The 112,918-nt window shown below is 25.5% G+C and overlaps 8 protein-coding genes across 11 annotated transcripts; 3 read left to right on the forward strand and 5 right to left on the reverse strand.

The window, feature by feature from the left end:
• Positions 1 to 2,390: 2,390 nt before the first annotated feature.
• Bm7629 lies at positions 2,391 to 8,514 on the forward strand (the record flags this gene model as incomplete). Of its 2 annotated transcripts, XM_043078306.1 has the most annotated exons (10): positions 2,391 to 2,477; positions 5,077 to 5,218; positions 5,465 to 5,560; positions 5,764 to 5,876; positions 6,132 to 6,266; positions 6,515 to 6,650; positions 7,110 to 7,249; positions 7,344 to 7,478; positions 7,577 to 7,768; positions 8,494 to 8,514. In XM_043078306.1, 10 exons carry the CDS (start codon positions 2,391 to 2,393, stop codon positions 8,512 to 8,514), a joined length of 1,197 nt encoding a protein of 398 aa, XP_042934240.1. The 2 variants fall into 2 exon arrangements, with proteins under 2 accessions (XP_042934240.1, XP_042934241.1); XM_043078307.1 differs by lacking the exon at positions 5,077 to 5,218 and having other exon boundaries at positions 2,408 to 2,477.
• Positions 8,515 to 10,574: 2,060 nt separating this feature from the next.
• Bm8730 (Uncharacterized protein) lies at positions 10,575 to 13,292 on the reverse strand (the record flags this gene model as incomplete). Its single annotated transcript, XM_001892502.2, has 6 exons — positions 10,575 to 10,728; positions 11,049 to 11,160; positions 12,018 to 12,201; positions 12,504 to 12,624; positions 12,893 to 12,961; positions 13,273 to 13,292. The coding sequence occupies 6 exons, from the start codon at positions 13,290 to 13,292 to the stop codon at positions 10,575 to 10,577; spliced, it is 660 nt and encodes a 219-aa protein (XP_001892537.2).
• A 1,233-nt stretch (positions 13,293 to 14,525) lies between these two features.
• On the reverse strand, positions 14,526 to 16,311 carry Bm8729 (Uncharacterized protein; the record flags this gene model as incomplete). Its single annotated transcript, XM_001892501.2, has 5 exons — positions 14,526 to 14,667; positions 14,849 to 14,954; positions 15,125 to 15,308; positions 15,832 to 15,952; positions 16,280 to 16,311. 5 exons carry the CDS (start codon positions 16,309 to 16,311, stop codon positions 14,526 to 14,528), a joined length of 585 nt encoding a protein of 194 aa, XP_001892536.2.
• A 1,081-nt stretch (positions 16,312 to 17,392) lies between these two features.
• Positions 17,393 to 23,079, forward strand: Bma-pro-2 (conserved hypothetical protein,hypothetical protein; the record flags this gene model as incomplete). The annotated part of the gene is made up of 15 exons (XM_001892500.2): positions 17,393 to 17,513; positions 17,739 to 17,879; positions 18,125 to 18,258; positions 18,481 to 18,792; positions 19,202 to 19,312; positions 19,509 to 19,619; positions 19,860 to 20,048; positions 20,276 to 20,439; positions 20,633 to 20,744; positions 21,312 to 21,401; positions 21,701 to 21,838; positions 22,130 to 22,273; positions 22,413 to 22,520; positions 22,677 to 22,796; positions 22,966 to 23,079. 15 exons carry the CDS (start codon positions 17,393 to 17,395, stop codon positions 23,077 to 23,079), a joined length of 2,109 nt encoding a protein of 702 aa, XP_001892535.2.
• Positions 23,080 to 23,609: 530 nt separating this feature from the next.
• On the reverse strand, positions 23,610 to 27,137 carry Bma-gss-1 (glutathione synthetase family protein; the record flags this gene model as incomplete). Its single annotated transcript, XM_001892499.2, has 10 exons — positions 23,610 to 23,834; positions 23,991 to 24,152; positions 24,386 to 24,514; positions 24,586 to 24,787; positions 25,105 to 25,260; positions 25,521 to 25,687; positions 25,938 to 26,061; positions 26,232 to 26,323; positions 26,689 to 26,817; positions 27,018 to 27,137. 10 exons carry the CDS (start codon positions 27,135 to 27,137, stop codon positions 23,610 to 23,612), a joined length of 1,506 nt encoding a protein of 501 aa, XP_001892534.2.
• A 6,838-nt stretch (positions 27,138 to 33,975) lies between these two features.
• Bma-insc-1 (Uncharacterized protein) lies at positions 33,976 to 40,258 on the forward strand (the record flags this gene model as incomplete). 2 transcript variants are annotated; one of them, XM_043078308.1, is made up of 14 exons in its annotated part: positions 33,976 to 34,193; positions 34,767 to 34,928; positions 35,146 to 35,491; positions 35,883 to 36,260; positions 36,335 to 36,445; positions 36,661 to 36,758; positions 36,838 to 37,055; positions 37,382 to 37,536; positions 37,827 to 38,081; positions 38,473 to 38,601; positions 38,872 to 39,025; positions 39,313 to 39,488; positions 39,644 to 39,851; positions 40,140 to 40,258. In XM_043078308.1, 14 exons carry the CDS (start codon positions 33,976 to 33,978, stop codon positions 40,256 to 40,258), a joined length of 2,727 nt encoding a protein of 908 aa, XP_042934242.1. The 2 variants fall into 2 exon arrangements, with proteins under 2 accessions (XP_042934242.1, XP_042934243.1); XM_043078309.1 differs by having other exon boundaries at positions 35,883 to 36,164.
• A 1,396-nt stretch (positions 40,259 to 41,654) lies between these two features.
• On the reverse strand, positions 41,655 to 46,322 carry Bm2220 (Uncharacterized protein; the record flags this gene model as incomplete). The annotated part of the gene is made up of 11 exons (XM_043078310.1): positions 41,655 to 41,796; positions 41,985 to 42,145; positions 42,331 to 42,525; positions 42,813 to 42,863; positions 42,932 to 43,026; positions 43,233 to 43,369; positions 43,663 to 43,808; positions 43,902 to 43,989; positions 45,151 to 45,302; positions 45,950 to 46,030; positions 46,200 to 46,322. The coding sequence occupies 11 exons, from the start codon at positions 46,320 to 46,322 to the stop codon at positions 41,655 to 41,657; spliced, it is 1,371 nt and encodes a 456-aa protein (XP_042934244.1).
• Positions 46,323 to 51,433: 5,111 nt separating this feature from the next.
• Positions 51,434 to 79,035, reverse strand: Bma-lat-1 (latrophilin 2, putative,calcium-independent alpha-latrotoxin receptor 2, putative; the record flags this gene model as incomplete). Of its 2 annotated transcripts, none has more annotated exons than XM_043078312.1 (17): positions 51,434 to 51,873; positions 52,512 to 52,632; positions 54,915 to 55,082; positions 55,306 to 55,474; positions 55,695 to 55,932; positions 56,245 to 56,398; positions 56,767 to 56,973; positions 57,372 to 57,536; positions 58,067 to 58,266; positions 58,511 to 58,642; positions 59,166 to 59,349; positions 59,510 to 59,690; positions 59,887 to 60,102; positions 60,224 to 60,332; positions 60,984 to 61,102; positions 68,834 to 69,020; positions 78,909 to 79,035. In XM_043078312.1, the coding sequence occupies 17 exons, from the start codon at positions 79,033 to 79,035 to the stop codon at positions 51,434 to 51,436; spliced, it is 3,117 nt and encodes a 1,038-aa protein (XP_042934246.1). The 2 variants fall into 2 exon arrangements, with proteins under 2 accessions (XP_042934246.1, XP_042934245.1); XM_043078311.1 differs by lacking the exon at positions 60,984 to 61,102 and adding an exon at positions 62,026 to 62,135.
• Positions 79,036 to 112,918: the final 33,883 nt, after the last annotated feature.

Here is a 112,918-nt window from a genome sequence, read left to right on the forward strand (position 1 = left end):
TAATTTTCATACTTAGCAAAGAAATTATTTTTTTGATTTCTTATTTGTATATAAACATTTGTGTTCCTTTTTTGTCGATAAGCTTTATCTTTCAAAGTGAAAAATTAGCAAAATCAGTGATTATACTCTTATTATTTACATTCGTTTATATACATACTATTATTGTCATTATTATTATTATTATTATTATTATAATAATTATTATTATTATTATTATTATTATTATTATTACTATAATAATAGCTATTACTATTATTATTGCTATTTTCATTATTATTATTTTTTAGAACTTACCAATTCTTTCCAGTTACCTTTTTTTTTTAATTTCATTTCTTTTTTTTCTGCCAAGTTTTTATAAAAAATTGGTTCATTTGATCATTTATTATTTAAATTAGATTTTCTTTTTTATTTGCATAAAATAAAATTAATGAATAAAAAAGATTGAAATTTAAAGAAAAAGTAACTGAAAGCACATACATGTTGATGTCATTTTTAATTTATATGTGTTATAATTGATACAATGAATTATTTCTGTATTAATTAGCTTTTATGCTTATTGTAATTTTTTATTTGTTTTAATGTATTTATTTTACTTTCAATTACTTTTACTGTTACTAAAAATTCTTATCAATTCAAAGTTTTTCCTCTGTTGAATATTTCTTTTCCTTTTTTTCTTTTACTATATTTAAGTACGGCGAATAAATTTCATTCCATCCGTGATGTATATTTGTATTTGTTTATGTATAAATAAGCATAATTACTTATTTAATCAAATTTCATTTTTTTTTTCTCTCTTCTCTGCTAAATATTTGTTGATTATGTGATATTTCTTTCTTAATAAAAATTCATAATATGTTAAATGGATTAGCAAAGCAATATTTCGAGCAAAATTCAATAAAATCAAACTACAAAAGTAGTGTTAAATCACATTTATAATTCAAATAAATTGTTGAAGTAAAAAAACAAAAAAACAAAAAAACAAAAAAGAAATAAATTATTTGAGAAAGTATAATCAAATAAACTATTAATTAAGTTAATGACATTGTAATGTAATAAAAACGTTTAATATTTCTTTTTTCTTTCACAAAAATTAATACGTGATTAGCACTTCTATCACGTTATTTCATCGTACTTTCATAGTGTTTTTGCAATTCTAGTAATGTTTGTTACTTATTTATTTTCAAATATTCAGATAAATTTTTGGGAATTTTACACATCAAATATTTTCTAATTTTTACGAACACGTGTTAATTTTATCTTACGTGATCAACTAGCTACTCATTGAATTGCAGCAATTCTCGAGGATACTTTATTATTGTTACGTATTCACTTATACTTCATGTTGAAATTTTTAAAATCTGCTTAAATCTGAATTGACAAATATTTTTTATTGATTAACGAATAATTACTGAATTGTAACATATGCAAATATATTGAATTGTTAACTTATCTCAACAATTTTTTCCAATCAGCAAACAACTATACTAGTGGTAGTAATAGTAATATTCAACAAGAATTAAATTGATAGAAGGAATAAGAAATAGAGAGGTCAAAGTTCATTGCTGATGATGGATGATATGAAGAGGGACGTAATGCTATGTGAAAGAAAAAGAAGGAAAACTACTGGAAGTGCTGAGAAAATGATAAAAAGAAATGATAAACATAAGAATGTAATTTCTCTTTTTCTTTCTGTCATTCAACATAATTCGTTTAATTTTCGTTTAAAAAAAAAAAAAAAAGAAAATTGTAATGTCAATTGAGCAAATATAATGCATAGTATAGGCAAAATATGTCAAACTATGCAGTCATTCTTACACTTTCATTTTAAATTTATTAAATCTCTCAATTTTGTTGCATTAAGGAAGAATTTGTTGACAGTTAGATATGGTTAAGTTCAATATCCAATCATGATTACACTAAGAAATAAGAAATACACTATATGGCTTAACCGGATTATTCCCCAGTAATCCTGATAACTATTCTGAATCATTCTGAAATTTAATACCTTCGACAGTTCGCATATGTTGTAGCAATATTAATTTTAATAGTTCTAGTAATTGGATGATTCTGATAAATTAAGTAGTTTTGTGATTCCGATAATCAGTAATATACGCTATATCAGTTTTTTGTCAAATAACTGAAGGATTCAGGCGACCTAAAATTGCATTTATTCTGAATATACTAATATAAAAAAAAAATAAAATGAAATTCTGATATTTCCAAAAACGATATTACTTCTAGTTTTGCAACCTCTTACAACCACAATATCAATAATCCGTGATGCATTGATACTTTTGTTCAATAATTTATTCAATAATTTGATCAGTATACTTACTTCGTTTTACTTTTCATCTTTCAGTGTTACCTTCCAGTAATTAAAATAACAGTAAATGGCTAATCATCAAGGATGTTTCCCTCATTTTGGTACCAATGCTATTCATGTTGGGCAAGAACCGGAACAATGGGATACAAATCAGGTTGATAATATACTAGTTACTTTTTTTTATTATATTGGTTTTTTTTTTTCCTCTCATAAAAGCAAATTTTTTGCATTTCAAATTTCACTTATTTTTCATACAAAATTATTTTTTATTTATTAATTCATTATTTCATTATTTCTTTTATAGTTACATTATCAAACTCTTTGTTTTGTTTTGTTTTTTTCTATAGCATAGTGATATTGTAGTAATACTTATGTGTTACTTCATTTCAGGTAGTCAAGAAATTTTAGCTTATTTAGACATAAAGTATTGGTTATCCTTGAAATTTCTCAATTATTTATAAGTGAAATTATAATTACTGTGGTAGTTTTTCAAAATAACATCAAAAATTTCGACAGATTCTTCGATGTAATCATTGGATGAGATAAGCGGAAAGTAAAATGAGAAATTTGTAATACGTGATAATACGTGATGTTTTGAATACTTAGTCAAAACATTTATAACGCAAATAAAATAAGAGATTTGTGATACGTGATAATACGTGATGTTTTGAATACTTAGTCAAAACATTTATAGCGCAAATAAAATAAGAGATCTGTGATACGTGATAATACGTGATGTTTTGAATACTTAGTCAAAACATTTATAGCGCAAATAAAATAAGAGATTTGTGATACGTGATAATACGTGATGTTTTGAATACTTAGTCAAAACATTTATAGCGCAAATAAAATAAGAGATTTGTGATACGTGATAATACGTGATGTTTTGAATACTTAGTCAAAACATTTATAGCGCAAATAAAATAAGAGATTTGTGATACGTGATAATACGTGATGTTTTGAATACTTAGTCAAAACATTTATAGCGCAAATAAAATAAGAGATTTGTGATACGTGATAATACGTGATGTTTTGAATACTTAGTCAAAACATTTATAGCGCAAATAAAATAAGAGATTTGTGACACGTGTTGATACGTGATGTTTTGAATACTTAGTCAAAACATTTATAGCGCAAATAAAATAAGAGATTTGTGATACGTGATAATACGTGATGTTTTGAATACTTAGTCAAAACATTTATAGCGCAAATAAAATAAGAGATTTGTGATACGTGATAATACGTGATGTTTTGAATACTTAGTCAAAACATTTATAGCGCAAATAAAATAAGAGATCTGTGATACGTGATAATACGTGATGTTTTGAATACTTAGTCAAAACATTTATAGCGCAAATAAAATAAGAGATTTGTGATACGTGATAATACGTGATGTTTTGAATACTTAGTCAAAACATTTATAGCGCAAATAAAATAAGAGATTTGTGATACGTGATAATACGTGATGTTTTGAATACTTAGTCAAAACATTTATAGCGCAAATAAAATAAGAGATTTGTGATACGTGATAATACGTGATGTTTTGAATACTTAGTCAAAACATTTATAGCGCAAATAAAATAAGAGATTTGTGATACGTGATAATACGTGATGTTTTGAATACTTAGTCAAAACATTTATAGCGCAAATAAAATAAGAGATTTGTGATACGTGATAATACGTGATGTTTTGAATACTTAGTCAAAACATTTATAGCGCAAATAAAATAAGAGATTTGTGATACGTGATAATACGTGATGTTTTGAATACTTAGTCAAAACATTTATAGCGCAAATAAAATAAGAGATTTGTGATACGTGATAATACGTGATGTTTTGAATACTTAGTCAAAACATTTATAGCGCAAATAAAATAAGAGATTTGTGATACGTGATAATACGTGATGTTTTGAATACTTAGTCAAAACATTTATAGCGCAAATAAAATAAGAGATTTGTGACACGTGTTGATACGTGATGTTTTGAATACTTAGTCAAAACATTTATAGCGCAAATAAAATAAGAGATTTGTGATACGTGTTGATACGTGATGTTTTGAATACTTAGTCAAAACATTTATAGCGCAAATAAAATAAGAGATTTGTGATACGTGATAATACGTGATGTTTTGAATACTTAGTCAAAACATTTATAGCGCAAATAAAATAAGAGATTTGTGATACGTGATAATACGTGATGTTTTGAATACTTAGTCAAAACATTTATAGCGCAAATAAAATAAGAGATTTGTGATACGTGATAATACGTGATGTTTTGAATACTTAGTCAAAACATTTATAGCGCAAATAAAATAAGAGATCTGTGATACGTGATAATACGTGATGTTTTGAATACTTAGTCAAAACATTTATAGCGCAAATAAAATAAGAGATTTGTGATACGTGATAATACGTGATGTTTTGAATACTTAGTCAAAACATTTATAGCGCAAATAAAATAAGAGATTTGTGATACGTGATAATACGTGATGTTTTGAATACTTAGTCAAAACATTTATAGCGCAAATAAAATAAGAGATTTGTGACACGTGTTGATACGTGATGTTTTGAACACTTAGTCAAAATATTTATAACGCAAATAAAATAAGAGATTTGTGACACGTGTTGATACGTGATGTTTTGAACACTTAGTCAAAATATTTATAATTGTAACGCAAAATTGCTAATCTTCTTTATAAAACTTAGCTATCAATGAAGTTTAAAATGTTTTCCAGAAAAAGATTATGTTTTACAGATTATTCCACCGATTTCACTATCAACAACATTTAAGCAACCGGAACCAGGAAAACCCATAAAGCATGATTATTCACGTAGTAGTAATCCATCCCGAGATGTCCTGGAGAAATGCTTAGCTTCGTTAGAAGAAGGAGAATATTGTATGAAATATTTCTCCAAATATTCCAAAGAGAACTCTCCTATCTTTTCTAACTTTCCAGGATAATAAATCTTTTCTACTATAGAATTTGAATTTGAGTCTTCAATTGTATTAATTTTGTTTTCATATTTAAATTATACACCGAACCATCAATTAACCTTCAACTCTAAACTTTTAACCTTTAGTTCTAAATTTTAAGAGTTAAATTGAATTTCTGGTAAAAGTTTCGAAATTGTGATTTTTTCAGGCCGTGTATATTCATCCGGTCTTGCGGCAACAATGGCAATCACAAATGGCCTAAAATCAGGTGACCATATTGTTTGCAGTGACGATGTTTACGGCGGTAAGTATTCTGTTGTTTTTTTTTATTGTTTTCAAAATCTATTAAAGATCAAATTGGTGATGCAAATGACATCTTTCAATGAATGATATCTTACATTTCAATAAATTTGCAACTTTTTTCTTCTTTTTTTTTTTTTTTTTTCTAAATCTAATTTTAAGTATTTAACCATTAAGTTTTCTTATTATATATATATTTTTTTGTAGGCACGCAGCGTTATTTTCGAAAAGTTTCTGTTCCACAGCATGGCTTAGAAATTTTATTTGTTGATATGACTGATTTAAAAGCATTTAGCCAAGCTTTGAAAAACAATACAAAAGTAAATTTAACCAAATTTCTTTTTTTTTAATTTCACAAATAACATTGAAAAATTAATGAATTCACTTATAATATTTGATGGATTTTAATAGTTTATTTTTAATACTTTGATGCGATTTTTTTCTTTTTTTTTTTTGATAACTCTCAGTTTATTTCACAACAGCAATTGCTTTTGTGTCCTTATCACTTCTCTTATCATTCATTATAAAATTACGAAGTAAAATTTATAGAAAATAGGCAATTAATATTATTACAGATGATATGGCTTGAAACACCATCAAATCCGTTATTGAAAGTTGTAGATATTGCTGCTGTTGTAGAACTTACGAAAACTTTCCGAAATGATATTCTGATAGTTGTTGATAATACTTTTATGTCACCATATTTCCAAGTTTGTTTTGTCAACTTTCTTCTTTTTTTTTTTTTTAAATGAATGTACAGAAAGAGGAATTTACTAACCAATCTATTATTAACGTTTTGTTTTATCTTTACTGTGATTTTTTTTTTATTATCAGGAATGAAAAGTCAGGATGATAAAAGCTATTTTTTTTTTATTACTTTGAATCGATTTACGATATTAAAAAAAATTTTAGTTCCAAAATAAATTTTTCAATTAAAAAAAAAAATTTTTTTTTGAAGCGTCCATTGTCATTTGGTGCTGATGTCGTGTTACATTCAATAACAAAATATATTAATGGTCATTCTGATGTTGTAATGGGTGCTGTAATTACGAATAATAAAATATTGGATGAAAGTTTGAAATTTCAACAACTTGGTTTGTACCTTTTTTTTTTCCTCAAAATAATTGGTAAGAAATTAAGAAAAAAAAGAAATTCTAAATGTTACTATTTTGAATTAAATAAATAAGTAAGACTTTTAAATGTTACTATTTTGAACTAAGTAAAGTAAGAAAATGTTCAGTTTAACTTTTCTCCACAGTTTGCAACTTCTCTGATATACTTTTAAAGTAATTAAACGGAAATGCATTACTGAGCAATCCATCTAGTTTACCATTTCAAATTCCCTAATTTTACTTTTTTTTTTTTTTTATTTCTTGAAGTTTATTGCTTAAGTTACATCCAAAAATGCATTTTTACCTTTACCTTTATTAATTGTTGGAATTTGAAAACTTTTAGAAAATTTTTTGATATTATTTAAGATAAATCATCAAATTTATTTATATATTTATTTCTTTTTATTTTAGTTTGTTATGCATTTCAATAATATCTTTTAGCCGTTGGTGCAATACCATCACCGTTTGATTGCTTTTTGGTGAATCGTGGAGTAAAAACTTTGCATGTTAGAATGCAAGCGCATATGGCTAATGCTATGCAAATTGCAACATTTCTGGAAAGTAATCCTAGAATTGAACGAGTCAGTTAATTTAAAACTTTCAGTATAAACTTAGTAACACTTCTTCTTTTCATAATTCTTTTCGATTTTCAGATATGAAAATTTAAATTTTCAGGTCTTTTATCCTGAACTTCAATCTCATCCACAACATGAGATTCATAGGAAACAAACAAAAGGGATGAGTGGTATGATATCGTTTTATTTGAGAGGTGGTTTGGAAGAATCTCAAGAATTCCTATCTAGTCTAAAGGTAGATATATAGCTCAGCTCATAATAGAAGCATATTTCAAAATATTTACTTCCCATATCTATTACAAAAATTTTAAATTATTAACTCATATTTTACAGATTTTTATTTTGGCAGAATCACTTGGTGGTTTTGAGAGTTTAGCAGAATTACCAGCTGCAATGACTCATGCTTCAGTACCGATAGAAGATCGAATTAAATTGGGTATTAGGGATAATTTAATTCGAATATCAGTGGGAATCGAAAATGTTGAAGACTTGATCGAAGATCTTGACCAAGCGCTCAAAAAAGCTGTAAGTAATGATATACTATTTAGATTTTAAGTTATACCGATGAATTTGAGTTTGAAACGCCATATGTCAAGAAATTGTGAGCAGAGTAACGACTTTCATTTGTTTACAATCAAGTATTAATCTATAGTAACAATACTAATAATTTAGTATAACTTAAAGATTGTGAGACAAAGAATTGATGAGGAATTTAAGTAAAGAATTTAAATGAATCGAATTAAATAAGTGGGACAGAGCAGCTGTAACTCACTGATACTAAAAACTAACTCAAATAAAGTATTTAAATGCTTACATAGTGGGCACTGACTTACAGTAGAATCTTTATGATATTTCTGATAAACTCAGCTATCTGTCAGAAATGAGTGCTGCATGAGTGATTGTTTATATGAGATAGAATTTGAAATAGTTTTATATTTGTTTAAGGAATATTTAGTTGAGATAATCTTTAATTTTGAATTAATACCATTTCCACATGTTACTATAATTCTGACTGTTTTTCCGATAGCACATGCTTTTAATTTGTTTTACATGTCGAAATTGTTCATTGCAAGTATTTTCCTCCTAGAAATAAATTTAGCTTAGCTTGAAACCTGCTTATGTGCTTTTTGTCCAATTTGTAAAACTTTCTCTGGTGAGATATTAGCATATTACAAGAAAGATTAAACTGTTTGCGCTATTACTTTTGAATTTATGTTTGATAATTGTAAAAACTGTAAAAATGATTTCAGATTCCAAAGATACCAGTTTAAGCATTCAAAATGGTGCCGAAATTTAAGAAACTCATCAATTTTGACAGAACACGTGCATTTCTCACTTCTTTTAATTTGGAAACGATAATGAGTACTTATAATTTTTAATTAATCAATTAACTGTTTGACTCATTTCATTATCATTATGATAAATGTTGTGTTAGATAATTAACTGTTCAACAAATTTTATCACTCTTTGTGTTCCATAATTACTACTTATCATTATAAATATTTAAGTTTGAAACTATCAAACTGTTTTTTCACGTCACTAACGCAGCGTACATATATATGAAGAAGGAATACATTATCAGCCAAGGCTCCAAATATCACTAATACTTTGTAAATACCAAGTATTAGTGATAATCACCAATTTCTTTTTGATAGTAACAAAGATCGCAAGAATGGATTTCTTCGTCTTCTTTCTCAAACTTAAAAACAGTTAAATTTTCACTCTGCTAAAATGATTAATACAAGGGATGACTAATACAAAAAATGAATAATGCAAGGACGGACACAACAATTGGAATTTCAGTAAGGCAAATTTAATGACGATGACTGTAACAAGAAGTGTGTCGTTGAAACAAAGAAACAATGAGACAGTGTCCCTTTCATTTCCTGTCATCTTATACGATTATGTATGTTTTACTCATTAAATTAAGTTTATAAAATCCTTGGATTGGATCGATTGGTCGGCAGTATTTGCTGTAATTTTCCTCACTTTATACTGAAATTCGAATTGTTGAGTTTGTTGTTGTATTAGCCAAAATAAAAATTTAATTATTCATATTTAAAATACTGAGAAGAAAAGAGCCAAAGAGTCTTTGTTAAAAAATTAGCAACAAAGGAGGAACGCAACTTAGCCAAGTATTCCAATTAAATGATCCGGGCCAAGCCGTTAGGTCACTAAAAATGGTATCTTTGTGAAGCATTCATTATGTGTGGCACTTAAAAAAATGAGACAAAAGTATAGGGAAAAGGTTTACAGCTGTCATTCGGTCTTTCTCACTAAATTAATTTTCGATTACCAATCATTTCAGACTTTACTGGTAGATTCATTTTTAATAAAAGATGGTCAAATTTTCTTAGGATATTGATTAGGAATAAAAGAAAAAGAAATCGATCTGTTACCATTAAAAGAAAAAGAAATCGATCTGTTACCATTAAAAGTGGATTGATGGAAATTTCTATGATCAAATTAAATTTATAAAATCCTTCGAATTAGTCTTTAAACACATATTTAAGACTAATTTTGATAATCTATGGATATTTTTTAGAAAAATAAATGGATACAAAAGCTAATACAGATAATTGCTCTCAATTCTAAAAAATCAATTTTAAAGATCAAATGGTTATCATTTGTCAACAATCGCCCTATGAATTCATTTTTTAGCTTGTATTTTTTGATAACAATGATTTGACACCAATTTCTCATTGTTACCTTATCGTTATCATAAAAGTTATCAGTTAATGCTCTTTTTTCAGTTGCAATAATCGCTACTGATACATCAACAGATGCAATGACAATCATTTATTTATCTCATTGATAGCTATTCTGTTTCTGACTGATCAATATTTTCCATTCAAGTAGAAACAAATGAGTCAAATAGTGGTCATAAGAAGGTGACTGCACTGATAAAAGATGATAATAACATGCAAGATCAAGTAAATAGCTCATTCTTTAAATCAAATTAAAAATTAGATGAAAAATTTCTGATTTCTTTTCTACAAATAAAATTTCAGTTTCCTAATTTATATTTTTTTTCAAATTATATTTCGTCAAAATACAATATCGCTTAAATGATGCAAATGTTACTGAGAATGTTGAATTGGTCGAATATTGGACAAATAAAGTAATAAGATTAGATGAATTATGTTATAGTTCGATTACTTTTAATTGAAATTTCTCTTTCACATCGCAGTGAAATTTTTTGTCCTTTTTTTTTTTTAGTTTAAAATGCTTAAATCATTCATTAATGTTTATAAAAGACAATCATGTTACTTACAATTATGTCAAAAAATGAAGAAAGCAGTACTGTATCATTGATAGTTAACGAAAACTATTATCTGCGAGATTTCCGGTCATCACCGCCAGCGATCAGAGATTGCAAAATGACAGCTGCAATAAAGCAGCACAAGCATACAATAAGCCAAAAAAGCGTTTCCGGATCATCGAGAAAATTTTCTGGACGATTTGTTACGCTATCAATGCCACTTCTGGAATATTCAATTCTTCTAAAAATATTATACTTATGGAATTATTATTGTATGAAATGCGTCTTTTTTTTTAGTTTCTACATGATATATTTCTTAAAACCTGAAAAAAGATGAAAGTTTGCTTAAGAATTTACTTAAAGCCAATTTCTCAAATTAAATAATATAACTAATTTTTATAACTAGTTTTTTTTTTTTTTTTTAAATTTGGTTAGCTTAATGATTTTTACTAATTTGCAACAAAAATGCAATTGCCAGCAAATCTATTACAGCTACAATTTGTGGGATATCAATTTGTAACCATTTGATAAAATATTATTAACTTGGAATCGCTTTTATGAGTTGCTAATTGTTCGGTTGTTCCTTCCGACTTAACTATCATTTCATGAATAGGCAAATCATTTATGGTACATTCAGCTTCCGGATTTATCATTGCTAAAATTAGTTAGCTTTTGAAAGAAATAAATGAAAAATGATACTCTTGAAACAATGTTATCATTTAAAATTCATGTTATAAGCATATCATTTAAATAATTGCACCGTGCACAATATTTTACGAAATATTCATTCTGAGTAACTTTAATTTTAATCTTTAACTTTAAACTATTTTTGAATTATTGGTAAAATTGTTTTAGTTTTAATTGATAACAATCATTTATTTTGTTAAATTATTATGTAAATATTGCTTCGAATTGAATTGCATCATTACTGATAAGCTCCATAATCTCTATTCAAGGCTTTATCATATGCATGCGATCAAATTGAATGTTATCACTACGACTACTAATTGTTGCTATTCCATGGATTGTTAATTTTCACTTTAATCAAAAAATTCAACTTTGTGTTGCTAAACAAAAAGTAATTATGTTTTTCCTTTTATAGTAAACAGTTTGAATGGAAATTGTATTTGAGAGCGATTAGTTCAGATCTAATTATTTTACAGCTCATTTAATGTTATTTATGGTTTTGTTTTTTTTTTTTGTGATTTTATCAGTTAATTTGATGACTTCTCAATAATAACTGTTTTTTCTGTTTTTTTTTTTTTGGTACTAATAAATAGTTTTGGATTATTCCAATTCTTATTAAATATTTCGGTTTTTTTTTTTTTTTCAGGTTTCTTTGTGATCAGTTTTAAAGTTAATTATTATATCGTTTACTGAAACTAACCTTTTTTCTTATTTTATTGTTGGGTAATACTTTTAACAATCTTATCATCATTTAAATTATTTCTTGTTCAGGTCAAATATTGAGAGTAATTTGAAATGTAAATAAGCATATATCAAATTAATTACCTTTAAATTTTGTAAATGCATCAGCAACTTCTTTGCCAGATTCAGTGGCGAATAATTTCATGAAAAGTTGCATTTTTGGCTGAGGCGCATCTGTCCATTGTTTTACAGCTTTGGGCCGTTGCCACATTAAATCCACTTCATTCCTTCCAAGTTTTTCAATACTACCAGACATCATTGGCTTAACCTATGAAATGATAAATAAGTAAGTTCATAGCATATGTAAACGAAATAGTTACAGTGTGAAAATAATCGACTAAATAAATTGAATTGTGATAATTAATAATTAAAGAACATATGGGCGAATTAATTTTAGGTAAATTAATTTCAAAGTAAAATATTATTATAGGAAAAAATAATTAGTGCCAGAAAAATGATCAGAATTTCATCAATTTCAGCATTTGCAGAATGAATAAAAATTAATTAAAAATTGAATAAAGAAATTCTATTACTTAACAAATAGTTTTGTTATTATTTACTAATAATTACTGTAATAGCAGAATCAGTGCATTTTAATATCCATTGCATTTGACGATTACTATTATTGCATAATAAAAGTTTCACGCGTGCTATTTCCGGTTGTCCTTTTTCTACAGCAAATTTCAGGATGCTATAAAGAAAGAAAAAAAAAAAATGTATTAGTGAAAAATTAAATTCTTTTCTTTCTCAACGAATTATGTTATTATTATTGATTAGAGATTTATTAATTAGACTTATTGAAATAACATCGACCATTTCCTTTTTTTGTTTTGTAAAAAATCAATATTTGAAAGATAATTTGTCGTATCTTTTTTTTCTTAGCAAATACTGCAATTTTTAAGCAACTTTTTTTTGCTACTTTTTTTTAACGTTTCGACAATAAATGAAAAAGTAGTAACCTCCTGCTAAGTGGTTTTTTGCCTTGCTTGGTTTTAGATTTTGAAAGTGGTTTTACTTTGTTAGCATTTCTGAAATCGATGGATTAATTAACATTAAGATCAGATAATCATTAATATTATTATCAATCAGTCCTTTTCAATTCATAATCAAATTATAATTTGTTAAATTATCATTAATTATATACCGTGAGATAATTTTCCAAACAACTTTTAACTTTAATCTATTTTTAAACTGAACTACAATCTATTCTCATTTTAATCGAATTTCGAATCTTTGTTAATGAATAAATACTTATTATGAATCGTTTTGAATTTTCAAATGGTCCACTTAGTTGTTAAAATTTAAAATTTACTTCAATTAATGTTATTACAATACTTACTTAACAGCCACCGTCGCCATTATTACCGAACACTTGAAAACAGTTGGTTACTTAAGACCTGAAATGGCAAACAGCCTTTCTCTAATCTTTCCAGTATAATAATAATAAGTAAAAATAGAGCGATTATTCATTTTATAAATATATATTACAGTAATAACTATCATATGTAACGTATTTTCAATTATCGCTCTTCACGTACGTGTACGTAGATTTATTTATCGCTAATCAATTCTGACTTTGTACATAGTAAAAGTAAAAATGCAAAGAAGAAATGTAATATAATAATTAAGAGAATATGTATTCAAATTTCACAACAACATGTAAAACTTCCTGAATTTTTGGCTTCAGTTCTTGAAAAAAATTTTAAAAACTTCATTGTTTATTTTTCTAGAAACATTTACCTACACACACATACACACACACACACACAAATACACACATATATTTCATTTTACGTTAATGTAGAAATTATTTGTTGGGAAAAATTTATTCAATTTTTCATATTTGTGGCAAATTTTTATTTTATTTTCCATATTTGTTTATTTTATTTTCTTTTTTCATATTTGCAGTATTATTTCTTGATAATTCTTTCCAATTTTTCGCTAAATACTAGGCTAAGCCTTTTTTCATTTGTTTTTTCTTTAAATTGGTTATTTCATTTCATTATTCACTCGAATTAATACAAATTTCAAAGTACCAGTAATCAAGAAAATTTGTTAATTCTTCTTATTGACACATGTAGCAACAATTCTTTGATCAACAAATTTCTCAACATAAATAAACTATTCAGAATGATAAATTGCTGATATGAATTTCTCAACGATGAAAAGAATTTTTACTTTTTATATTTAATTTGAAATTTAGAAGAAGAACTTTGTCAAAGAAATTCAACAAGTTGTTAATATTATGTAGAGCATTTGCGGAGTTTCTCAGAAATCATTCGTGGGCAAGGATAAATTTATCAGAATAATTCATATATGTAATTATTGCGTGCTATCAGTCATAGTTCACGTACGTAGTTATCAGTGGCACTGTTCACCAAATGGTTCACGTTTTTACTTCAATTTTTGAAAAAACTTTTCGTATCTTATAGGCATATAAAAACCTTATTTATATAAAAATTTTCATTGTATTGAGCCAAAAGACTATACTCCTCTACATTACAATATGATAATCAGTTAATTTCAGATAAAAATTAGACAATTTAACATTTGACGTCTATGCAATAGTATTTATGGTAGAATCATTTGAATTCAATCGGAAAGCACTTTCAAGCAAATAGCAATCAGTAAACAAAATAGTAGTATGAGAATCCAGTAGGTATTTTGTGAATCGTCCAGAAAATTTTTATTCATTATTTTTGGTTGTATTTCAGAATTAACATCAGTTTTTTTCCTGCAAAAATATTGTATTGTTAATTGAAACTGGGATTTAAGTTTATTTCAAATTCATTCATACAAACTTTTTCACGTGCACGTATGACGAACGTTACCTTCTGTGTAGTTACAAACAACCGATATAAAAGTAAAATACAAAAAAATTATTGACATAAATAATGCGAAAGAAAATTGTTTACTTTGGTTTCTCTTTTCGTAATATCATGGTAGACGGTTCCGAGTTCAATATTATATTATGAATTGGTGGTTCTTCAGCTGTACATACCGCATGTGGATCAACAGATGCTACATTAATTTTTAATTATTACAGTACGATTTGAAACTGATCATGAACTATTACGAATGCTGATAGACAATCACATCTTATCACCACTTCAATTCAATTTATTATGGTCTAAGATATAGTTATAATTTAATCTGTCAAAAAGTAAAGGTGACTGGCTACTATATGATACCTCGAAATTTGCTATTTGCTTCTCCGACAACTTTTCCAGTTTCGCTAACCATTAATTTAATTTGTAGTATCATTTTCAGTGGAGATAATTCACGCCAAGAATTGTAATCTTTGGGACGTCGCCAAATTAAAATGCATTCTCCGGTATCAAATGCTTTGACCAGTCCGGATGCTTTCGGAATTGCCTAGTAATGTGATATTAGATGATATATATATGATATTAGAATATCTATCCGTTACAATTTTATCGCCTAGGAATCTATCTGGAACGTATAACATGACATTAGAATGCTAAAAGTTCGCATACGTAATGATGTATGCACACACTGTTATCAAATGTGAATGTTTAGAAAAGAAATATGCTGTTGCATATTATCATTTCACCTAATTTAATAGAATAAAACATTGTAATAATTAACTTTAATATTTACTTCTCAAATATCTCTTCTCTGAAAGTATTTTAATGTTATGCATAAGGAAGCATAAGAAATGTGACACTATGATAACGATATTACCTCAACGACATTACTTTTCATCAAATGATGATATTATTCTGAACGTAAACGTCATGCCATTACGTGTATACTTAATTAAATAACGCAAATAAACTAAGGAAACAATATTATCCTTATAAATTCACATATATCCTCAAAAGTTTAAAGGAAGAGATGGAGTTATCCTTTGTTTTTTTACTCAATATTTCTTTACCTGTATATTTTCATTAATATCTTTGATGATCCATTCTACCAATCGTCTGCTGTTATTAGAAAGTGAAAGTTTAACGCGTGCGTGATCCGGCTGTCCTTTTTCACGTGCAAATTTCACAAAACTGTTTTAGAAAAAAAAACATAGAAAAAAAAACAAAAAACAAAGAAAATTGTTTCAGAGAAATCTTACAATTTCACATATTTATGATATTTATTGATGATTTGCAAAAGTTATCAGTGATATTATATCTAAGGATCACTATATCATCCATTATATAAAAACTATTAGAAGAATACAGAAATGCGATTAGAACTACTTTCCAATATTAACCGTGTAAAATTTGAATAAAATTAATCTTAGCCCCAAAATTTAGCCTTCTATTTTGATATTTTTTCTTATCACTGACAATTGTTACTATCATTAATTTTAATAATACTATACAGGTTACTTGTGTTTTCTTCTTTCCATTTCTGTGTACATACTTTTTCCTATTGCAGACGTATGCGTTACATTACGACCGGAATGATAATTATTATCCAAGGAAGTAGTTCTGAAATCCGGAATACTTTTGCTGAATATCAAAATGTCCCTCTTTTTCTTCTTGCATGTATGAATCATTATTACTTTGTATGTGTTTGTTTAACAGTCTATTAACGGGTAATCTGTTATACGGTAAAAGTGTGTCATATGTTTAATGTTTAGTAATCCTCACGTGATTATAACGTGATAACTGAAATTATTCAATACTGAAAATTGGTGTGGAATGATGAACATCTAATGATAAGACTAACTTAATAGAAACAGCCATAAATGTTTATCAAATGACAATAAAATGAAATCCGCACGTCTATTCGGTTATTTCAAATATATATGTATGTATACATATCAAACTTAATTTACATAATAGCAAAGTAATAACTTTATTTTTATTCCGTATTCTGTTCCGTTTTTTTTTTCTTTTTTTTTTTTTTTTCCTATAAATTTACTTAAGTGTCGAAGTTATCTTGTATTAGAGACGTCGGGTCAAGGTTCAAGTGGATTCTAAGTAAAGTGCATTCCTGCATCAACTGAATTTTCATTTCTAGTAGTATCGGTAGTAAAAAGCAATAGTCTTATATCATTTTCTAGCATATATATTCCGAATATCTTAATTTATTCTATCACTTAAGTATGGTTCGAACTATTCCTGAAAATGATTCATCAATACGGCTAGGAAATGTGAAGCAAGACGAAGAAGACTTTGTTATGTTTGACAATAACTTTGCCAATAGTTCTGGTGACGACTTCATTCCTGAAAGTAGTACCGAACTGATGTAATTCAATTCCTGATTTCCTTCCACCATCCCTTTTTTACTTAGATGAAAAACGATATAGCAATACGGAACATCACATTCCGGTTTAGAGATTAACTGAGAAAAAGCGACGCGGGCAGCAGGAAAATTTTCACTACGTGACTTTTTTCTTCACGTATAAGCCGGTGATTATCTTTTGTACGGTTTTCTGCTATTGTTTTACTATCATTTCATCTAGTATCAGAAGAACGTTGTAGTCATTAAACGTAATGACTAACGTAAGCAATGTGAAAGCGCAAAAAAGGCAAAGAAACGCTACATTTCAAACGTGCTCGAAACGGAGAAAAAAGCTAGAAAACACTGAAACGGATGTGGATTCAGCGTTTGATGGTAAATTTGTAACAATATTTCAAGTATTTTAATCATTACTTTCAGCTTTTTGAGAGTCATAAGAAATCATATGAAAGCTATAGAAAGCCATCTTTTGAAAGACTTTATTTATCATTTTTATCATTATTTGTCCTAATGCTATCGCTTACAACTACATTCTACTTTGTAAAATATAAGTTTCTATATGCATCACTCTTCTTTAACTTAATTTTGAATTACTTGCAGATACAGAAAATTTAACGCTATCGAATCACAAAAAACAGCTAGGGGAACTTGCTGAAAAAGATCCTGAGTTTTTCAAATTTCTTAAAGAACAGGAATCTGATTTATTACATTTTGATGAATCAGATTCTGATGTGGAAGAAGGTAAAATGTTTTACAGAATGTTTTAAACATTTATCTGTACTAATGAGTATTATTCTCTGAAATTATTAGTTATTCTGACATGCATTTCTAGATATTTGATGTTGTCATTAAATTACAATTTTTCGTATGTTTGTCGAAATTTGCCTGCTTTCGAATTGCTGATAATTCGAACCTAATTTTCCGTTACATAAAATTGCTTTTAAAAAAGAAAATGATATCCTCTACAAAATTTATCATTTTTGTAGATCCGCAGTATGAGGAAGTTGATGGCAAGGATGAAAGCTTGAAAGGAGACGAAAACTTAAGGAGGGATTTTTCGGGACGGAAAATAATTGATCTGGATTTTGTAACAAATTTACAAAATTCACTTTTGCAAAAGGTTCCTTTTTAGATGCCCACTTTGTTCTCACTATTGGATTTCTAACTATTTCGAAAGGAATTGTAAATATGATAGGAGAAGTAGAGAATGAGATTTAATGTTATGCATTTCCGTAACTATTCTCCGGACAAAGCTCGGCGTGCTGCTGGATTTCATTCACTTACCAGAAGATACTTTTGAAAAATATTAATAATTTTCTGTGAATAGTTTTGCATTTTAAAGGATCAGCTGGAACTATCAGTAATTCATCGAATGGTTGCAGCATTTACAGCATGTGTGGCACGGGTTGGTGCCGATATTGAACCACCAAGTTATGTGATTAATGATAGTGATGTATTTGAAAGCATTGTACGTCTGTGTTTCACATATGTGGGCAAATTTTTGCTTACATTAATAGGTCATACGAAGACTGAATCGGATGATAAGAAGTCAGATTCAAAGTTGAAAAAAGTTGGGAAATATAAAAAGAAGCAATATCGGTGTTGGAAAAAGTATGGTAATTTAATAAAATGCTATCTTCATGCCCTTTTACAGGTAAATCATTTCTGTATTTGGTAGTAGGAATGTCAGTTATCACTACAAAGTGACGTCACAAATTTAACATTTTGTAATGTTGCTAATGCTATGAGCTTATTATTGCTTTTGTACAGTTGTGATTATCAGTATTTCAAGATATCGGTGCAACGTTGACATGTGAGTCCTTATCGCTAATTGATTTGATGATGAGGACCCCACATTTTTTAGTGTTAGTTTCTCTGATATACCGTTCCATTTTTCGCTGGAGTTAGAGATTAACATTTATAAGACTATTGTACTCTCCATGAAACGACGATGGAAGAATTGTGACTGTTCTAGCATAGATTATGGATCTGTATTAGTGGATCAGAAGTTTTTATTTCTTTTCAGATTTTCTTGCTACAGCTTTGTATTTTATAAATTCCAGTTCTTGAACGAAATCCAGACATCAAGTGTCACTGTATGTACATTACGTGCAGTCACTGATTTGCTCGAATTATACATTCATTTCCCAAAACTTACTCGAAGTTTTACAAGGGTCAGTTAGAGTTTGTTAGTTTACATAATTACATGGCATTAAGATTGGTCATATATACAAATTTCAGGAATACTTTTTCCTACTTTTCATTTGCGTTTTTTTTTTTTTTTTTCTCTCGCTTTTCTATTTTACTTTCCATTTTTCTTTTGGATATTTGGGGTTAACATCTTGATTAAGGTAACTGATTTGTTTTCAGACAGTGGTTAAAATTTGGAGTCGTCGTACTGATGAATGTCGTATTGCAGCTTTTTTAGCTTTGGCTAAGCTGATCAGAATACATAAAACTAGTTTTCCTGCATTAATTAAGGTTAGAGATTGTTAATTTATTTTAAAGCATGCATGGCATCATTGCGGTTGATCGCTTATTATAGACTGTTTCTGAATGACTTAGTAACATGCTTCAGAGAAAGTTTGTAGAACTAGCTTATACATCTGTCTGATGTTTTATACATTAATAATGTACAGATTTTTTTTTTTTTGTTTGTTTAAAATAGAATTCATTGCAAGTCAAATTTTGTAATATTTTCATTTCAAAGTTTTTCTTTAGCGATGTTATTTGGAATATGTAATGAATGTTCGAGACGTTAAAGAGGAATCATGGCCTTTGATTGTACTTATGCAGAAATCTTTCGCTGAACTTTGTGTGACATGTCCAGAAATTGCTTATCAGTATGCATTTGTGTATATAAGGCAAACCGCAATTCATCTTAGAAATGCGATGATAGCCAAACGAAAGGTTATTTATTGATTTTCTATATGCATGATTGCTATGACGGCAAAGGCTGGTAGAATGATATTAAAGGCATAAAATTATGATACCCAAATTTTATTTTCCGATAAAGCTACGATTGAAATAAGTCACTACAACTGTTTTTCACATGAATTGAGTAAGAAGAAAAATCAGCATGCTAAGAGTTTCTGGTCTATTTCATTGTATTTGACTTTCGTTACTTCTTATTTCAGGATCTTATCCAAACTATTTACAACTGGCAGTTCATGCAGTGCTTATATCTGTGGAGTCAGGTGATTGCTAAAGCTCATCGTCATATTTCCAGCAAAAAGGAGGATGTTGCTGGTATCAGGGAACTTGATTATCCGTTATGTCAGATCACGATCTCCACAATGAAGTATATCTTTAGGATTTTTTATAACAGAAGCATCATTTAATCATTGTTTTGCTCATAGCAGTTGAGGCACATTTGCGTTTGTTTAAATTTAGTGATTTGAATCATTTCGCATATTCTGTCAACAGCATTCAAAATGGATGATTTTGAAAAGTGAGAATAATTACATCTTTTTTATCGCATAATTCTTTTTAAGACTTTTTCCATCATTGAAATATTTCCCCCTGCGATTGCACTGCCTCCGGATACTGCTGATCATTCAACAGAATTGTCACACGTATATTCCAACTTTGTCACTTGCTGTTGAGGTTCTTTTTTTATCTTTATTTTGTTGAGCTACTTTTGTATAGAATCAGATGGAATTTATGGAATGCCAAAAACTTCTGGAAGGTCATAAAAAAGCTTGAAATAACTTTTTAGTTTCATTTTGATTTTATCTTTCGTCGTCAACACTCATAAAGGTAGTTCACCGCTTTACAGTGTTTATAAATCGTTATCAGTCCTTACTGGTACTTTGATTATTATATTGAAGCTTTCTGAATGTCCTTGATAAAAGTTTGATTATCCTAAATGCCGCAAATGGCTTTAACAGATTTCGTACTTTGAAATCTCTTTGTTATTTCGGTAATTCAAATTATTGTTGCCAATCTTCATGATTCAGTGGTGGTCTTTGCTAATCAATGCAAAGATTCACAAGAAAAATATGCTAAGAAGCAACCAAAGGGTTATTTATTCTCAAGAGTCGAAACAGCTTTATATGGCTATTTAAACTTAGTGAAACACTTGTTGAAATTATTATTTAAACGAACAGAAAATTGCCCTTATTTTTTTTCTGAAGTTTGTTGATGACCATAGTAACTGGTAAATGGTTTCAGTTACTGTCTGATGCACTTCTAATATTGAAGAAGAAACCCGCAAAAGAAAAAGGAATGCAGAAGAGCATCGATATAAGATGTGTACTGAAGGTATAATTCTCTCTTTTGTTTACTTTGCATTTTGGTTTGGATAAAATAGAAATGCATTGTTTTATGAACATTTCCATTAATTTGGACGCTTTCTAAGGTCAGTTAGAAATTTAATTTGAATTCCTTTCCTTGGGAGTGATTTCTTCAACTTCGTCAAATTTATTTTCTTGTCCGTTGATTCGAAATATTTTATATGTGATAAAATTGCTAATGAGAATGTTTTAAGGATAGTAAAAGTGTACTTCTTGTTATCACAAATTAAAATCCTGTTGAAAACTTGGAACATTTGCATCTTTCAGGTTTCTAGTGCACATATTGATGATGCTGGATTTCGTCGTGCAGCTTTAGAAGAATTGTTCAGGATACATCTTGAAGCAGCTCACATCGTGCAGCAAAGCTGTGCCTTCGCCGATATTGTCATCCCTATAACTCATGAGGTTCAGCTACATTTTAAATGAAATGGAAGCAAATCGTCGCACTGAACGTGCTACAGAATTGGATGCATAAAGTGGCTGATGCATAACATTGATTTGTTATAGTTTCTTTAATGATGCTTCTTCCGCTTTTTGCCCTTATTGTACAAGAAACAGAAATGCCTTTTGATGTCCTAAGTTTGTACCAGTAATATATTGCTTTTAACATCAGTTTAAATTTTTACTAAATGATAATCGACATACGTGGTACCCCATCCAATCATTTTTCAATATTTCTTATGTTTTCTTTTTTAGATTAAATCATTCGTAAAAAATTGTCGCAGTACAGACTTTTCGCGGCTTTTCAAATCGTTAGAAACAAAACTACAAGAACAATCTGCTTATGCGAGGGGAATTTTAAATAGCAGCGATATGGACCTAACTAATGAAGCATTAATGGTATGTTTATATTCAAGCTAATCATTGCAACATTCCATAATTCATTCCTGCTCTTTGGAGGGCGGAAGGAAGCAATAGGCATGGTAGGAAAAGGAGAGGACCATGTTTTATTTTACAAAACCGGAATGATTTCTTACAGAAACACTTGGAGAGACGTTTCCAAGCTCCGGATGCTCCGCTTACAAAGTTTTATGATTCGTGGCAAAAAGCGTGGAAACTGAGAGAGAATGCATTAAATTCGGTGGATGTGAGTTTTATCGCTTATTCAGCTGCATGCCGAAAAATAGAAACTGTCGTTCTCTTTCGAAACAGCGAAATCTGATATGCTAAAGAAATTTCAATCAGAATAGCCACTGAAAGTTAATTAAATTGAAACACTTTCCTAATATTCAATTTTCTGCAGAAAAAAACCGTACAGCAAACAAAACCCGCACAACGGTCGGATCGTCTAAATCTTGAACAGAATACTACGGCGGCAGTGAAAACAAAGTCAACAGTCGTGGTCAAAGCCAATAAAGTAGACGTAAGTGACGTACAAACTTTTAAAAGTTATAACTCAAACTATTAAATATCTTGCTATTTAAAATTCATTTCTTGGATTTTGTACTCGTCTTTTACTTTTATGCAATTTTTCAGTTAATGATATCATCGCAGAAGCATTTTTCAGATGAAAAGACCAAAATTTTTTCCAGATCAAAAAAAACAATATAAAACGAGCAAGGCGAAAATCTGAAGAAATTGTAGTAACCCCTAAAGGTGACGAAGATGTTCTAGAAGATTTAATGCTTTCCGATGGTGAAGACTGATGACGTTGGTGAAATTGGCAATTGTTGTTGACTGTTATTGTTCTTGTGAATTTTATAAAATATGAACAAATGAAGAGAATAATACTTGAAGTTACAGTGAAATCATCCCGCAGATTTTTTAAATATAAATACAATATTTAAACAATTGGAATTTAATAAAGATATGACAGAATGGAACCGAACGACTAGAGAAGTGATTGATTAGAACAGTGAAACACCAAAACTATTAAAAATCTAAATCGTTTTGATTATTTATCGAGCTTACTGTTAAATAGTTCTTCCCATTTAAATACTGCTATGACTAAAGGATGACTGTATATTTTCTCAGTGTCTTTCAGGATTTTATAAAAATTCATAAAAAGAAATAAATGAATGGAAAAACTTTACATAAATAAGTTAAGTTGAAAAAAAAATCTTTGCTGCTATACCTCGGTTACAAGATACTATGATTAGTAATTGGCAGTACATGATAAAGTGAAAAATTCAGCATACATAATAATTGGCAGTACTGCCATAAGACTTATCATCTTTCAAAACAAATAAGGAGAATCGATGACTGCGGCACCAATAGCTACCCCTCCTTTATCGACGCTTTTATCCTTGCTTCGGATGATGTGTCCACTAACGTGGTTTTTCATAATATTCTCGACTATGATGTTATCAACAGCAGCTGATCCATAAAGGTAAGCATAAACGCCTAATTCTCCTACTACATCCATTAGAAGCGGTTCTTCTTGTGGTCGAATCACGTAATTCTGGAATAATGTTTGATATGTAAATAGATATTGGATGATTTTCTATTAATGAAAATTCTATATCTCACAGAGTCCATGATTCTTTATAATTTTACAAAGCTTATAAGTTTATCAAATATCTAATTTAGATATGAACAAAGCAAAACATCATTTTACCTTTACAACCATCGGAGTGATACGTTCCATAATTATATATGCGGCCATTTCATCCCTATTCATTGTTTTCAATTTTTCCGCAACTTCTTTTCCATAATAATTACCACCTCCGCCTTCCAACTGCGGTTTCAAGACGAATTTTTCTGGATGTGCAATAGCGTCCTATAACAGACGAAGTTTTCCTATTATTTGCTCTGTTTAATCTTCCTATTGGTCGGTCATAAATTCTAACACAAAATGCTTGGAAGATTTCACACTGATAATATTGGCCTTGAAAGCATTCGCTAACAAAAACCTCAGCATTCTACTAATTTCCAGATTATGCTATCAGGAAATGTAGTAACATAATCACAACACATTATGCTTGGAATATAAAACTTATTTAAAAAGCTTACCTGAATTATCCTTTGTGTTTTTTCATCATCATTTTCCAACCCCCACATGCCAGCAAATGTTTGTCGAATTCGTGCACACATTTTATCATCAGTAATATACTTTTCCAGAACACCATTTTCAGATAAAACCTACAAAGGGAAAACAGTAATATCCCAGAAAGTGGTGCAGCAAGTTAATGAGAATAGTTATGGGACTTCACCTGTTGTACTTTTTTGGTATTTGCTAATTGCAGACCAATCCAAGGACACTTCACTGCATCGGACAGTTCGATAATACGACGAGCGGTCCATTCCATTTCAGTCGGATAATTACTTGGTGAATAACCTGCCCGAAAATATACGACTGCTACACGTAAAATGTTATCCAATACAAGATGATGATTGCTTTCGTTAAGTTTCAATCTTAAACCATAAAAATTTGAAGCAACTTTCACTGGAAAAAGCAGAGTACAGATAAGCGAACAAACAAATTCGTTGTCCTCAGTGCATCTCCGATAAGTACAAGTAATGAAAAGCTGCAATAAAAAGCCATATCAGGTTTAAGAAATTTAGACTAATATTTTAAAGTTTAAAGCATAAGAAATAATCATCAAACAAGGGAAGATACATCAATGAAATAGTGATATTTTGCTGATTTTTTATTTATTAATTTTGAAATACTAGAGGGTTTGAAAAAGTAAGGAATCGTCACTATAAAACCTATAAAAATTGCAGTTTACCTTTTCGCACCGTCAGTCAATGTGATACGCAAGCATCTTGCATTTCTATTGCTGAGTTCATCAATGCAATATTCCACATGCCTCTGATCAATTTGATTTCGATTAGCATCTTCAACCACGAATAATACGATTGCCTCTGGCACTCCAAAATCATACCTGAATTGAAATATGAATAGAACAATAAATTCTACTTATCTCGTAATCATAAAGGTATGGGATTACCAACTTTGCACAATTTTCACTAGCTATATCAATAACTGGGCGTGCTTCAACTGTATCAATCTCAGAATAGTGTGATCATCTACAGAACAAAATGAGCAAAAAATATATACCCGACAGCATACTGATGATCAGAACTTTTAACTTTATGAAAAAATCGTAACCAAAGATTATCCAATAAATTTATGAAAATTTACCACGCTTCGTAGATTCCTCTTGCAATTGTGACTGTCGGATGATTATCGAGGATAGCCTTTTCAATAATTTTACTGGGAAGCTGCACTGTTTCCAGTGTTCTCTTATGCACGCAAGTAGCACGTTCCGCAAGTGCGCCCATGCTTGCGGCTATATTGTTGACTTCAATCTGAAGATTAATATTACTAGCTTCCTTTTTTGATTTTCTTCTGTTAGAAAGTTAGAAAATCGATATTCAAACGTTCGAGCAAAGTAAGATCTATAACTTATAACATAACAAGAAAACTCCGAATGGAATATCAAATTTGTTTTAACTATTGCTATCATTTCGATGAAAAAATGAAATCAACACTTGTAACAATTTTTTTTCAAATTCGTTCAATAATTTATGATTTATTATTAAGTGAATATTAATAAACCTGTTTTAGGGAACGATTTCCATAACTATCTTCGTGACACATATAATCATTTCTTTGGATCAACAACGTCTTCTTTTGACAAAAGTTTGAGGTGAGCACGGCATTTAAGATTTCCACAAAATGCCTAAAAATTTGGATAAATTAAAGGAAAAACCAGATAATAAGTATATCCATGCTTAAATACCTTGAGTAGAGCTACGACTTCGACGAAAAATTCTGGGGACAAATGCATTAATAAAGCCATAAAAGATACATTTCAAACTTCCTTTGTATTTTAAAGAGCAATAAGTTCACCTTGTAAAATCATCAGTTTTCACTACCTCAGCATGTGATTTGATCAAGAAGTCGAAATCCCATGATATGCGGAAATACAACAAACTGAATGTCTGCAAAGTTAGTTGTCTAAAAAATAATTAATCCTAAGTAAATAAAAAGAACAGAAACAAAGTATAATATATGATACCATCGACTTCACAAGTTGAAATCAAAATCATTTTAGAATAAGTAAACAATTAACTGGTCCGGTTTTTCATCTTGCAAGTGCAAGAACAATGTACTAACTACCATTATAAAACGAAAATCACTGCTCTTGAATTATATATGCACCATAATTAAATATGAAACAGAAGACTTAGTGATTTTATGTTTTTCCGTTTATCCTGAATCGTCAGGAGAATTGAAATTTAATGGTATAAATTGGCAGAAGTTTTTGACGATATATTTCCAGTTTGTAAAAGAAGTAATAATGTACCCGTTGAATATCCATAGCTTCCTGAAATAAGTTATAAGGAAAAGGTGAGGGAAAGAGGGTACAGGGAGCTGTTTGACATATATCACTACGATCAGTAGTCATCGCTGTCCTCATTACCATACCATGAGCCTGCAACAAAAAAATTGAATCACAAGCAAAAATTTACGAACATAGACAAGATTAAAATCTTTCACTTCATGTTATTTCTGACTTGTAGTTTATATTTTTACATATGACATTATGTTACACGTAAATTATATGCAAAATGTGGCAATGAACAAAAACACTAAAAGTAGAAAATTAATTAATAAATATATGTCCATACTAACATGTGCCCAATCAACAGTATCTTCGACTAATTGCTTGATCAACTTCCCATCAATGAGTTCCAATTTTGGGTAATATTTCAGTACGGAATCATCGTTATTTCTAATAGGCATTTCATCCATTTACTTGACCCTCCCCAATCAATGCAATTCCTGTAATGAATACAAAACTACCAAATAAACATAAAATAAATAATAAATAAATTTTGGATCAAAAATTCCAAACTTGTAAGAAACAAATTATTTGAAAATATAAAAAAGTTGACTTAAAAACTTATTAGCTTTCAATAAGTTATATTACTTAACGTAATATTAACCAAATATTATACATTCTAAAATTGCGCTAGAAATCGACATAGATTCTTCTCAAACTACTCGAAGTTTAAGATTATAAATCATAGAGTTCTATTAATTGAAAATAAAAAAAAGAACTACTATCCTTACTGATCAATATTTCCTGCACATATTTTTTTACTTTTAGATTTAATCACTCACTATATTAGCACCTTATAATAACATCTTTCAAGATTTATCACAACATCTGTTCGAACCTCAGATTTTAAAAGCATTATGAAGAACATTTTCTAAAGAATTGCTTAAATTTAAATTTATTCGATGAAATTGATCTAAAAGTAAACTGTTTCCTGTTTAAATAAAAGTTTTGAAAAAGAATAAAAGAAAAAGATGAAATCACCTTTCTGCCACCTTACACAAATAGGAAATTAACGAATCAATCGACGACCAACCACTCAGTTTACATTTTAAAAAACGAAAATTTGGAAAAGTGAACCATTTGAAAAATTTAACGTCTCAGCTAAATATCATCAAATATATTGATAAGTGACAAGACAATATGGACGAGATGTCACGATAACATAATGTCACGGATTGTTCATTAAAATATGCTTATACATACACCTCTGACAACACCTGGCAACACCTGTCGCAATTTTAATTACTCGAATTTCACTTGCATACTTCTGTAATTGCAGTTAATGAAATTATGATATTTTAATAGATTCAATGACCAAATGACTAAATCCTTAACAATAAATTCTTCAGTTTGAGAAATTATTGATAAAATTAGTAACAAAAGGAGGAGAAATTACCTGTCATTGTAGTGATTTAGAGAGAAAAGATAGATGACACTGAGAGACATAAATTATAATGTTGTCTTTTAAGTATTACTTTCTGATTAAAATCTTAATTTACCTCAATATATTTATTTATTTATTCACATTCGAAAGATAGCATAGCAAATAGTAATTTTTCCTTTTCTCTTTCTTCCTCTCTCCTTCCCTTTCTCTCTTTCTTTCTATTTATTTTTGTGTTTTTCTGCAATCTCCTAGAAAAAAAAGAAACATAATAATAAGTTTGAAGTTCTAAGTAACTGTATCCCATTTCCGATGAATATAAATAATAATTAAAAATAATAAGTGATGAATAATTGCAAAAAATAGTAAATAACAATTAATGATGAATAACAAATTATTATAAAAAAAAATAGCAAATGCACAAAATAATAATTTCAATTAATTACTTAATTAATAATAATAAATAACATGCATTAATATTAATATTAGTAAATAATAATAATCACAAATAATAATAACAATTATATCAATGTTAATAAATAAAAATAAAAATAATAACAATAGTAATAACATTAATATTAATATTCCAAAGCATCTCTTTATTTAATAACGAAACTTTTTTGAGATACAACACTGATTCACAATAATCTAATCAGAATTAGAACTTTTCTCTGAATGAAGTATTTATAATGTTTATACTAATAAATTTACTAACAATACTGTTTCATTAATTCTCAGACTTTTATTTGAAATATTAAAATAAAATCTCAGTGAAAAAAAATTTTTTTTTTTTTTTCGAAATAAATCTCAAGAAATTATATAAAATAAAGAGAAGAATAGAATGAACAGAAGACAGTAAACAAAATTACTTTCTTTGCATATTTAATAGAAATATCTTAAATAGATAACTCCAGCAATCACTTCGATCATATTTCATAAAAATCTTATCACTCTATTTTCATCCTCACAATCACCTGACATTTCCTTTAGTTATATTTTATCCTTTGCAGTATTACAAATCATTCTTCTGGTCAACAACACTACCATCTCCTTCACATATTCCTCTCCATAACAACAGTAACAACAAACACTAACGCTGATAATTGATAGCTGAGATGATTAAAATACACAATCTATGACTGATGAGCAACTGTCATCCAATGCAGTTTCTTTCATTTCTGTGTTACTGCCTACTCATTGTTACTATTATTATTTATTACTATCATTAGAATTTATTATGTTATCATTATTATTATTTATTTATTTATTACTGTCTCTTATTTAGTATTCATTGTCATTATCATTATTATCATCATTATTATTTATTTATTTATTACTATCTCTTATTTAGTATTCATTATCATTATCATTATTATCATCATTATTATTCACTTATTTATTACTATATACATATATATCTACTTATTTATGTGTGGATTTACATTATCTACTTATTTACTACTATCTATTATTTAGTATTCATTATTATTATTATCATTATTATCATCATTATTATTACTTATTTATCACTATATATATATATGTACATATATAGTATGTAGTATTCACTATTATTATCATTATTATTTATTTATTTATTATTATTGTTTTCATTGCTACATATGCTATGATTTATTACTATAATTTACTTACTATGACTTTATTACTATAACGATATTTACTATGAGTTACTCGTTTTTCTTCTTTTCTTATTCGTGAATTCAAAAAATTCAACCATACTGTTAAGAAATAAAGTTTTTTTTTTTTTTTTTTCATTTTCGAAATGCATTTCTTGTGAGTTACGAAATTGCTAACATATAATTTTTAGAAAGAGGAGAAAAAACACTGTTCGATTTGTTTTCATTAGATTACTTAGGAAGACAAGAAAAATTCGAAATTCAATGAACAAAGTTTTTTTTTTGATAGTTTCAAAGAAAGTATGGCAAATCAAATTCTAATTCCATCCATTCATATGCATAGATTAGAAAAAGATTAGTTAATTGATAGATGGCGGTGATTGCATTTATGGAATAATAATAATATTAACACTAATAAAGGATTGATGTGACATTAACTGGGCATATTGAAATGAATTTGTTGACATTGATCGGATAGAAAAAGATCAATGTCAAACATCGATTGATACTTTCAATGTAAAATTTCTAATTTGGTAAATAATTAAGGTAATATAATTAATAACATTTCATAATATTTATTATCACTTTTCATCTTTATTTCCAATCGTAGGTTCAATTTTCTCCATGTCATTTCAGTTCATTTTGATAAGATCATTGAACTTTTCGTACAAATCAAAATATAAAGATATAAATTTTATGAATAATGTGAAGCAATAAGAGATTTAAATGGTATGACAATGTAATTTTGGTACTTAATTTCAGTCAACCTTGAACTTAAAAACAATGTATTTTGAATGGAAAATTCTTTATTAATTACTGTATTCTTTTGCTTGTCTGGAAAAATCACCGTTGTTTTTTTCAGGTAAAAATTTTAGAAGCAACAATTTCATAGAATGTTATAAGTTTGACCACAAATTTCTCTATTATTCTGCAAAACAGAGGTTTTAGATTAGTTTTAAAAACTTAGGCAAAGATATCAATTAATAGCTTAAATTTTCGGTGAATAACTTGAAAATTTTCAATTAAATTTTCATATTTCTACTAGTCTATCAGTAAGATTGCATAATGTAATAGAGATTGTAAAAGAATGAAAAAAAAAATATTCCAGAGAAATTAAGCGACAAATATTTCAATAAATGGACTGATTATTTTAAATAATTTTGATATCAATTTTTTCCTACTATCAATCTCAGTTTAGAATAGCAATTGGAGTCAAAAAAATGAGAAGAAATTATGAAAATACGTAAAAGATAAAGGAAATAAAGAAAACAAGATTTATTGACAATTTTTGAAAATATTATGACTTCACCTAAATGTCATTATGTATCACTTGATCATATGTAAAGTTCACATAATAATTAATTAATTAATTATTATGCACAAATTTGGTGTAATAATGATAGCTCATTTTTGAATTGGTCAATGATTTATAATTTATTTAATTACTGTTTAGTAACAGTAAGGTAAATGATAAAATATGATTGCAATGATAACAATGATATCATAAACAGAATGCTGCAAAATATTTGTGACACACCTTAATAGTGCACTAATTAAAACTAGTTTCTATCACGATCAGCACACTATCAGCATCTTTCACTCGGGCACGTTTATCTTGACCCAAGAACCTGTTATTTATATGTTGTATATAAATACAACAGTGATAAACTTCACGATTAGATCCATTTAATTATTTAATAATTCATTTGATAAATCTACATTGTCACTGTTATCTGAAATTATTATTGTTAATCCACTTTATTACTACCATTATCATTATCAAATTTAAATTGTTAACAAAGCACACCTAAACTTATTTAATTTTTCTTAAATACTTGCCGAATAGTAATCATTATTTCAAAAGGTTATCACTTTCTTATTGGAAATTATCAACTACTTAATAATCAGTCGACCATCATTTTGTTGAATTTAAAAGCCAACAAACTTATTTATAATCCGGAATATCCTTTAATATTGCTCATCCATTAATGAGAACTTCCTCATTCATTTTATTGTTATATCAAAAATAAACTATTCTCACTTATCAAATCTAACAAATGATGCATAAACAAATACAATCACAGCTGATAATGAATAGCAATGTCCTTCAATATTTCATCAACGTTTTATCCAGTTGTTGTCTCTTCACTATAGCATCCTTTGTTGTCACTGTTAGTGTCCTTTACAATTTTCGAAATTCAACTTGTCAACCACTGCTGGTCATTCCAATATATACACACACATACATACACAGAGCTAAAGAATTTCATCCAAATTTCGGGCAATATTGTTTGATTTAAACTAAACTTAATCAATCATATTGTGTTGTATTTTCCGGAAATCGAAGAAGAATCCGTTTCAGGAAAAGTTTATTGTCATTGTTAGCGATAATAATGAAATCATACGGTTTAAATTAACAATGACCGATTACTACTGCTATTGTAGTTTTTTATTACTTAGACAAAATATGATTTCTCACTTTTACACTATTATTCTCAATTTTTTTCAATTTTTTCCATTTTTTTTTTTTTTAAGAATAAGAAAAAAAGAGAAAGAATTGTGTGTAACATACAAAATGATATGAAAAAAAAAATTATACGTAAAAATAATTCGTAAATTGCAATAAATAAAAACGTAAAAAAGCAAAAAATCAGTTTTATAAGCTTCTTTTCATCATAAATATGTTAGTAAATTAATATAAATATGTGCTAATGATGAGAAAGAATTTCATTTAATCAAAATTTATTATTTCCTTTCATTTTATTCTCTATCAAATGAGATTTTCTCTGCTATTTTCATCTCTTTTCACAATATCATTATTATTATTATTACTATTTTTATCTTTTTCATTCATTTATCCTCTCTCTCTCTTTTTCTCTCTACTTTGTATCTTTGTATTATCTTTTATAATTTTTAATCATTAAAGAATAATTTGTATCATTTTTCATTAATTATGATACTAGGAACTTTTACAATATTAGCCTACCTTTTTTTTTTTCTCTCTCTCTCTATTACTAATATGATTCATCGAATTCAATCAATTCATTTATTTAAAATTCATTAATTACATATTTAGTTCGTTTTTCAAAGCATTAAATTCTTAGATGTCATGATATCGCTTATCAGAGTGATACATTGATTAATGTAAGTCATAGTGAAATCTCCTAAATAGAAATGATATTAGGATGTGTTTTATTCAGTTAAAGCCTAGATTTTTATTTTTTTATTTTTTTAAATGATTTAAAGTTATTTGAAAGCTACGAAATTTTATTATCTCACCAATTCTATTTGCTTTAATTCAACCTTCTATTCCAATCTATTTTTTGAAAAATGTAATTAAAATTATAATCATAGAGAAATGTGAAACTAAGAAATTATACTATTATTATTCATCTCTTTCAACATTTATCAAATTTATAACAAAACAACATTAATTAATAAGTAGGAAATATATAAAAATATTTCTGCTCTCGATTTCTAAATTCAGTTTTACAATTTTTCAAAGTCCAATACAATTCATCATTTTGATTCACTTATCACTTGTTAATCATTTTTGCTGAATTTTATTAGCCATTTTTACTTCCATACTTCATTTGTTGCAGTTTAAACAAATTTTCTTTTCAAAATATTTATTGCTCGAAGTATTTACTTTGGCATAAATATTTCGACCAAAAAAAAAAGGAACAAATATACTACTTCTTTTTTTTTTTTTTTTTTTTTAAAAATCTCTTTTAAATTGCAGAATAATTTCTATTTTTTTCTTTTTTTTGTAAAAATTACAATTTATATTTTTGTTCACATCTCTCTCTTTTGACTATGAGAAATGAAATAGAATTCATCATACTATACGACAATACAATGTCAACAAAATTGTCCTTCAACTAATGGACATAAGCATAGCCAATGTCCATTAATTTAGTGACCGGAAATGACCACGGAAAATGATCTTTCAAAACAAGGCCAAAAATGCTAAGCAGCTTAATGAAAAATGTTTAATCTGATTCATTATTCAGGATATGAATGATTTAATAAAGCTTATCGGAGACTTTTTGCTAAAATTAACTATATTACTTTCTCAACTATTCTCTAGTATTATTTCAATCTTTGCTACATTTCGTTCAACAAATAAATTTATTCAGTTTGAAACAGTTAAAAAGAACTTTCCGAATACATGCATTAAAAATTTTGCATTGGTTAATTTTTTAAAATTCATTTATTTAGAAGTAAACAATGACCTCAGTGCCTGTAAGGGCACTTAATGCTTTGTGCAGCGAAAGATCACGAAATATTCAAGAATGGCTGACGGAATTAACGATAAGCAGTGAACCGGAATGCAATTTTATTTTATACGCTAAATCATTTCTGGATATCACCGAGCAACAACAATTATCAGTGATATCAAATAATTGCAAGGATGAAAGTGAGCGAATTCATCTGAGTGGTACAAGGTATTTCATGCTAATATTTATATCATTTAATGCTTAAATTTTCTAAATTTTACTCTGTTTCCATTTCTGAGATAGTAAATTTAATTTCAGCTTCTGTATACTGTTATCAATCCATTAATTTCATTCTTTTTTCTTGTTATTTTTAACCATGAAGTGTTAGTTAATGTAATAAACTGTGAGTTAAAAAAAAAAAAAAAGGTTGTTTAATCTACTTTTTACTTTTTTTTTTTTTGAGTTTTAAAATAAAAGATTTGCAGTATTTTTTAATTTTATTCTCTTTGATAAAAAATAAATAATAATTAGATAGAGAAAATTTCACTAATCAATTATACATATTCAAATTATAGCTGGAAAAATAATTTATAGTTTTTCGCCATTACTGCAACATTATTAGACTACTAACAATTTTAGTTCAAAACTTTAAAGGAATCAGTTTTTTTTTTTTTTTTTTTTTTTTGCAGACTTTGCTTTTAAATTGAAAAAGTATTTTTTTTTTCTTAAAGTTAAATGATTAAAAAATAATGATTGTTATATAGTTAAAATATTGAATTGTTAATATAGAATAAACTGCAGTTCGTTGCCACCAGCAAAATCAAAACGATGTATCGCCCGGATGACATCGTCATCTTCAGGACATATTATGACAGCTTCAACACCAGTATCACTGACTAATACTGAAAAGCATCGTACCACAGTGTGTTATCAATTTGATGAAGGAAAAATTACTCCAATTAAGTTAGTTACATTAAATAATAAAAAATTATTAGGCAAAATATGCTATAAATTATAATAATTAAATTTAAAAGAAAAATTAAAAAAAGATTCATATCGTTAAAAATATTTTAAGTTTTTCCATAAAAAAAAAAAAAAAAAAAACTTTTCTAATTTTTTCTTTTTTAAATGTAATTTTAATAAGCATTAATAAAATAATACTGTGATGTGATAATTTTAGATGTAATCCAGCACCAATATCAGCATTTATTCGTGTGAAATCATGCAATAATTCTGATAACAATGATACGGATCAAATGAAATCAGAAATGAATGAATTATCATCGAAGACATTTGATAAATCAATGACACCTGTAATACCTGCATGTAATGCACCAATGAATTTCTCACTAACAAATCGATCAATTACACCAAAAATTTTCAGCAAAGCATACGGTTGTAGATATAGATTACATGGTAGAACACAACGATTATCATATCGATCAAATCTTCAGCAGCACAAAAAACAACAACGACAGAATGAAATGGTTAAAGTTAATCGGAAATCAAATAATCAAATAGCAACGGTAAGGAATATTGTGTAGTTTTTTTTAACGAAAGATAACGTAACATGTTGGCAATATCCATTATTTATTTATTGTTTACTATTTGCTAACGTGTAACATATCTAAAATAGTTAAATATATTATCAAAAATAATTCTACCTTTTATTCTTTTCTTTTCTGCTCTACAAAGCTTGAAACGATTATAAAGATATTGATAATTATGTGAAATATAATTATTTCTGATCTAATTTACTATTTTCTATGATTATAATCATTTGAATTCTACTTATTGTTTTTAAATTCCTTCTGCTATTGTCTTCGAAATAATTTATTAAAATGCATCATTTAGTTGCTATATTTGTGTATAATATCAATGTAATGACTAAAAAATATTCCATTTTCCGCATTTCAGATTATGAACAAAACGATAACCACAAGCGATTCGAATTCTAATACTTTACTTGTTGAATCATCATCGACGTTAGAAGTTAATAATGATAAGCGAATAATGAAATCGGATGATCAATCTATATCTATTGCAAGTGAACAAAAATTGATTTGTTCAAGAAATCAACCGAATCATTCTAATCAGTTATTGCTACACAATACCAATGATAATGATGATGATCTGGTTAACTATGAAACGATTTATGAGAAACAAACAGATTCGTCCCGGAAATGTGCTAATAATGAAGTGAGAAATTCTAGTAAGCAGGAAAATGATTCACAATCATCGATTCTATCATTTGTAGATTTCAGAAAACCACCGGAAACACCAACTTCAATTCAGGTATATGAGCTTTTCAGTTCTTCCTATTCTTTTTTTTTCTTGCTTATGAAAACCAAAAAGTGGAAAAATTGTAGAAAAAATTGGAGTCAAGTAAGAGTATTGATTCGCCTAGCAGTTATAATCGAAATCAACTTTCAAGGAATCGTTGTGTTCGGGTATCACATAAGACAAAAAATCACGGGCAGGTAAATTTAATAAGAAATAATATTATCTTTGTTTATTATTATACATTAAAAATAAAATTGTAGCAAAAATCACAATGATTAGTGCAATTGTAACAATAATGAATAAATTATAATAGAGAATAAATTATAATAGAGAATTATAATAATAAATTCTTTCATGCTAAATTGATCTCTAAGTTTCTTTTTTCTTTTTTTGTTTTTTCAAAGTTTTACAGCTTGGAGCTTATCGCATCAATGGAGAAACAGTATTACAGGTACATCTTGATGCACCATCAAGTTCACAAGCAATAAAATCAATTTCAAATACTTCAAGGTGATAATTTTTGAATTAGGTTTAATTTGATGAAGCAATTCGTACAAGTATATTTTTTTAAATTTCACATTAACTTTAGATGCTTTAATCATGATACTAATGATGGTATTGAATCAGCATCAACCGGTGTATCAATATCAGCAGCACTTGGATCAGTTGATTCAAGTACAAATAGTAGTGTAGATTCGGGACAAGGATCAACAGAGTTAAGCACCCAGAATTGTTCATTCAAAGATTCATTTAATTATGATAAGACAATTGGAGAGAATAGCTTACCAAGCTATGCTCGAGTTGCTAGTAAGTTATAGCAAGATATTAAAAAAAATTTAAACAAAAGTTGAAAATATTTATGACTGATATTAAAATATTTCAACTATCAATTTCTTTTCTGTTTTTTTTTTTTTTGAAGTCAATTTGGTTGACAATATTTTAATCTAATAATGTCAATTTTTCTAAAGTTAATTACCACCAATTCTATCAATTTCAGTCTGTTCAAAATTATAGCTATTAATTTTTTGCAAAAAGTTTCAATTCATCTATCGTTCATTGAGATTATACTTTACATTTACTACGGCGATATGATCCCATAGTTATGGAAAAATGAATAAATGGAAGATTTCAAGATACAATTGATCACGTGCTACGTGTATGCAGCACGTTTCACGCAGCACTAAACAATGAAATGAATGAAAAGTGGACTAGTGATATAATATGTGAAGCAAAAGTATTGATCGCTACAATTCAATCTTTACCGTGCATTACGTTTCTTTCTCCTCACGTAAGTATACTTAACTGTTTGCGTATATTTTTTTCATCAAATAAGAACATACGTCAAGCGACTTGCTTAATATTTTAAGCTAATAATTGAACTTTCCAGCTGTAATTGAAATGTTAAAATATTAAATTGAAAATTACGCAAATTTATTGATTTACTTAGCTACTATCTTTAACTCATCTTTAGTTATTAATTGCAATAAATAATCCGTCAATAGTTTTATTCCATAACTAGCAATTTAATGAGTATGATGAGTAATTTGAAAATTACTTGATAATTTATATTCATTTAAGGATATAGCAACAGTACAACAAATGATTTCCGATTTAGAATCAGATGAAAAGGACAAAGGAAAGCCAATTAATGCGTCTAATTTTCTAATTGTTCTATTGCGGAAGATAATTCATGAAATTTTAATTATCTTTGCAAGGATAATATCAACATACCTCGCCGAATGTTCCAATCGAGATCGATTATTAGTCATTGCGCTTGAACATTTCATACATTTGATGCTTTTTGGTGATGAAATTTGTCACATTATTATACAGGTATAAGGAAAAGTTTTTCTCATTTTTTAATAACAATTTCAATAAGTTATAAATAGCAAATAATAGGATCATTGATTTTTTTCTATAAATAGCAAATAATAGCAAATTGATTTTTTTTTCAAAATTTTCACAAAATAACAAATATTAGAAATTCAAAATAGCAGTGGCACAAATAAATTTGTGATGATTTAGAAGCTATATGTGCTAAGTTAATTAGAATTAATTAGAACCGAGAGATACTGAATTTTACAATCTCATTTTAATCGGACAAAATATCAATCTTAACTATCACTATAATTGTGCTACTATTTTTCTGTCTTTTTTTTTTCTTCTATAAATATATTAGGAAACTTTATTTCTAAAATAAAAAAAGAATAGTTTAATTATTCAGTGTGGTGGTTTGGATTCATTGTTGTATTTTTGTGAGGTACCGTCTATTTCAAATGGTACCCTTCGGTTGCTACTTCGTGCTCTAACAATTCTATGCGGTAACTGTCGAGGTGCAATGAAACTTTTAGCGGTTAGTAACTGATGTCGCATAAACTTGCAAACATTTTCAACTGATTTAGAAATTAAATTTCCTGAAATTTCATAGTAGGCAAATATCCCTTAGCTAAATCTTTCAACCTTCTTTTATTTGAATATGAATATTTGATCAACTTCTTAATGATAATAGTGGATATAATTTTTTCAATGAATAGAAACTATCAAAGTAAAAAATCAAATTTTTATAAATATAAAAAAATGTTGAAATATTTTAGATTTTTATTGAAAAAAAATTTTTTTTTAGCTTAATAAATTTGAATTAATCATTCAATTCCTGTTTACCTCAACAATAGCTTGCTCAGCAGAAGCAGCTGGTATATTAACGCAATTAACAAATCCAAATCAAAATTATGTTCGTCTCGGTAGCATTATGCGAAAAGTTGTTGTACGAATTCTCGGTATTCAACTTATCATCACAAATAATTCATTTTTAATTAAATTTCAATCCTAAATTAGACAATTTTAAATGGTATCACAGTGTTTCCATCATTCTTTTATCTTTTATTAGAATTAAATGCAAAGTTTCATCGGCAAAGATTTGCAATAAGATTGCATATCGAATAGTTACAAATTTTTATTAATTCCTTTCATATTTATATTAAAATCATTTTTCTATTAAATATAGCAAACATTTGCGCATTTTTGCTTTGCAAATTTTTTAAATTATTTAAATTACAAATTTTAGAAATTGTTGATAAAAGTAAGGTAGCTGAATCATTATTGCTAGCCTTAGCAGCACTAGCAAATATAACAGTGCAAGAAGCTGGAACAATTGACGTCCTTTACGAGCACAACGCCATCAAACGTTTTATTCAAGCGTATAAACGACCGAAATGTCATAATGTATTCATAGAGGAACAGGTATAATCTAAACTAACTTATCTTCATTTAGCAGCTGATAGAACTAGTTTAGTAATAAATGAACAAAACAACTAATAATAATAATTAAATTTTTTTTTCTTGGAAAAAATCTATTTTATTTAAAAAAAAAAAAACAAAAGATTGAAATTTTTTAGTTGCTGACAATTTTCATCAGTCTAGCAAATGGTGCTTATATTGAAGCATTAATTGGACAAGGTGCAGTTAACCTTTTACTTTCATTGTTACAAATCCACAGTCAAACGCATCTTAATTACTGCAAAAGGATTCAGTTACGTGCTACGCAATGTTTACGGAAAATTGCTAACTATGGAATTGGCCTTAAGGCTATTCATGAAATGAATGGTGGAAATTTCAATCTTTGCAAATTTCATTAAAATTTTATTGATATGATTTTTCTTTTTTTTTTTGGTTTCAAATTTAATGTTTTATTTAATTTTAGTTATAATAAATGACGTTTGTTTTGCAATTAAATTTTCACAGAATTTTGAATTCTTATTGATTAAGACAAACTTAAACTTTTTCTACTCTTCTTTAAACTGTTTCATATAAGTTTTTTTCTCGTTTAAATTTCCACTTTTCTAATACTTTTTCTTATTCAAATCTAAAGTTTATTTATGAAATGAATTTTAGGTTATTCGATGATAACGAAGGTAATACAAGATAACAATGCGCTAATCGATGCAAAAAATAATTTGTGGTGGATAACAGAGCAATTAGAAAAGAAGTATCAATTAGAAAGTGCTGTTTAGTGCTAGAGTAAAATTTTAGCTTAATTTAGCTAGTTTAGCTTGCTACACAAAATTTTTCCATTTAACTACGCTAATTTAATTCATTGTAATTATGTTTTATATCTTTATTTTAACCGCTAAAACAGCTGTCTTCTTTCTTTGCCAGAAAAACTTTAAGATTTAGCTCTTATCTCTTATAGCTAAGCTTAAGTAGCTAACTGTCATAGTTAATACATTATGTTATAAAAAAAAATTAAACTAAAATGTTTAAATTCACTTATTTATTTACCTAATTACTTCTTATCAATCTTCCATAAAATTTCATATGTACAATTTTTCAGTATCAATCATTTCAACATTATAAAACTATAAGTTAAAGAAAAAATATGCAAACGATTGATTGCTTTTAATAGTACATTGCATTAAAAAAAGTTTTTTTTTTTTTTTTTTTGCACTTGCAATTGTGTAAATTTTTCTTTCATATGAAAACGGAAAAAAAGTTAAAAAATAAAATAATTTTAATTTGTTAAAAGTTTGATTTGATTAGAAATGAAAGCATAGATAAACATTGTTCACATTTGTTTAGCCTACTTTAATTACACAAGTAAGTTTATGTTTGCGTACTTTTCAATGGGCTAATTAAAATTAGCATAATTCCATTCCAAATTTTGAATTTTGTTATTTCTTGATTTTAATATCTGTCAGAATAAAATTAACATTATAGCAGATCGTTTCGAAATGGACATAGAATGAGCTTTTGAATTATCATTTTAAAAAAGTTAGTAAATCATCTGTGTTAAACTTAAATTCGTCTTTATTTACTCTTGAGAGAGAAGAGTTTATTTGTATTTCGAGGTAGAAATGATAATATAGAAGTGATAAGATGAGATGCAGATACTGTTGCTATTACTAAGTTCAAACTATAATTAGCATCGTTGACGATAGGATATTTCATGAATATACTATCATTTTTGATATATTTTCTTATCATTTCATTTGGCAATTAATTTCTAATTTAAATTTAAGAAATCCATTCGTAGAAAAAAAAAATTTTTTTAGAAATAAGAAAACTCAACGTAACATTTTTAATGCAAATATTGCGAGAGAACAAACATCAATTATTTCTACTACAACTTATACTTAACGTTTATATTTTAGATCATTATTGATTGTTACCTGTTGTCACCTGAGAGAAAGTATTCATTCTAAATGACACGTGGAAAAAAAAATACAAATAAATTGCCAAAAATTTTCAATTTGTTATCAGTCAATCAGATTGGCTTTTATCAAATCTTTTCTAATTATTCGCATAGTTGTCATTGCTAAGTTATGCGGAAGAAAGAAAGAAATCGCTTTTCACAGTTATAATCAATCGATAGCAGAGGTAATACAACAAAAGTATACAAATAGATTGAAATTAAAATTTATCACTTATCAAAGAAGATGTTGCCATTGTTGTCAGTTGATGTCGTATACATTCATGATATTTTATTATTAATTTCACTGTAAGTAATTCTATTCGTAATTCTGATTTGGCATCCAAAGTCTCATCTCGACATCTGAAAAAAAGGAACGAAAAAAAAAAGACTGTCAATATTGCACAAAAATGTTGAGAAAATGAAGTTATTAATTAATTAATTTCCTAAATGTTAAATTAGTTATAAAAAATGAAAAAAATTGTATGAAAAATTTGCAGTTCATATCAATTACTGTAGTCTAATTTAATTAATTACGAATAAATATTTACCTGTGAAAATTTGAACAACATTTGTTCAATTGCGCACATTCAAATTGCACCAAATTCACCTGAGCTAAGCAATCAGCATTACTTGTGATATTTTGCAGTATGTCAGAAGACCATTGCCAATGAATTCGGTTTGTATCTGGGCATGTCGCCAATTCGTTAGTCTAAAATTTACGCAAATATAACTTAAATCACAAACTCTATTTTACAATTGAATTGTTTAATTATATAATTTAAGTTAATTAAGCAAGCTAATTAAGAGTCATGATGATTAGCTTATTCATTACATACCTGATCTTGATACACAAGCTAATTAAGAGTCATGATGATTAGCTTATTCATTACATACCTGATCTTGATACATTTTTAGACATCCATGAAGCTCACTGTCCCGTTCAATAGCTAATTTGTAAAGCTCAGTAAAGCTGTTGTCACCTCGACTAACACAACGATCGCCCATTTCAAGTAATGTAGCAGTTGACAACAACGGTATCCGATTTACACTGTTCCAAACCATTTGACAACGATCCATAGTTTTTTCCACCTTATAATTCCTTTCTTTTTTTTAAAGTTATCAAAATAATCACATTAATATGCAAAAGAAAAAAAGAAATTACTACAAATTTATTATGTTTTCTTGTTTACATAATCAAAAAAGATTAATTATCACTTTTTTTTCTTTTTTATATCATAAAAGAATTATAAATGTTATATGATAAGCAATTATTAATTTTTTCTTCAATCAATAATAGGTACTAATAAACATTATTTACTCCTTTCTTTAAACTTAGAAAAATTTTTAATAAAATAAAAAAAAAACAATATGCAAACTTTTCTTCGACATTTTATGTAACTGTCACAGTAGTTTCCGTCATATTCTTCCTGAAAACAAAAAAATTTTCCGGAATTCTTTCTATTCACCAATGTCTAAATATTTAATAAGCCATTACTTCGGTTTGTTTAGGATGCATTTCCTGCTTCTTTCCAATTTGATATTCTTTAATATCATTCTTATGCTCTGTATTATTTAATTCTTCGATTTCATCTAAAAACATATGTGTCACTATTATCAGCTGTTATCAGTTAAAAGTGTTAAGTAATGATTAGATGATATATTCGAGATTAATGCTCACAGATATTATATTAATTGATTTGGAAGAAAAATAAGGATGATAGAATGTATCATTATAATAATGATAAGTTGATAACAGCAAATTATCTTATCATCATTTTTCCTCTAATATCTTTTACCTGTTCTATTTGGCAATATTCGGTAATAGTCATCATTTTTACCAGCTTTAGGACCATAATACCGTACTGTATCATATCCTCGAAATATTGATGTATTCTGCGCTTCCTTGACAAGTATATTTTTTAAAAACGTATGCCTAAAATTAATTAGCACAAAAAGTATGAAATCAATAGTATTAATTGCTGTTGAACAATTTTGAAATTCAATTCTATACATAGCAAGAGAAAAGTTTTAAAAATAATAAATAGCTTTCTCAAAATTAAATCAAATCATAAAAGTTACTCAATTTAAGAAAAAGTAAGAAAGGTTGAAACTTCAGGTAATACAAACTTCTGTAATTATCTTAAAAGACGACTTATGAATGCAACACATAATGAAATTCATTAGTGTAAGATGTATTTTTAATTTTTTTTTTAAATGAACTAGTACCATTGACTAGGAGAATGTCGTAGATAACTTTCCAGAAGATCGTCCTTATCCGGTTGATTTGTAAAAGTAATTAAGGTTGAAGAATTTTCAGAAATAGTTGCTTTGTTAATTGATTCTGTGGCATTGTTTAATTGATAAATACCTTCCTAAAGAACAATAAATTAAGAAAAAATTTGGACAAAAAAAAGTTATTCTTATCATCCAACTAATTTATCATCAAAACCTTTACTTATACTTACTTTGCATTCCTTTGCAGCGAACTGAATTTCATGAATTAATATTTGTTTCTGTTTTGTAATGAAAGATTGTTTTACGAGCTCTTTACACCTAAAATTTATGTTTAATTAGGAATTATATAAAGCAAAATTTTAACTAATTCATTTACACGCGTCTTAATTCTAAATGATAAATTGCTTCTAAAATTTAGTCAAGAAAATTTAACTCAACAAAGAAAGAATAGCAAAGCATACATCAATGAAGAAAAGATCATTTGCATAAAAAGGGAACAAATAACGGAATTAATTAAATTAATATTAGAAAGCGAAATTTGCTTGACATTTTAGAGTAAATTATTATTTATATTTTAATATGCTATTAAAATATTTTTGATGAAATCACAAACGCAGCTAACTATTAATTGAACAAAATTCAATGCGAATAGAAATATTTAATCGTTTCAAAATTTATTTCATTAATTTATGATTTGAAAAATAACATTTCTAGCGAAGAACATTGTAGTTTACTGATTCGTATTGTAATTTAATTTGACTTTTAATGAAATTCAAATAATTGATTATACTATTTGATTTCTTTTTTCTTATTAAGTTTTTCCATTTTCATCGTTTTATTATATGATTGATTCAATTTTTATAAATGGACGAAGAAATGCTGCTATTATCAGTTAAAATAAATTTAATTACTGAATTTCAGTTTTTTTTTTTTTTTTAATTAGAAATCTCTTTTTTTTTTTTATATATTAACAATCGATCAAGAATTAGGATGTTGAAAAGGAAATCTAAACTCTTTTATCAATAGAAAAGAAAAAGATAACCTTGAATGTAAACGGTACTTTTTTTTTTTTTTTTGAAAAATAGGTCATGCCATACAAAATTTCTCCGAAATTTTCATTAAAAATGAATTAGGAATTAAACATAAATGTGCAAAGAACAAAAGATTTAATTTATTTATTGCAATAGTAGAATTTGATAATATTTAAAATAAATAATTTCAAAATTTTAACCTAGAAATTCTTGTTATTATTAATCAATGATATTATTGAAAATTATTAGTCAAAGAAACATGAAAGAAGATATTGTTGCATTTTTTTAGTTCTATCAAAAAATAAATAAATAACATATAAAATTATTAAATAGAAATTTTTGATATTTTATTGTATTGAAAATTTACATTTCCTTACGATAATTGCGCTACAATCTATCATTATGCGCAATTTGCATTTTATTTTTAAATATATAAATAAAACTAAACCTATCATATGCACTACAGCATTGTCGTAGTGGTCCACACTGTCGTTCAGATCGTTTGCTACCTTGGAAGCATTTAGTCAACAATGGATTACCATCATTGTCTCTCAGTACATTCACCATTTCAAGTAATAAATGATCGCAATGTTGCTGCTTCTGTAATAGTATCGTTGGTTGTTTTCTTTTTTTAGAAAAAAAGAAAAAATCTTTTTTTCCAAAAATTAAAAATTAAAAAAATAAAAAATTTCGATGGAAAAAAAAAATTCTAAAGCAATAGCAAAGAGGAAAAAATTTAACAAAAATTTTAAACATTTTATAAAACATTCAATCATCGATTTTTTTTTTTTATAGATAACTCCATGTTTTTGAATTGAAATTTACAGGAAATTCATGAAATTCTCCTGTAATTTTCTATAATTAATAGTAATTTTGATGTTAGAAGCATATGTAATCACTTTTTTAGATCATTTTCTTTCTTTTTTTTTTCCCATTTTTCTTAAATCGTTCATTCCTTTTTAAACTTCGTAATTTAAAATTGTAAAAAGAAAATCTCATCACAAATATAATTTGAGTATAAAAGAGACAAAACTATTAGTTCAATTCATAGTTGAAAATAATTTATTGTCAAAATATGAAATCTAAATAAATTTTTGAAAAAGATATTTACAAAAAAGGAAAATGGGATGCTTGAAAACGAACAATTTGAATTATTATTTTAGTAATTACAAATAGCTATTGACATACAATTTAGTTAAATTAAATTGTTTAATTATTTCATATAGCAAAAGAGTAAAAGGTTAAACCTGATCTTCATTAAATGATTCCGAATGTTTAGCCATACATAACAATAATAGACTATTGGACTCACGCATCAATTGGTCAAGCTATAAAATATCAGTTATTAACATGGATTATTTATTATTATTATTGTTATTAATCATTGTTATTATTACTGTCATTAATTATCATTGTTGGTATTACTATTGTTGTTACTTGGATGATTGATTTTAGATGATGAAAAGTTTTATTAGAACAATCAAAAATTGTTGTAACCATTTGATAACGTTTTCTGAGATGCATATAACATCGTTGACCGATCGGATCGTCCGATGGTAGCCAATATGGTGTCAATATGCTATTTCCTAAGCAAAGCCTTTCTTGTAGTAGTGAAATCATTTCACATTCAGCCAAGTATTCACAGTATGAAAATGATATCGAATCATTCTACAAATTATACTCTTTTTTCTTTTTTTGTTAATTTACATATTTGAATTATTATTAAATTGTGAGAAATTACTTTCAAATTATAAGGCAAAAAGAATGCACCAAAGTAGTTGAAAAGCATATTGCAGTTGAGAGAGAAGTGATAAAAATGATGAAAATTGCATATTTCATTGTTTTTTCTCGTTGATAATAAGTTGGACGGAGCCTTATCAGTTGATAATATGATAATGATGATTATGCTAATAACTGATAATATGCTAGTCTGTTTTGCAATTTACTAGCTGAATTAGATCTGAAATTTTGGAAATTACATAATCTGAATAGTATGTACGATTTTCAGCATAATAAATGTAATATGAAATTATTTGCAGCATTTTGATGATGAGAAATAAGCAAATATAAAAGTATGCAAAAGATATGAAAAGGATAATAAAAACAATTATAATTAAGGGAGTTATGATAATGAAGATAAGAATAATGATAATAAATGTATGCTAAGTATTACTATCAAGTGATAACGGTACTATCAGCATTGGTGACAACTATTTAACTATCTCACACTAATACAATTGCTATTGTAGAGAAAAGAATTAGAAATGCGTCAATTTTTTTTTTCTCTTTCAAAATTCAATTTTGACCTAATTTAAAAAAAAAAAATCAATTTTGCGCCTATTTCTTTTCATTGAAATGCTTCCTCATTATTATCAATTGTAGCATTAAAATTAAGTGTACAAACTAACAATAACTATTATTGTAGTAGTTGTTATTAGCATGGCAATGAATCTTATAGCAAAATTAAAAGAGAAAATGTCTAGAGCAAAAATTGATGCTGCAAAAAATTTGTTTTAAAAAAAGAATCTAAAAAAAAATTCTAAAAAAAAGAAAAAAAAAATTTTTTTTTTGACAATGAAAGATTTTTGTCTTAGTAAAACGAGTATTTTTGAACTAAAATTACGCGAGTAAATTTACTTTTCACATTTTAAATCATTTGCAATCTTTCGTTTTCAAATTTTAACAAAATTTTCGAACAATTCCTTTGCAGAGGGATAGTTTGAAATTCTGAAAGCGTAGCTGAGAAATGAATTTGAAAAAAGTCTGATATGAAAAGTTTGTTTATTTTTTAAATGAAATAAGGTAGAAGTAAATTTATTAAGTGTGACTCAGCGAACTATTTTCTTTTTTCTTTCTCAAAAATTAAAAATTCAATTCAAAAAAATATCACATCAAAATTCAATATTTTTTAAATAATAAGTGAAAAATTCCATTAAATATTATGATAAAAAAATTTACTCCATACATTAAAATTTTTCATATGCAATTTGAATTGCATAATTTTCAATTAAATATTAATTGGAACAAATTTTGAAGTGGTTTTTTTAATTTGAACTTTTTGAACTTTAAAGATGTTACACATTGAGATTGTCTTTCTTTCTTCTGAAATAACTGTGCTCAAAAAGAGGAAGGTGACACAAAGTGATGCAATTTAATTTAAACTCTTTTCCGTTTCCATTATTCCCTTTTTGCTATCTTTTTTAAAATTCGGTTAATTCATTTTAGTTCTATTTCAACATTTAACATTACTTAATTAAATGAATATTTCCAATACAATTAATGTTTTTATCAGTGTAATTTCATTGTGCTTTTTTTTGCTTTCTTTTTGCAAATTTAATTTTAAATTTTGTTATGCTTATTAAATAAACGTTTAGTGTTTCAAATAGATTCTTATCATATTCTTCTCTTATCTTATCATATACTTCTCTAAGCAATCACCTCTTTGAACTTGAAATTTAGCGCAAGGCCTAGTCTAATTCACTATTTTATTTGATAGTTAACCGCCAGCAGAAGAGAATTTTATTTATAAAATTTTAAGGCTTAACAAATTAAGAAACATTTAAGGATCCGGTTTAAATTTCTAGTTCCATATTTATTATGAATCCGATTATTACTGATTTAATTTTTTTTTCAAAAAACGAAAAATTTTTTCTAATAATTGATTAAATTTATATTATTTAATTAGGATAGCAACACCAATCACTTTTACTAACGAGAAAGATACATGAATGCATATAATCGCATACGTGTGCATACGTGTACGTTAAACGTATACGTATTTATTATGCACTACATTCATTCAGCATTAATAAATTTATTTTTATTTTTTACTAATTTACTTCAAACACTGCCATGTTGAAAAAGACATTGAAAAACAAAATGATTTTTCTAACATTTTCAACGTTAACAATTTATTAAGTAATACTTATGGTTGATTATAAGAACAATAAATAAGCGAAAATTCCACGTGAATCAATCTAATGACAACGACAAATCATCGCTGTCACCAGAAAGCGAACTCAGAAGGAAATTTCCTGAGCATTGAGTTTTATAAAATGAGTAGAAAACTTAAAAGTAATAATAAGTGAACCGATAATTGTAATTTATAAGTTAAATGAATGATATTATAAATAAAATTAACCGATAAAAAAAATTACCATTTGAGAAGACAATGGCAAAAGTAATTTTGCTAAAGCATAAAATCAAAATTTTTTAAAAGTATAAATTTATTTTGTTATTAACAACAAAAATAGCTATTTGAATTAATTCACATCAGGTATCAAATCATTTCGGAAACTCACGAAGAAAGATAATAGGTACCAATCATTCTGGAAGCTACCAAGAAAGGTAGTCAAATTTATCAGTTTGCAAAATACATCAGTTGAGAATGTTCAGGGAGATGAACACAATAAAAAACTAAAAGTTTGTTTACCTTTCGGTTGGTTTAATTTTCTTTTATTTACAAGCTGTTATTATTGTCAATGATATTTCACAATTTCGTCTTTTTTTCTCTTGTTGTGTCTCGTTTTTAAGTTGTATTTTCAATTTTTTGAAGTTTTTAAAACTTTTTTTTTTTACTCTGTTTATGCTTTCAAAATTAGTCTGAGATTTTCTATCATAAATAGTTTATTTTCTTCATTTTAACTCCTTTTTTATCCTCGTCTTTTACACTTTTTTTTAATTTTTGAATATATCAATTAGTAATTTTTAATTGGTTTTTCAAATTAATATTCATATTTCCTTTCTTTTTTTTTTAAGAGGTAATTAAATTTAAAATTTTTATATTGAAATAGAAGTTAATATCATCGTTGAAGCGTTGATTTTTTGAGAAATTTTTGGCGCTTTAAAATGCAAAATTACATTGAACATTTCTTCGTCTCTTATTTTGATCATATGCAATCGAAAATATGATCGAATATTTGACCATCCATTAAATTCATTAAAATTGATCAACTTGATTGGAAAATCCCGTCAAATTTCACAGTCTAACAAGAAAAGAAACTTTGTTGATGTTACTTCATCGACAAATGATAGTAAACTATCAACTTACTACGATACATAATTAAAATCTAATGATTAGAATGATCATTCGCAATTAATTTATATGGTTAATTAATTCTTTAAATTAAGCAATTAACTGACAAATTAACTATGTAGATTAATTAGTGATTAATTTGATTATCAAAAACTAAAATTCCAATAATAAAATTAGCGTAGCGCTTGTAAAAAAAAAATCCTTCAAAATTTTAATAGTTAAAATTCTAGCATAGCTTTACGATATTTATATGTCATAGGTCATGTTTATATTAGTGTTTTTAAAAGCTCGGTCGATTATTTTATTGATTTTATTGATAAGCTCGGCAATTATTATATATTGTAGCATAGTTCACAACAATACATAAGGCAAAATCTGACTCACGTAAGCGTTGACGTATACGAGATTATAACATTTTACTTACGTAATTTTGATGACTCAGTGAATGAATCAAAATATTTGTCTAATTGGTGATTAAAAGTGAAAACCAAAATACTTGCATTAGTTAAATTTTACATCAACGTACGTCAATCTATTAATATTACTAATGAAAACAAAGACAGCAAAAAAAGAAGAAGAAATCATCAATGTTTGCAAAATTATGCAAATTTCAAGAAATCATAAATTTTTAAACTTTTGTCATTACTGCACAATTATCACATAAATGTATATATATTGCAAATGAATTGTACAATAATTAATGTTTATAATCGGACATAACAAATATAATAATTGAATTTGAAATGAATTTTAGAAGGCAGGAGAGCATGAAAATATTTTTGATTCTATCTTAGAAGATTTCATCTATCTTTCAAGAACAGAAATATTTTGATTGAGTAAAAAAAATTTGAATAATCTAATTACTTCAACAGCAAGGATATTCCAAAATCACTTCCAGAAATGAAAAAGAATATTCCAATTCGGATCATTTCCAGAAATAGAAAGGAATATTCCGATTCGTCAATAGAGATACCACTTAGAGATAGACGAAGTACCAACTTTTTAAAATTACAAAATAGTACCAATGCTAATAATATGTTCTTTTTCAATAATAGTATATTTTGTTTCAACATGAACATAATCTCCTGCCATGTACAACCGGATTTATCATATTAATATCATTTTAATAAACATTTGTTAATAATAAAACAAATCGCTTACTATTTTTTTTTGAAATCTAATCAAACAATGATTATTTCATATTGCTATCAATTTAAGTTAATCATCGATTGGAAACATAATGCGAAAAAGATTATGTATGATAACTAAAGATAAGCGTAATTACTATGTTTTAAAGATTAAAATAAAATAATTCTATTTTTTTCGCAACATTATGTTCCCTTAAAAGCAATTGTATAGTACAGAAATTTTAAATAGAACTGATTAAAAAAAGAAAAATTTAAACAATTGAGAAAAAAATCCGAACCCGATGTTGTGTACCACAAAAAAGAAGAAAAAAACATTTATTAAAAGGAAAGATAGAGTTACCTATACTTATTGAAAATAATTAATATAAACTTTAAATCTTCTTTTCATATTAAATGGACGAAAAATGAAAACATTATTTATACTGATTGATTCAAAATAAAAATCAGACAAATGTAATCTATTTTTTTTTTTTTAAATTAATTATTCAGCATATTTTGTTGTTGTTTTTTGTGATTGTTATGCAAATATTTACAAATCAGTTTGAAAATTATATGCCTTGCACGAAAACGGGCGGATTTTTTGATAAATCCATGCGCAGTAACATTCCTGACCTATTTGTCACCACTTCACCGTGACACTGTAAGGTTGACGCAGAGCTATCACTGTATGCTGAATCATCTGACACCCGAATGGTTGAAGAAGCTAACATTGGTGTAGCTGAACGACGATTAGTAAGAAGTGAAGATTGTGCTGGAGGAGATGGTGGCGGTGGTGGTGGTGGTGGTGGCGGTGGTGGGAAATTAGGTGGTGGCCTGAAATGAAGTGTCCCAAATTCAGGTGTAATAATAGGGGAAAAGGTAGGATTAGGTACAAATGTCACAGGTGTCATACAATTGAAATAGTATTTGCTTTGTTGTGGTTGATGATAGTGATTAGTTGATGAGGTGCAGAGATCGTCGTAGCTAATTGTTGCATAGTCGCATAATGCTGGAAAAAAAAAGTAATTTAATAATTTAAGATGTAGAAAAGGATAATATTAATTAGTTTATATCGCATATGATAATTAAAATTTGCAAAAAAATAATCAATAATCCATATTTGAACATTTGTGCAAATTTTTCTACAATTATTCAATGTAAAATTTCAATTAATATTATAAGTAATATCTATTAAATTTAGCATCAATTGCACTAAAAAGTTAAAACATACGTAGAATAACTGAGCAAATTAATAATCAAAGAATTTATGCTAATTTTTCCTTTTTTTTTTACCTTCGAAACAATGAAATGTAAAAAAAAAATTCTAAAATCTAAAATTAATTATAGATTAAAGCATTGTATATCAAGTAGATTGATTTTAATTAGATTAATCACATCAAAATATCAATTAGTATATACACATTGATGAATTGATAAGTCAATATCTTAATTAAAATCAATTAATCTAATTAAAATTGATGATGATAAATTTCCAGTACTGTAATTAATTAATCTCATTACTAAGTATTGTTAACATAAATTATGAAAAAATTGAACAGTTTTTAAAATAATATTACTAAATTCATTAATTTCATAGTAATTAATCAACAAATTAAATTAAAAGAAAAAAAAAAAAAGGAAAAATACCATTTGGATTACAGTGTTGTCGTGCTAGAAGCATTTGTACCGAATTATTATAACGTGGATCAATCGCGGCAACCATACGTGGTGTCGGTAATGCTGGATATTTTTCGCTCATTGAAGGATACTGCAAAAAAAAAAAGAATAAACAAATTCTGAAAATTAAATTAAAAAGTAAAAAAAAAAAAAAAGGTACCTTAATAAGAAGAAAATAGCATAAACATGCAAATTTAAAAAGAAATAATTATATTTCACATATTAATTAATGATTATTTTAATAAATTTAAAATCAAATAAATTAAAAAATTTCCTATTAAATTTTTTATAAATTTTTTTTGTAAAAGCAATATTTTTATAGCAAAGGGTAAAAAAAAATAATATGCAAAATTAAAGTGAAGAAAAAATTTTTAGAAAGAATTTAAAAAAAAAAAAATAAATAAAAAGAAGCCATGCAAATAAAGAAAAACAGAATTGATGCATAAATGTAATTAATATTTTATTATAATTATTTAAATGTAAACTTCTAGAAATAGAAGTGAGCTCTTTTTGAATGAAATAATATTTCATTCGAGAATTATTTATTACTGAACATGAACGACAATTGCATTTTCAAGAATCATCGAGCAGAAACCTTTAATATAACTAACTCATTTCTGGTGCATATGCGAAAAATGGAAAAACATTTTATTAATTACAAAGTCTGAAAGAAAAAAGCCAATTAATTAGTTAAACCCATAAAAAGCATAACTAAAAAAATTACATATTTATAACATAATATCGGTAGCGCAGTTGAAGAATATTAGTTCACGTGCCGGTGGATATTCCTTTGTGTATTTCTAAAGTTTAAAATTTTCATAGATTTACAATTTTCTAATTCATTTCAAAAATTTAATCTTACACTGAGCTATGCTTTCATATTATATATAAGAAAGTATTTATCCAAAAGAAGAAAAAGGGAAAGAAAGAAAGAAAAGAATTGAAGAGTTAATGAAAAGATGAGAATAATATTAGAAGTATGATTAGTTTAAGATAAAAAACAAAACAAAAAAAAGTTGGAATTTATAGAAATATAATTATTACAAGGAATAATACTATATCATTTATTAAATTTAGCACTATGCTTTAAATTATGAGAAATTAAGGGACAAATTCGTGAATTTCTTGTAAACATCAATTGAAATCGTGAAATTAAACTTCAATTAAAATCGTAAAACTAAACTTCGATTAAAGCCATAAAATTTTCCTTAAGAAACAGCTTAAATTTTTTATAAAATTTTTCAAAAATTCTCTTTTCATTTCTAATTTTTGCAATTTTTGATTTTTAAAAATATCGAATTGAAATTTTTACAAAATTTATTCAATTTTATTACTGCGATTATTCATTCATTGTAAAAATCACAGTGTATGAAGCATTAAAATCGTTTTATTATGATTTATTGTAAATTTATATTACAAATAAAATTATTTTAACTATAAATGTGTGTGTGTGATAACAAGTTATATTCATAGTTAATGTAATGATTGTATCACAATAAGTATACCAAAGTAAGAAATATTTCAATTTAAAAAAAAGGTCCAAATTTGCATTCCAATTTTTTTAGCTTTACCAATGGAAATTTGAAATTTCAGCGAAAATGAACATTAAGGAAAGGAAAAGTGAAGAAGGATGTGATAATGACTGATAATTGACTGATAAAGCATTGACGAACCTCGCCTTACATGGATTTGTTTATCATCAATTAAACCAGCCCGTTGACTAGCCAACAATGGTGAATACTCATCGCTTTTGCCACCAAAATGTTTGGTAAATCTCTTCAAATTAAATGATAAAATGATAAAAAGTGATCTACTACAAATGATAACGATGTGTTACCACAGTGATAACAAATAGATAAGATAGCCGTGCAGTGTGATATGAAAATAAAATAGATAGATAATATTGCTGGGCTTGATGCATTACTAATAATTATTCAACAAAAGGAAATATAGTTTGAAAAAAAGTTTGAAATAAAATCAGAAAAAGATAATTAAAATTCCACATTCAAATTTTAATGTTATGATAGCATTGATTAATTTTGCTATGTATTTTAATATTTTAAACATTATTTGACAGAAAAGGCAATGATAAGTTAACAAATGATAAAGTTCTATTTTTAAATATTAGAAATATTTTTTCTGTTTCAAAAAAGAAAGGAATGAAATGAAAAGTTAGCACAGAATTGATACGAATAACTATTTGCTTCTTTCTAAACCTTCTCAAGACCATTACTCTCATATTTTCACGTACTTTCGTCCGTCAGAAGTGCTGCAAACGTGAAACAGTGAATATATTCCGTGAATCATCAACAGAATATATTATAGTTATCCATATGTTATGGATAAAGTAAAGAAAGTAATTTTTACACTTACCAGTAATTCAGAAGCTGTCGATGAGCTAGAACTGACTGCTTGACCGGTTTTGCTTGTATTACTTGTTGGCAAATATGGCATTGTACGTGACGTATGACTTGAATCATCACGCATACAATCCGGTATCCAGGAGACATGTTTCACCCATTTCCGGTAATCTTTATGCAACTGAAAGAAAGCCTTCTAAAAATGAACTAATAATTACATATAGAACTAATAAATACAAACAAATATTCAACAAACAAGAAATGCTGGAAAGAAAAAAAACCGGAAATATATACTGTAAACTAATAGATTACTGTAATAATATTAAAATGAATAACTTTGCTTACTGTAATAAATTAAATCTAAAAAAGTGAAAAGAAAGAAAGAAAGAAAGGAATGAACGAACTCGATCATTGAATGCAACATGAAATAGAAATATGAATAATCCTTGAAGAGAATTCATAATAGTAAATGCATAAGCCATATGAATTGATTGCTCATCAATCCATAAAAGTCCAAAAGTCCAAGTAAGACCTAATATAGTAATCAGTGCTACTGATCCTTTCAACCAATTTCTGAAATGATATATTAAAATATAATTATGTTAATCATTTCTTAGATAAGATAAATTATTTAATTTAAAAAAAAATTAAATTTTAACAGAAATAAGAAATTTCATTTCATAAATTTGATTGATAATTTGATTAAAGAGAAAAAAAGGAGAAATTTAATGAAATACCTCTAAATACAATAATTTATTTAAAAAAAAAAAAAAAAAATAAATAAAACTCATACCGAACATTTTTCAATGCATCGCGATCCTGTTTACATGGTGTATAACCGATACTAGAATGACTGCAAACAATAAACAATGTCATCACGAGGAAGACTGTATTACAGAGTAAGATGACAATTACTGGTCCAATAAATGCTAGAATGAAATAATTATCAGATCGTAACCAGCAGTATCGCTCTGTACCATAACTAAATCGATCAAACCAAATTGATACAGCAATAACTGATAATGGGAATCCTAAAAGAATAAAATATTAAAATGCAAAAATGAAAAAAGAAATAATAAAATTAAAAAAAAAAAATCTCATCGTTTAAAATACAATAATAAATCATAAATTATATCATTAAATTTAGAAAAAAAAAAAAACGATTAGATGATAATTAATAATATTAATGTTAGAATAATAAATTTTTGAATATAAAAATTGTTAAATTAAAAAATATTAGAATAAATTGATTAAAAAAACTAATGAATTTCTTTTTTTGAAGAAAAAGAAAATTAAAAGAAGAAAAAACATTGAAATAAATGAATGTAAAAATAAAAGTTTACCATAACCAAACAACAATATGTACGATCTTTTGGAATCTTTTGATTGAAATACTTCAACTAGCATATAGTACAATTCGAAACCTTCTAATAACATCCATGAAAATGCAGCAAGAAAGAAATAATGCAATAAACCAGCTATAATACTGCAGCAAAGCTAAAAAAAAATTAAAACAAAATTTTACATTCCATTGAATTTTAATTATAACAAGGAAAATAATCGATAAATTCAAGCAGTTATAAAAGTTTATAATTAGTAATTGTCAGTTTTTTAATGAATGTTAAAATAATTGGCAAATAACTGATAAAAAATATTGTAATAAATTTTATTCATTGTTTAGGTTTAAATAAATTAAATAGTTATTTAACTAAGCATGATATGCATAATATTATAAAAATTATATTAGGGTAATTGGGGAATAATTTTATAATAATTGAAATGATATAATAATTTTTATAATGTTATTTAGTTGAAAGAAATAATTTTTGATTAATATAAGGCGCAATAAGATAAAAAAGTCTTACGGAATTTTTTGTCTGCCAAATACCGCCCAAAAAGATAGCTTCAGCTATTAGCAATGAGAAGCAAAGATTTTTATGAATGAAAATTCGATCACCGCCACTGGTGCCAAAACATTGAAATGCGAATAATGATAATAAAAGACATACTATTGATATTGTACAGCCAGCATAAGTTAGAAATGTTAGTGCTATATTATGTCCAATGGAAAGCTAAAATTGTCATTTTAAATTTTTGAATATTTTCAAATTCAAAAATGTATAGCTGAAATTAAAAAAAAAATTTAACCAATATTAATGATGTTTAGAGAGAAAATGTAGGATTAATTCATCACATCTAAAATAAAACTACAATTTCTTTTCAGATATTTTTTTTTCGAGTTCTTTTTTTTTCGCTTAATTTCTCTAAACAAGCATAAAATCTAAATTAAAATAGATAGAGCTAATAAACTCTTAATTAGGTTTATTAAATATAAAGTTAGATGTATTAAAGTTAACAAATTTAATCATCGTCGCATATATTTATACGTAATATTTACGTGATCTTTTATAACTGATTTAAAACAATCATTAAGTGATAATTTATGAGAGCAAATATAAGTTATACATACTTGTTGATAGTGAATGTCCATAAGGACAGCAAAATATGTCAAATGATTGCAGTGACAAACGGTGTGGGTTGCATTATGCGAACTGACCACACAGCCATACGATGACCATTGCAAATGAGTACGATTCCACCAGACGCATTGTGGCATTGAAAGATTTACTCGATTCTAATATATGAATTTAGTTATTCAATTCTAGTAATTTTCTTTCTTTCTCATAAAAGAAATCATTTCCTATAGTTATTTAATTATAATTAATTTATCATTACTTAATGCAAAAGTTATCATTTCTTATAATTACTTAACTATGACTGATTATCAATTTTTCCCGGCTTATTATATCATTAAAATTGAATCTTATTTTTGTTTCTTTTTTTTAATATAATTCATTCACTGGAAACATTTGAAACTATCAACTAGTATTCATTTCATTAATAGAAAACTAAAAGTAAAACTTAAGAGTTCATTAATTACTACCAGCTGTTGTTAACATTACTTTTAAATATTCTTAAAAAATTTGTAACCGTGGCTGAAAGTTTTATTTTTATATTTTGAACTGCAAGAGTTAACTTTATAATTTCAACAGTGATTTATTTCCACGAATTCAACTAATTACAATCATTTTTGTGTCATTTAATTCGTTCCTTAGTTATTTTAAGGAAATTATTTTGATCTGAAATTAATAATGATTACTGTACCTCAGTTGAAAATGTAATAATGACTGGTTTATGAAGATGATCGATAGTTTCAATTTTATTATCGCTATTTATTACAGATATAGAAACTATTTTTGATGCAATTTGTCGTGGTACCATGGTACCATCTGCACCTCGGCGTGGTTCAGGTTGCAAATGCTGGCTCATTGATGAATATGCAGCATAAATGATTTTGGCTTCATCTGCAGTTTATCATTTCAACTATTAAAAAGTTACATAAGTAGAATTGTATACCTTACAAAGTTGCTATAGTATTGAAATATTTTTGAATTAATTAGAAAGTTTAAAATTTATGGAAGCTAAAATTTAGATTAAATTCAATTTAATCTTTTCAATTATTTAATGAATACTATTATATAATTATGATCTCAGCTATCCCAATTAGTGATAATGATAACAGGTTGATAATGATAAATGTAAACAAACCGATAGCATTATTACGTAGAGTTAATGCTTCACGTGGAATATTAACTGTATCATCGGTTGTTCGATATAAACTTGTACTTGGAAATGCTACGTAATCATGTATTCGAACAGCTGATATTTCTACTTCAACATCTAAAAGTTATAATTTTTGAAAATTTTATTCATATTTCATTTCATCCATAATTGGAATCGAAATTAGAATTATTATTTTTAATCGCAAAAATAATAATACAACATGAATTATAATAATGATTATCAGTAAATAACTATGATTATATTAAGTCAATCATATCATATCAAATTGTATTTCAATTAATCATATCAAGTTTATCTAGCTATTATCAATTAGACAAATTCCTTAGGTAAGGCAAATTTTCCAAGCTAATAATTTCTTAGATTCTGTGCTAAAAACAATTTAAATTGATTAATTAATTATACCACCTGTTCAATGTAGCGACTTGATATATGTTAATGTATCGAAGATGAAAAGAATTCAATGTAAATCAAATTCATAACATATTATCATTTCGTTATCAATATTAAGTCAAATTATTTATTTAAATATGAACTGGTAATTATTTCATTTTTGAATTTTATCACTAAGAAAATTTCGAAGTGTTAAATATAAAATATAAGCAAAACTGTAATATTGCACCGGTATTAGGTTTCATGATGATACGTGGCGTATCAGGCGTAATTAATGGACTGATTGCCATTGATACTTGATCAATAACACTCATCAATTGATCAGCTATCATACGTCGTTTTAAATGTTTCAAATCATTCCATGCTAGTATTTGTGATTCTTTCGCCATATTATTAACACTTTCCACAACTAACTATAAATTAATATTTGATTAGCAATTTTCTAACATAAAATTAAAACTATAAATTACAACAACAAAAGATTAATATGTTAGCATAGATATTACTATGCTTAACCATTACTAATAAAAATTTATTGGTATTAATTAAAAATTAAATAAACATTAGTAATACTTCAACAAATTTATCTGCATCATTTTCATATATTGTGATTGGAATTAGCAATTTTACAGCACGAGAAAGAGCGATCAGATCACCACCAATTAACGATTCACGCCGTGTTCGCTGTTGAATTTCGTTTAGAAATTCCAAACGATCTAATGAACCATCTGCTTCTTCTGCATCCATAAGCAATCTTAAATTTTAAATTAAAATTACAAATTGAAAAAAAAAAAAGTTTTTAATGAGAATATTTGGATGATTACAGTAAATTAATATTAATACAATAGTTTAGTTTAGAAAAATAAATCAATATTATCATTCTTTAGAATAAATGTGGTTACGTTTAGACAAATAATTTTAAAAGTTTTAAAATGATAAATATTTCTTACGCTTTACTCCACGTACTAATACAACGTGACAAATCCGGTCCATCTGATTCCCATTGTCCGTTCGATCCACATGTCCATTCTGCGTAACCAGTTGATCCGATTGGACATGAAACACGAGCTATCATACCAAATTCTGTTTGTGGCCAGTCTATGTCACGTTCCGTTATCATATCACAGAATAACTGTTTATCATCTTCGTCTAGTAATTTCACTGTCCTTTAAATTTGAATCAATTTAACAAAATTGATTTAAGATTAAATTTAGCATTACTTAGCCATTCCTACTACATTTTTTTTTTTTTCATTTAAAAGTAAATATTAAATCAAGCGTCACTTACGTAAATTCGACTGCTATCGATGTTTTTGTTAAATCAGTTATCAGCAATGTTTGATTAATAGTTGGTGTATTAAATGTTGTTGCCATTGATGTACTGATTGTTGTTTTTACTACAAAATTTACATTTCTTTTTTTTTTTACAGATAATTTAAAAATAATTTTTATAAATCAAATAAATATTTTTAATAAAATTAATGAATTGTGATTTAAAAGAAAAAAAAAAGTGACTTTGTGCAAATTACGTCAAAGTGAGGGGAAAATGCAAAAACAAAAAGTGAACACGGACGAACATAAAACTAAAATGCGTGTAACAAGTATAACTTTTTTTGCGTTAACTTACATTCATACTTAAATTTTGATTTTTTTATTTCTCAGATTTTACAAAATATAATTTATATATATATGTGGGTGTGTGAACTCAGATGTGATATGAATTTCTTTTTAACTTCATAAAACTTTTTTAGCATATTAAAATTTAATTTTGAAAATAGATAAACTTAAAAAAAAAAAAATATCAGCGAAATGTGCACTTTTCATTCTTTTTTTTTTTTTAACCGTTACGTCAATTCTTTAATATTTTTTCTCGATTGAATTTCATGACATATTTGTTTTCTTTTCTTCCTTTTTTTTTTTTTCAATACATTAAATTTAATTTGCATAATATTATTTTCTTATTCAAAAAGAGGAAAACGGAAGAAAAAAAGTTGATTAAATTTGTAAATTTAAAACATTTTCAACTAAAATACATGATTACTGATTACCAATATCAGGCATTTTGCTGCATTTGAATTCCACATCCAGATATTTTTCCGTATCCGGGCATGGATCACCAAGTTCTCTGTTGTTTACCAAAATGCTACACCGCGGATGACCATTACATCTGCACAAGAAAAAAAAGCAAGCAAAATGAAAATGAAGTGTAAACAAAAAAAAAAAAAAAAGCAAACATACAAAATAACAAAAACAACAAAAAAGAAAATCAAAATAAAAAATACTACAAAATGTCAAATGTCAATTAGCTAGACTTATTTTAATCAAGCCTATTCAAAATTCTTTAATTATCATTTAGTTTCTAGATGAGTTCAATGCAAAATGAACTATTCATCGCATATAGGAAAAAAAAACTTTTTATAAAATATCTGTTCGAAATATAACCTATGACTATATTGTTTTCCCCACGGGTAAATGCAAGAATGAGTGATCAAAATAAATAAATCACAAGTGCCTCTTGAAAATCAGCTTTCTTTGTTTTAATTATCATTAATCAAAGAGTGTTATTACTCCTTTGCACTATCAGTAACAATTATTGACTGTTTTAATCAGCATATCAGTGAAATTATCAGCTGATTAAAACGATATATATCCATTCTCTATGTACTAGTTCAAAAATGCATAAATTACAAAATTATCGTGAAATATTTATATAAATATTTTACTTGAAACCTTTTAAGAATCTCCAAAAATTAACTTAGTGATTTTTACAAAAGAAAATCTAATGACATGTTTTTTTCTTGCAAAATTGATCTATTATAACTGTTTGATAAGATTAGCTCTCGCCATTTCCAGTTATCGATTCAAATTCAGGCAAGCATTCCGCTAAAAAAAAAAAAAAAGAAAAGAAAAAACGGAAAATAAAAGAAAAACAACAAACAAAAACAGTGATGTGAATATTTCCGATCACAATAAACAAATTTGCAAGCAACAAAGATGTAAAATACGTACACATAATATCGTGCATAATTGTGATTTGCAAAACAATTTAATTAAAATTTATGTTTTCGTTTTTTTTTTTTGTTTTGGTACCTTCAATGCATGAATAAACAATTTCCAGATATTTTGGTTCCCCGGGACATGAATCGAAACCAAAACGATTCGTTTCCACAACAAACAAACATCGTTGTTTATCATCACAACTAAACTAGCAAATTTATAATTTAAAATTTCTGAAACCAAATATCAAATCAAACCTTATAATGTTTTTTTTTTCTCTTTCATCAATTGAAATTAATTTAATAACTGTTTGAAATTTCGTACATAACATAAATGAAAATTAGAAAAATTTTTTAAATCGAATCTTAATAAAAAAAAATTTCTAATTTAATTTAATTTTACTACAACTTTTTTTCTTCACTTTCATAAATCTTAGTAAAAAGATTATAACAATGAGCATGTTAAGGTTTTTTTCTTTCAAAACTAATTTTGCAATTTGAAATTTTAAATTTATCAAAAAATATTTCCAAATATTATAAATGATGAATGACCTGAATGAAAAAAAAAAAAAAAATTGAAAAGAATAGTGAAATTCCCGATGGAACAAAAAAAAAAAAGAGAAGAAAGATTTCACTGGTCTTTTTCTTTTAATTAATTTTAATTTCACTATGGGAATTTATATTTCAATCCGTTTAATGTCAACGAATTCACCCTATCATTCTATTTTATTTTATGTTTCAAAGCATAGGTGACATTAATGGGACAATAAAAAGGAAGGAATGATAGCCTGGTTGGCTTATCTATTTATTTTAGCCTATTTCAAAATGCAAAACTTCATTAGCTAAGTATGTTTATTTCATTTTGCTAAGCAAAATGCTTGTAATTAAATTTGAGAATTAATTAAAACGAGATATATCACTGAATAATATATTTTATATGTATATTCCATTTAGCAATAAAATAAACAGCAGTAATCATTTTATCTTTTCAATAGTTCAATTTAATTTTAATAAAAATTTTATACAAAAATATGAAAATTTTTATCTATCGAATAATTGAGTTAAAAGAAAAAAATATATAAATTAACTATTTTATTTTATGTGTACAAATTTAATTAAGTTAAAAATATATATAATTAACGCATATACACATAAAAAGTGTTTGAATTTAAAAAAGTTAAATAAAAAAATTTTAAAAATTCAATCTCCAAAAAATTCTAAACAAAAAAATAATTCATTTTAATGTTTAATTAAGAATTATATTTTCAGTAGAAAATGAACATAATAGAAAATAATTAATTAGCAATAAATTATGCACAATTGTTTACGCTATAGTAAAATTATTTTTGAATAATTTTTATTAATTTTCACTACTAAATCATAAATAAAAATTCTTTCAATTTCTTATTTTAAAAACATAAATTTATTCATTTTCGTCTTATTTTTACTTTCGTTTTTCCCTTTTTTTTTTAGCTATTTTTACTTAATGGTAGAAAATGATGGAAAAAGAAAATGAAAAAAAGAAGAAAGAGAGAGAGAGACAGAGGGAGAGAGAGAGAGAGAAGGAAATGATACCTCAAATTATTTTCATTTCAATTGGTCAACTATTATTGTTAAAAAAAAAAAAAAAGAAGGGAAAAAATCTGAGAAAAAGGAAAAAATATCTGTTAGAAGAGAAAAAAGTAAAAAGAAAAAAGGAAAAAAAAAAAAAAAAACAGAGGTAAATTTGTCCTTCAATGAATACAGGTATTCCGTTAAATGATTAGACCATTTGGCGTCAAAATCTATCAATGAAATCTATCCATCTCATTCTCTGCTTTTACCATTTTTTTCAAATTAAAGAAGTGAAAAATAAAAATAAAAAGGAAAAAAATTCTTTTAAAACGATTGTTTCGATTTTTTTAAAAAAGAAATGAAAGAACAAAACTTTCATTTTATTTATCACATAATTCATTATCATAATAACTATTGTTTTAATTAAAATAAAAATTTAAAAATTTTCATTTATTATTACTTTTGTTCAAAAAGACAACTTATCTTTCTTTTTAATTCATTTCTTTATTAATTTTTTTTTAATATTTTTAATTTTGGAATATTAAAAAATTTGGTTAAAAATCTATTACTTATTGCTTTTGTTATAATAAATATAATTTGCTTCAATGATTTTAGACGGAAAATTCGCCGCCACAAAACTCGTCAAAAGATCAATGAGTACCGTATAATTACGATGCATTGATGATGCATTCTTCCGCCAAACTATATTGAATGATGATGACAATGTCACCACAGAATTATCATCGCATTTTCATTGAATGTCATCCAAGGAAAACATTCGTAAATAAATTTACAATTGATAGATTTAGGTATATATGTGAAGTAAATAAGCAAATTAAGTTTGTGGAATATTAAGTTATATTATTTTTATTGACAAATTTTAAATCGAATTGATTGGTTAAAATTTGATAAAACAATGATTGCCAGTTTATAAAATGAAATGATATTTTGAATTAAATTTCATGATGAATTTAGTGTAAAATTTTTAAATATATTTTAAAGTTTAATTTGTATACAATTAGATACTGAAACTAAAGATAATATTTGCATGTGTAGTTCGAGAATTAAACAAAACAAGTCTTAAAAAAATTATAATTTATCCTGAATCATTGCAAATAGTATTAAATATAAAATTATATATTTTAATGGATTTAACATAAACGTAAACTATCTGTTTGATCATTTTGACTGTCACCTCATTGTGACAAAATATTTGATTCAAAAAAAAAAAAAAATGCTGCAAATTTTTGATTCTTTTTAACATTTTTTTTAAAAAAAAGCCTTTAATGAAAAAGAAATCAGAAACGAGATTAGATCTTAAAATAAACAATGTCATTCGATATTAATTATAAAGAAGTATGTGTCACAAATGTTCAATTTTAAAATGGTCACACAAATTCAATGGCTAAATTAAATTACCCAAATGGGTAGATAAAAAAAAAAGAATGTCAATGAATAAAAAATTAGGTAAAATAATCAGAAAAAGAATTTTTATATTTATCATTGGTATAAATGAATTTTCCCTCAAATTATTTTATTCTATTACTATTAGTAGTGCACATGATTTGCGGCATTGACTGAATGTAATTTCTGCGCCATCATCAATGAATGAAAAGTAGCAATCATAGAAAAGTATTAATTAACTATTTCAGTTTTGTAATATGAGATGATAATTTTTTTTTTTTTTTCATTTATTCTATTGTCACATTTTAGGACATTTCGTTTCTATTCATTATCATTTGAATAAAAGTTGTAATTAACGACTTATTCAAATTGCAAAAGGATTGTCACATTATTGACACGTAACAAATAGCATTTTATAAAGCTAACGTTGGTGAAAATTTCTAGATTTTATTATTCACAAAAATTAACCATTTTATGTCACAGTTATTCATTAATTGTAAATAAAAATTAGAATATTTTTTAAAAGAAAGCAAAAAAAAAAACTAATAAAATTTCAATTTTTTTAAAGAAAAAGCAATGATTAAAACTTTGTAATGAATAACAAAAAGTGTTAAACTCAAAAATTTTTATTTCCAAATTTAAAAGAGCTAAATGAAAGGAAAAGAAAAATGCTATTTGTTTTTTAAACCATCTTTGTTTTCAATTTTTTAAATTAGTTTAAATTTATGCTTAAGTAAAAAAAAATCGAAATTTTTATAATTTATAAAATTCAAAGTTCTTTTCTTAAGAGAAGAGAGAGAAAAGAAAAGATTATTTGCTTTCTTTTCTTTTCTTTTTTTTCTGTCCCAATTATCATTAAATGCATATTATATTAAAAAAGTAACCATCTAATTATCAAATAAATATATTCATCTCAAATAATATCTTACAATGAATGAAAGAGAAGAAAAACGATTAGAAAGGAAATGAAAAAGTGGCCTAATTTCATGCATCAGTAACTCTTGGCACAAAATGTGGCCAAGCTTCTTGTGGATTTTTTTTTAAAGCTTTATGTTATTTGTCATTATTGTTAGTAAATGGTTCTTCTATCTTAGTTAAAATTATAAGATAGAAAGGTATACAGGTACACCTGCTTTTCCCTCTCTCTCTCCTTACCTGTCTCTTTAAGTGCTTTCTAGAGACTAATCCTTATAAATATATTATTATTAAACCTTATTATTTACTACTAAATTTATATTAGATTGTTCTGAACAAAGAGATTATTGACTTTGAAGAGATAATGAAATTATCAAATAATAACAGGTAATAAGTAAGTAATATGATTAATATTTTAATAAATTCATTTTAACAATTTGTCAAATTAATTTTTGCTTATTTAAAAATACAAAATTTTGAACTACTCAAATAGAATGCTAAATTGAATTATTATTCTAAAAATATTCATTTATATACCTGATGATAAGAATCTTATTTATTTATTTTTTTTTGTAAATTCGGATAATTTTAATAAAACTATTTTCTTTTTTTTTTTGTTTTCATAGATTAAAAATTGAGAAATTTTCACATTTGTCTTAAAATCTTTTACGACGAAATAAAAATGAATGGGGAAAAAGATCAAAAATTATTAAAAAAGTTAAAACTAAATATTGCATCATTTAATCGTATTCGATTAATAAATATTTATTTTTAAGCCTCTTTAAAATATTAAAAAAATTATGTCATACAATGATTTAAACATAATTTTAAAATATTTTTTGATTGAATTTATCAAAAAAAAAAAAAAAAAAAAAAACTAAAATGATAAATTCAGCAAATGTATCATTTACTTAATATTGCATATGAAAATAAATTAAAAAAAATCTTTTTGATAATATTTTTAAATTTTGATTTGAACTTTCTTAATTTAAACTTACTTAACTACCTACAGTAATACATACTTCTTTTAAGATAAATGTTTGTATTTGTTTAACATACAGTAAGCAATAACAGCTGTTGACCTTAAACTCAACAAATGGATCAAATGACACTAAAATAAAATAGGTAGGTTAGTAAGTACGATAGGTAATCAAAAGTTACTACTATTTGCTAGACTGTCTTAAATGTTTACAATCAATTATCATCAGTGATTAATGATAATAATAGTGATAAATTGAATGAATATACAAATAAACAGAATGATGATCAGTCAAAATAAGTTGACAAATTTAAACTTATGAACAGATTAGCTCTTTGATCTAATAAAATTGTTAAATATAACAAACTAATATGCATTTAATCTTTTTTAATACTATTTCGGAAATCAAAAAAAAAAGTGATTGATAATTAATTAATCAATTTAACAATTTAATCGTTAAACTCTGCGTGTTTAAATGAAAAATTATTTAAAAATCAATATAATATTTTCGATTCTGGAATATGATATGCAATGTATAACTTTTTATTTCCGGAATATTTCTAATTAATTAATTTAAAAGTCTAAAGTTCAATTATTTTTATACTAGATGGATTAGTTTTCCATTCTTTGAAATGGAAAAGTCTTTCACATTTTGCAAAAAAATTTTAAAAAGCAAAGCCATATTAATTAAATAGGAAATAAGCCAAAGCTAAAGGATATGAGAAGTTGCATGAATGAATGTAAACTGATATGTTTACTTTTTAATGGCATTGAATGTGACCATAAAGAGATCCGTTTTCATGACGGATAATTCCGGAAAAAAAATGATATATATTTATAAGAAGTCAAGAAGATATACATATATATACTCAATGATGCATGCATATAATTCATCTAAAAAAAGAAAAAAATTAAATCTATCAAAAATGAAATCAAATTTTCTCAATTATTTTTCTTTTCTCTAAAAAATTCATTGAAAATAATTTTACTAAAATGCAACATTTATCATATCATTTCGTAAAAATTATAATGTTAAAAATAAAATTTAATTTTTTTTAAAAAAAAACAAAAAATTATTTTAATTCACGATAATTTTTATGGTGTTTTTTTTTTCTTTTCTTTTCTTTCTTTTAATTTCAAAAATTTCAAAGCAAATTTTGTTGATGTCATTTAGAACGATAAAATCCCTTAGAAAATTTTTTCCTTTTTCCTTTTCTTTCTTTCTTTTTTTTAAAAAAAAAAAAAAAAAAAAGAAGGAACAAGAAGATTTAGTAAAAAAAAAGGAAAGAAAAAAATTTTATTCAGGCAATTAAATCATTTTCAATGAGTTTATTCCGAATGTTTCATAACTTATTAAATCTTAAAACGTTGCAAAAAAATGGCTAATATTATAATATAAGAAAGAGAGAGGGAGAGAGGGAGAAAGAGGGAGAGAGGAGAGAGGGAGAGAGAGAGGGAATGAAATTTTATTGCCAACTATTATCAATGAAATATGGGAACCACAAAAAAATAAGAAACACATCAACGAGTTTTATAAATAATTGCATTTAAAACTATTTATAATATGAATTTAAAAATTGAGATAATAAATACATTTAATTAACTGTGATTAGAAAAATAAACTAATTCCAATTCAAATCAATAAAATTGATTGGTTTATTAAGTGAAATATTAAATATCTTAGAATTAAATAGCGATCATTTCCCTTTTTTTTTAAAAAAAGAAGACTATCAATTGATAATTTAAAAACGCACTAAGAATTATATTTTTATTTTGATACTTTTCCTGAGAGATAGTAAAATATAACACTCACCTGAACTACCTTTTTTTTTTTTTAAAAGCAAAAAAAAAATGTCGCAGATAGACTTTAAAAAAAATATTGGAATAATTTTAATTAGTTATCAAATAATTCATTAAAACAAAAAAATAAATAGTTAAAAATACTTGTATCTTTCATTCTATCATTCATAAAAAGAAAAGCTAACACATAAAATTAATTCACAAATTAATTCAAAAAATAAAATCAAAAAAAAAAAAAAAGGAAACTAACCTTAATTTCATTATAGCCAATGTCCTATCATTTTGACATGTGGTACTTAGATCAGTACGATGGCTCGGATTACAAAGGCCTAACGTGAAACGTCCGTAATTTGCTAACCGTATTGCGATATATCTTCCGATCGGACATTCCAAATTTGCTTCTTCGCCTTCACAAAATATCTTCTGAATTGGTACATCTGAAAAAAAAAAAAAAAGGAAAAAAAATAGGGTTTTAAAAATATTATAGAATTTATTAGATTCAAATTTACTAAAAATGATATGCATGGATAAATTAAATGCATGCAAATATGTAAGTAAAGTTAGATGCGAATGTATAAGTAAGAGTAGAATTTTCCGAATTTTTAAATGTTTTCTTATTTTTGAATATAATGAATAACTGACAAGAAATTATAGGAATTGAATGATACAATCATATTCAAAGTTTGAATTCAATTTTTTTTTTTTTAGAAGTTTTGAAAATTAACTGAAAATTTAATTGAGCTATTCAATGTTAATTGATAAGTAAATAATTTCTTACAAGTACAAATATTAATCGATCTGATCACCATTTCTCTTTCTTATTAATATTGTTTTATTTGTTCTTTTTTTTCCGCAATGTTTAAGTCATTGATTATTTTTTATAAATTAAAATTAAAAGATTTGATTAATATTAAAAGTAAACTAAATGATGGAATTACATAGATATTTTGATTGTTAAGTTTTTTACACTGTTCAAGAAATTTCAGAATTTTGAAGATAATAGATGTTAATTCATTTCATAAACTCTTAGCATTAACTATGCCAGTTTGTTGATCAATTAATTCATTTTACTAATTTGTTCACTAATTAATTAATTAATTAAACCCGATTCTTTCGTCTCAACCGATAGTATAATTGGATCACATGTTTGTAGCACTATTTCAAACCTTCTTCATCTGTCCCCATCCAGAGGGGACATAATTGAAAACCAATCTTGGACTAGCCAAATAGCCAAATGCAAAAACATTAGCACCAACATGATGACCCTAACTTGACTTTCTTCATATTTACTACTACCTCTCTCTCCTCTCTCCCTCTCTCTCTCCTAATTTACTTCTTCAGCATTTTGTTCATTTCATTGCTTCGAAATACTTTTGGGTAAACCGCTCACTGCTGGATACCACTTAAGAAAATGAAGTTAAAAGGTAATGAAAGACGATAACAATCTAATCTCTCTCTCTCTCTCTCTCTTCATTACTTTTCAACAATAGCATCTAATTTCAAAATTTAAATATTTGTTATAATGTAAATAGAAAAGAGAGAAAAATGCATGAAATGAAATCTTTCTCAATATCTATCACACAAAAATTTTATTCCTATTTAAATTATTACTAAAAAATTGATATATAATTTATTACTAAAATAATTTTTTACAATTTTTTATTGATGAAAAAAAAAAGAAAAAAAATTTTATTTGTTATATATAATTTAAATCTTTAAAATTAAATTTAATATAGTAAAATTCTATTTTTTTTTTCAATTTTTTTTTTTAAAATGAATTACATTAGCAAAATAAATTTCCCGTTTTAATTCATACTTTCCGCGGGTAGAAAAAAAAAAAAAATGTTATGTTAGTTTAGCTGAATGAGATACCCATCCTTCTATCATCTATTCATACATTTTTATTTGCACAGTGATTACATTTGACTGACAAATAACTAAATTGTCCTCCTTTAAATTTACCATCTCCCTTCCCCGCTTTCCCGGGTATTTCCATATCGATTAATTATGTAATCTTCTTGCTCTGTTATTTTAGTATCTTTGTGAAAGTAAATATAATATCGTTAAATGCTACTGAATCATACCAACTATTTGCATTACTGTAAACATTAAATATTTACCGTTTATCGTTTTCTTTTTTTTTTTTTTTTTGTTTAAATTTGAAATTTGAACAACAAAATTACTATTCTCGTTTTGTTGTAAAAAAAAAAAAAAATGTTATGAAATTGAGCAAATATTCGTATACTATATATTTACTCTCGAGATTCTGCTACTCTTATTTGTTGTCGAGATTCTCGATAAATTAGCAAACTGTTATGACACAAACAATATACAATTAACAAAAAAAAAGCATAAAAACTTGAATTAACTTCGATTAATTCAAAATTTTTTAATTAAATTTTATACTCTGATTTTAGCTACATTTTCCTTTCTTTCTTTCGCTTTTCTTTTCTTTTTTTGCTTAATCTAATGGAAAGATTTTTTTCTTTTGCCTTTATCCATTCCTCTAATCTTTTTCAAAAAATAAAAATTGTCACACTAATGTCACCCTTATCGTCTCTTTTCTATTACTAAAATTTTTAGCCTTTTTCTTCTTTTCCGTTAATTTATAATAGAAATGAGAAGAAATTAATTGGTTTTTTTCACCAACTATCCATTGTGACAATAAAATTTTCCTTTTTTCCTTTTTTTTTTTTTTTTTTTTTTTTTTTGATTAATCAAACAGAAATAAATGGGAAAAAAGAGTGGAAGAAATGAAAAGAAGGTGAGAAATTCACGTAAAATTTATTTATGTTTTTAATTAGAATCCAAAAAAAAAAAACTAAAATTCAAGTTAAACAGAGAAAATCATTGATAGGTTAAAGTTTTATTAAAAGGAAAAAAAAAACAGTTAATTATAAACAATTATTTCTTCTTCTAATTCTTTTATTTATAATATTGCAATATGTTTGCTAGGAAAGATAAATTCTTAATTTAAATAAAAAATAAGCGAAAAATCAATATTGCATAAGTTAACAAATGAATGAAATGAGAAAGTTTAACATTAAAATAAAAATGAAGGAACAAAAAAAAAAAGATATTAACTGAGATTTTAAGTCTAAGCATTAAATAAGATTAAATTTTTGAAAAAATATTAAACAATATGTATTAATTTATGTTTTCTCTTTTACATAAAAAAATTATAATAAGAAAGTGATCGATTTGTTTTCCATAATTTAAATAATCACATTTTTTTTTTTTAAAAAAAACTTACCACTTGAATTTATATTTCTATCTAAAACATTGTTACTTTAAATGTTATCATAAATTTTTTTAAGTGTTTTAAGCTTAATAATACTAAACATTTATAGCAACTACTTTATTACTTCAACAATATATAATCGATCACAAAAAAAACAGACAAATCTATCAGCCATTACCTTCTTTACTCTTACTTAATCCGATCAACAAATACTACAGATGTCAAAATTTCCTTCTAACAGGATCTTATCGGATTTCTTTACCAGAAAAAAAAAATTTTTTTTTTCACCGATTTTTATTTCATGTTACCGCTTTAACCTTTCTCCTCCACCGATCTATCTAACCAAAAAGTATCACAATTGTTGACACTAATTGATCACTAATGAGTACTTACTTCTACTCCTAGATGACACATCACTTCAACTATCTTTTCATCTAGGAAATAATCAATTATATGGAATATTACTTTTAATATTGAAAATGAATATTTATGGGAGCAAAAAAAAAAAAAAAAATAATTCATAAATTTATTTCAGACAAAAAAGAAAAAATGAAATTAAAATTCATTAAAATTATTTATTGTAACATACGATAATATTTCTATTGGCTTCATTTAATATTGATAGAAATAGAAATTTTTAAATTTTAAGAACTATTTTGAAAAAAAAAAAAAAAAAAAACATATCAACAAGAATTTATTATTACATGGAACCAATAAAATTTCAGCTATTTTATTTCAAAAAAAAAAAATTTTTGGATAAGCGTTGACAAATTAGAAATTTTATCAATTTTGACAATTTCAATTGACACCAATTCATTGCTTCTTGCTTGTTCACACTCTTTCATTCTCAGATTTTTAACTTTTTTTCCTAATTGCATCTTTCCTTATTTGTTGAAGAAGCAATTCTTTTCTTTCCTCTTTTTTTTTTTTTTCAAATTCAATTTCAGATTTGCTAAGCAAATGCAATTTTTTTTTTTTTTTTGCTAGAAAAAGAAGAAGAAAGGATTGAATTTTCAATTTAATTTCAAATTTTACAAAATTCTTTAATGACAATGATAATTTTAGATGGAAAAATTAAATCACAATTATAGCAAGCAGTAAATGAGATAATTCAATTTTTAGATTATCATTAATAGCGGTGAAATTTTGTTAAAGAGAAGAGCAAAGGGTGAAAAAACAAAAGTGTGATGGATAATTACGTAAAGTATAAAGCGGAAAGTGTTTAGAAGAAGCGATATGATAGGTATCTCTCTCTAATTACATCCATTCTAATCATTATTTGTAGCAAAAGATGTTAAGATATCATGATAAAAACTATCTTTCATCTCTAATTCTACTCTGTTATTATCATTTATAAGCATTGCTATCAATAATTTTCTTTTGTAAAAATGTAAAAAATTCCAAATTCTATGCTATTTTTCTTTTTTTCTTTTTCCCTGCTTTTTATCTTCTCTATCGAGATAAATCGCTTATTATGCAATAAGAGAGAGAGAGAGAGAGAATAGATCTAATCAGTAAAGATGATCCGTATTATGAATAGACTTCCAGCAATTTACTTATTTTGTATTTATTATTTTCATCTGCTTTTTACTCTTTCTTTTTTTTTTCTTCCTCTTTCATTCTTTTTTTTTTTAATTATTTATTTTTGATTTGCTTAATTTAAGTTATTTTTTATCATTCCATAGTTAAAATTCTTTTTTTTTTGTCACCTTACATTCTCATATATGAATTTTAATAAAATTTAAAAAAATTAAAACAACTGAAAAATCTTAATTATAGCCAGTCGAGATAACTTCATGAATTGAATGATCGAGAATTTCAAGTGATAATACATTGTGCAACAACAAAATATTCCAATATAAATATTGCTCTAGAAATTAATCACATTTAAATTTAAGCAAAAAAAAAGAAAAAAAAATTTAGGAAAGTTTTTGTTTTCAAGAAATTATTTCCCAATTATCTTTAATTTGATAAATCATCAAATAAACAGAAATTTTTGGAAATAATTTTAGGATAATATGTGATAGCTTAAAATTTTATATCTAAAAAAGTTTTTAAAATTAAAAACAGAAAAAAAAAACATAACAAAATTAATACTTAGAAAATTATTCAAAAAAAAAAAAAAAAAAATGAAAAGAAAAAAAGGGAAAATTGAAAAATTTTTCAAAAAAAGGAAATTGATCCAACAAAAAAAACACCAATAATTTTTTTTTTTTTAAATTTCACAAGTTTATTAATCAAATTTCACTATTCCCGAAAATTGTTTATTTATTATTATTATATAGGGACAAAAAGAGAGACAGAGAGAGAGAGAGAGAGGAAGAAATTTTTCCAATTGGAATATTCTTATACTGGTAAGGTTCATTAGCGTTGCTTTAGAAAAAGCATTTAAATTTCAACATCTTTGAATATCTATCACACAATTCATCCATCTATCCTTTTCACATTCTTCAAATGCTTAACAATCATTTTCAAACTGACCCACTTCATATTGAAGTACACCCCTACCACTGCCACTATTATTACTTGTAATCATTTAACAACTATATTATCACTAATCATACTTATCACATCCATATTTGATCATAAAATAACCATTGATTTTATAAATTATCATTAAAAGATCTCAAAAAAAAAAAAAAAGAAAGAGAATTATGCTGAAAAATGATGACCGAAATATTTCTAAAAATGACAGAAATATGAAATATTCATTTAAAAAGTAAAAAAAAAAAAAAAAAATCATCAATAAAGTATTTTTATAAATGTGTCAAAAAATTCATAAAAATCATGCTAAATATCATAAATTTGACAAAATATTCATAAATATATCAAAATATTCAGAAAAGAAAAAAAAAATAAGAAAAAGCCATGCCAAAATACCAAAATGTTTTATAGAAAACATAAAGTAAAATAATCGTTGAATATTTAAAATAATTTAAATACATGAAATATTTGAATTGTGAAAATTTTTAAAATTATTAGTGACATAAATGAATAAATTAGAAGATATTATTAATTTATTTAAGCAAATTTGTTAAAATTGTTATTATCATTTTATACTTTTGATAATGATTTGATAATAATTCTTTATGATAGCATTTCCTTTTTTCTTTTTTTTTTTGTATTATTGGCGCAATTTGACCTATTAAATTCTTTTGTAACACAATGAAATGATTTATTTGATTTATAAAAATATAAACAAATTATTAAGTGAGAAAAGTATTAAAAGTTTTCTTTTCAATGCTTCGTTTAAATTAATTCATTATTAATCATTTTTACATTATGAAATTTTCAATGAAAAATTTCAATTCATTTTTCTCTTTTTTTCCTTTTTTAAAAAATTTAAGATTGTATCGTTTAATTAGCAGCAGTAATTATAGGAGAACTTTGCATTATAATTAGCTATCATTATCATATTTACATATGATAATGTTTCAATTTAGTTTGAAAGAAAATGAAAGGAATTCATTTTTTGAAACAATAAATTAAGAATTGACAAAGGAGAAATTTTTAAAAAACATAGAATAGCTTTAGTATTATTCATTCACTTCATAATATAGAAATTTATTTCAATTATTATAAAATGGATAAAATTTCATGGGAAATTTTCAAGCTTTATCCTTTACATTTAATTCTCTACTTTTCATTTATTTCTCTTCTAATTTAACTATATCACATATACAAAGACAAAAGCGGAAATAACCTAACACTGATGAATTTTAATAAGCTTAAGATCTAATGAAAAGCTTTTAATCATTCATTCATTTAAATAAGTATTAAATTATATATTCCTGGAATGAATGATTGAATGAATGAATGAATGAATGAATGAAAGAATGAATGAATGAGTAAATGAGTGAATCACGCAACTTTTATTATATTATTTTTCATAAAATGAATAATATTATTGAAGAGAAATTTTTATTCATTTTCAATTTGCATGAAAATTCTGCTTTTTTTGTCACATTTCTTTCTTTCTTAGTTTTGCTCCTTCATACTTTTGAATTTAAAAATTTCAATAAATCATAATGACGACGCAAAAATAATTTAAAATTTAATTAATTATTGTTTCTAACACGGAGAAGAATTTCCGTATAAAATGTTTAAACTGAACTAAACATAAATTATGAAATATGGAAATATTTTCAATAAAAAATAATTAATACTCTTTGAAATGTGTAAAATTTATTATATAAAGAAAAATGTGTGCCAATAAATGATTCTATTTAGTTATCAAACTGCTTAATTTCGTTTTGCTTTTTGTTTTTTTTAAATTTATCCAAAAAAGTTGGCAGAAAGGGAAAAAAAAATTTTTTTTTTTTCAAACAATAAAATTGGAATTACTCTAAGTACAATATTTATTTTCTTAAAGCTAAAACGGGAAATAAGAGAGAATGTAGTGTGTTAGCCAAGAGATTCATTCCTACCAGAAGTAGAGCCAAGGCTCAATTCCATTTAAAAAAGCTTAAATTGCCAATAGAAATACTGGCTTATTTGAAAATGGAAAATTTTTCATCGCACAATATTGAATATACACTTTTTTTTTTTTGCTTCCTTGAATTATTTGCCACTTTCATAAATATGATGATAATAATAATCTATCCTTGAATGATAACATTAAATGATAACAGATATCATCATCCATGCTTCTCTTATCACTTTCATATCATTTCTATATATAGCATTTAATATTTTCAATCTTTTCATCTTATCTGCAACTTTCCTCTTATTCATAAAACATTGCTTTTTTTCTGAAGAAAGAAGCCAAATCGATAATTTTTAATACTAAAATATTTCAGAAGTGACAACTAACTGTATGGGACAAAATAGCATAATGAATTTTAATAACAAAAAAAGAAGAGAAAATTGATTTAAATTTCGTTAAACTATTAGTTTTGCAAAATTTTCATCTCTTTAAAGTATTTTCAATTCTGTTTAGCAAATTCAAATTTTGAAAAATAGTATCAAATAAGAGCCAATGATAAAATTATCAACTTTTTTCCAATGTTTCATTTTATTCATCTACTCTTTTGTTTATTGTAAAATCTCGACTATTACTGCAAACGATTAATGATAACAGTGAATGTTATCAGTAGTATTAATCAATTTAATTTCCCTCAGTAATTATTTTAGTCATTCATTGCTAATCATTTCAACAAGAATCATCAAATATTTCCATTTCCAGACTCATCTTCCCTTCTTTGATCAGAAGCATAGATAATGCTGGGAAATATGAAACTGTGAATGAATTCCCATCTTTAAGCATCCTCTCTCTCTCTCTCTCTCTCTCTCCTTTCTATCTTTTCCCCTCTTTATCGTTCCTTTAACCTGTCCGTAAAACTATAATAATATGCAAATTTCTTCTCAAATCATTACTTCTCATCAAATTTTAAGAATTTGTTTGATTTAATATTATAATTTCTTCTTCTCTCTTTCTTCTTGATTTGTTTGATTTTAGAAGAGAGAAGCTACTGTCATATCATCTCCCTTCTCAATTCATCACTATTTCCCTAGACAATGACAATGATACAAGTTATCCCTCTCTTAACAGATCATATTTCTGAATCTAAATTTATGCAAATTTAAATCAACTACTTTCCAGTTCTATGGTAAGCGATGAATGAGTAAGAAACATTTGTAAGAATGCATCCATTTTTAAAATTGATAACGATAAAGATAAAACTGAATAGATAAAAAAGTCTAAAGTATCTATTATCTAATTAAAAAATTGAATCGGATGTACAATTTCCGGTTTTATTCCGTATTTTTCGTAAAAAAGTTTTACTCTATCACTTATCAGTTCGTCTATTCTAATTTGATTACCTTATCCGAATACTGCTTATATGCATGCCAAATATACACATTACGTCTTTTATCAGTTAACAATTATCAGACTCAAGTGATAACGTCAATTTCTATATATTATCAGCATAAAGCTTATTTATTTCAAATATAGACGTAGCGTAACTAACGTAAATTTAGTATAGGAAAAACTATTTTATTCATAATTTTTTTTTCTTTCCACAAAGAAAAGGAAATAGATTATCTGATTGCTCTCATCCATTTTTTATCGTAATATTTATCTCGATGAAAACTCATCCATCAGTTAACTTTATCGTAATAAAAACTATTCACCGATAGGTCACTGATATTATCTGTTATCAGTAAGCAATAAGTAAGGAATCACAATGACATAAAAGCATTTATCATTCAAAATATGTGGAAAAATGAAAAGGAGAGCGATGGTACAAAAGAATTTTACAAAACAAAGAAAAAAAAAGAGAGAAACTGAAACACTAAAATAAAAAAAAAATCAAAAATTTCACTACTACAAATATATGAAATTAAAGTATTTGTTAAAATATAAAATATGTAAACTATAAAAACTAAAATATATTAAAATTAATTAGACTGGAACAAACTAAACAAGATAGTTATAACCTTTGACAATATGCTGTTAAATAATTTGAAATTAATGAAATTACATGATATTTGGTTAATTTAATAGTTAATTTAATTAGCAATTTAATTTTATACAGCATGAAATTTGAAAATTTCTAGTTAGCAAAAATTTAATATTTGAAAATTAGATGTTAGTATTTTACATAATTAAATGCTCTTATGGGAATTAATCCCTCTCCCTAACTAAACACTTTAATTAATCATCAAAAGAGTAATGATTAAAAGGGGAATAGAGAGAATAACATGGTAATGATCAATTACCAAATTAATTGAATTCATGATTAAACTCTCGACGGTTCGATTATATCATGAAATCGAAGATTAGCAATAATTGAATTTGTCTAACTAACTCTATAATAAATGACCAGAACATGACGAAAAGCTATATAACATTACGATTCTCATATAAAATCGAACATTATAAAACTTAAATAGGAATAATATAAATTTTATAACTAATGAAATAATAAATATCTAATTTCAGCTTATTTTTACATTAATGACTTAAATTTTGATAATGTTAAATTTCTAAATGCAAGAAACAATTTGACAAACTACAGTTATGGAGAATCTAATGAATTAAAAATAATTCAAATTCAAAAAAACGAAAAAGGGAACTAACCAGGATCAGTTGTCGTTGTTGTTGTTGCTACTGTTGATGGTGGTTTTGACGATGATGGCGTTATCGCCGATTTCGATTGTACCAACAATAAAATTAGGAATAAAATCAATAATTTAGCTTTTAGCATGACGATGATAATATGCTATCAAAGTCAAACATTGTTAAATAATAATTAGCATGAAATAGTGAACAGTGCTAATATGATATTTGGCCAGGCACTTTTGGCAGTTGTGACAAATGCGGAATATGGTAAGTAGGCAAATAAATGAAAAGTTGACTTTTATAAATATAAGCAAATTGGAATTTCTTGGATAAAAAAGTTTGCTGGCGGAATTTGTTGACGGAATGATAAAATGATGATACTGCGGAATTGGTTCCTCTTCCTTTTTTTTTTTTTTTGCTCTTCCTTGTCAAACTGGTCGAATGATGAACGGAAATCTAGAAAAAGGTAAATAAAATTGTAGGTGGGATTTATTTTATCCATTATATGGGCGCGCGGGGCGGAGCACAAAGGAAATTATTATCGATGATTCTAACATTATTAGTTGCTGAGATATATCGGTCATGTTTTAGCTTAAACTTAAACATACTTAGTTAGCTACTGGCCATATAAAAAGTTAGTAGTAACTTAGTTAGAGGAGACAGAGACTATATATGAGCTAAAGTTAGTATACAAATAGAATATGTCGTATTTCCGGAAATTATCGATGTTTGAAATAGAACTATAGTCGTTACTCTATCGGGAAATTGCAATAAGGACAAAAAATAGTCTCTGAATAGCATTTTTTCTCTTTTAACAAAAAAATAATCAATAATCATAAAAAAAAAGAACAAATGCGCCAAAATTTAAAGAAATATAAGTGAAAATAGCTCCTATAAAAATGGATAATATAGTATAAATCACTTTTTAATATATTAGCTTACCTTTGCAAAAGTGAATTATTATAATTCTACCTGTACAGTTTAATTTTAGATTAGGCTTGAAGCAAATAGCAAATGAAATATTTCAAATATGATCAATAAAAGAGGATCATCTGATCATTTCATTTTATCTTTGCGCATTTAAATGCTAAGCTGTAAAATGGTTTGCATTATTGAATTATAAGTGATAAAGTGATCGTAACTTGAATAGAGAATTGATAAATGATCTCGAACTGATAAATGTGGTAAGTAGTACAGGATAAGGAATTTAGTCGAGTAATCTACCAGATGATCATAGTCGAAATAACACACTGACAAATGATCAGATAATTATTGTAATTTGTGATAATGAACTGCTAAAGTGATTAGATGATCATAGTTGGAATAATGAACTGACAAGTGATCAGTAATTATTACAATTTGTGATAATGGATGGTACAATTGATGGAAATTATTACTATAGAAAGAATGGAATGTTAATGTTTAGATTAAAAAAAAAATTCAAAATTTACAGTAAGTCTAATTAGAAATGAAATGAAAATTAAAAGAATTAACAAAATAAATTCATCACATACTATTATTTCTATTAGTAGCAGCCAAAACAAACAAAAATACACAAATTTATTGCCCTAATGTACCATCATTCAACACTGATACCAATAGTATCGGAGGAAAAGCTTTGCTTACGCAAACATTCTGAGAGAGATATCTCTTATAAAGACACTACCAATCATTACCATTACCACACTTTACCTGTCATCATCACTTTTCACCTGTATTTTCATCTCAAATTACTTTTATTTAACAATGCTACTTTTATTTCATTTCAGCTAAAATTTTTTTCAGAAGTTAATATATCAAATAATTGATTGGTAATATTTTATTATAATATGTGTAGTAATTAGGTAATATTAATATTAGATATAAAAATTAAGTTTATTTCAAAATCAATCAATAGCACTATCTTTAACAAAATGATTAATGCTATTTTACTGATAGCAAATATATAGCACATTAATGATAAATGATTAAATGAATAAGATTAGGCAAATTTGAAAAAAACTTCTTGTAGAATTGAAAATTAAGCCAAGTTTGTTTATTTGAGCTAAACTATGACAGCTGGAATAATCAATATACGAAAACAATATATATTCATTAAAAAGTTTATCATTTCAAGCTTGAATAATTGATAATAAATAATAGCAAAATTAACAATTCCTAAATTTGGCTTCTATTGTTAACTGCTATGTCCACATCTATTTGTTAGTTTTTGTTGAATAACATTTGGCCTAGCCAAATGAATAATTAGCTTTTTTTTGGCTCTTTTCTGAAGTTTTGGAAAGATATTTGACAACAAATTTTATTCTTATTACAATGCGTAGTTTCCATTTTTTTGCACTGATTCAATATTTGATAATTAAAAATATATTTAAAAATAATATATGTACTTAAAAGCAAAGTGACATAAAAACAATAAATAAAAATTTTAACAAATTTATGAAACTTTTACCGTTTTCATTGATGAAATTATTCGTTTGATCGCTTACTATCACTAATTGAGGGCGCGCAATTAAAACGAAAGTAAAAAAAAACGGAAAATCGCCATTAAGGGATTTTCTACTTAAAAATGATACAATTTTTTAACATTTCTAAAATCATAGTTTACAAAAAAAAAAAGAGTCAGTTGACACTAAATAGCAGGTAGATAACCCGAGCAAAGATCAGGGAAGAGATCAGTCCAATTCAGATATTTTATCTCTTTATCAGAAATTAAAAATATTGCTCAAAAAGTTAAAATTTCAAGATTTCTAAAAAATTCGAACAAAATTTTTTAATTTTTTGATAAAAAAATCTAAGATTCTTGAAAAATATATGTTTAAAAAAAAAATAATTAACTCAAATTTTTAATTGTAGATTATTTATTCGAAATTTTCCGTGAGAAACGATCACTGATTCCATTGAAAATTTCGGTATAATTTTTGAAAGAAGAAAATTTATAGATCCTTTGCAAGGATAATTAATGGATTAGATATTTCAGAATTAAAGCTTAAACTAAAAAAAAAAGAAGCGCATCAGAGATTAGCAAATAAATATATATGTAAATTTGAATCAACGACAGTTAAGTTAAAAGAAAGAAAAAAGAACTATGAAGAATCCCGTCGAGACTTCCTTACTACTATGCAATGATGCTATTAAAGTGTTGAAGTGTTGATGGTAAAACCAATATTTCATTTAATTTAATCTTTTTTCTGCTAAAATAAATATTCGATAAAATTTCGGTTAGAAATCGGAAAGATTGTATTAATTTCCAGAATACACAACATAACATCCCTTCACTCATTGATATTAGAAAATCTTGAATGTTTTTATAAAAACTAAAAAAAAAAAGGAAAAATCTTTGTAATTATAAAAAAAAAAAAACAGATTTATTAAATTACAAATTGGCATTGCATATTGAATAATACAAATATTAATTTAATAATTGGAAATGATTATGTAATACGGATGATAATTAAATAGTAATTAAAATAATTCTGTGTTATTTCATTCCTAAATTAAAAATTTCAGTTTAACATTCTTTAAATAAAATTTTAACGATTAAAAAACAAAACAAAAAGCAAGCAGAAGATAGAAAATTTTTTCATCTTTTTCCACCCGCTTAATGCAATTAGAATTTGAAAAATTGGATAAATTTTTGAGTGACAGATCAAAAATAAAAAAAAGAATTCAAAAATTAGAAAAATATTTCTGAGTTTCATTTCATTCATTTTCTTCTTTTCTTTCTTATTCATTTATCTATCTAAAACTCTCATCAAACTTAGAGAATTTTATTCCATCAAAAAAAAGTGAAATTTAGTGGTCTAAAGAAGATGAATACTGCACATATTTATAAAAATGTATGCAAGCGTAAATGACAGAACTATGTTATACGTACGTCATTATGTAACGTGTATGAGTCATCTTCCGTTATCTCCACGTGTTAATATACACTTATGAAATGCATAGTGGAATTTTCTAGTATTTACAAGCTTACAGATATATTTTTTTTCAATCAAAAAAATTTATTCGTATAATTTTTAATAATTATTCAAAATTAGTTTTTTTTTTTTTTTTTTTTCTTAATTTTTTTCAAGAATTTGTAAAATAGCAAGCGTTTTTGCCTTTTTTCTTGTTTTTAAAAAATTTTAACAATTATATTTGATTTAATTTTGTTAAATAAAATAATCATTAATATTAATATATTATTATCATTCATTTAATAATTGAGCAAAAATAAATTTAACTTTTCTAATTTCTCATTAAATCATTAATATTAAGGTCAAAAAAAAAAATGAAAAAAATAAGTCTTAAAAATATTATTGTGAAGAAAAAAGCGCAAAAGAAGAAAAATCGATTCATCGCATTTCACTTCAAATTTACTTCTCACAAAGTAAGGAAAGAGAAAAAGTCCGAAGGTTGACATCACCAAATGCTGACCAAAACAAGAATAATAAGGATTCATGGAAATGCTTTCACCTCAATTTCACTCTTATCATTTTGTTGTTTACTATTTAACAAGAATGAATGTCTAATAAGACTGAATTGCTAAGAAAGCCCAATGAACCTTTCTTCCTACTCTTTTTTTCCTCTTCCATTCCATTTTTTTTTTACTTTTTATTTCCTTTTCTTTGGATAAATTTCGTGATATCATCCATTAAACTTCATAAAACATTGATAATATATTTTTTCTTTAAAAAAAGAGTTAAATTTGATAATATCAGTGATAGCTGCTAAATATGCTTGCATTAATCACACATGCATTTCGAGAGTGTAAGCTAATTCGAAATATTTACTGATGCTAATTATTCGTATAATTTGTCTCTAAAAAATTTCTTCTATAAATTGAAAAGCAGTATTAATTATTTCCTTATCAATGTTAGTAATGCAATATTTTATCTCAAATAAAATAAAATGCTCGTTGGTGTACTATCACAATGATGATCAAAATATTGATTGATATCGATCGGTGGCGCATTTCGTCTTTACAATTTTCTGTTTACTTAAAAATGACCCATTTGGATGACATTCAGGCGGGTATTAATTAACAAGCGCAAAAAGAACATCTGTTTGCATAGGAAAAGTCAATGGTGCAAGTAGTAATTTATGTATAAATAAATAGGCTGTGCACAACATAAAATTGGATTAATAATTCATTAATTATACTGAATCGTTCCATATGGAAGTCATTAATAGTATGATTAGTTGGGCGTTAATGTCCTCTAGATGATTCCGCAATTTCAATTTTTATTCATTTCAATTTTCACACATTTAAAAGGAAGAACATCATCTCAGTTTAATGTCAACAGAAGGAAATGATTATTACTACTTCAAATTTAAACGCTTTCACTTTGAATTAGACACTAAAATCGATTAATCAATTTACGATTGTAATTAGATTATTATTATTAGTCTGTAAATCGTAAAATATATTCCAAATTACCATTATTATTTCAACCATTATTATTTTAATCGATCCTTCCCTTCCCTAAATATTCAATTAAATCACTAAGCTATTTTGCTAATTATTTATTTTTCAAAAAGTTAATTAATTATAACTTATCAAAGTATAAAGCAAATTTTGCTACGAGATAAATAATAAAATAGGCTTGAAAAAGCAATAAGTTTTATTAAATTAAAAAAGAAAAAGTATTTTTTAACGTTTGATTTGAATCTAACATATATATGAGAAAATAAAAGTTTAATCTATTTTAATTTAAAAAAAATCAGTTACTTTCGCTTTTTATGATTATTATTTTTATTAATTCCTATCGCTTTAGCATTGTCATTTCGGTGCAAAAAAATCTTTAAATTTTTTTGGTATGTGACAAACTGCAAACGTCCATTAGCGCTTTTGTAGGAAAAATTGGGAAAAAAAATGATTTTCCGAAAAAGTTATGCGATAAATGACTTTATTCATTCATCTGAAATGAAAATAAAAGTGAAAAAATCGAGAATTTATTTTTCCTTACCTTAAAATTATAATTTTTATTCCTTAAATATTGTATAGAACAAAAAGCAGAACAGATTTATATGCTTACTACTATATAGAAATTAGCTAGTTTAAGGCCAACCAATATAGCATTAAGCCTTTCTCTTGGGGATTTGCAGAAGAATTCAAGAAAATGAAAAAGCGTTTTCTTTCTTTTTTTTTTTTTTTTTTTAGGAACAATATTTGACAAAGACGAAAAACGAAATAATAGAAATAAAATGCTTTATGTGGTAGGAAATAAATGTATGATACGAATTATACATTTAATAATTTAAACTAATTTTTACTTATTTAGCTAACAAAGCATCGAAATTATATCAAAAGTTTATATCAAAAGTTGCACATTGCATTTTTATGTTAATTTGGAATTTGATAGAAAAAAAAATTAAGCTTATTTACAAAAATATGTAAATATAAATTGGAAAATGTAATAGCGTAGAAAAAATGCTAAATAAATGTAAAGCACACAATTCTATGCAACAAGCATAAAGCATTCAAATGAAGCTATTACTCATTGCATTCATGAAAAAAAAAAGTAACAAAAAACAACAACAACAACAGTAAACCGATGAATATTTTCCATTTTGTTGCTGAAATGAATCAAAATGACAATCGGTCGAAGAAGGAATCGATCGAATGAATGAATGAGTGAATGCGGGAATGAATGAATGAATGAGTGAATGAGGGAATGCGGGAATGAATGAATGAGTGAATGAGTGAAAGCGGGAATGAATGAATGGGTGAACGAGGGAATGCGGGAATGAATGAATGAGTGAACAAGGGAATGCGGGAATGAGTGAATGAATGAGTGAATGAGGGAATGCGGGAATGAATGAATGAGTGAATGAGTGGAAGCGGGAATGAATGAATGGGTGAACGAGGGAATGCGGGAATGAATGAATGAATGAGTGAATGAGGGAATGAGGGAATGAATGAATGAGTGAATGAGTGGAAGCGGGAATGAATGAATGGGTGAACGAGGGAATGCGGGAATGAATGAATGAGTGAACAAGGGAATGCGGGAATGAGTGAATGAATGAGTGAATGAGGGAATGCGGGAATGAATGAATGAGTGAATGAGTGGAAGCGGGAATGAATGAATGGGTGAACGAGGGAATGCGGGAATGAATGAATGAATGAGTGAATGAGGGAATGAGGGAATGAATGAATAATGTGATAGGGAAGGAATAAATGACACAATACTTTTACAAATTGCAACAAATTAATGTCGTATTAATTTGAAAATGAAAAGAACATTTTTTTTTTTTTTTCTTAACAATTTGGAAAAGTGGAAATATTATCAGTGCGGAACAATTGATTGAATTGATTGATTCGAAATGCAATTAATGGAAGAAATTAATAATCATAACATAAATGAATTAATTAATGAATAGTAGTATGATGTGAAAAGAATGAACAAATTATTAATTATAATAAATTGATGCTACATAATTTGAAAATAAAAAAAATTATTTTTATTTTTTTAATAATTTAAAAAGGCGGAAATGTCTTCAGTAACAATATATTTGTTATGAATTAATTGAAAGAAATTTACGTTGATAATTTATTTTTCAAAATTGCTAATGAAATTAAATTAGTGAATATCACATTTTCTTCGTTTTTTCTTTTGAGTAAATAATTAAATCTCAATAATAATTAATTTTTTTGGAAGAACTATTTATTTTGATCATTAATTTATCGTTCTTCTTTCTTCTTTTTTTTTGTTTTCTTTTTGAACTTTTCCGCTATTTTTCCATGACAATACTCTTTTTGCTATCTATTTAGATAAATACCTACCTGTTTTGCTCTATTACTTAGCTTCATTTCATTAGTAATATCCATATATACTAGTTAGTTAGAAGTAAATCCCACTTCACATCTTTTCATTAAGTTTCAAATATTACTTATAACTGTACACTTGATAAGAACAGTGATAACTTAGCTAATCATATCAATTATACATATGGTACTTTCATTCTATATTCATCCAAATTTAATCATAAAATTAAATCATAAGCATACGAAGAGTATAGACAAAACAAATGGCCAAATAAACTTAAGTTTCCCATAAAATATTGATGCATAAAGGTAGGAATATATGTATAAATAAATAAATAAATAAAATTCCCCCGAGATTACGCATAAATTACATATATACACAAAAAAAAAAATTTAGAGAGAAAGTAAGGAAAAAATAAAGTATGCAATTGTGAATGTCATCAATTTAATGCAAATTATTAAGACAAGATGGAAAATAGTTGAAAAATAAAAATTTTAAATGATTAATTTTGATAAAAATTAAAATCAAAATATAAAGTGAAGAAATTTTTGAGGAAAAAAGTTGAAAATTAAAAATTTGAAGTTAAGAATTTAAGTGAAAATTTTAAAAATTCAAGCAAAAAATTTAAATAATACATCAATGCAATATGAAAAAAGCAATTAATTTAGTTCACATTTACCTATTTGTGATGAATTTGATATGGATAGAAAAAAAGTTTATTTAATTAAGCAATCCGATTAGGAGGGAATAATTTCTTCCGTTTATACGCTATAATCTGGACTTAACCTATATCACCCCTTCCAAAAGTGTATGTTTATTTTCCGGATAATCTACTATTCAGGTTTGATTTTACTATCTAAACCTAAATCTTAGCTTTTCACACCTACTTCATTACTGAATATAAGAAGAATTTTTTTTCATTTTAAGCTGAAAAGCTCCGGAAATTTGATGATTAAATTTTCGAGCGCTTATTGCAGCACAACAAATATTTCAAGTTATATAATAAGGATGAAAATTGAACAATAGTTCAATTTTCAAAATTTGAAGTACCTTTTCTATTGCAAGAAAGCTTCAGCTAGAGCAAATAAGTCAATAATGGTTAACTAAATTTATAAGTAAACAACTGAGTAAATTAAGGGAATAACAAAATAAGCGTCGACTAAGTAAGTTTGAATTCTAATAAAGTTTGTTAAAAATACTTACCACTTCTTTTTATGGCACATAATCAAGCAATATTTCGAAAAAAAAAATCGAAATTTTATAAAAAAAAAAGAAAAGAAAACCACATAAATGAGTAATGAATTAATTATGGAAATGTTAATGAGAAAAAATAAATAAATTAGAGATGAAAGAATTATTCCGATAATTTTAATAAAATTATTGTGTTAGCATAAGCCAATACTATCAATAATGAACAACAACGATAGTAACAGCAACGAAAGTAAGAACAACAACAACAACAATGAAAGCAAGAACAACAACGATAGTAACAGCAACGAAAGTAAGAACAACAACAACAACAATGAAAGCAAGAACAACAACGATAGTAACAGCAACGAAAGTAAGAACAACAACAACAACAATGAAAGCAAGAACAACAACAATGAAAGCAACGACAACAAAGACAATAACAGTGACAGTAACAACAATAGAGTTGCGAGAAGGAATGAATTCTAAAGTGCAATGATAAAGATCATTTTTACATAGAAATGCAATTCATTGTGTATAAGATTATCAGCAATGATTATTTCCAGTGAATATAACAACAACAACAGAAATGCGGGAAAAAGCTGATCCCTTGATCAGAAAGGTCAAGTAGTTGAATTCATGGAATTGAGTGAGAGATATTATGAATAATGCTGATGTGCTAGAGAAGGTGGTAAGAATTAAGAAAGGAGGAGAAGAAGCACTCAGTCTTTCATATGATTTGTGACTTTATGGCATTTGCGGAAGGACAAAAAGGGAAGACGGATGAGCACAAATGGGACAGAGAGGAGGAAGAAGGGATTGCTTTGGATTTTACTGAAAGCTCCACCCGATCGGTGGTCATTTATGTGGTCATTTATGACATTTTGTAAATGATGTACATCATACAGGGATGAGATACTTTACAACTATGATTATTCAATCTTTTAATTTCAAAATTGATTCTTAAAATGTATTGGAGAATTCTTGAACATTTTCTCATTCTATTGAAATTAACAAATCAACGTATCACTTGTCGAAGACAAATGCGCAAAGAGATTTGATGCGCATGACATACACGTACACACATACGCAAATACAGACGTACACATACACACAGACACACATACACAAACAAGTAAATAATGAAAAAATGAAACGAAGTAATTAATACGATTAAAAATATTTCCTTTCGGTAGAAAGTATTCATTCAATTCCAATCTTTTCTACCACTCTTCAAATTTCATTGCTAATTGAAAAAATATTTAAATTGATATTATTAGGTTATTATTAGTGAGTGACTGATTTCATATAGCTGTAAAATTTGAATTTTTCCCTTCGAAATATTTATTGTTGACAATTTCAAGAGCGGGAAGAAGTTGTAAACTTGTTTGATGATAGTGTGGGATGATAAGAAAATGCATTATAAGAAACTATTACTGATTAGGATTGATTAAGAGAGTTTATTTCTCTAGCAAATTTCTTCATTAAATCCCATAATTTAACACGGACAATTTAAAAGAAAGGAAAAAAAAACTCACTCAAAGTCAAAAAGTTGAATTGTTTAAAATAATTTAATAAGAACAAATACACATACACACCTAAAAGTAAATATCAAAAAATAAAAGCAAATATCAACATTTTTCAACTTTAATCTCTTCTACTAAAATCAAAAATTTCGCAAATTTTTAGAGCTAAAATAGGAATGCAATAAAATAATAAAATATGTAATAAAATAAAATATAAGAAACTAACAACCCGTTCATTCATTCTTTTCATACTGTCATTTTAGAAACATTTTCCACTTCACAAATTTATCGAATATTTTTAATTAATTAATTAATTTATTTATTCATTTTTTTTAAGAAAAAGTTTTAAACCATTTGTCAAAACTTTCGAGCAAAACATTCAAGAAGATCACTCTACTCTCGATGATATTGTTGCTGAAAATCAAATTTTGAACATTTCTTAAAATTAATTTCCAATGCAAATTCAAATTCAAAGAGATGTCGTGCGCCAATTGAATGTCTTTCCTTTTCTTTTAATAAAAGATTTAAATATCAAACAAATGAAACAGAATGCGATAGAAGGAATGCTGAATCATATAATATTGGAAGTCAAACATTCATCCTCAAAAAAAAAAAAAAAAAAAAAAAACTGATAACACAAACATACACACACACACACACACACACACACACACACACACACACACACACACACACACACACACACACACACACACACACACACACACACACACATACACACACACACACACATACACATACAAAAATGTACAAAAAAATTACACATACATACATAAACATGCACACACATACAGGGAAGAAGCATCTTCGTTTTGCATATTTTATAACCCATAATAAAAATATTTTCTAAAATTAGATAGAAAACGAAGCAACAATGAATCACTTTTTTTTTCCTTTTTCTTTTTTTTATTGCAAGAAAAAAGATTTTCTCGAGAAATCTCAGTCCTTTTGCGGAATTAGTAAAATTGCATTCCTTAAATGATTGAATTACAGATAATTTAGGAATAAGAGCTGAAGAAATTGATGAAATTAAGATTTTTGATAAGAAATAATTGAAATTTAAAGTAATGCAAATGATTCAATTCAAAATTATAGTTAAATGTGTTAAAATTGGAACTAAATAAATGAGTGAAAATTTCGAATGAATTAAAATATCTGAAGTAAAGTGTTGATATAAATTAAAATTGAATTTGCTACATTGAAATATACGTAATAAATCAAATGCAAAATGATTACATTTAAAATTCCAAAAGTCAAATTATCATTTATCCGAAATCGTTATAAGCCCATTCATAATTTCACTCGTCATTATTGTTCGCAAAATTACAATTATAAAACTATAACAATTTCATTTTCTTATAATTTCAGTTTAAAACCGGAAAATTGTGTTAATGTGGGTTAGTTTTTTTTTTTTTTTCTTTTCTCATATTATAACCGGAAAAAAAAAACTTTCGAAACGATTCATCCATGAGAAAATTACAGGAAATTAGTGGAAATGAAATAAATCAAAAGAGGAAAGGGAAAAAAAAAGTATAATTTAAAATAATTATTGAAATCATTGTGAAGAAGAAACTGTTTGTTTGAATTAAATTTATTTTGTATGAATTAAATGTTTGAATTTGGATTAGATTTAATTGAATTAAATTAATAAAAGAGAAAAAAAGGGTCAAATTTTCATAAAACAAAAAAATTATTTCCTTGCAAAAAGATACTAATTAAAAATATAGTATGAACAATAATTAATAATTAGTATCAGTAATTATTTCTATGCACTGATCATCTAATTGATCGAAATTTCTGCTCCTAAAAATGTCATTTTAGTATGAATTTAAAAATTTTTTGAAGGAACTCACTGTTTACAGTTTTTGCCGTGATTAAAATTTTTTTGAATTCAAAAATTTGTTTTTTTTTTTTTTTTTTTACTTAATTAGTTGGAAATTTTTAAGCAAACAAAAAATCAGTTTGGAGTATTTTAATTCTAGATTTTTCTAGGCATTTTTAATTCTAGACACTAAACGATCAATAGTAATAATCGTAATGTAGTTACCAAAGTTGTGAAAAAAAAAAGTAAAGTTGAAATAGCATAGATTTAAGCCAAATTATTACGTTAAGCTAAATTCAAAATTAAAGAAATTGTTACATTTTTACGTTAATTTTACGTGATTACACGTAGTTCATTGAGTTACCATCACTCATAATGCATTTTTGCAACCGGAATATTTATCGGAAGAAGAGCAGAATGAACGATCCGGATGAATGCATTTATGTTTGCACACGGTGACAATGCCAACCGTTTGACAATGTTTGCTTTTTCCGCATCTGCCGGTAACTATTCTATAGCAGTTGAAATTTGACTTCACAAATCGAAAAATAACTTTTCTGATGACAGATTTCAGAGTGAAAGAGAATCTATGCTGTTTCTAATTTAAAAAAGTGCAAAAGGAATGTGCAAAGGAGTTAGTGATAGTGATTATCATGATAATACTTACAGTACATTGCTATAGTTGTAACGAGAAGTATTAATAATTAGGATTATAAATGATGATGAAGTGATCATAGCTGTAAATATTAGAGGAACATTTATAAACATGGAGTATCTCAAATATCGAACGCCATTGATAATAATCACTGATACTGTTAATCGATATCACTGAAATGCTACAGTATGACACTGATAGCAAACTTAAGTGTCATCTGTAATGACATGTGGCAAATGACTTTTATGCATGCGTGTGTGCGCGGTAATCAGTTTGAGCATTGACAAACAAAGTAAATTTGTTAATTCGATGATAATTTGGTCATTTTAGTAGCAATAAAAATTAAGCTTATCAATTCTCTTATCAATAATCAGTTCGTACAATGCTAATAAATGAAGAATCACTTGCTATTTGCTAATATTGCTATGTTCGGTATTAAATAAATAAAACAAAAGGAAGAATTTAAAAAGAAAAATTTTCAAAATATCGCTAATTGTATATTCCATAACGATGTTCGTTAGAAGGAACAAAAAAAAAAAAAAAATCACAAATTCATGAATTCAAGAAATGAATGAATATATTTAAATATGTGAAATCTAAAAATCATTTTGTTTAATAAGTAAGACATTGTGCAAGTACAGGAAAAAAGTAGTTAAAATAGCAATTTTTAATACTTTGTTAATTTTAGCAATTTTTAATACTTTGTTAATTTTTTATTTTATTACCTGCATCCTAAGGTATGCAAAAAATGACGTAATTATGTAAGAGTTACTGCTAATAATTATTACTAAATTAGTGCTACTACTTCAAATAATCATCAAGAAAAGAAAGAGAAGCAAAAGAATATCAAATTTATCACAAATTTAAAATGAAATAAAATAAAATGAAAAGAAATTAATAGAATCATATACCATCTTTCTTCCTTTTTTTTTTAGAAATGCAAAAAAAGAAAAAGAAATGGAAAGAAAAAGGCAGGAAAAATTGCATATTTTGATTGAAAAGTGTAGAAAATTATAGCATTTTACTATGAATAAATTGAAATATTGAAGATTTCCTTTCCACTCTTTCCTTTAAATCATTTTCATCATTCTTTTCAAAAAAATTTTTTTTATATTTCAGAATTTTATTTCCCTCAAAAAAAAAAAAAAAAAGGAGAAAGAAATAAGATATGGAAAAGAATAAAATATGATAGATCATTTGCTGGTTGACAAATGACAATAACAATGCCAATGGTCGGTAGCAATGTGATAATCTAATGTATAATTTGGTGACAGTTAACAATTTTAATTGTTATACAGATTTTACTGACAAATATTACATCAGACTAATTATTCAATACATTATGCACTTTTTTTGTCACCTTTTTTCTTTCCTGGAAATTAGAAAATAACCGGATATTTGGTGCCACTTTGTCTCTTATTAATGACATTTCATATGAACCGGTATAATTTTAAATAATGTCAATTTCTCCGAGCAAAACATATTCATCAATTAGTAATGAATATCAGATCAAAATAAAAAAAAAAAAGTGTATTTTTTAATTTCGTCACTTAATTTAGTTAAAATTATCGATGACAAAAAAAAGAAAAATGCTCTTTCCGGTTTGGTGCAAAAATCACAAATTTGATTATTGTGACAAAAGTAGAATATCGATAAATAGGAAAAACAATGAAAGGCGAAAAATAAACAAAAACAAATGGACAGAAAGAGTGAAAAAGAAAAAAGAACGAAAAGTTAAAAAAAATATTCAAAAAAAAAAGAGAAAAATTAAAATAAAAAAATGAGAAAAATTAAAATGTGAGGCTGCAAAGATTCTCAGCATTAATCACTTATAGCAATTCTGCAAATTTGAATTTTTGTGATAAAAAAATAAAAAAGCAAAAAATTACGAATAGATTATAAAAATGAATGAAAAACAAAATGCGCTAAGCGCAAAAAAGGAATGTAACATTTTTGAAATAATTTTCATTTATAAATAAATATATAAATAAAAAAAAATTGATTGATTCATTGTTTCCGTAACAAACGATAAATATTCCAAAATGAAATGATAAAATATTGGGAATATAAAAACACAACAAACAAATTTGGGATAGCAATGAGAAATGAGATGGCTTTTTGGATAGCTTAAATAAGCAGTTAGCTATTTTGTTAAATAATTCAGTACAATCAATCCACTTTTGTTATCCAAATGAAAAAAAGAAAAAATATTTTGAAAATTTTTCTGATTTATTTTATTTACAATTTCTTTTTTTTGTTTTTTTTTTGTTTCTTTGTTTGGACATTTTCTCTTTCTTATTATGTTCAAATAGAATGAAGGAGAAAAAGAATTGAATTTTGATTGTAAAATTTTAATCTTGTTTGAGGATTACATATTTTTGTTAAATTGATAACAATATTTATTTATTTACTCACTTATTTATTTATTTCAATTCACCAACAAATTTTTTATTTCTTAATAAATAAAGTTTTTCAGTCTTTTTGCTCTGTTTCCTTCGTTTTGTATGTTTTTTTAATTATTGGAATAAATGAAGCAATTATTAAGAAAGTTATTTTGGAAATTTATTGGTAGAAAAGTAAGTTTTTAAAAAAATAAACATTAAATGAAAAAAACTAAATTTGGATGGACAGAAGAATTATTGAAATCATAGGCAATTAAGAATAAATAATTTCTGTTCATCCAATCAATCGGATAACACTTCACGTATCACTACGTACCTTACGTGTACTTAAAAACAGATATCTGCGTTATTTAAAGTAATAAAGCGATAGAATGAAGTATGGAAATATAAAAGGAAATAATTTTACATACAAAAAAAAATTTTAGTACGTTTTTTACTGTAAACATATGATAGACCTTTATTTTTTTTTTAAAGTATAATTTTGATTCTGTAACCAGTAATTTTGTAATAATTACGGTAAACCTAAAAAAATATATAAATCACTGCAGTAGTGATTGTTATCATTGTAATATATCGCATTGTGTAATGAAAAAAGGTTAAAGGTTATAAAGATGTCGAGAATTCAAGAGAATGAAGAAAACAAAAAGTGTCCCAATGAATGATAGAAGCAATAAATCTTTGCTGTTTATCTTTTCTTTTTTCATCGATCATTTATTGACAGCAAAAATAATTTTCTTTTTTTGCATATTTTTTTTCAGTAAAATATTTTAGAAATAAGTTGACAACTAAAGAATTTAAAATGTTACAAATATTTGCAAGAAATATTCCGAAATCATTTTTAAAAAAAAAAAAAAAAAAAAACGACAAGAATTAATAAATATCGCAATAAATTATTGCATTCTTACTTTTTTTGTGTTCCTTTTGAAATTCGTAAATTTTTTTAAAATGAAATTCTCTAATGAAACTACCAAATGAAATAATAAAACAGAAAAAAAAATGAGGAATTAATAAAAGAATGAAAAAAAAAAAATGAATAGTTTTACGAAATATTGATTTATTCTATGAATATTTTCTAAACAAAATCAATTATAATTAACTTTTTCTTTTTGTGAGATAAGAAATATTGAAAAGGAAAAAGTTTAGACAAAAATAAAAGTATTTTAATTTTTAGTAAAAAAACATTTTTAGAGTAATCAAAGATGAATTAACAAATATAAATTATCACAAAATGATATAATTTTCCACCCACAAATCTCTCTGATAGAATTTTCTCCTGCAATTATGTTTGTTAGAATAAAAATAACCCTTCCTGTTTACCTTATATAATGAATGAATATGTTATGGTCATCGTACTAGCATAATGACAGGTACTTATCAGTGATCATTATCATCACCATTAAATACCCAACTATTTTCCTATCATTACAGTCCATAAATCATTTTTTCTCATCACAATCCATCGCTATTCTCATCTTTCTGTTGCTACGGTATCACTAGGTCAACTAGTTTACAACTGGATAAACAGATCACAAATCTAATATCAGCGGATACAAACAAAATGTAAACATTTTGGTGAGATTTCTCAATTTGCTTATTAATTAATTTTTACTAATTAATAATCAAAAATTAACTATTATTCATTTTTATCTATAATAACAAAAGAAAAAATATGGAAAAGAAAGAGTTTATTATTAATATTAATGGCAAAAAAAAAAATAAATAAACGAATTTTACTTTAAAAATTTTTTCAATAAATTATTATTTCGATATGATAATTATGATGTTTATACTTATAAAATTAATCATATTTTTATTTGAAATTATAATTTTATATATAATAATTTTTAGATTAAGTAATGCAATTTCAAAAATATATAAAATTAAAATTCATAAAATAAAATAACTTTTTTTTTTTTGGTGTAATTTCTTCTAAGATAAATGAAAATAACCTAATTGATATTTAAATGTGCAACAAAAGAATTGCCGATGAATGCACCTTTTCATTTTCTTTTTCTTTACTATACTTTATTTTATAAAAGCAGGTGTCTGCAAGATATTTAAATTAGAAAGAAAGATGTATCATTCATTAAATACAGATGCATTAATCACATTCATTGTTACTCTTTGGTTTTATAATGGTACCTGCAATGGTACCATTATCATTTGTTAAAGAGTTTTTTTTTTTTTTTTTCCTTTTGTCCTTTTTCTTTTTATTCTATCCTAATAGCAATACTATTTTACTATTTATTCTTATATAAAGAATGAAAATTAATTGTTATTTTTGGCTGATTATTGCATTTGAGATCATCAGGTCATTACTTGAATTAAGTATTAGTTTGAATTTGCTCTTAATTAATTGATCGTTTGTTATTTAAATTGTTCAAAATCGATGTGATTTATTGGTGTAATTGATTCTAGGAATCTGAATCTGAAATAATAGTTTAAAATTGATAAAAATCTTATAAAATAACCATACATACTTACATTCATCTAATCATATTGTCATAATGCAGTAAAAATTTTAGGTTACAGAAAGAAAGAATGATCCTATTTTAGAATTGAAAACAGTAATTAATTTTAGGATACAGAAAGTGACAAAGGTCATATTTTTGAAATGGTATATTATAATTTTAGCTTCATTACTAATCCTTTAAAATTTCACGCTGTTAAATTTACGTAATTGTATAATTGATGAAATATACTCACTTAAGTTAATTCACGTACGTCATATCATTTATTTGTTAATGTAAATATTTGTTCAGAAAGAAAAGTAAAATGTTAAAAACAAAACAAACAAATAAAAATACAATTTACACCTTTTTTTCCACTGCTCTCAACGGTTCATTTAATTTTTACCATTTGTTAAATTTGAATATATTGTGTCAACTTTTATTGTTGTAATAATGCGGAAATGGTCTTTTTTTGCGCGTTGGAAATTAGATGAGCGTAGCAAAATTGGAATTTGACACAATTTCTTCAAGAAATACATCTGTTCATTGCTTATTTAATTTTCAATTTTAATTTCACACTAACTGAAATTGAAATTTCTTTTTTAATGATTACCCCCCCACCCCCCCACAACCAATAATTCTTAGAATATCATAAAAAAAACTTTATCAAATATAAAATTCTCAAATTTAAGCCAATCAAATCATTTGGCTCACTTTCCAAAAAAAAATTCGTCGAAATTCCAGAAAAGTTCTCTTTGAATTTCTAATGCGTATAGCATTTATAAATATTTATAATGATGATAAAGATAAATGTCATTCTGATATATTGATGATTAAAATCTAATTTTTGCCAAATTTTAGGTAAAATAAAAACTGTTCTTTTCAAAACTTTCTCATTTAGAAAAAAAAAAGTTTTTTAATTTAGAAAAGATCAGAAAATCTTATTGCTTTACTTACTGTCACTAACTTTTGCTGAATTAAAAGTCATCAACTTAATCGATAACTCCTGTGTTTAAATGCAAAAATAAGAGATTAATTAGAAAATGACGGGTAGAATTTAATTTTTTAGGTTGATTAATTTTCGCCTATTTTTCTTTCTTTTTTTTTGGGTCCAACTTGAGTCTTTTCTCTTTTAAAAAATCAGTCATACTGTAAAGTTTCATAAAAGTATTGCTACTTTTTTAAAAACTGCTAACAGATCGTTAATATTTCGTCTTTAGAAGAGAAAAATATCTTTTTTTTTATTTATCCAAAAATGTATTAACAAATTTATTAATTTTCTCTCTCTCTCTCTCTTTCCCTTACCCACATTAATAGTAAAAATTTTCATTTCTACTTTTTTTAATTTCAAAAACTTGTTAAAGCTACAAAATGGAAGAGAGGAAGTAAATTTTGATAGCAATGGTAATCACTGATATGGTGGTATATCTCTGTTTTTATCATCTAAATTACGATCGGTGATAATTTCCATCACTCTAATCTAATCCTTATCACTCGTAAACGTTAAATTTACATTATTAACATAAACTTTTCTTCTAATAAATGATTTTTAGAATTTTTTAAATTTGATTATTGCAAAAAAAAAAAAAATACATTTGCTTTTCTGAAGATACAGAAGAATGAACAAATTTAAATTTGACTAACAAAAAATCGATGAACTAATAATTAGAATAGAAGTAGAGAAAAGTACTAAGTAAAATAATAAAAAGACTTGTAATATCTGAAAAATTACAAAAACAGAATTTTGTGATTTAAAAAGAGTCAAAAATTTATTAAATAAATTTATTAATTAACTTTACATGCATAAACTAAAAGTAAATTACTTATTAACGGATTTATGCCTTTATTATTATTATTATTAATTTTTATGTAATTGATATATGCTAAAGACAAAATGGTTTGTTTCACTACAGATAAACAACGTACGTGTTAATATTTATACGTAACGTAAAAACAAACACTTTTTGAGGTGTTTATTCATAAATTTGATTGAAGTTTATTCATAAATGAAATTTGAAAAATGCCTAATTAAAAAAAAAAAATCAAATTAAAATTTATTTTTTCGTCAAAAGAAAATTTTGTCTTTTCTCTTTATCTTCTTTTTCCTTTCATATTTTACATATTTTTTATGATTTATGAGTTTAGTAAAATTTATTTTTCACTCATAAATCAATCTCAATAAATAACAAAAATGCATATAATTCTGCAAATTTGCAAAAGGATTGGAATTTTAAGTTTTCAAAAAAAAAAAAAAATTCAAATATCATTAAAACAAAGCAAAACAAAATAAAAAATACAATGTCTATCAAATTTTATGTTTAATTATTTAACCAATAAAGTCTATTATATTTGGTGAAGTAAATTTTTTAAATGTAAGTTAAATCAATTAAAAAATTTTTGAAAGTAAACTAAGCCAAATATGCTTAATAAAAAGTTTTGAAAAATTGATAATATAATATTTGAGGAGCAGTGCCACAACAATAATGATAGGCACAATAATAGTGATGGAGAAATGAAGGAAGAAAATGAAACAAGCCTAGGCCAAAATTGTTGGCTCAATATGAGAAAGGGTAGAATTATGCCTGAGCAAGCATAATTTCTAGCATTGGTATTTTATATTTTGTTATTTCCTGAATTCCTTTCCACTCCTCTATTTATTACTTTTCACTCTTTGATCATTCTATTGTCACCTGTTTATCTAAATTAAATATAATTTTGAAATTATAATTTACTAAAATAGTAATTGCTTATTAACATAGATGGATATTAGCAAATATTAGTGACTGTAATTAATGACACATTCCAAATTATTCTTTATCCATAATATTTTAATTAATCTATTGTAATAAGTTAATTGTGGTTAGAAATTACGGTTAATTAATAGGTAATTAATTAAAGTTCGAAGTAAATTATGATCACTACTAGTATATGATTATCACCATTATTACTATAGTACTGTCACTATTATTATTAACTAGTCACAGTCAAAATTGTCGCATATGTAATTAATAAATTGAATATTTAAAGAGATATGATCCTGATCAAATAACTAACTAATCATTAAATTTGTAAATTTAGTAGAAATTTAAACTTATGATTTTAATTTGATAATATTTAAAATTTTTGTATGCATTCAATCCTTTGGCATTTAGCATAATTTAACATCAAATTAATTAAAAATTATGATTGTCATTTAATTTACAATCTGTTCTATTTCATTCAATCATTCAGTCAAATAAGTATTTTATTTAAATAAAACAACTATAAAATGTTACTACGAAAATAAAAAATGTTAAAAAGTGAATAAACAGTTAATTTAAAAGTTTCTATTAAAATTTTTGCTATTTTAACTTATTCCATCCATTTCCGAGCTAATTTTGACTTAGCACTTTAATTTATCAGCCATTTTTAGGCTAATCCAAGCGTAATATTGCAATTTATTCGTCACTTTTGAATTAATTCAACTTTAGCACTTTATCTTAATCATCATTTTTAGACTAATCCAACTTTAGTACTTTATCTCATTCGTCATTTTAAAATTAATTCAGATTTAATACTTTAACTTATCCGTCATTTCAAAACTCTTTCATTCTTCAAGTGATATTATCACAGTTTATTATCATAACCTCCTGTACAATTGATCATTTCAAGTGCTGAATTGAGAAAGGTAAGCAGGTGACAAACATAAATCATTCAGATTTCTAATATTATCACCTAAATTTCTACCGTAAGCAGACGAAACTTTATATTCAAGTAAACAAGAAAATTTTTCATTTGCATCATTCACCATAATCGAATTTTTACACAAATTTCATCCGATCATTTGAAATTATTTACAACTGAAAATAATGTAAAAGAATTGAAAGGAAAAAAATTTTTTCCCTTTCATTAGTTTTGCTTGAAAAAGATAAACTTAATTTTCACTTATAAAATGCTAAAGTTTTACTGTAACTTTATGTAAGCTCTTTTCTTCTTCCTTTTCTTTATTCAAAAAATTTTTTTCTTTATATAAAAAAAAAAACCAAAGCATACTTTTCAAATCCTTAACTATTACTGTCATCTCAAATTATAACATTCTATTTTGATTAGTCTTTCTAAAGTGGGACATTTAAACAAACTATCCTGAATTACCATAAAATTTTGCTTGAAATTGGAGGAACTTTTTTTTTTTTTACATTTATTGAATAAAACTAAAATTATTGAATATATAATTTTATTCTTTAACAACAAATAATCTGTCATAATTAATTATAAATATTTTATCATTTACTTAACTGACAACTTTAAACGAAAAAAAAAAAAAAAAGACTAAGTGAAAAAACTTTAATAATAGTTTGTTACTTTAAGGAATCGTTGAAAAAATATATAATAAATAAACTGAAAAGCAATAGAATATTTTAAAATGATCGGATAAATTTTATTCTCTAACAACAAATAATTTGCTATATTTTTCAATAATATTAGCATTATGCTATTTCACTTTAACTTCAATGGACCAATTTGCTTCTGTCGATTTACCAATAAAATAAAAAATGAGAAAGAACTGAAAGATAAATAGGATATGGAATATAAGCTGAAAAAAAAAAAAGACAAAGGGAAAAAATGGATGGACAAAAACGCATATCGAAAAAAAAAGAAAAATTAAATTGAAAGGCTAAAAGATATGCTACTAAAATAGAAATAATAATAGTAATAATAAAATAGTAAATAATGGATAAATTAGCATTTTTCATTCATTCAAACTAAAAATTATTGAAATTAGACTAAATGTTGAATGATGGCGCATAGTGTATTATTTGCTTTAAGTAAATAACTTTTATAGCGCATAATGTTACTTTTTTTCCTTTTTTTTGTTTCGATGTAAAATAAAGTAAAATTTTATTTAAATAAAAGTTATCAAATTTATTTGAAAAATAGAAAAATTAAGAAAAAAAAAAGGAAGAAAATAAAGAAATATTTTGATAAGGAAAAAAAATCATTTCAATATTTGGAAAATTTCTTCTCTCTTTTGAAAAAAATAAAAGAGAAGCAAAAAGACTTTTAAAAGAAGAGAAAGTGAAATGAAAAATGAAATATTAACTTTAAAATGAATTGAACCATTTTTCAAATTTTTTTCACTTTTCAATTTTCGAAAATTTTATTAGTGAACTGCTATTTTTATTTTCATGCCTTGCTAAAATTTTAATATTTTCTTATCTCTGAAATGATATCAAGATAAATAATTAATGATATTTTGATATGCTAAATTACAGCTTAATTAAAGATGATTCAAATGGTTGATAATTTGACAACGAATAATCTTGAAATAAAAAAAAAAAAAGTTAAATATTAAATACTATCAATCATTTGCTAAAAAAAATTATAATCATTTGCAGTGCGCAATTGTACTATTAAAGAGAAAAAGTTTTAATTGAATATTTTAAGGGTATAAAATAAATTTTAAATGTTTATTTGTTAATAATATTAATTTATTTTTTCCTTTCAAAAATTACTTAAAATGAAATTTTGCATTTGATAATTTACAAATTAACAAATACAAAAAGTTGAAATAAAAAGATGAATGGCTTGAAATGGAACAGACAATAGTTAATTAGTTTGTTTTACCTCCCTCTCTCTCTCTCTCTCTCTCTTTGTAAATGTCATATGACACGACAGGTATGTTCATTTCTATTGACACTTTCTTTTTGACTTTTTTTTATGCTCCGAAAAATTAAAAAACGTGATGAAACGTAAGAAATTAGGAAAAGAACAATTAAAATTCATCACTATCAAAGTAATTGAAATGTTTGAAATTGAATGTAATATTTTAATAATTGATTAATGGTATATGTAATCAAAAAGTTTTAAAGTTGTGTATTTAAATTTACTTAAAATTCCAAAAAGAAAATTAAAAACGTAAGATGGAATTGCTTTCAGTCTTACTGCTTTCTTTCTTTTTGAGTTATCATAATTTGATTATTGTTCATTTTAGATAATATTTCAGATAATAATACAAAACTTCTGACATTGCTAGAAAATGTAATGCCTTAAATTTAGGAAACTTTTAATTTGAACTAATTTGCATGCTGAAAATTTTAAATTAATTAAAAACATTTCAATTAAAATAATCATTACTAAATTAGCTAATAATTTGTTAAATTTATTTGCCATCTGTTTCTGTTTTATCGACAATACAACTACATGAATGAATTATTTGTTATTTATTTATTGTTTTATCTAAAAGGTCAATTATTGAAATTTTAAGGTTTAATTTAAAGGAGATAAAATTGATGGAAGGAATTCATGATATTTGAGTTTAATCAAGGAATTCCCATTGAAAAATGCTGTAATCAAAGAGATGGAGCAAAATGAAATTAAAATTAATAGATTAAAGAGAAGGGGAGAAAGTGAGAGAAAATTTAAAGTAAACGGAAATGATAAAGTAAACGAATTGGCATAAGATCTGGGCTACTGCTGCAAATGGACGATAACGATGACCGTTTGAAATAAATTTTGTGAAGCGCCACAGACAATAATTTAATTTGAGTTTGATGCTTTGAAACGATACACACAAAATTTCTCAGTTTGATGCTTTGAAACGATACACACAAAATTAGATATAATCCAAAATTAGCCTAAATTCCATCATTTTAACAACAATTTTCTCATAAATAGTAAAATTATAATTTAAATTACATTTTTCGCTATAATATCTAATAGCTTAAAATTAGACTTTTAAAATATATAAGCTTTTTTTTCATTTCATTTTTTTTTTTTTTGAAATAGTTTTTATTAAAAATATGTGCCAAAATTGTAAAGTTATTTTCTGTAAATTCTTAAATTACTTTAAATTATTTTCAAAAATTTCAAAACATTGATACAAAAAAAAAAAAAAAAAAAAAAAAAAAAAAAAAAATTAGAAAAGCAAAAGAAATTCAATAAATGCTTAGTGAATAAACTAGCTTGACATAAGCGCCTTATAGATCAATGATGAACAGATGTCCACCTATCTATATTTATTTAAATCATTGTAATTAACGCTTTGTCAAATGTAAGGAGGAAAAAATCATGTTATTTCTTTTTCTTAATTTTCTTTTCAATATTCCATCTATCTACTGATTGCTTAATTCACGGTTGTATGAAATGATCAATGAATCGCCTAAAATCAATGATACTGGTCACTCCAAGCTGGTCACTCTAAGCTAGTCATTAAAATAGATCATATACTTATAACCTTAAATTATTTCATCCATGAAATAGCTCTAACGTTTATCGTTCAACGATCAAAATTACTTTTCAATTAAATTTCGTTCCAATACTTTCACTTAAATATTGGAAAGAAATTTAATTGCAAACTAACTTCCATCTTTCTTACTTTCTTTGCCTTATTTAATAGCATATAGATAGCAAATTAATTAAATCTTTTTCTGTTTTCAAGAAAATGACCACTCTGAAACTTCTCTAAATGACCATTTAGCAATTACTTCAAAAATTAGCCATTCAAAGATGAAAAAAAGAAATTCAGAAAAATAACAAACAAAGTAATATTGATTAAATTTTTTTCACGATAGCATAAAATTTAAAAAATTTTAATGAAATTCAAAAAAAAGGGAACTTTTTTTCTTAGAAATTTCTCTTTTCTTTGATAATTGTCTGTAAAATATAATTTCATTAATGATAACTTAAAATGTTAAAGCTATATAAAATTATCTAAAACAATTGCTAATATCATTTATTGGATGTAATATCTGAAATGAATTAAAATTAACATTCTAATTCATTTTAATTATAATTTAATCATTACCTGTGATAAGTAATGATAACTTTTGAACATTCACAACATTACAACGATAATTGCTTCATTTGTAATGCAAATAATTATCGATGCATTTCACAAAGTAAATTGAAGATAGCATTTTTAAATCATTAAAATTCTGATAATAGTAATCATTGGAAAAGTATTATCTTTTCAAAAATTTTTACGATTTATTGTTGAAATTTTGAATAAAAAACCTAATAAAATTCTTTTCTCTTTTTTTTTTTTAAGGTAAATACCGCTTTGAGAAGTGAATTGCATCAAAATTTCAACCAAACAACTATAATCTCATAATAATTTAGTAACACACGGCGGCATATCTCTTTTTATCTTCATGAATTTCATTACTAATTAGAAATGAATTTTTATTGATAACTGTCAAATGAACAATTGAATCAAAAAAAAGAAAGAAAAATCGCCGCTTCTTTAAATTTAAATCATAAAAATTGTTTAATGTATCTTATCTTACCGTACAGATTTCATAAATTATATTTGTTACGGATATTGATTTTAAAAAAATTTCTAAAATTTAAGAAAGAAAACCAATTACTGAAAAGGAATTTAATTTGATTTTAATTGAGAAATAGAAGAATTATTCATTACATTTAATTTTTAAGCATGGAGAAATATTTTCTTGAAAGTTATTAAAATTTCATTATTACAAAAGATATTTTCAGTTTTTAATTTTTTTTTTTATTTTAGTTTCAAAATATTTAAAATTTTTTTTTAAAACGTGAGATATTAGATTTCAAATTAAATTTTGATCAATTTCGGCATTAAAACTTACTACAGGAATGATAATCAATAAATTCTTTCAAATTATCAGGAGAAACAAAAATAATAAGTAAAAGTAGTAATTTAGTATTTTTGCAAATGGCCTAATTACTAAGACTAATTTAAACTTTTCATATGGAATAAGATGACGGAATAATTAGATTTCTATGCGAAATCTTTCAAATTAAAATTTAAACTTTTCAAAAGATTCTCATTAACTTTACTAGGAGAAATTTAAGTTTTAAAATCTAATTGTTGTTTTTTCTTTTTTTTTTATAAAAGTAATAAATTATTGGATAAAAATAACATTAAATTCTTATTTAAATTATTGTCTTTAAATTGAAAGAATTTAATTTCTTAGCCAATAAATAAAGAAAAAATAAATAAACAAACAAATAAAACAAATGAAATAAAAAATATATTGAATAAAGACGAAATGACTGACGCAACAACTAATGATAGAATAAAATTGAAAGAAATGAAAAAAACGAAATATTCAATCTGTCCGATTTGTTGTCGCATCTCTAAATAATGTCCCAACGAGACTAGAAGAAGTCAATTATAATCATTAAAGTAATTTTACTGGCGCCAATAAAAATAGTTAATGTCGTATGATTGATTTTACTGTCTCTTTTATATTTTCATAATTGTTTCAATTTATTAAAATTTTTTTTGCAAAAAAGAGATGCAAATTTTTGAAGTTTTCCAAAACAAATTTTTTTTTTTTTTGATTTAATTAGTGATTTTTGTTCTGAATCATATATTATCAATGATTTTGAATGTATGAAAGATATAGATCAGTAGTAAAAGTTAACTTTATTTCATGATTAGTAATGCATGAATTTTATTAGAAATATTTCTAGTGAAATATTATAGTTACCTGAACAAATAATTACTATCAAAAGATGATCAGAAGAGAAAGTTTAGATAAAGATCTCGAAGAAAAGTAATATTTTCGAGAATATTACCATAATGTTAACAGGTTGTTAACATGCAACTATTTCATTTTATAATGTAAGAATTAATTTTATTTGGGAAATTATTTAGAAGTGCATTTTATTTTGGGAAGTGAAAAATTTCATCATTTTAAATTTTTGTAGTTTAAGGATGAAGTGAAAAATTTAATGATAAATTATTTTTATCATATTTGAAGGTAAATAAATATTATTACATGCTAAATATTACTTTTGATTAACGATTGTTTGAATTTTTTTAAAGGAAATTTGAGTTGTCACTATTGAATTCAATATTTTCAAAATTGTCTCAGTTTTTTTTTTTTTTTTTTTTTTGAACTTTTTTAAACTGTTGTAAATTATTTGCTGTAAAAATTTTTTAATAGTTTTAACTTTTTTTTCGATAATTTCACAAATAATTTCGTAAGATTTCATCAATCATTTTCAATTTCCAATCTTTTTAAAGATTTTTTTATTTGAAGAAAAATAAATTTTATTTATATAGCCATAATATATTAGCAACATAAACAGTTGTCTATTGTCCACTTCATTGTCCACTCGTAATGGTCAACAGAATGAGAAAGAATAGAAATTTAAAATAACAATAAAAAGAGAAAAAAAGAAAAAAAAGAGAGAATTAGCAAAGAATTTTTATAATTTTTTGATTTTCAAATAATTGCAATTATTTTGAATAGTAAATTTTTGTAAATGAAGCAAATTTCAATACCAATAGCACATACACATTACCGTACGCTAAAGATAAAAATAGAGAGAGAAAGAAAGAAAGAGAGAGGGAGATAAGGAGTAAAGAAGAGAGAAAGGTATATGAAAATTATTGTAATAATATGCGTAACTGATAAGTGAAATAGATTAGAATGATAATAGAAGTTAGGACCAATTTGTGATGATTACTTGAATCATAACCATGACATTATGAATGAGAGAGAGAGAGAGAGAGGGAGGGAGAGGGAGAGGAAGGAAGGGAGAGAATGAATGAAGAAGGTCATTGAGATTGTAAAAAAGTTATTTCCATCGTATGGTCAGTTTATTAGGATGTCAGATGAAATGACAGGTGGACAGGATGGCACATAGAAAAAGCTTTCATTCATCATCGATCATAACTTTGATAATAATAATAATGATGATGATAACGATAATGATGATGACGATATTAACTAGAAGATAACATAACAACAGTAATGGATAATAATAATGTCAGCAGTAATAATCAGAAAACTTTATGAATAGAAGAAACTTATAAAAAGGTTAAAGGGAGAAAGGGAGAGAGAGAGAGGTAATTATTGGTTAAGAAAAGGAAAAGAAGTTACGGGGAAAAAGTATATAATTGTTTTACGGATGATAACCACCGGAAAGTTAATAGTGTAAAAGGATTTCTCTTCTCATTAACCTTTAACTTCACGCATCGATACACAAACAAATTACCCTAAAAGAAGGACCAACTACTGTGTATTTACTGAAGAGGTTAACTTCTTCAAAAATTCATATATATGTAACTTTTCGGCTAACAAAAAGTTTGCGACTAATACGGCTAACAATAAAAAAGAAAAAAGAAAAAGGCGGCATGATAATAGACTAAATAAATAGTAAAGTTTTTATGTTCTATCTATTAGAATATGAAGAACAATTTCCGTTTCCGGAAAATTCTTTAGCTCCTATTTCATGCCTTTTTCTCAAAAGTTTATGAATATTTGTTTCTTTTTTTTTTACAACATTTATTTTAGTAAATGAAATAAAAAATATGGTTATGAAATTGAAATTACAATGCGATTAGCATTGATTTTTTTTAAAGTTTTGAAAAGCAAAAAGAATTGTTCAGGCATTTTAACATTTGAGAACTTTTGAAAATAGAAAACGAAAAATCGATTTGAATTTTTTTTCAAGTGCTAAAAAAATTAAAAAGCATTATGCTTCAAATAAATAATTTTTACTCTAAGTATTCAATTTCGATTAAATAATTAAACGCATTAAAAAATAATTGAAAAGAAAATAGGCAAAAATTAAATTGTTTTTTTTTTGAACATTTGTTGATCAAAATGAAAGAAGCAAAATCCGAGCACATAATAAATAATTAAGATTAAAATTATGAAATGACAGTAACTAATTTAAAGATAGAATTTAAACCTAAATTTGAATGAGATAGAAAAGAAAGTAACTGAGTAAGTTTGAAAATAAAGTTTAACAAGAAAGTAAATTTGTTAAATAACTAAGAATTTGAAAAGATTGTTCATTGATTTTATTACTTTAAACCAGTTCTGTTACAGCAATGATATGACGATGTGTTCGCTTTTTACTAAAAACCAAATTTTAACAAATTCATCGGCAAGTTGTCTTGTTAAATTTCTAATTAATTTCTCAAAAATAACATTCAAAAATGAGACAATATTTAAACGTTAACGTTTAATAGCATTTTTTTAAATTTCATTATTTCAATTCCATTCTTTTTTTTTTCAAAAATTAGAAAAATTTTTCATTGCAATAAGTTTGGCAATTTTTTATTGTTCAGAAACTTTGTTTATTAATTTAAGCCTAATTAATTTACAAATTATTGATTAAAAAAATTTTTTCAATCTGAATCCAACAATACTGCTATATTATTAGTTTTAGAAAATTGCAGCAGACAAACCGTTAGAGTTAAATTATTAAGCAGTATCGGTTGAAATTTTAGAATAATAATATTTCATGATCGAATGAAAAGCTATAATTATAAAATGATTTATGTAAAAAATGGGAGGAAAGAAGAGGAGAGAAAGAAGGTGGTAATTAAATATCGAATTATTGATATAGTTTGTTCTTCTATAATCATAAGAAATATTCAAATTATTAACCAATCTGTTGTGTTTTATTTCTGAATTTAAATTTGAATTAAAATTAGTTGAAATTAATTATTCAAATTCTTCCTACTCTTAAGCATCCAGATTCCAGACAATCAATGAAGTATGTTAAGAAAGTGATAAATTATAAAATTTATTTAGCACAATCATTTTTTTCTTCTAAATTTTTATCGAAATTTCTTTAAGAAATTCAGCATGAATCAATTGTGTGGACGATAACAACAAAAATATTTTTTTATTTTTTGCAAATTTCAAATTTAAAAAAATTCAATGTTTCTTAATGCAATAATAATTAAAAAGATTGTTAGAAGTTGTGTAGAATGCAATGTTCAACATATTTCCATAATTTAATCAAAAATTTTCGTTTTTTTTTTTTTTTTTTTTTTTTTTTTTAATAATTCAATTTTACAACAAAATTGAGAATTTACTCTCAAAATTTTCCTACTGAAAAGCACTCTAACTTTAATTCTATTATTTCAATTTTTTAGTTTTTAATTTTTGCTTATCTCTACGTTTGATATATAAACAAAAATGGTTAGTTAATGAAATAGTTATTGGGTAGTTATCAGCGATATTCATATAAATCCTACTTATCTGTACATTTTATTTTAATTTCACTGCTTCATTTCATTCATTAAATTGGAACTTGAAAGTTTACTTATCCAATTTCATACTTAACTATTACAGTAACTCATATACTAAATGGTTTATCAGAGTTATACTATTTACTACAACTAATCATAGTTATTTATCAAGTATTTACCACTTATTTAAAGTTAATTCATGCAAATTTTATAAAAGCAAACTTACATTTAATTATATTTACATAAGTTATTCAATTAATTCAACATATTTTTTTTGAAATTAAAATAAAACTTGGTTGTTGCCTAGTGAAAATGTAAAAAAAAAAGTAAAAATTCAGATCTAACAGGAATAAATAAGTAATAAAAAAATGAATAATAAAATATCAAAAATGGTGGAATGATTTTTGGTATTTTTCAAAATTTTGGTGATTTCTTTTTCTTTTTGTTAACATAAATAAATTGTTCCACTTCAAAAGATTTCATTTTTACTATTAGCTTTATATATCTTACATTCAATTGTTTTTCTTATCATTTTTATTTAAACTATCATTATCATATTTCATCTTAAATATACCTTAGCTGACATAAAGTAGTAAATAAGTAATTAAGTGAATGATTCAAGTATAACAGTTTTTATGTTCAAATGTAAATTACTCTTAAAACTTACTAAATCATTTCACATTCATTTTATATCACTGATAATTCATTTAACTATCTTATCTTAATCTGTTTTGTTTACAATAATATTTTCACAGGTGGTAGATAATATCATATAATATCATAAAATATTTTTTTTCTTTTTAACTTAAAGTGATATATGATCACTTTTTGTTTTCGCTTTTTTCGGTATTTATTTCATTCAAAAGATATGATATCGCATTGATCATCATCCTTCAATCATTACTACAATCGGTTTGTTGAGGAATAAAAGAAGAGGACAATAAAAATTGACCTTTAGATTACCGTAACCTTCAAAATCAAATATTCCACACGGATGAATAAATTATTTCATCAACAAAACTCCTCTAACAAATCATCTCAAATCAATTAATAAACCAAGTCTTCTTGAAAAAATCGAAAAATTGAAACTTAATTGTGTTATGTGATGTTAATTAATCATTACATTTCTTATGCATTATAATATAAGTATTACAATATTAGTTTTAACTATTAAATTTAATTACTGACACCGCTAAATTCTTAATTAGTTAGCCAAATTATATAACACACATATCATATCATATCAATACTATATTAAAATGAACATCAAATTGTATTTTGACAAATTTTCATTATTGCAATTAAACAACTTAAATTTGGAAGTGAAGAAAATGGAAAATAAATAGCCGATAATTGCAAATACTCACAACACAGAACTATCTTTTTTCCGGATCATTATTTTATTTAAAAGTCGGAACTGCAGTATTACTATCATTTCCTGAAATAATCAAAATCGTTTAGCTTGACTGTAAGCTGATAATTTACAATACATATCATAATTGTTTATGATAATAGGTGAGAAAATGATAATTTTGAAACTTCAATTCATGAAACAATAGGTGATACCCGGTTGCTGTGTTAGGGATCAAAAGATTTCACAAGTAATTTCAAACTTTCTCCTTCAGTATCAGCCAAAATCCTCATCCTTATTCACTAAGCATTTCTTTGCATTGCAAATTATTCCAGTCAGATTCGTCCTGCAGTTCAGTTCACCTTCAAATTCCAGTACATCCTCAGATAAGTGAAATGGGGAAGAAAAACGCAGTGAAAATTCGGATATGACCGCCTCAATGATGATTGATGGTGACAGTTAATGGGACCAAGATAAAAACCAAAACACTGAAGACTGGTTGTCTCGTCGCAACAGATGTACTTCACCATATGCTTCGTGACAATTCCGTGTCACTCTTATCCATCACAAAAACAAAAACAAAAAAAAAAAAAAAAACACCGCTTCTTAGGAATATGCGGGGGAACTAGCTATAATCATATGATCTTCATTTAAAAATCTTCAAAAAGTAATTTTTGAAAAACTAATCAAATATTTGTTCAAATTTCTTCCATATTAAAATAAAAGAATTATACATTCTGCTTTTTTTCTGCAAATTTTTAATCAGTAAAAAATAGACTTACTTTTATCGAAAACACTGTGATGCGATAAAGCCTAAAAACAACAGTCATACAATAACTGATTCATGTAAATGGGACAAAAACCGAATGAAACTAAATGTAAATACAAAAGCATTTTATTAACACAACAAAGAAATGGTCAAGAATTTGATGGTAAAGATAAAAAATTTTGGAGGCATTTGTTTTTTGAAAAAAAAAGTTCAACAACCTGTCATAAGTCTGTCCAACTGCTCTAATTGTCATCAGTTTGAAATTTTTTATTAGCTCATCCAGTAAGGATGAAAGCTGTTGCATGGCTACAAAGTTTTTAAAAAAATTCCTAAAAATTCTTCATGGGAATTTCGCGATAACCTGATTTGGCATTTTTTTTTTTTTTTTCTCAATAATTGCCACTTTTATCAAAAGAAAGAACTGTGAACAATTGGACAAGTTTAGGAAATGTTCACAGAGAGTATCTATGCAAGCAAGTAAGCATTGTAATTTGATACTTTTTTTTTAAAAAAAAAAGTAAGCGAAATCATAACAAAGAAATTAAACCCAATGATTGTAGTGCAATGAATAATAGTACTATGAGTACTATGGCTAATAGTACAATGAACTATTATAACAAGAACATATACTTTTTTTTTTTTTTTTTCACAATCTTCATAACTGAATAATTCCACTCTTAGATTCCTTAGACCAGCAATATTAGCTGATGCATACACAACACACCTTTGTATACTCCATGACATGAACATGAAATTAAAATTAAATCTGGAAAACAGGCACGAAGAAGGGAAAACATTTACAATCAATGAAGAACAAAAGCTAATATGAAATACAAAGAAAAACTTATGAATTCCGCAGGCGACACATAAGGAATGTTGTTTCATTATTAGATGGAATATGCTGGAAACTGACAGATTTCGTAAGTTGAAATTTGAATCCTCATATTAACACCATCAAATCCATACAAAAGGCTTTCTCTTCTATGCTATAGAAGATCCACAACTTGAAATCTAGAATTTTTTTTAAAAAAAAAAATTTCTTAAAACAATAAATTTCACCTAAAACTGTTGAAATTTTGTTCGAAAAATGAGGACAGTTTAATACATAACTTTTTTTCTTTTATGAATAAAAAACGAC

This window comes from Brugia malayi (genome assembly GCF_000002995.4).
Source record: "Brugia malayi strain FR3 genome assembly, contig: Bm_v4_Chr2_contig_001, whole genome shotgun sequence".
NCBI classification, from domain to species: Eukaryota; Metazoa; Nematoda; class Chromadorea; order Rhabditida; family Onchocercidae; genus Brugia; species Brugia malayi.